The 144,179-nt window shown below is 42.2% G+C and overlaps 3 protein-coding genes across 13 annotated transcripts; 1 reads left to right on the plus strand and 2 right to left on the minus strand.

The window, feature by feature from the left end:
- Positions 1-1,691: 1,691 nt before the first annotated feature.
- Positions 1,692-8,356, minus strand: ZCRB1 (zinc finger CCHC-type and RNA binding motif containing 1). Its single transcript, XM_035127480.2, has 8 exons — positions 7,681-8,356; positions 6,018-6,107; positions 5,432-5,460; positions 4,691-4,802; positions 4,490-4,597; positions 3,411-3,538; positions 3,222-3,297; positions 1,692-1,929 (listed from the first exon to the last, which is right to left on the minus strand). Exons 2-8 carry the CDS (start codon positions 6,099-6,101, stop codon positions 1,801-1,803), a joined length of 666 nt encoding a protein of 221 aa, XP_034983371.1. The 5' UTR covers positions 6,102-6,107; positions 7,681-8,356; the 3' UTR covers positions 1,692-1,800.
- Positions 8,357-8,443: 87 nt separating this feature from the next.
- On the plus strand, positions 8,444-38,279 carry PPHLN1 (periphilin 1). Of its 8 annotated transcripts, none has more exons than XM_060279605.1 (12): positions 8,445-8,510; positions 10,733-10,778; positions 11,994-12,170; positions 13,324-13,409; positions 15,609-15,644; positions 17,712-17,885; positions 18,590-18,657; positions 27,786-28,036; positions 29,256-29,338; positions 31,181-31,300; positions 31,958-32,098; positions 36,966-38,279. In XM_060279605.1, exons 3-12 carry the CDS (start codon positions 12,083-12,085, stop codon positions 37,155-37,157), a joined length of 1,239 nt encoding a protein of 412 aa, XP_060135588.1. In that variant the 5' UTR covers positions 8,445-8,510; positions 10,733-10,778; positions 11,994-12,082; the 3' UTR covers positions 37,158-38,279. The 8 variants fall into 8 exon arrangements, with proteins under 8 accessions (XP_060135595.1, XP_060135588.1, XP_060135592.1 ...); XM_060279609.1 differs by having other exon boundaries at positions 27,786-27,997; XM_060279607.1 differs by having other exon boundaries at positions 8,507-8,522.
- Positions 38,280-38,519: 240 nt separating this feature from the next.
- On the minus strand, positions 38,520-113,913 carry PRICKLE1 (prickle planar cell polarity protein 1). Of its 4 annotated transcripts, XM_060279603.1 has the most exons (9): positions 113,659-113,913; positions 92,130-92,201; positions 46,413-46,599; positions 45,340-45,453; positions 43,538-43,675; positions 43,013-43,216; positions 42,514-42,700; positions 41,064-41,921; positions 38,520-40,362 (listed from the first exon to the last, which is right to left on the minus strand). In XM_060279603.1, exons 3-9 carry the CDS (start codon positions 46,530-46,532, stop codon positions 39,518-39,520), a joined length of 2,466 nt encoding a protein of 821 aa, XP_060135586.1. In that variant the 5' UTR covers positions 46,533-46,599; positions 92,130-92,201; positions 113,659-113,913; the 3' UTR covers positions 38,520-39,517. The 4 variants fall into 4 exon arrangements, with proteins under 4 accessions (XP_060135586.1, XP_034982428.1, XP_034982429.1 ...); XM_035126537.2 differs by lacking the exon at positions 92,130-92,201; XM_035126538.2 differs by lacking the exons at positions 92,130-92,201; positions 113,659-113,913 and adding an exon at positions 55,150-55,352.
- Between the last annotated feature and the right edge of the window lie 30,266 nt (positions 113,914-144,179).

Here is a 144,179-nt window from a genome sequence, read left to right on the forward strand (position 1 = left end):
CACACTCATGTTTCTGGTTTTTGTGAATAACTACGAGGATTCTTTTTTAAAAGTGAAAGCAGGTTCTCAATATGACCACGAACATTTAAATCTGCTTTAGCAATGCCACAAGATACATGGGCCGTTTAGCACACCATGCACAAAATCCACAGATTTTTTTAAGACCAAAAATTCTGACATCCTTGCCCTATATTAAAGAGGTATTGTAAAATACTGATAATTGTTCAAGGCAAAATAAGTCAATGGGTTATTGTCCTGTAGAAATCCAGGGCTATGAAAAATAAACTGATCTTTCTGCTCACCTTGTGTCATCACAACCCTTCCTTGTTAGATTTCCTTTTTAATTTGATGCTTCCAACAGCTGGGTGGTCAACCATGTGTTAACTTATTGTACTACAGTCGGCGGGGTAGGGGGGAGTTCCCCCAAGAATTAAATTCTAGGTTTACAGAACACCACTCTCAAGGCCAAAGGATGGGTTGGGGAAAACAGTGACTGAAACTCCTCATGTCTTTTTTTTTTTGGGGGGGGGAGTTTGTAAAACCAACCATGAGTTGCCCACTTGGTTTATGGCTGTACCAATAAGGGTACAGGAGTGATGGTTAACCCTTTGCCCCAGGCTGTGGCTCTGTTCCTAGTTGTCTCCCACCTGGTGCTATTAGCTTTAGATATGGGGAAGGAGGGGCAAAGGGGAGAAAGACACATGGCTGGTTTTATTTTCAAAGAGGAAGACACTGACATCCATCCCACCTGTCATATTTAGTTCGGCCCTCAGATTTTATGTACCATGTCCAAACTATAACAAAGAACTGATTTACAGTGGTACCTCTACTTACGAATTTAATGCGTTCCGAACGCACATTCGTAAGTCGAAAAAAATTGTAAGTCGAATCCCATAGGAATGCACTGGGAGAAAAAATTCGTAAGTCGAAGCAACCCTATCTAAAAATTCGTAAGTAGAAAAAAATCCTATCTAAACCGCATCCAAGATGGCGGACGGAGCTCCGTTCGCAAATAGAAACATTCATAAGTAGAGTTATTCGTAAGTAGAGGTACCACTGAAGATGTATATTGCAACACATATCTTCAGCATAATTTCAGAGTTATGTGGTTGTAGCCAACTAAGCCCTACTCAGAGCAGACCTACTGAAATTAATGAGCCTAACTTAGTTGTGTTGATTTATGTCAACAGGTCTACTCCGAATAGGACTAAGATTGGATGCAACTGGAGTACAACTGCTATTTACATTATGTCTCCAAGAGTGAAATTCTCTAGGTATGCCTTAAGAGCAGGGGTCAGCAACCTTTTCCAGCCGTGGGCCGGTCCACCATCCCTCAGACCATGTGGTGGGCCGAGCTATATTTTTTTGGGGGGGAAATGAACGAATTCCTATGCCCCATAAATAACCCAGAGATGCATTTTAAATAAAAGGACACATTCTACTCATGTAAAAAGACGCTGATTCCCAGATTGAGAAGGCGATTGGGCCGCATCCGCCAACGGGCCTTAGGTTGCCTACCCCTGTTTAAGAGCTTAGAGCTGCTTCTTCTAGAAATAAACGCCGTGTTTACTGTAGTATGATTGAGGATGACATGGAAACAATTTAGTTCATGATTTTAAAATAAGATTACAAAAATTGATAAAATGCTGTGCTTTTCATCAGAGTTTACAAAACAAGAAATATCTGATGTCCTCAAATTACTGTTACTTTTATTTACAATAGGAGAGAAGTCTTCATAGCATTACAAACGTGTGTAGAATAAAAGAAGCCTACATTTTATAAATGTACATGGTATATGAATCAATCACTAAGTTCTTCCTCATCACTAAAATATGCACTTTTTTTGATCCGCGGTCGTCTTGAATCAGAGGTTGAGGCCTCCTCTTCTGCCTGCACCAATTTTTGCTGTTCTTCCTCAATTTTGGCTTGCTGCATGACAATTGAAGACAGAGAGTTACATGAAATTATGTAATGCGAAATATACTTATTGACGGGCCAGTCCTTTTCTTGGTACTACATTGCTTCAATCTGCGCCATTGCCTCGCCTGCAACACTGAGCCACTCCCTCTTATGAAATCTTCCTTTTGGAAGGATTAGAAAAATTACTTCCCTGGCCATGGAAAGATTTTCAGTGCAAGATGAATTACTGTTGACAAGTAATGTAAATAACTAACACAAAATAGATCCCACTATGAAGGCAGATGGCCTCCTGCTTGTACATGATGAATGTCTGTCGTTTACTTCCCACCCTGAAGATGGTCCCTTGGCCATTTGGAGTTGCTTTTCAGGAGATGATGAAGGAAGATGCTACTCCACTTGCTATGTGAGTAGAAGCATCTCTCACTTGCACAGCAGGATATTTGGACTCAAATCGCTGTTCTGAAGTCACACAGTTTAACAGAAGTATGGGATTTGCATCTTGGTTTCTGAATCTTCATTGCTAACACTATAATGATAATGGTTTCTCTGGGAACCCAATGAAGCAGAATACAGTGTTTTCTAAAACAACAACCCACACTGAACTAAACAAAACTCCATTACACTCAAATGTGAAGTTATAAAACCATAGGATAGAGTCAGGGCACTTGATCAAAATCTAGTCCCAGGCAACTGCTGATGCGTAAGAATTGTTGACCTCCAATGGGAAAGAGAGAGAAAAGAAGAAGGAGAAACTAGTTCTCAAGGAGTGCCAGCTATTATGTTTTATTGCACCTCGTGGAATTATGGAACTGAAGTTCCTTTTTCAGAAGCTATCTTAGACTTTCTGTAGTGGCCTGCACAAATATCTGAAGCAGTTTGCACCCTGAGAAAGAATTTCAGGGGGAAAAAATCTGCTTCAGGAAGTCCAGGATTGCTCCCAAAGAAAGAAGTTCGGTTCCAAAACATGTTGAGAACTACAAGAAACCTTAATAGCTGGCACTTTTCCAAAATAGTTTCTCCCTTTTAGCATTCTTTTTGCGTTTTTTCGTGTAACTAGCCATTTAACCAGGGACAAGATGAGCATCATGGTGTGAATCATGATAAATCCCCAGTTGTCCGTTGGCTATATGCACAGATCATCCTGGAGAGCACAGCTTTGGAAAAGAGACGAGCACCAATTATGACACTGAACAGAAGCGAGCAGAACAATCCCTTCCTGTAACATTCTGGATCTCTCCAGCTTTCCTTTAAAAATTAGAATGCTAACATTTAATTAGAATCAAAATAGGCATTTTTAGTACCTGGAAAGCTATAGCTTGACTGAGGCTATCAAGGGCAGGGTCTTCTCCCTCTTCTTCACTTTCTGGTTCTCCCTCACTGAGCAGCAAAGAAAGAAAAGAAGGAGAGGGGAGACACCCAAATACATCTTATAAACTCACAAGAAGAAAATGGGGAAATGAAAGCTGCTTCATACATCTCCTTGCACTTACATTTCTTCTTCTTCCTCTTCTTCTTCTTCTTCAATTGCTTTCTTTCTTTTCTTCTTTTCTTTCTTTTTCGGTGGCTCACGCTCCCCTAGCATGTTCTTAGGACATGCATAGCTTAAATGCCCCGTTTCCTTAAGAGAAAAGGTATATATATTTGTGAACAGAATTCACAGAAAAGCACAACGGCTTTGAGAATCAACAAACAAACCATTATGCTAACTAATTATTTATTAATTCTTGAAGTGCAAAGAGGTTCTAGGGTTTCTCTGTTAGGGAGTCATTCATCCAGAAACAGAGAGAAGATTCCAGAACAGTTGTATATAAGTGGGAAAGGCACTCTGAGCATGTGCAGCTTCAGCTGGAAGGGTCGATAAAAGGAGAACTTTCATTTTCACTTTTTTCAGACGACTGACCACCAAATGCTGTCTGCAAACTGATGCGTCATGACTGCCTATAGACTGTGTTTGCCTATGTCATTGCCAAAAAGAAACAGGAACTGAAACTTAAGTATGTCGTTACAGCTATTGCTAGAATGATTAAAAATAGTGCTACCATGATGTGTTTATGACCAGTCAAGCAATAAATCACTTGACTGAGTTTTATGTCTGTATTTCTTCTCAAAGTGTAGCTTCAATTGCTGACCATTGCTTCCAGAAACTCTGCTAAATGGAAAGCTTCTAACGAGGTGCCTACACACGAGTATACTCATGCAGCAAAAGTGTGAAGGACTGTGACCTTTAATATTCCTCACCGCACAAATGCATATTTTGAGAAAGTGGGCCTATACCTCAGGTATGTGTTATTCTTTGGAAGAGACAGTATAGTATTTGCAAACATTTAAAAACAGAAGCATGAACTAGAGTGCATGTGAATATTAGCATATAAACTGTGATAAAGCAAGAAGGAATTGCCATCTGCAAGCTGACTTTTGAAAGTTATAGTCACTGCTGGAAAATAATTCTAACAATTTATCTATCAACTTAATTGGTAATCCAGAAGTGTGCTTCAAGCTGAACTGGTTAAAGAATAAGAGCGGGACCAAAAATAGATACTTCTGCTAGAGGCCTTATAAATATACTCACTCCACATTCATAGCACTTTGATTTGTCGTAGTAGTTTCGCCTGCGGATGAATTCTGCAGCTCTTCCATTGTCAATAGCAATACTTGCTTTTATTACTCTTCCAAACAGCTAAATGCAAGTGGCAAGAAAAGCAAATACAACCTTAAGTTTTCCGAACGAATCAAAAGCTTCCTCATAACAATGTATGCTGTTGTCACTCACTTGTTTATTGTTAAGCGTCCGAGAACAGTTCTGTGCTGATTCTTTATCCAAGAACAAAATAAAAGCAACCCCTTTGCTCTTTCGTGTGTCTTTGTCTTTCATAATTGTCACTCTGAAACACAAGCAAGTTACTAATATGAACAAAAGAACAGTGTGTTTACATATCACTCAGCATAAAACTGCACTTTTTGAATTATTTGCTCTTTGACTCATTTTATATGTATCGATTATTACAATACAAAGCTTGTTAACAGTTCATATTTCATTGAAGTCCTAAGTGGTTTGAGACCAGGTTATATGAAGGATCACCTTCAATAGTATCAGCCGTCTGAAGCTTTAAAGCAGGGAGAGGAAATCTGTGGCCCCCCCAGATGTTGTTGAACTCCCATCAGCCCCAGCAAGCATAGCCAATGGTCAGAGATGATGGGAGTCAGGGTCCATCACCACTTGAAGTATCACAGTTTCCATATGCAAAAAGAAAAAAGAAAAAAAGAATTCTAGCCATTTAAAATATGTCTGGATGAGAAATAGAACTGCTCATGTTTCTCTAGCAGGACCAAAACAAAATCATTATCAGATTGCTCTTGAATGCATAAATTCCCATTCCTATTCAGAAATAATGCTGCTGGCTTGTATATTTTAAATGTTCTACTCTAAATGTTACATGTGAACCAGCTCCCTATGATAATTGTCACAAACCATAATTAAAAATATGCAAATATATGTCATATCTTTACTCACTTAACCACTTTGCCATATTTGGAAAAAATCTGAAAGAGACATAAAAAGGGATTTTAGCTGTTTAGGTAAGGCATACAAGAATGCAAATAAATGTTTTTCCGTAAGCCAAGAGAAACAACTTGATATTTATTTATTAAATCTCTATACCACCCTTCATCCAAAGATCCACAGGGTGGCTCACAACATAGAAATACAAAATGTGAAGACAAAATACATGAAAACCAAAAACGAATCAATAACCCCCCCTCCTACAAACACATTTAAAATGCCACAGATTGTTTAATTGGCCAAAGGCCTCATTATAGAGAAATGCCTAAAGATATGTAATGAAGGAGCCAGGCAAGCATCCTTGGGGAGAGCATTCCACAAATAGGGAACCACTGCAGAAAAGCCCTGTTCTTGTGTTGCCACCCTCTGGACCTCTTGCAGAGGAGACACACAAAGGAGGACTTCAGATGATGATCACAGGGTCCAGGTCAGTTCATATGGGTAGAGGCAGTCCTTTAGGTACTGTGGTCCTGAGCTGCTTAAGGCTTTATATGTCATACTTAATATTCATACGTAATTTCAAAGTATTCTTGCTTACTCTGTATAAGTCACTGTTTGTCAATGAGAAGGGCAAATTGGACACATAAACTGTGCTTTTGCTTGGTGCTAACCCTCCACTCATTTTTTCCTAGAGACAAAAAAGAAAAAAGAAAAATTAGTTAACTTTAACTTAGCTAATTAACACACCATTTTATAAACTATGGTCATGTACAAAATTCTAGACAGCAAAGACTTCGGGTTTTTTTCATTTATATTTACATGCTTAACCATCCAGACCAACTATCATTCCAGAAAGTGGTCAGGAAAGGAGGTAGGAGATAGGCATCTATCCTGTCCAGACACCTCCATGTTAGAATCCTGCTCCCCAGCAAGCCAACTACAATTCTGGCTGCAGCAACATCTAGGAGCAGAAAGGTAACAAAGCAGTTTATTTATTTATTTTCACTATGGTGCTATGAGGAAAGATTTGGGCTTCTTACCGGTAGTTTAGAAAGAAGCCAAGTGGTGGGGATGTGATGAAAGCTTATGAAATTATGAAGAGCATAAAGAAAGTGGATAGAGGGAAGTTTTTCTCCCTCCCATAATACTAGAACAGGGGTGGGGAACCAATGATGCACCAATCCATTCTGAACAGCCCATCAATAATCTACTGTTTTTCTGGGTGGCAGCAACATAAACACCCACCCACCTACACAAACCAGTATCCAACATTCTCTGCAACTCCTCTTTTTCCCGCCTTTATGAGCAGCAGTGGCAATATAAAAACTTTTTAAAAAATAAAATAAAAAATCCTCTCCAGTCAACAGGGAATGTTCAATGGTTGGCAACTTCCAGTGTTCTCAGCCGTCTAAATTAAGACATACAAGGAATCTTCTGAAATGAATAGACACCAGTGTCACTACTTGGAGAACATCAGAGAGCTCGGCCAACATTGGAGATTGTGTTCTGTCCAACCCCGCCTTTCCCCCCCTGTTTGAGGGGCCTGGTAGGTCAGCTTGGTGTCCCTAACACTCTGTTGGGAAAGACGATGGCCTCTGCTTCAGCTGGGTGGGAAAGAAATCACAGGGAGATGATCACTGTAATCTCTCCACCCTGAAGGAGGATTGTGTTTTGACCAATTTGTATGCATAGTGTGCCTGCAGACTTTGGGTGACCATGCCCACTGTTAGGATGCAGTCCCTAGAAGCTTGGCCAAGTTTAAAAAAAAAACCTGTTCTAGAACCTTGAGTTGTTCAATAAAGCCAAGTGGTAGAAAGGAAATATTTCTGCACACAACATATTGCTATGCTGTTAAAATTTCTGATGGTCACCAACTTAGTTGGCTTTAAAAGTGGATTAGACAAACTTATGGAAGTAGTCAAAATTGCTATAAGCATGCCTCTAAATACTAGTTGCTGGGAAACTACACTTATGTTCAGTGGTTGGGTTCCCATAGGCATCTGGGTGACCACTGTGGGAAATCGATATCATCCACCAAGGAGAACCTTTTTCACAGCTTTGTGAAGACAACACGAGAGCACGCGGCAAGTAAATATTCACCCTCATTTATGCCACGAACAGTGTGCAACTGATCTGTTAACAAAGTCCATTCAAAGATATGAGCAGTACCGTTTGGCAATATCATGGGTAAATCGAACGGCTTTTGATTTTGTTACATATTTCAGCAGTTTTAAGTGAGTAGTTAAAAGTCTGAACCCTACCCCTGGAAATGATAGACGGGCTTCATTAATCTCTGCTTCATTGGACGGCAGGCTTCACAATGCTGTCACGAAGTGGAATTGACAGCTCGATTAGGTCTTGCTTCCTCAGATGTCAAGTCACTCGCAGGGATTTCGATGGGAATGAAGACTTGAGGGAGGAGGGCCCAACTACTCCAGGGTGACGCGCTCTGCAGGGCTACTGCGCTTGAAGGGCTTTTAAGAGATGGGACAACTGGTCTCTACACCAAGTAAACCCAGAAACAGGAGGGTCCGAAGCACCCACTGGAAATGCAAAGGGTTAAGGACGCCGCACACCTCTGAAGGCAGGAACTGAGGGACTCACTGCAGCCAAGAGAAGCCGCTCAGTCGGGCCAAACCATCGCGCTCGTTTCCTCTGGAGCCGCCTCCCACTCCTGTGGTCCCCAGCGTCGCCCTCCCTCTAGGACGCCTCACGCCTGGGCGCCTTTTTGATGACGTAGTAAGCACGAGACTCCCTGTTAGGGTTACCTGGGGGTGGGGGTGGGGGAAGCGAACAAACTCGGCTAAACCAAGTCTATTCGTTTTAATTAAAGGACCCTAATTTCCGGGTCCCCTTTGAACGCCGCCATATGCGGGGCAGCCCCTCCTTTCCCACAACTCTATGGCGCTCCTCTTTGCAAAGCTCTATTGCGGGAGGTCTATTGGCTGGGCCCGCGTCTCTATGGTAAACTTCTCGGTTTGGGACGGGCGTTGGAGGGACGCGCAATTGACGCATTTCCGGTAACGTCACCTAACGCGCCGGAAGTGGGTTAAGACAAGCTCCATGTTGTGGCGGTTTTGACTGGCGGCGGGTGAGTCGGTTGGTACGGTACAAGGGATTATGGACCGAGGACGGGTGGGTGAGGGGTAGGCGGGAGAGAGAGGAAAGGAGCCCCACTCCCAATTTCCCATGGCCGGCCTCGTTCTTTTTTGGGAGGCGCACGTGCAGAAGGGCGTTGCCCGGCCCTTGGGCATTCCTCGGAGCTCATTCCTCCAAGGGCGCCTCGGGAGACAAGTGCCAGTTCGGCTGAGGTTATAGGCTTGAGCCAGTCGGTCGCAGCGCTGTGCACGTGTCCACGGAAGGAAGCCCCGTTGAGGGGAATGGGATTTCCTCTTGGGGCAGCGTGGCACTTAGGGAGCCGCCTGCGGGCGAGGGGATTCACGCGTCCCTAGCTCAGACAGGGGAGCAGTACTGCACGTCTACTAGCAGCACGCCTTAAAAAAAACACGTCGGCTGCTTGTTGAGTTCCTTTGCTGCTGATTCCGTTCCTGGGTCTCTTTAACAGGAACCCGACGCCTCGAAGTTCTGATGAGACAGCCAAGGGGTGAGAAATGTTCCACCCGATGAACTTCTGTTGCAGGCGCGTCCGTGCAGAGTTGCAATAATAGTAATGATTTTTTATTTATAAGCTGCCCAGCAAAAATACATGAAACGTGCCTTGCATATGACAACAGAAGTGGAAGTGCGTTACTCTTAACAGTGACCAAGTTGCTTCCAGTTGCCACCCTCCTCCTTTTCTGCCTTGCTGCAAACTGAACGCACTTGTTGTAAATTAAACACAATTTCTTATTTTGTGTTGGATAATAAATGTGGACCACCCACAAGCCCTCACCCTATCTAACTAAGGGAATCCACACACAAATCAGAAACCAGAGGTAAAATAGATGAACGTGCATGCATTATCTTCTCATGGTACCCTGCTCCATGGAGCCAGCAAATTGGCTTCTAGCCTTTGTCTTCCGCTTTGTGTGTGAGAGACAAGGGGTGCTTTTCCTGCATACCTCAGCCTCCTTGCCCTTGTAGGAGCCTATTCTCTTGGAGCTTTTTTGGACATTATATGTGTCATGTTACTATTAGGGGAGTGATACTACTGACCAAAGGACTCTGCTCCTCAGATGTCTTCTTTTCCTGCATGGGGTAATCAGTGTTATCGTCCACCCACCCCCATCATCAGCTCCTCAAATTCCTGGAAACTGACTCCCAAGAGACAGATGACTGTAGAGAATTACTTTTGAGGAATTCTGGAAATGAAGTCATTTTTGTCTTGGTTCTAAATGACATATATGTGTTGGTGTATGTGTTGAAGCAGGCACCATATTAGAAAAGGTATCCCTACTGGTGCTTGATAGAAGGAAGAAGGTACCTGCCACCTATGGCTTTGTAGGTGTATGTATGAAAAGTATTTTTTTTAAAAGCTCTGATGCTTGTTTAATTACTTGCCATTTCCCACCTGACCTGGGAGGGTAGGGCCTTGACTGACTCCAGCTACAAAAGCTGAGGCTGCTGAACAGAGTCTTGGGCTGGGGTATTGTTTAGGGTGCTTTGTTGGGAATTTTTGTTCCTGTTATTGACAGTAATTTTTCTACCTTACGGTTTATGTGGAAATAGTTTAATTTTGTTGTGTACTTTCTGATATGTTTTATTTATTGTTTTTGACTACTTTTGTTATGTTTGTAATTATGCAAATCTTTTCATGTTGTAAGCTGCTTTGAGCATGGTTTTAACTATGAGAAGGTAGCATACAAATGAATTGGTGGTGATGATGATAAATGGTAGCATCTTGTTTATAAGTCAAAAGGTTCTTAATCATTCTAGTTGACTAAATGATAAAGTGCACCCCCTTAAAAAAACCCCTCATTGTCAGTCTTGTAAATAAACTATTGTACAAAATATTTTGCTTCTAAATAATGAGTTGGATCCTCAGAAGTTTGTCTGTATAGATGTTCTAACAAGGCACTTTCCCCACACAAAAAGCAACTTCTTAGACTGGGAAAGCTTTTATTTGGACAATTTCAGTAGATTACCACCACCCCTGCATTTCCCAGTGACCCATTTCATATTACCCTAGAGGGTTCTGTCTCCTGACTGTCAGTAGTAGCTTTTCAGAAGTATTGTAGAAGGTGAGGGAGAGTGGAAGAGTCCCCTTGCACAACTGTCTCCATGTTCATAGTTCTTTGGCTCCAACTTAATGTTATTTTGCTTTTAATTGAGATAGATTCATTCCGCCTTTACATTTGTTTTTAAAATACACAGGAACGAATTTATTGGGATTTAAAGCATTGTTGAAGAAAGAACAAAAGTAAGTGATTACAAATGCTATGTCTGTTGACCTAAAATTAGTTCTGATAACAAAGCTCTTTATTTTACACAGTGGCCAAAAAGGTTTTTTTTAAAAAAATAAAAGCTATAATTGTGATGTATTTCAGATTTTTTAAAGTTCTGCTAATCTTAAGTGAAGAGTTGGGGACCATCCAGGACAGATTCTGGGGGTGCAGGGAGAAGAGGAAGGGGAAGTTCTGTTATGTCAATGGAAATCCATTCTACTCGCACATAGATAGCATTGGAAGCAACCCACGGCCTCTTAAAAATATGTTAAGTAAAATTAAATCATACCCAAACACAAACATGTGTGCTCTCATCTGTTAACTGAATTGATGTATTAGCCATCAAAAAATGAGTTAAATGCTGCTCTTCTATGTAAAATATGTAACAACCTTAGTAAATACAATGACACAATAGGTCATTTAGAATTTACAAGCGAATATAATATCTGTTTACCCGATCAACCATCTTACATGTCAGATGTATATAGTATTTGGCCATTGCAAACAGATGTGCTTTAATTATTACATAAACTATTATGCACACCAGGTCAAAACGTTTATGTGGCTAGATTCAGACGGAGGTGAATCCATGGAAGGAAGAAGTCCTTCTGTGAATTCAAGGGCCTATGATCCAGTGGGGGCATCTACTCACAGGAAGGAGGTAATTTTAACCAGTTCTGCCTCTCTTGTGAACCACCCACATGTTTCAGAGGACCCCCAAGCCCTTGGGAGAAAGCCTTTGGTTTAAAAGATAAGTGAGTGAAAACTGATTCCCTCTCACCTTTCTTTAGCAGGGACTGAGAACTCTTCTCACAGGTGCTTTGAATAAAACCTATGTAATTACAGGGCAATGTCCCACTTGCGTGGGGGTTCTGTTCTGGGCATGCAGCACTGCAGTGCATCAGTGGGACACTGCAAGCCAGGATTCCCCTGTTCTGCTCTCCCTGTTCACTTTTGACGTGTGTGTCAGCGGAAACATGCACAAGTGGGGAGTTGCCTGTACAATGTTCTGAAATTATTTAAATCACCTTTGTGTGCTGAAATAGAAGAGCAGTGAACATAACTGAAAATGTAATATTAGAATTTCACTGTAAGCATTGAAATTAAGATGAGATAAGCCATAATAATGAACAAACCAAAATAATTGTTTGGCTTTTTCATGCCGCCTTCTCTCTTTTCCCATACGGTAGTGCCAACCTGGACAAAACAGCTAGATTTGGACTAGCCACAAGGCTGCAAGTTCAGTCAGTGAGCTTTGATTCAGCGTTTTACTATAAGAATGGATACAACAGGTACAACAGTAGTTCTACAGGACAGCTTGAAGAGTGGGGTTTTATTTTTTGAGCCTACTGACAGCTTATCAAAAGGTAAAGGTGGATTTAGTAAAAGGTAATTGAGTCATTGCAGAGAAAATGAACAAGCCTATGTAGTGTATAATAACACTTTTAAAATAGGTAAAGTTATTTGACCCTTGGAGTTTACCTCACCTAGACTGAATAGCAGGTGATAATTTAAATACGGAGGTTGTGGCGTGTCAGCTTCTCTCGTTACATTTGGTGAGCCCAATTTAATTTAGCTATCTGTAAATTAAAACCAGTCCACTTGTTTCCATGAGAGCATACTGATTAGTCACATTGCAGGAAAATGCGGATGTGCCCCAAGGAATATTATCAGTTCTCCAAGGCACAGATAATTGCATGCCCTCATCTTTCACACCTTTGACAAATCCTAGCTTGCATTTTTTGTCATAAATGAGAAAATTATGGCTTGTGCAAATAGCAGACCATGCTTTAGTATCACAGTATGTGAGCAGGCTTTAGTTTTACAAGCTCCCTCCTTTGCCTCATGACACTTTTAGTGGAGTTCAACAAATCTTAAGCTCGTGTCCTTGCCACTGCTGCACCAAGGAGGAAACAAACCACAGTGGAGCTTGTTGTGTTTTCCAGAATTGATCTTCCGGCTTATTTGCGTTGCAAACATACCTCACATAGGAACTGAAGTTTTTTCTTTGCTTACTGCTCGTGACATGTTTAGGGGAAGTAACCCCCGAGCCAGAATCTGGCTTGTTTTCATCCATAGCAGCAGCAGCAGGAGAGGAGCTGCGTGAGAACTTTTGAGGAGCATACACTAGCACTCTGCTCGTTCACATGAAATCGTAGTTTGTTTTAAGCTGTAATTTAATGTATTATGCAAACCAGGCCAAAGAAGCTTTGAGTTAATTATGTGTAAAATGCAAAATGAAAAAAACTGGCATACGTCAAATATATAAATTGTCTTAAAATTCTGCACCACAAAACCATGTCAAAAAAGAAGCCTTGAAGAATATTTACAGGCAAATAAAACAAAAAAATGCTAATGGCATTGGGTTTTCTTCCAGATAAAAAAGGGTCAATTTGGTGTATTAGAATCTTGGATTTTCCCCAGTATATGACAATGTAGCTCATGAAAAGTAGAAGACGTATTCAGGTACTTGTACCATCACCAAGTTTTGACTTTAGCTAATAAAATCTTTATCTTTAGTGGCATACAGAAGAGATGATGTGTGGTCTGATGAACGATATGATTATGATAGACTTCCACGAGAGCGGCTTCCTCCACGTCCTGATGTAAGTATAGTGCCATTAATCTGCATTACGTATTTCCTGTCTTTATCGTTTTCTTTTCCCAGATCTTTTATCTTGGACTATACACTGAGGAATTCTATTAAAGACACCGAACATGTAACCAGGGGATGTGAGTCAAACTCAAGCAGGGTTATATAGAGTGATGTTATGAAAATTGGAATAGGAATCTTGATGACAGTTCAGTGTAAATTTTCCCCATGTATTTGGAAATTCAGTAGTCGGGTTAATTTAATGCAGGAGCCTCCTTTTCGGGCTCAGGGACACATTTGGAAATCTTAGAAACTCTCGCGAGCACCACAGAATATTTATTTAGACTTTTAATTCTCACAACTTGCCATCAAAAACAGGAGGCAGGCAATCCCACACCATAGAAAGAAAGGCGCCAAAGGAGGTGACTGAGGGTACCACATAGGGAACACTAGGTTTTAGGTAAAATGCCCTTTATTGGACTATATTGGATCACTGGGGAATACTTTACCTTTTCTACCTCAGTCTACCTTTCGGTGGACATTGAGTAGTCAGAAATGAATTGTTTTGGGGGCAAAGTGCTAAAAATGTGGCTAGATTTTGTTAAATTGCAAAGATCAGAGTTTTAGTTAAGTTCATTCCCAAATACCTGTGTTGGGCATTGCGAGACTTTCAAATGGTAGTGAAGCTACCACCTAATAATAGCCATGCGTTTAGGTTCTCCCGCTATCTGCTGGTGTGTGAAGCTTTCTTCACACCCCACTCTTTTAATGATACGTTTGTAACCTGGAAGAAAGTATGTGAACTGAGAAGTTTACATTTCAGACAGTTAAAGGCAACATTGTATAGGTTTTTGTGTGTGTGTGTGTGTGTGTGTGTGTGTGTGTGTGTGTGAGAGAGAGAGAGAGAGAGAGAGAGAGAGAGAGAGAGAGAGAGAGAGAATTATTGAGAGTTGTAAAAACTTGAAACACTGTAAGCAGTTTACAAAGTCATTATTACCTTTCTATTTGAAAACATGGTTTGCCATATTGGATTGAAGAATTCAGAGAGTAGATATTGGCTCTTCAAAAAGCCAATTAAAATCACATTTGCATCCCAAACCCCGGCAAGTTCATTCAGAAATAAATCCCACTGATTTCCATGAAATGACACATAAGTATTTTTGCTCCTCAGGCTCAAATCCTTTGCAGAAGCAGAGGTCTTTTACTAGTTCTGTCCTGAGGACAAATACAGCCTAGCAGAGCTGCAGAACTCATACTGGATCAATAGAGTTCTGAAATACTTCAGTACTACCCAATCCATTTCTTGGTTGGTTTTCTCTGGTGCCTTAAATGTAAACTGGCTATGTAACCCAAGGGAGCAAAACAATATCTTAGATGCAAAATACAAGTCTGTTTTTTTATTAAAAAAAAACCATGTGTGATGGTCTAGGAACCTTGCCAGTTTTATATGGCAGACTTGAACATTTGAATGGTACAAAGACTCCTGCCTTAAGACATCACTTGTCTCCCCAGTTACATCTTTATCTGTGTAGAAAAAAAGTAATATCAGGATTGGCCTTTATAGGGAGAGAAATCTGAGCAGCAATGGAAACTTAGAATATTTGCATGTTTTACCCCTAGTCAAGATACAGTTTTGACATACTATATCTTAGACTTTAATAAAATGTCAAAACTGTTCAGTATGAATTTCTTCTATGAATAAATTAAAATTAAATTAAAAGGGCATTGTTAAGCAAACCCCAGCCCATTTCCAATGACAATTCAGAGTGGTGGTGCTTCCTTTTTAATGCCCTACATGGCTTATCTAGCTGAACAAAGGAGTCTCTGTTCTGACACCTGCCCATGCCATGAGGTCATCTATAGATGTCCGTGTTCAAGAACATTTGACCTCTGATGTAAGACCTCTTGGTTGTGGCACCCTGCCTTTGTAATTCCATCTACAGGAAGGTTTGTCTGGTTCTTACATTATCATTTCAGTTCCCCATGCCTCTCAAATCATTTAGTTATTTACATGTTGCTTCAATTTCCTGTTTTATCATTGTTTATATGTTATAATTCCCAGAATTACAATTCCCAGAATTCCCGTTCTGAGAACTGTTGTTGAAAATGTGGTATAGAAATATCCTAAATATACGAATTCCTTTAAGCCTTAGTGATAACAAATGGGATTTGTTTTAAAAAAGAAAACTTTCTAATTTTTTTCCATTTGCAGTGTTTGCCGTATGTGTTTGACAGCGTAGAATACAAGGTATTAGTACTAGGTTGTCCTTCTTTTTAAGTTTTTAAGCTGGCTTTTGGTAAATCTTGATGGTTTTTACTTTTGTGTACCTTTTTCTGGCTTTCACATATTGCACTGTTTGCACCGGTAACTACTTTGTCAGGTGTGTTACTCTGGGAGAACGGGGCACTAAGGTTCCTCTGCAACTGTCCAATATATCTGCATCTTGTGACAATTGGCCAGGGGTGAGCAGCGTAGGAAGGCCCATACCTGGAAGAGCTGCTTCTGACTTCAGTCTCTCCCTCCTCCTTATACATAGGGGAGGGTGCATAAACTTAAGGATCCTGTAGTGAGACTAATTCCTGATAGCCCCCAAGGGCAGAGAAGCTGCCCCATCAGCAGTAGCTGGAGTGGGAATTTTGTGGAGACTATATAATTGCAACACATTAGGGAAAAATAAATCAAACTCGCTGAAGTTTCTTCTGGTTTGTGATGCTTCTTAATTCCTTTTACAGGAGTCAGAATGCTCTTCCCATTTTCAACAGGCTGGATATTGGATGAGATTGAACGACATATATCTAGTCAGTCAGTTGTTTTTTTTAATAGCTAAGCAGCAGTAGGATGTAAAAATAGGCAGAACTGCTCTTTAACTAACAATTACTAATTCAATAATGACAGTAATAGTTTACAGAAGCATGTTTTAGCTAAGGATCAGTGCATTTCAATAATTATTAAGTGATTTTGAGAGAACTGCTTTAGGTCCTTTAAATGGTTTTATGTTTCCAATACAGTGGTACCTTGATTCTCAAACTTAATCCATTGCAGGAGTCCGTTCAACTCCCAAAACCATTTGAAAACCAAGGCACGGCTTCCAATTGGCTGCAGGAGCTTCCTGCACTCAAGTGGAAGCCGCATTGGACAAATGGCTTCCTAAAAACACTTGCAAACCAGAACAGGAATAACTTTAACTTCTGTGGTCTGCGCTCTTGTAACCTCTAGATTGGATTACTGCAATGTGTTATATATAGGGCTGCCTCTTAAGACTGTTCGGAAACTTCAGCTGGTGCAGAATTTGGCGACCAGGCTGCTCACCGGGGCAAGTCAGTTGGAACCTGGCTCCACTGCACTGGCTGCCAGACGGTTTCTGAGTCCAATTCAAAGTGCTGGTTTTGACTTATAAAACCTTCAGCAGATCAGGACCACAATACTTCAAGGACAGTCTCTCCCTATATGAACCAACTCAAACCTTGCAATCATCATCTGAAGTCCTTCTTTGTGTGCTTCCCCCATGCAAGGTCTGGAGGGTGTCAATATGAGTGTGGGCCTTTTCTACAGTGGCTCCCTGTTTGTGGAATGCTCTCCCCAGGGGGGTTTGCCTGGTGCCTTCATTACATATCTTTAGGCACCAGGTGAGAACATTTCTGTATAACCAAGCCTTTGGCTGATTGACGTTCTATGGTCTTTTAAATGTGTTTGTGGGCTTGTGATTTATTTGTTTTGTTTTTGTTTTATTATGTATTTTGTGTTCTCATTTATCTTCGGAGGAAGGGCAGTAAATTAAACAAACAAACAAACAGAACAAGTATATAGTAACTTTGAGTTATTGAAAAGGAAACGTAATGGAAGAAATGTGTAATTTTAGATCTCATGGTGTGAGTTCCAGTATCATGTGAGCAGTGACATTCTAAATCTGCCCACAATGTCCCCCGTGCCCTCAAAATCCGCTCTGCTCTGGAGAATCCTTCACCCCTCTAGAGTAGATTTTGGATGGTATTGGGAAGGCAGAAGGGGGAAGAAGTGACGCTGGAAGTCTTATTGTACCACTGGATTTCCGTAGGGCAAGCAGATAGATATAATTGGGCATTGCCCTAAATATTTATGGGAAGGCAACTGTAAATTAAGTAGTGGTGAAATCTTAATGGTGGAAGAATGGTGGAAGAAACTGGGCTATTTTGGCATAACTACTCTTTATCCTGATCAAGTATGTGTGTGTGTGCACGTGTGTGTGTGAGGAGCAGAGGAAGTGGAAATTCATGTGAGTTGCCTTGGGTGGGCTATCACTCCCCTAATAAATAAAACACCATTTCACCTTTTTAGGATGACTATGCTCGAGAAGTCAACTTTGCAAACAAGAAACCACCACTTCCAGAGAGACCTGGGGAAGGAAGCTACAGTAGATATGAATATAGTCATGCTCATGTTGGCTATAGAGATTACGGAGAGGGCCGCGGTTTTGTCCACGAAAGAAGAAGTGGACCACCACACAGAATGGTAAGTTAAATTTTGCCCCTCGTGGCACACAGCTAGAAATTGCATGTTCCTAATGGGTTTTTTGGGCTTCTATCTTAAATTAACCAGCTCAAAGAAATCATACCTAAATTTGCACCTCAACTACCATGAAACCTGTTATGTAATCACAATAGGAAAGCAACCACAATGCTTTGATTCTATTTCCTAAAATGTAACACACTAGGTTACCTTTAAAAATGGTGCATCAAATCTGACTAGCCTCCTTTTTGCTCATTTCTATAGTAGATTTTCATAGTTCCCAGGGTATGTTGTTTGGAGGATGGCTATTGCTGTTGTAGAAGTATTGTCTTGGTCTCATCAGTATATCATTCTGTTTGCCTAATGAAACAAGCTCATCAGCAACATGCAAATTAAGATATAATTTCTGGATTTAACATTTGATCAGTGCATTCTGCTCCTTGCCCCTTTGGGGAAAATAATTTTGGTTACATAATACTTAGTAACTTCAGTGTCTCTGAAAGACCTATAGTGTTCTATATATTGTTGAGAAAGAGATTCTCAACAGAGAACTGCTCCAAATATTTGTGAGAGGTATGGTGAAACTGAGAGCCCTTCTACTATGTGGATTGTGTTTAAAGTAAGGTTAAAAAATAGTGAAGTTTTAAATCTTCAAACTGTATCTTGCATTATACTCGATTTTGCATTTTACAATTTCACTTTTATAGGATGATCCTGGATATACCGGTAGATGGCAAAGGGACGACCATCCTGCTAGTCGTCAGCCTGATTATAGGTAACCGTGTTTTTAACATAAAATAATGGTGTTTTAATTGCATACACTTCTGAATTTTTAAGAATTATTTTGTAGATATTAAAGATCAATTTGTGCCTAGCAATTTGAATGCCAGGTTTACACATCTCTCTCTCTCTCTCTCTCTCTCTCTCTCTCTCTCTCTCTCTCTCTCTCTCTCTCTCTCTCTCATTGGAACTTTAAAGTAAGAGTGGTAGTGTTCATGCTGTTCTGCATTGACGCTATAAGTTCCTGAAACGTCTTTACCGCTAAATACCTTGAATTTATTGGGACGCGGGTGGTGTTGTGGTCTAAACCACAGAGCCTAGGGCTTGCCGATCAGAAGGTTGGCAGTTCGAATCCCCGCGATCGGGTGAGCTCCCGTTGCTCGGTCCCTGCTCCTGCCAACCTAGCAGTTCGAAAGCACGTAAAAGTGCAAGTAGATAAATAGGTACCGCTCTGGCAGGAACGTAAACGGTGTTTCTGTGCGCTGCTCTGGTTCGCCAGAAGCGGCTTAGTCATGCTGGCCACATGACCCGGAAGCTGTACACCGGCTCCCTCGGCCAGTAAAGTGAAATGAGCACCACAACCCCACAGTTGTCTGTGACTGGACCTAACAATCAGGGGTCCCTTTACCTTTACCTTGAATTCTACCCATGTTTCTGTGTCTCTGATAGTATTTTTTTTACTATTTTGATTGTTGGTGTACCAGGCATGAGTAGTGAGAGCTATTTTTGATGTTTGCTTCCCAGCCACAGAGCTTTCCGGACCTGAATCCAATGTTTGTTTTGATAGGATGCGAACTTTTAATCTGATGGGGGAAATGACTGTATTGGTCCTGTTGCTGCTGTACTTGATTGGACTCTGCATAGCGGATGATGGGGAGGACCAGATAAGATTGAACATACTCCCAGGCCATATTGTGTGGTGCAATATGGCCTGGATGCCATTGCATGGTAAAATACCTACCTACCATGTCACCCAATTCACCGGGGTCTAGGACCTATGAATGCATAAGCTCTTATGCTGCCTAGAACCTTGATGCTGAAAGCTATGCATGCCAGCTGTGGCTTCAAGAGTTGGTAAAAGCATTAAAAAGGTATGTTCAAAGGGAGAGGAAGGAAATGGTAGTTATTCTGCTCAGTAACAATATTATTGGAATGGCATTATATGATTATCCATTGCTGGAAGCCACAGGAGTGCTTGCAGGTTTCCCACAGGCATCTGGTTGGTCATTCTTGAGAACCAGATGCTGGACTAGGTGGGCCATTGGCCTGATCCAGCAAGCTGCTCTTGTGTTCTTTGTAAGGATGATGAAATATTAACAGGTACAAAGAGAAAGGGGGATCTCCTATAAGCCGGTATGACTGGTGAGAAATCAGGATTGTAGTTCAAGGTTGGTCAGGTAATACCTACCTATCTGCCTTATGTTCAAGTTCTAGGATTCCCAGTTGGTTAGAGCATGGTGCTAATAATACCAGAGTTGCAGTTTCGATCCCCATATGGGAAAACTGCATATCCCTGCATTGCAGAGGGTTAAGCGAGATGCTCGTCCTCAGGGCCCTTTCCAACTTACAGTTCTATTATTCTAGTGCAGGCACCTCCAAACTGCGGCCCTCCAGATGTTTTGGCCTACAACTCCCATGATCCCTCGCTAACAGGACCAGTGGTTGGGGAAGATGGGAATTGTAGTCCAAAACATCTGGCGGGCCGAATTTGGGGGTGCCTGTTCTAGTGGAATGTGCTGATGTGCGTTAGCTGTGAAGAGGATGTTTATTTGGGAAGGGGTAAGATCACAGACGTGGGTGGAGCTGTGAGTTAAACCACAGAGCCTAGGGCTTGTCGATCAGAAGGTCAGCGGTTCGAATCCCTGCGACGGTGTGAGCTCCCGTTGCTTGGTCCCAGCTCCTGCCAACCTAGCAGTTCGAAAGCACGTCAAAGTATAAATAGATAAATAGGTACGGCGCCGTGTGCTGCTCTGGTTTGCCAGAAGCGGCTTTGTCATGCTGGCCACATGACCTGGAAGCTGTACACTGGCTCAATAATGTGAGATGAGCGCCGCAACCCCAGAGTCTGTTACGACTGGACCTAATGGTCAGGGGTCCTTTTACCTTTACCTTTAAGATCACAGAAAGTTATCTGCCTAATTGGTTTAGTCTCCAGACGTGGCAAGAGGGGCCTGGGAATTATTGGGGAGTTTCCCTGAATTCTTACTTTGAAGTATTAAGTGAGAGCTTTTGGGTTTGGTCTTTTGACAACCATCAGATGAATGGTTTTCCTAATCCCATTGGCCAAAGCGCAATTAGAGATTTAAATTGATTGGTCAATACACAATTAAGGAGCTAATCTGATAGGTCAGTATTGGAAGTCTACGTGCCCTGAATCCATAAGAATTTGGGGTTTTCAAATATTAATTGCTCAATGCCTTTTCTCCTGGAAAGAAAGCCATGCCCCTGCCTGGAGAGGCAGGAGATCAACACTTTGTTATTTTTCAAGATTGCTTATACTGTGTGAGTACATAAGTTTAGCCAGAAAAATATTATACAATGTTTTTGTGTCTGAATAATCTGTAACCCTTTTTGTTGAGAACTGTATTTTTTTTGGGGGGGGGTTATTACTTATCCCTTTTTCTTTCACAAATTCTAAAAAGGAACAATTTGTCTGAGTTTGGATATTTCTGGCTGCAAAGCTAATTCTGGTACCTGGCTGCTTGACCCTACCAGTAAATGTTCGTTTGAATGGCTGGGCGTAACTCAGTGGTGGCAGTGAACTACTTGATTAAGTTTTGTGTAAAACGTGATCGAGTGAGAGAGAACCTTGGCTTGCCCTTGCGGGGTCGAGTGGCTCCTTGGACGAATGGGGCTGGAGCAAGGGGGGGTGTCTCTTGCACGATCACTACAACATCTTTGACAATGGGTAACTAACCATTGACTTCCAAGTCCAAAGATACTAGAATAAATTATAAATCAGTTTGCAAGCATTTTGATCCCAGTGCAGCGATTAGTTGATGGCAGTATGAATTTGTTAAGAATAAATCCTGCCAGGACGTCTTTTATTTTATTGGGTTCTTAGCTCAGTGGATTATTGGAGTGCTGTGGATGTAATTTATCTAGATTTCAGCAAAGCATTTGGCAGAGTTGCTCTTGGTCATTGGGCAGGAAGTGTAGTTGAACAACCATGAGAGGGGCCACAGCTTAGATCAAATCCGTGTGTAGATAAAACTTCACTTTGTTTTAATAGCTTGCCAAGAGATTTCAGCAAGTGTGGTGTGCTATTTTTATCTTCAGATCTTCAAAGTGTGTTTGGTTTGTAGTTCAGACTTCAACCTGTGGAGGGCAGTGGTTGACTAACAGAGGGGCAGTTCTGTTCTGTCAGTTTTAATATACAGTATCTGCATCAGTGTGTGTCTACAATGCTTTATAACTCGAGGGTAGGTAGAAGTGGCTGCCTGTGAGCCCCATGTTGAAATGCATGCTGTTAGGATTGCTGAAAAATTAAGGAAGAAATCTATCAATAACAATTTAACTAAAATGCATCAATATCATATATATTTAAAATAAGAAATAGAACATTTTGTACAACAAACATCCATTGCTCATGATCATGATTCTAAAATACAGAAAAAGAAATGAACTATTTATTCAAAAGATGAAATAAAAACATTTATTATACATATTCTAGAGAATATTAACAGTTATTGGTGTTTAAAGAAAAACTGTTTCTAAAGTAATTATCTCTACAACAGCTTTACCAGTATTTGTATATTGTTTTACTATGGAGATAATTAATAAACTTATGCCAAGCTGTCCTTCTGCATTAGAATCCTGTGTTGGTTAGCTTGTTGCCTTTCTTTTATGGATGGTGCCTTCTGTTCCCACCCCCATATTAAAATTATTGCTGCCACCAGTATATTCTTTCTATCACCATAGTTCTATCGTTTTAAAGCCCTCTCTCATAGGTTTCCCAGTAGAATAACAGTAGGGTTTACTTCAAATTTCTGATTTCATCTGTCTTCCTAATTACTTCAATCTAAAAAAAATTGTAAAAGTTTTCTATTGCTGCCACATCTGTATAATGTTGTTGTCTTTCTTGGTATTTAAGCGTTTTTCCCAACTAACTTTGATTTCTGATTTTATTTCATGTATTACGGTTAGAATATTACAGATTTTTGACGTATACATTGAAATTGTATTTTGAAATTTTAGGAGAGGTATGAATTAATTAGAATTACCCTGAAGTGACATTAAGCAGCATTTAGTTTGTAAACATGGCCTGTTAAACTGTAGGGAGTAGTGTTTTTGTTTGTTAATATTATGTATTTTGGTATTTTTTGTGTTATAAACTGCCTTTTGATCTTCAGATGAGTGCGGTATTGAAATTTAACAACCTGACAAACATTTAATAGGTTTTATTGCTTATCTGAATAAATTAGTTGTAAGAAACTGCATTGGTGGTGGAACGTGGTTTGCTTCTAAATTCATTCCAGATATAATTTTATCCATGACTGTATTGGATGGATTACCCTCTTGGACTTAATCCGATGTCCATTCCTTTAAAGATACCCCTGTTTGGTTTTCTGCCTGGTGATCAAAGTGATCAAAACAATGCACCAAAACTTTAAGGATTTAACATCATTATCTATTTCCTAAAACCTGCCACTTAAATGTCATAGACTTGAGTGTTTAAAGAAAAAAAATGACATGCACTTTAAATCTTTGTCTTTTCTAACTTAAAACTGGATCAAATGGTAGACAGTGTTTGAAGTGCAGTAGTGACCTCCAATGGCCAAACAGAATAAATATTACATTTGACTTTCCCTTGATTACAGGATCAAATAAATAAATAAATACAAACCAACTTTGAATCAGTGACTGTGAAGTTACACTTTCGATTCCGTAAACCTGATGCATTTCTGCTGCTTCATGTTAACAGTGCAGCTACCTCAGTTTTGACTACTATATTTCTCAGTCGTAAGCAATGACACGACAATCTCCCCCCCCCCCCCCACATCATGAGTTCAGATGAGGGTCACTCATTCCAGGTGCATTTTATTTACATCTGTAATAGCACAGTACTGTATGCTCTTAGCAGGGAGAAATTGGGATGGAGCTGATTAGGATCTTAAGGGAAAGGGTGGCTAATAAATGCCATTGTGTGATTTATTGGCATGTGGATTGGCCTGCTTTCTCATCAGATAAACAGTTTTAACAAGTCTTGGAGAAGTGTTTTTGTGTCTGAAACTTTCTGAGAGAAAGGAGTTTTTTTGTGTGTTTGCACACGTGTATGCCAAAAATTGTTTCGGAAAACCGGCACTTCTTTTCCATCTTTCACATACTGTCACAATGTCTGGGTGTATTCCTTGGGTCTATTCCATGACCTTGCTCTTAAAAGATGTGATCGCATGAGGCTTGCTTTGTTAGCAGTGGAGTAAGAGCCTAAGTTACTTCTCTTCTTTTTGTGTTTTTTCTGGATTACTTGATGTGGTTTAAAGACTCTTAAAGCAGTTCTGTTTTTAGGCAAAGAGCTAGCGTATGTAGATTTTATTTTGGTAGTGTTTAGCTGGTGAGAAGCCATTTAGTATAGATATTAACAGTACAAGATATGGATTCTGCTCTTTATTAATCCAAGGCCACTAATAGTATTTTTATGTTTGAAGGCTAGAACTGAAGAAATAGGCATATTGTTTAGTATTCCTATTCCATGGTTGACTCAGTTTTACAATCCTAAAGATGGACGTACAGGATCTGCAAAGTTGAAGTTCACACTGGATTTTTTTGGGGGGGGGAGAGAATATTAGATCCTACTAGGTGCTTTTATTTAGAATTTGGCATACTCCTGCTGCCACATTAGGTGCTGCACAACAAAAAACTTGTTCATGTAGAATGTTTTAATGCAGTGCATTTAAAAGTAGCACTGCTCCTCTTCCAACAAAAGGGATCGTTTTTTCTTCACTGCCGCCATCAGCAGCTGAAAAAACAAGAGAGTGAGCAAACATTTGGAGATCCAAGTGACTTCTTTAAAGAGACTGTCACTGCCTCCAGAGCATTGGCTCTGGGAAACACAAACCCTCTTTGTGGAATGAGGGAAAGAACAACACTTTCAGCACCACAAGCCTGTAAGTTTAAGCAGCTAAGGAGGGGATGTTGAACATCTAGGTAAAGCTCTTCCCACCCTGCCAGTGACTTAAAATGCAATCCAAAGTGTGTTTACTCAGAAGTAGGTCCTATTTGAATACAGTGGAAGTTACTTCCTAGAAAGTGGGGCCATCATTTGTCTTGTCTTCAGCCAGCTTGCTGGCATTCCATTCTGCTTTACTTATTAGAGCAAGCATGTGATTAGGGCTTGAGCTTTGTCATAAAATGAGTTTATTGATGTTCTGAAACCTAGGTCCCAACTATTTGCTCCAAGAACTTAGTTGCCTTTTTTTTTTAATGCCAAGCTTCCTTTGCTAATTGATGCTTGCCCCTTTAACTACTTTTTGTTGTTGTTTATTTGCCAACCAGATTTGTCATAGCTAAGAGGTGTTTCTGGTATCTGAGATAACGCATATGGCTCTAATCGACACCTTATAACTCTTGTGAGAGAATGAAGCAGACTGTGTGGAAGGTTCATAGGCAATTTCCTCTTGAGGAAAGTGAGAAATTAGTTTAGTAGGAAATAAAACCAAGATTCTAAGGGGGTGAAGACAAAAGACAGAAGCGATAAGGCATGGAAGTGTGAAGAAAATGCTCCTATGAGCAAGGGACAGCAGGATGCTGGCAGAAAATGGACGGATGGGAGGAGACTTCACTTTGTCTCCCTACTGCTGTCTTGGCAGCAAGAGAATGCAACCATTAGAAGCAACGAAAATGTCACAAAATAGTGACCAGGCTTTCAGGTCTTTTAGAGAACATTGGGAAGTGCATGCATACCTGAAACTGAAATTGATAGATTATTTTTGTATTAGTGGTGGTGCAAACTGTTCATTGCATTCCTCCCAAGAGCCTAATGCTTACTTTCAGCATTGAAGGTGCTCTGCAAAGTGTACACTAGAGGGCTCTTTCCCCCCATTTACCATTATTTTAACTGCTGCATCTATGTGTGGCTCTCTGTGGATCATACACTTAAAGCACAAACTTACAAAGAGACTGAAGTAAAGCAATAAAATAACCCATGTTTCAGTTTGCTTTAAATATCTCCCTTTTATTGCAATGCAATATAACGGTTGTAAAAGCCCAGTGAAGATGTGAAAAATTTCAGGTCACTTTAATGTATTTCCTGGCTGGTCCATGGACATTCCTTATCTAGATCTAGTTGGTGTTGGTTTCCACACTTCTTAACTTTATGTGAATCTTCACGGTTTGAAACTTGACTCTAGTTTTAATGCAGTTTTTTTTCCCTGTACGGTTGAGTTTTTGCCCAAGTACACCCCAAATGTTGGCTATCGGATCTTTTGATGGAATTGTGTTTTCATATTTTTTTTCTTTTTCTTTTTTGAATGATCATCGATCTAAACTAGTGTTTCCCAAACTTGGGTCTCCAGCTGTTGTTGGACTACAACTGCCATCATCCCTGACCACTGGTCTTGCTAGTTTAGGGATGGTGGGAGTTGTAGTCCAAAAACAGCTGGAGACCCATATCTTATAAGATATGAAAATTTCATGTTTCTTCCCAAGGTACCTTATTTCTAGGAGGGATACATTAGATTTCCCTATTGGTAGCCAACAAAGCTACACCAACCTATGCCAAATGTTGATCTCACGCTGGATGTTGTCAATTTAGCCTTTTGAGAAGATGAATGTCTATTTCAACTTGACAATGTGAAAATATCCATGAGTTTGAAAGGAAAGATTTGCAGCTATGACAGAGCATGGGCTGTAGTTCTACTCTGAATAGACCCATTGAAATTAATAAGGTAAAGGTAAAAAGGTAAAGGACTCCTGGACAGTTGAGTCCAGTCAAAGGCGACTATGGGAGCCGGTGTTTGTCCACAGACAGCTTTCCAGGTCATGTAACCAGCATGACTAAACTGCTTCTGGCACAATGGAACACTGTGAGAAGTCCCAGAGCGCACGGAAACACCGTTTACCTTCCCGCCACAGTGGTACCTATTTATCTACTTGCACTGGTGTGCTTTCAAACTGTTAGGTTGGCAGGAGCTGGGACGGAGCAACGGGAACTCACTTGGTTGCGGGGATTCAAACCGCTGACCTCCTGATCGGCAAGCCCAAGAGGCTCAGTGGCTTAGACCACAGTGCCACCCACATCCCTGGCATTGAAATTAATAAACCTAAGTTAGTTGTCAAAACAAAAAATTAAAAAAATCATTCCAGTAGCACCTTAGAGACCAACTAAGTTTGTCATAGGTATGAGCTTTCGTGTGCATGCACACTTCTTCAGATACACTGAAACAGAAGTTACCAGACCCTCATGTTAGTTGTGTCCATTAATTTCATTCGGTCTGCTCTGAACAGGACCAGCATTCATTGCAACCCAATGAAGGTTGCTATTTATCCTTAGAAAGGTAAAGTGAATACAGTATGGAGATGAAACCCCTGAAGATGTGATCTACAGAATGATCAGTGCTTACGTCTCAGGCTGCCCATTCAGAATGTTTTTAGGCACTGTATCTCTTTACTCTGCGCACTGCACTTGAATCAGCCTCTTGGCTCACTGAGAATAATTTTTAGCTGAAGAAAATCACAAGTAGAGATGTATAAGACATTAGAGGAAGTTGGAGGAACAGCTCTGCCGGATCTGATCAAAGTCCCATCTTTTTCTCACAGTGGCCAACCAGATGCAGGAGCTGAGTGCAACAACATTCTCCCCACTTGTTTCCCTCAGCAACTGATATGCAGAGGCATACTGCCTCTGACAGTGGAGGTTGAGCATAGCCATCGTTCCCAATCACCATTGGTAGCCCTACCTCCCACGCATGTATCCCGTCCTCTTCTAATGCCATCCAAGTTGGCAACAATCGCCATGTATTTTACACTGACACTTTTCCTTCTCGGATAATACTAATAAACTGATTTGTCTCGGAGGAAAGATTCAATAGAAGATGGGTACTTGCTTCAGGTATTTAGTTGTGTGCTCCTAAAATTTTGACATTTATTAAGTCATTTTAATTTCTTTTTATGGGACTTTGAAAGGGACCTGAGAGACGGCATGCGCCGGAAACCCGTCTACCCTCACTATGCGAGAGATCGATCCCCGCATAAGAGAGATTCTCCTTACTTCAGGGAATCGCCGGTCAGCCGAAGGGATTCCCCCCACAGCAGATCTGGGTCCAGCGTCAGCAGCAGAAGTTACTCTCCCGACAGAAGCAAAGCCTATGCCTACCACCAGTCCCAGCATAGCAGAAGTATGTCATCTTTACCTAAAAGAAATATTTCTCAACCAGGTAATAGAGGATGGATGGAATCTAACATTAGTGAGCTGGCACTGACTTCCCCTATATACAAGGTCGCAATGCTAAGTGCTTGAGGGAATTCAGCTCCTCGCTCTAAGATTTGTAGTTAGTTGCATTCTTGCACTTTTTGAGAAGGCTCTTTGATCCATAAGTTTCTATGAGTCCAAAATCAGGCAGGAGTTGATTTTTGCCCAGTTCCACCTTTCTTCTGCACTTGCCATGTATTATATCATTACAAAGGCTCCTCAAACTCCTTTCAGCAAATTTTGGGCTGGTGCATGGTCAGCCCAAGGAGAAACGGGCAAAAATGGCCTCCCCTTGCCTCTTCTGATCACATAAAGAGAAGCACAGTGGGCAGAATTGAAGGTTGCATGAGAAGCAGACTTCTATGTGTGCAACGGGATCTCCTCTTTCCCTAGAACAGATTTTGGGCTGGTGCTTGGGGGACTGCAGTGGGAAGGCGAGGAAGTCCCATTGTATGAGTGAAGTCTGTCTGACTCGTGTGCAAAAACAGCACAGGATAAAAGGACATGTCTGTAAATCATGGAAGCTTTGGGTTTATGCTGATTGAACCAACCAATTTTGCTAGTATTTTATTATGTGTGATCATGTGATTTATAAAGGCAGTGGAATGCATTAAAGAATCGCTTGATAGCGGAAGAGGTGATCACAGGAAAGCATTCAAAGTCTGGAAGCCTCAAGTAAGGGAAATTTTGAGATCCTTCATTTGCTTTGGGTTTACACTGAAATTGCTTTGCGTGCCTAAAAGTAAACTCCTCTGCTGGCTTAGCCAGATGCAAGTGTCACCGAATTCATTAAGGCTTACTCACACATAAGTGGGTCTAGTATTACCCAGCTGGTGAAAAGGTGATTCAGAAATATTTATTTACCGTATGTTTATTTAAAATAAAGGAACAATCATGTACATTAACAGCACAAGTCTCCAGTATTTTAGATGATTAAGTCTGGAGGTCCAAAGTTCTGTCCTCACCCCACCCCAAAATCTGATAAGTGGGCTTGGATGGAGAGAAGTCCATTTCAGGTTTTTACTGAGGAAGGAGAGATGTCATCAAACAGTTGTTAGACAGTCTAATAATCCACCATATAACTCAAACAGAACCCATTGCCATTAAGCAGCTGTGTAACAGTTTCATTTTCAAATGCTTTTCTTCATATGACTAATAAAACATTTATGTTGTTGTCCATTTAGGTAAAGAGAAAAGCTCCTCTCAGTCCTTGAAAACGTCAAGAGATGTCTCTCCCACAGGAACAGCAGCAGGGCCACCTTCAAAGGTGAATTCATTAGTAGACTTCAATAGTAAAAGATAGTAAATTGAATGCAGGAAGTCTCCGTTACATCCTGGCCTCTTTTTTAAAAATACTAGGGAGACCTGCATTTGTTTTTGCCTTTTAAAGTTCATATTTCTACAAGTCTATAGTGTGGGTTCTCAAGGTGTAAGTTTGTTGATGTGCTAAGGGAGGGTGAATTCCTTCACAGCTCTTAGCAGATGTGCAAAAGTTTGATTAAGCTCTCTCCCTGGTCCTATCCTTTTGCAGTGGTTTAAGTTCAAAGCGTTGGCAAAAGCCCTCTACAACCTGAGACTAGGATAGCTAAAATATAATCTCACCCATTTTATACTGAGCTGATTGCTGCATTCTGCAGGAGAGGGCCTCAACAAGCCCTCTTAAGTGGAGATTTTTATCCAAGTCTGTTGGATTTGAAATTGTTTTTATTGCTGATGTTTTTTTATTGTTAAATTGCTTTAGGATGTTTTATCGGAAGTGAGTCATAAATGAAATGAAGCAGGCTTAATATTTCAATAGTTGTTGAAAACATTTCTTTTCTCCAAAGCCTTCCTCAATTAGTCCTTTCCCCCCTCTCTCTCTGCTATTTTTTAAAAATTTTTTGCTGGTTTTTATGTTTTAATACAGTAGTGTTTTTATTTTTGGTTTTCTTTTATATTTTATTTCTCTATCTCACTCAGCCATTCTGTAAATGTAGAGTAGTATATAAATTTTGAAATAATTAAAATGTACTGTTCTCAGTCTCCTAAACATGATGAGTAGATGGATCATGCAGGAGGCCTAGTCCCTCCCATGTCGCCTGTACTCTTGTCCTTCCCTTCATTGGTTTGCTTTACATCTTTCTCTTGCTGTCCGAGATTGCCCTCTTAATGTGAATTTGAAACCAACTTCCAAATTCAAATTCTGGTTATGAAGGCAACTTGCTGGCATTAACCATAGTCAGCAATACATTTTTATATTTTGCAGAAAGCAGCCCAAGATTGGCTGGGGAACCCCAGCCAGATGGGTGAGGTATAAATAATAAAATTATTATTATTAGGAGTAATAAGGGGAAGGAGCATGCAAGCCAGCTGGATGCTCCTGAGCTCTTAACTGTTCAGGAGATTCGGAATATTATGTCAACTCTGAACCATTATTTAATTACATTTAATTTATTGCTCGTGGGCTGTCCTTGAAAAGCATAGTTTTATCTCTGAAAAATTGGACCTTTTGTATCTTTCATAAGAGTCCCTTCAGCTGTAAATTTCCTTTCCTTTTTATTTTTCAGAGTGTTAATATAGAAGCTAGTTTTCGTAACAGTAACGTTTTGCAAGTATTGGTTCTTTAAAACTGCTCCTTTAAGCTTCTCTGTGTATTTCAGTGCATTTGATGTTGGTGTATTATTATTATTACATATATTTATCTTCCTTCTGACACACCCTCTCACCCAGGATCCAAACAAATTCTCCGCTTACCTGCAAAGTCTCACAAAGAGGAAAGTTCCTAGAAACAGCAGATATCACCCTAGTCTCTCACTCGAGACTTGCTTTTTATGGGCAGGCCGGTGGAACTTCCTCAGGCTGCCCACAGCTGTATCCTATTTTGCTGCCCCTCTCTACAACCAATTACATTAACAGCCACACTCTGGGCACTGGTGGAGGAAGAGGAGGGCGGGGGAAGCGCACCGCCATCCCAGTAGGGTGCCATCATGGCTGCCCTCCTGCCCGCGCCGGTCACCACACCCCTGCAGGCGGCATGCCCCGCCCCCGGGACACACACCAGCTCCGCCCCCCCCCGGTGCCGGAGCATGAAGTTCTGCCACTGACTCTGGGGTTTCTTTTTTCTCACCAGGCCTTGGACAAAAGTAGCCGCTTGTCAGAAAAGGAGCTTGCGGAGGCTGCAAGTAGGTGGGCGGCTGAAAAAGCAGAGAAGACAGACACAAGCAGCGTACCTGAAATTTCAGATTATGAAGTAAGTTAAAAGTAATAATTTGCCATTGTGCAGTATTTGGCTGTCTAAAATTTTCATGTACGTCCAAATTTGTGGCTGAGCAAAACTCCAAACTTGTCTGATAGCAGAGCCATGTACCCAGTATTCAAGTAAGTTCTACTCAGAATAGACCTATTGAAATTAATGGACCTAAGTTAAGTGGCTTAATTTGCCAACTTTATACTATAACTACCTTCGGGAATTAACACTGTTCTACAAATTTAGGCCTGGAAACCATTGCCTGAATAGTGAGTCAGACTTCTTGATAGTTCTGATTCAGCTGTTTCACACTTGTTCCTTTTCTGCAGTAAAGGAATTTCAAAGAGAGACTTTCCTGTCATATTCCATGTGCAGCCTCTCAACTAACACTGTTTCTCAGCTCCCACTGCATCAGGTCCAAAACACAAATCCATCCTCATCTGAAAAACTGGTTTCTCTGAGATTTATATGGGAGAGAAAATCTCAAATGCTGAGAGTGCTCCCCCATAGCAGGCACAAGACTATAAATCTTTGTTTGCACCCTAGATTCAACTGGCTTTTTGCTGCATTGTGTCAATTACGTGTTTTCCTTATTCTCTCATTCCTGCCCTTACACAGATTGTACATTAACTGCATAAAATTACTGTACCTTTCTTAAAGGCTGCGTCCACAGAACCGTTATATGCAGAACACCACGAAGAAACTGGCGCCAGCATACCAGACAATAATGAATTATTTGAAGACAGCTCGCATGTTAGTCGTTCCAAGGCAATTGCAGCAAAGACAAAGGAGATTGAACAGGTAAACCTCACCTCTGGTAGTTGCTGTTCTCTTTGTAATTCTTTGTAATTATTGTTTATTTCATTATTAAGTTTATTTAGGATGGAATCCTGAAAATCCATAAGAAGAAAAAATCCTTTGCAAAAAGACTTGCATGGTGGCTGCAAGTACTTTAAAACAAAAGTACTTGCATGAAGGCAAGTCTAAGGGTGTGTGTGTGTGTGTGTGTGTGTGTGTGTGTGTGTGTATATGTGTGTGTGTGTGTGTGTGTGTATATATATATATATATATATATATATATATATATATATATATATATGTTGTTGTTTAGTCGTTTAGTCGTGTCCAACTCTTCGTGACCCCATGGACCATAGCACGCCAGGCACTCCTGTCTTGCACTGCCTCCCAAATATATGTGTGTGTGTGTGTGTGTGTGTGTGTGTGTGTATATTTAAATGACTAAATGAGTCACTGTAGTGGGACAAACATGGGTGCTGCCATGTGCTTATGTGGTTTCTGCCAGCTGGTATTTTATCTTTTAAAATAAAGCAGATTGTCAGCCGTCAGATCAGGCTTATTGCAGCATAGCAAGCTAATGAGAGTTTAAAAGTTAAGTGTAGACTTGGTGCAGATGCTCTTACAGTAAGCTACAGAATAAAGCATTGTAGATCTAGATCAGAGTGTTCGATGTTTCTATGAAGCTGCGGCAGCAGCTGCTTGGAAGCCGCATCTTTTTTTAGACTGCGATGAAAATGATCATTCTTGAGAATGTGCTGCTTCATTCATAGGGAATACTTGCACAATAAGGTCTGAAGGCTACTCCTATTGCTTAACATTTTCAGTAGTTTCATTGATAAAATGAACTTAAAATATTTCCATTCACATTAAAGAATATGGACAAAAAAGAAATCTGTGGTTGATTCAAAGTTGCTTTTCAATCAATGTACTTTGGGTCTCGTCTACTCCACTTTATAAATTAAGCTTTTCCAATATTCCTGGTTTTCTTTAGCACACATTTGCATTTGCTGGACAAAATTATACCGTGTTTCTCCAAAAATAAGACACCGTTTTATATTTATTTTTCCTCAAAAAAACACACGGTGGCTTATTTTCAGGGGATGTCTTTTTTTATTTATTAAGTATGGTACAGTTTAACCTACAAGGTTAAACTGCCTATCACTATGGCTTATTTTCGGGGTATGGCTTATTTTCCGGAGAAACATGGTAACAGTTATGCCCCCCTCCAAAATACTGGTTATTAAAGACAGGTTAATTTGTGCAGTTAGCTTTACCCAACAACAGTGGTATTACTTTTCCCATGGGCTACTAAGACAAGGAAGTCTATGGAATGCAATCACATCTGCCATTGCTCTGGTGTTACAAAACACACATGCTCAATGACTCTGTCTACGGTATCTCATAATTTTTCTCCATAGTTTTGCTAGCTAAGAATGTAAATGATTGGATGTTATTGCTTCTGTTAATCGTGGGGAAAACGGTTTCCATTCCAAAGACTAGAAACTTCTCAGAGTGTATATACAGTGTGATACAATCTCTTTATCATAGGAGTGAAGCTGCAAACCTCAGATATTTACGCTTCTAGAACAATAAGACGTTACTCTTGCACCCCAGTTCTTGCCCAGTCAAGTCCAGACTGGTCAGCATATGCAGGTGCCTATTCTGAATCCTTAAATGCATCAGAATTAAGGAAATGATGCAGTTCATTACAGAAAATTAAACTAGCTTTCACAAACATTACATTAATATTTTGCTCTTTTTAGTTCTAACCTGGTATTTGAGGTGGCTTGCCACCTAAAGTGGAGTCAAGAGTGGGTGAAATGAGGAAGGAAAAATACAGAGTATATTAAAAGCTAATCATTGTAAGTCTCTATGGCATACGTGTAACAGTAGGCCTCATAAATACATGCTAGAATGAATATATGTTCTCAGCAGCAAATTGCATTTCTCCATGTCTGTTAAAAATGGGCTGCTTTTGTTCCATACAAGCACAACAAACCCCACCCTCACTTAACCTTTGTTCTCCTTTAGATGAAGCCTAAATTAAATTTTCTTCCTGTGAGGGGGCTATAAATTGAAACCAGAATCATTAATGCATTTCTAACTATCAAATCAATACTAAGCAAACAATTTTTGTAGATAAACGCCACCCTTCCTGTTTTCACAGAGAAGCAAATTTTACTAGGAAACAGCGTTGGTCAGTTTGCTACTTTTAAAATAAACCATTGAAGGGTGGGGTCCTTCCTGCAGTCAAAAGTTTATTACTCCCTAGTTGTATTTTGAAATGTTTTGAGTAAAGCGGTTTATCCTTTTAAAAATATTTGGAAATCACTGGAAGCGGTTTAATTAACGTTTTAAACGGTTGGCTCAAGGATTGCTTCGTGGTAGCGTGAAACACTTTTGTGTATGCAAGGTGTGTTACCAAAACATAGGTGGATGACCTGAGCAGAGTAGATTTGACCTACTCAGCTACTTGGTGCAGCAGAAATCCAGACTGGAGAGATGGTACATAAAGGTCAGGAAACCCCTCTTTTCTGGGCTGGGATAGAAGGCCTATGCCTAGTATTTGGCCAGAGGGAGAGATTAGGGCTGCTATTGGTGCGCTGCCCTTCCCGTTTCCCTGGCTGAGGTGGTCTTGGGTGTTGTTTTGGACAACCCCAAGTTCATGATATCTGTAACAACTGTGAAGCTGCCTTGTCGCTGAACACTGCACTGTTCAGGCTCTGAATTCTTTAACTCAAAGTGTTTTGTATTTTCCGCCAAGCTCCTGTTGGTGGATCTTAGTAGAATCAACGGAGAAATCAAAATTTAAAAACAGCCATGATTCGCCTTGTAGAGCCAGCTCTAATTAGATCTTTGTAGATCCCAGAAGCCTGAAGTCTGTCCATCCTAGCTTACCAACCACCCTGCAGTTATTCATTGCTTTTGCCCTCCAAGTTTCAGACCTCCACATTTCAGCTTGAGCTGAGTGTAGCTTGAAGAGCAAATATAGACCAAAGTTAAATATTGCAAGTCAGGAGAAACTGAAGCGGAGGCTGGTTTGAATTCCTAATTCCAGTCTTCCACGTCTCTCAGCTTGCAGCAAATATCAGTTCTCCCCAGACAAATCCAGCACTCAAGTTACATACAGAAACCTTGTACTCCATTGTCTCACTTTTTTACATGTACTAAAATAGGGAGGAAATTGTGTACAAAGAGCAGGGACTAACATTTGAGTTTTTAGGCAGTGTGTCAGGGCACATTGCAACATTTTGTGGCTAGGCACCTTTTATTTGTGTGACATACAGTTAATAATAATAATAATAATAATAATAATAATAATAATAATAATAATTTATTATTTATACCCTGCCCATCTGGCCGGGTCTCCCCAGCCACTCTGGGCGGCTTCCAACAAAAGAATAAAACACAATAATCTATTGAACATTAAAAGCCTCCCTGAACAGGGCTGCCTTCAGATGTCTTCTAAAAGTCTGGTAGTTGTTTTCCTTTTTGACATCTGTTGGGAGGGCGTTCCACGGGGTAGGCGCCACCACCGAGAAGGCCCTCTGCCTAGTTTCCTGCAACTTGGCTTCTTGCAACGAGGGAACCGCCAGAAGGCCCTTGGTGCTGGACCTCAGTGTCCGGGCAGAATGATGGCGGTGGAGATGCTCCTTCAGGTTAATTAGCTGCAAACTTCATGAGCTATTTATGTAACTTGTACTATCGGTCTTTATAGATGTTTGAAAGTTGGACTTGCACTTAAAAAGACTAGTCAGCACAACAGGTTCTTGAATCTGAAATCACCTTCCATTCAGCTTGCAGTTTCTGCAGAACTGTGTTCTTTTTATTTATTTTTAACCAGGTCAAATGAATTCAACTGCTGTACTAAATACATGCAGATTGCATGCATTCCCATTTTACATATTCAAATTCTGTTGTATGCCTCAATAGTAAGCAGGTGGGATAGTTGAGATGTTGTGTTTCTGGAAATGGGCAAGTAGTGAATCAGACAGGATGAAGGCCAATAAACAAACTAAATCCTGACCACCCAGCGTTTGATTGTGAGTTTATCTGGCCAGGAAGATGTATTTGCATTCCTTCTGATCAAGTTTGCAGCCTGGGTGCTGAGATGCAACTTGTCACAGGAGGCCTAAGCAGCTTCTGTGCCATGGACTTAATCGGCTGCTCCTGGGTAGAGGTTCATATTAAACTATTGCAATGTGTTGTACATCATGACTTCTACAAGTTTGGAAACTTGTTAGTTCAAAATACGGTTGCAGGGTTGCAGACTGGAAACAGCTATAGGAAATCTCTCACCAGTTCAGATCTCTTCAGTGGTTGCTGGTCTCTTTCTCCGTGCAACTTATCAGTATTTGCCTTTTTTTGCTGGGCCCTAGGTAGCTAGATGAAGATTATTCTCCCACCAAACTATGACACTCTTTGGGAGCCCCTTTCTGTCTTCAGAAGTTAAGCTGCTGGTAGTAACCAGAGGAGGTGGCTCAGCGAAGTCCTCAAAGTGGCCTGATGCTGACACCTAGTTGTTGTTTTTAAGGCTAGATGTTAGGCTTTTGTTTTCTCAGGTCTTTGAAAATTACAAATCGATCTCTTGGGTTTTAGTCTGATGCTGCGATTTTCTGTATGTAATGGGAAAATACTTTATCATTGAGTTGTACTGTTTGAGAGAAGATCTTTGGGGAAACTCCAGCCATTACTCCTACCTTAGGGGAAAGGGCACAGAATTACAGCTGCCAGTTTTTGGAAATTGAGATAAAGTTCTGTACTTTTCTGTAGAAAGTCTGTTGTACCAGTTAGCCTACTGTTCTTTAGTGGAGGATACATTAATATTGCTTTATTTCATGAATTATTTTTTTAAAAAAATCATTTCTAGGTGTACAGACAGGATTGCGAAACCTTTGGTGCTGTAGTGAAAATGCTGATTGAAAAAGACCCTGCGTTAGAAAAACCCATCCAGTTTTCCTTAAGACAGAATTTGCACGAGATTGGTGAGAGATGTATTGAAGAACTTAAGCACTTCATTGCAGAATACGACACCGTCAGGCACGAATTTGAAGAGCCGTAAGATCAACTTGGGATTGTCCATATGTAAATTGGAAACTATTTAAAAAAGATTTCCCATCAGCATCTGCACACTTGACAGCAGAATTCTTCCTTCGTAGTAGTCTATTTTATTATTGTTAACCTTTAAGTAAATTCCTGAAGGCAGCGAAAACATATTTGAGGTATTGTTATGGTCATTTATGAATTTCAGTGCGGATGTACATTCCATGTATGCAGTATATACATTAGAACAGGCACCCCCAAACTGCGGCCCTCCAGATGTTTTGGACTACAATTCCCATCTTCCCCGACCACTGGTCTGTTAGCTAGGGATTATGGGAGTTGTAGGCCAAAACATCTGGAGGGCCGCAGTTTGGGGGTGCCTGCATTAGAATATGCTTAACGAAGTAACATGCCCCATTACCCAAGCTGGCTACATACAGCAGTAATGGTGGAGTAAATTTACATATGTGTTTAGGGTAGTTTTTTGTTATGTTGTAAAACTAAACTAAGCCTTTTGTAAACTGAAATTAAATGAAATACTTCTGAATAAGTTTTGACAATTTGCATTTTTTTAAAAAAATTATTTAATCCTAAAAGGAATGGAAGAAAAGGTATGCTGTTCCCCTTCCAGTGTTTTCATTTGTGTACATAAAAGCATAGTGTGTGTGTGTGTGTGTGTGTGTATACACACACACACACACACTAAAATGAGGTAATTGGAGGTAGCATAATCACTCTAGAAGTGGTATTGTACTGACAAAAGTCTTAACTATTTCCAAAAGTATCAATGATGCTTAATATGTGTATTTCTCCCCTCCACCGATAAGGGAGAGTGTGAACATGTGTTACCTTGCTCATAGCTTTCACCTGCAATATGGGATTAAGTAAACTACCTCAAAGGATTCACCAGTGTGACACTTAAGTGTGGATGGCATCGCATTAGGATCAATTAAGTCATAATCTGCCTGAGTATCTCCAAAGTGGACAACATAATAGTTGTCCACATAATCAGTATAGGCAGGTTGAGCATATGCTTATGAATTATGACATGGTTGTGGTGGATCAACAGCAAATAACACATTGCAAATGCTGCTAAGACACAGACTCTCCTTGGGTATTGGACAATGAGCTGATGGATGTCAATGCCTTTCGTAGGAAGAACATATGCATTCTCTCTCTCTCTCTCTCACACACACACAGTCTTCCTTTGACAGCATAGGGACCATGTTTACTGCCTGTGGGGTAGCTTGGTTGGTAGAAAGTGGGACTCTATAGCCCAGCTATCAAGCAGCTTTCAACACTACCGTGTAGCTGATTTATTTTTCAACTACTTCTATACAACATGTGGCATTTCACCTGGTCAGAAATCATATGGAAACAGTGAAAATGAAGTGTTTTGTTGTAATGTTGCTTTACACTTAGTTGTCTTAACCCATAAATAATTCCTTTAATATTACGTACCATAGCTTAAACAGTATTTACATCGCTCCTACCATGCAAAACAGAGCTTTTCCGTCAAAAATTAAACATTTCACTACTATAAACTTATGAACATTTAACAAACCCCCTGCCTGACTCAAACTGCTGTTAAACCCTCAAACAAAACTAATGGTATTTTAAACAAATGTCTTGCAATTCAGGGATATAAAAATAGTCTGTTAAATCTCAACTTTACAATATGTACATTATTTGCACTGTTAAGTTACAAATACAGATTTAGCTATGAAATACTACATTATAAATATCAGATGGCTCTGATTTTTTGCTTATATGCTACATTTGGAATTTGGGGCAGTGTTTCAAATATACAGGATTCTCAGACTTATTTTCACAAAAGTTTAATATAAGCAGACTCACTGACTTAATGCAATTAACTTCATAAGTAGGGGCTGTAGCTTACACCATATTTTTAAGGGCAAGCAACATCATATATTTAAATTAATTTACTTGAGGGTCACTCAGATACAATGCAAAGCAAATAGAATTAGTCAATCTGATATGCCTTTTGCCCTGTACAGAAACAACATTCTCGCTTAGCATCAAAATGGCTGGGCTACAGTAATATCTATAGGATGAATAGGGTTGCACACTATAATTGAGATACTGTGTCTTAGCTAGGCAACAGAAGTAGCAGGCAAGGTCTAAACCTAAGATACTGACTGGCATTCTTGCTGGTAAGGCCCTCTAAAACCACATGAGAACAGTATTATAAACTCTTTCAATTTATTTTTCTACCACTCCCTCCTGATTCAACTGATTACTGATTGCAAGACCTTTATAGAGAACATGGACAAGAGACTGCCCCGTTACAGGTTACACAAGTTGTTTTAACCATTTATGTACATAACATTTGAAGAACAGTGAAGAGACAGTTCAAAATTAAGAAATTATACAGTTTTTGCCTTTGGGAGGTTTTCTCTTTTTAGATTTGGTTACCCTCTGTCCAAACTGAGAACTGGGGAGTTCAGCAGTTGGGCTGGAAAGGATATCTGTATAGTAGGGGTATCTGACTGGTCGGGGCTGTGGAATGGGCTGTCCTAAGAAGTACCCTTCTTCTTCAGAATCGGACGAGGAGGATGAAGACGAGCACCAAGAGTCTTCCTCCTCTCCAAAAAATCCAAGAAACTGGTCCCTCTGGTTGCTCATTGTGTAGTCGGAGGCAATATGAGTATATTGGCTGTATGGGTTTGGAGTGTATGCTCGAACGGCATGACCTTTATTCTGAACAAACTTGTCATAATCCTGAGGAGAATAAAAATTAAGTCTTTCCTTTGGTGGAGATTTTCTTTCTGCAACCAAGTGAAGCGCATTATCGGACCTAGACTTCCTACTCCTCCTGCGGCGATGTTGGTGCCTCTTCCCAGGGTCTTCAAACTTATAAACACGCCTACGAGTCCTTTCACTCATAGGAGGCTGGCGGATTTCGAGATTCTCGTAACTTCCATTGTCAATGACATCATCTGAAAACTTGACTTGCTGAGGTCTAGTCTGCGATTTGGATCTTCTCAGTACTGGCACGTGCATTGGCTTTTCCTCTGGCAGTGTTTTGCCTTGGCATAATTCAGAACTTAAACTTTTTAAAGACTCTGTACTCCTATGAAGCATTGAGGAGTTCAGAGTGCCCATGTTGCTCATTTTCTCACAATCCTCTACTTCCAGCTCTGGGAAGGTTTGTAAGGAATACAAGGAAGGTCTTGGTTTGACTTCTCCATCCACTGAAGCACCTAAGAGGAATACATTATAATGAAGTAGGTTTAACAAATCCACCACCATTATTTCCCACAGTTCAGATGCAAATGTTTATACATTTCCAGCTCTTGCTAAATTACTCAAGTGTGGATTATGAAAGATAGCGAAATATGAACGGTTGGTTTAATCTGACCCCTGTGGCAGTTTATAACTTCAATCCTACAAAAAGCTCAACAACTTCAATCCTTAAAAAAATGTTAACAACTTTGGTCGGCCCTCACGGCCCTTCACTTCATCAAATCTGGCCCTCTTTGAAAAGTTTGGACACCACTGCCCTACAGTTAGTAGAAATCGTATGCCCTTATCTCCCCTACCCTGTTTCCCCTTTGTCAGGCTCAGCTAAGGCAGAAGGGAGGAGGAAAACAGCAGCGGAAACTTATATGCAGTGTTCAGCTGGCTAGTAATGGAGAGAGAAGAAGCCTGTATTAAAGACTCGTCTCTCATAAAGTCCCTCTTCCGTAATCTTAAATTCCCATGCCTCGATATGGGTGGTATCTGCACAACGAGCCCAAGAGAGAGAGAAAGAAAGAAAGAAAGCCTTGCACAGAGCATACCTCTTGCAGGCTGCTAGTAAGAAGCAAATCTGTCAGGATGAATGCTAACTATAGATTAGGCATCATTAGTGCTGTCCAAATGAAGTGCAAGTCACAATATTACATTCTCTTGATCCTCTTACCTGTGATATTAGATAAAGCCAGGGAATCCATTGAATCCCGAACACACTGCTCTTGTTTCAGGTTTGACAATCGCTCCAGCGAATCATCATACCATTGCTTTTGGTCATGTTTGTATCTAGTTGCGGCATGTTCCATGTCCAACTCTTGGATTTTCCTGCTGCTGGCAGGGCCTGGGTGGCTACCATAGGCAGAGTCGCCTAGGCCATCTTGGGACTGTGCCCAGTACATATTTGACTGGTATTTCTTGCTCGCTAGGCTCTGACTATTTTTCTTCATCTCTGATCTGCCTTTCACCATGCTCTCGCAAATCCACTGCTCGTTTGATCTAACGTCTGCTTCCACTGGCTGCTGAAAAAGGCCTTTGTCGCCAAACTTGAGGAGCAGCTGAGTCATGTAGTCTTCATGCTCAGCCCATTCTTCTGGATCATCAGGCATTTCCTCCCGCCTTCCTTTCCAGAGGTCTTCATCAACAAAGCCTACTCCTTGCCTTGAAAGACTTAGGTCATCCAGTTTCCGTGAGAGTGTATCATCAGCAGTGCTGGAAAGGCCAGGGAATTTGTAGTTCAGGGCTGGGGACAAGAGGAGAGACTGCCTGCACTGATCTGCTGACCGGCTGCTTTTCCCCATGCGAACACTTCTCCTGGAGTCTCTTGAGCGGGCAGACTGGAAAGCGGAGTCTGAAGAGTCAGAAGCATGAACATCCTCTCCCAGACTGCATGACTTGGAACAATAAATCTGTCCTTGCTTGGGAAGGAAAGGGCAGCCAAGTAAGGAAACTTTGCAGTGAGCGCAAGAAAAACATGTTTCTGTGGCATGCCAATGTTGTCCATCGTAAGTCATCTGAGCGTGGTCAACCCCTGTTAAGAAAAGGAGTAGTTGAGTTTGTGTGTGTGTGTGTGTGTGTGTGTCTGCGAGAAGCATGCTGGTGTCAATTAAAAAAGAAAAAAATCGGAGCCACACTGAAGACTAACAGATCTGTTGCAACAAAGCTTTTTGTGGCACCAGAACCCACTTCACAACGGGATGGATGAAAAGTTTTCACTTGGCGGTATACCAGTTTTCAGAACTAGCTGTTCTTTGCTAATTTAACACAGCTGAAGTAATAAAAGAAACTCATACTTCAAATTAAATCAAATTGAAATTGCCGGCAGACTAGTTTAGCAAACATGCTGGAGCTTCCCCTTGAAGCCTTTCATCGAGTATGGTGACTTTGAGGTCATCATTCTGAGATTGCTACTAAATGTTTATTTTTTTAACTTAACAGACACAAACTTGGGCGATTAAGCCCTGCCCCCCCAAAAACCAAAACCCTAGGTGCCAGCTGCCCCCCCAAACAGGCAACACTTTTATCATTCATTTTCAGAGACCCCTTCACCTACAGATTAGAAACTTGAGCTTCTAGCTTAGTTTGTAGTGTACCCACTTTTTCCTGTGTTAACATACACTTACCTATGTGTTCCCCACAAGTCTCACAATACTCTGCGTAGAGGGACTCAAAGCAGCCGCAACAGAATGGGCGCCCATCCTTCATAATGTATCTCTGTCCTCCAAGGATGGTTTCACACTCAAGGCAACAAAAGTGTTTCATGTGCCAGTGGCGACCTTCCGCTTCTGTGCATTCATCAGCAAAAATAATCTAGGAGGGAATAAATAGTTTAGGCAAAGATGTGGATAGCACAGTTGCAGCCACTATATTTAACAATATTTTTTTTTTTTGCAAGGAACTTTTCTTCAATTTACTGGAGAAGTTAATGTGTAAAAAGTCAAGAGAATCTCAGGGTGGTATTCAATGTGTTTATTTCAATGGGTCTTAGTCCTGAGCAAAAGTTAGTAGAATACTACCCTCATGTTTTCAGTTGTCTTCAGGAAGCTAGCTGCTTAACTGCGCAAAGAACACAATTCTCATTTCGACCTCCGGCTTTTAAGTGTTATGGGAATGTGGTATTACCTCATCACATGCCGAGCAACGCGGCTTGAGTAGTTCAGCATGATGCCTTCCACAATGAATTTTTCCATCTTGGTAGAAATAGATTAAGTCAACAAGTAGTTCATTGCATGTGAAACACACAAAGCAGGATGGATGCCAGCAGACTCCAGGCCCAGCTCTTGAGGCAAATACTGCAACTTCACCTCCACTAATCTTTGTACCACACTGAAAATAAAATACAAATGAACAGGCAAGTTCAAATTAGTTTTCCATTGTATGAATGTTGAATCTTCACCATACTTTATAGCCTAATTCCATCCTGCTTTTTTCCAATTAACATAATTAACTGTTTATTCTAGTTCAATATTTACTTGCTATTTCCATTTTAACAGAGCTGAACCGCATACCTTTTATGCAGCCTTATTAAATTTGTACAGTTTTCAAGCTTTAGTCCATTAACTTTGGTTCTTATGTAGATTTAAATATCCATAGTTGAGCTTCACACAGGTCCAACACTATTTTTAATTTGGGTAATAAGAACATTACCTGCTCACAAAGTGCATGCATCACTCCCCTTGAGAGCAACTTAACCGTGCCTCGTCCCAGAGCTTCCTTCTTTCGTTGTGAACTAAATATTTGAAGTTCCTTCTTCTCTTCTTCACTTAGAGACTGACAGTATCTCACCTTCACCAAAAGGAAAGGATAAGAACTTTAAAATCTATGCTAGTTATATTGGAAAGAAATGCACTTACACACACACACACACACACACACACACACACACACACACACACACACACATGCCTGTCCTTCCTCAGAAATCTATCTCAGAAGTGACTATGTCCATCAAAATGGAAGACAGCTGAAAACAGATTCCTTCTGAAATTTTCACTCCTGTTCAATGATTCAGGTCTTTGGTAATGGGAACTGGTACAGTGACATGAGACAACCATCACAAGATGTGAGTGCAGTTCTACCCTATATGCAGACATTGCTTTTTGGAGATATTGTAACTTGTAAAACTAAATAACCTTATACCAGGCATCCCCAAACTGTGGCCCTCCAGATGTTTTGGCCTACAACTCCCATGATCCCTAGCTAACAGGACCAGTGGTCGGGGAAGATGGGAACTGTAGTCCAAAACATCTGGAGGGCCGAAGTTTGGGGATGCCTGGTATAAGGTTATTTAGTTTTACAAGTTACAATATGCTTTAAGCAGAGTTCCTTCCAGGTTTTTCTTTTCTTTAGACCATAACAGTGAAGTAAAGGGATGGAATAGATTATAACCTGATTAGGTATATACCTTGTATGAGCCTCAGGCTTGTGTAATTTAGGACTGTTTGGGAAAACATTACTTATATCAGCACGGTTAACACAATACACTCGATGGATACACCACTGAGACTTAGCAAACAGTACTTGCCCCAAGTCTTGACAGTAGCTTCTTGTCTAGAACCTTTAATGAGATACTACAGACCCAACCTGCCCAGCCCAAACCTCTACTGCATCCAGCACCTACACTCACTGTATTAACATAACAGTTAGATATCATTAAGCAAGTACTTTTCAAAGGAAAAAGCTGAGAAGTTTGGTTACTTACATCCAAAGACATTTGCATTCAGTGTATAAGAGAGCTACTCGCCCCAGAGAACCTCTCCTCCTATGTTTCTGTGCGAGTTGGCCTTCCTAGTGTACTCCTTTTCAGGTCATTCTGCTGTGTCTCTGCATCTTTGCAGCAGGAATGACAATTACAACAGATCCAGAGATACAGCAGTATTTACCTGTTCTCAGAGTAGTTCGCTGGCACACCAGAGCAGGTAAACATGCAAATACACAGAAGGTAGATTCCTCTGTAGAGGGGAATCTCGTGATCTCTTGCAACACACTTTTATTTACTAAAGCTATACAACATTATCTGGTGACGGGCTTTTGACAAAGTTAAAATATCATAAGCCACAGAGTAAAGCAACCAGCACATACTAACAGCCAGCAAGATTATAAAATGCCAAATGCATTTCAAAAGCCTAGGGTGTTTTATTTAATAGCCTGGTGCCGAAAAGATAGCAATACTTGTGCCAGGTAATCTTCCCATAAATTCAAGTGTCACCTACACCCCTAACAGAGGAAGAAGCAGAAATGTAGACATAAGGGTGTGGGAGCTGGAGGAAGGCACTTCAGGTAGCTATGTCTCAAGTCATTCAAAGTATCAGTGCCCTGAGTTGGCCTTGGAAGTGAACAAGAAGTGGAACCCTTAACACAAAATAAGATACTATGCAAATAAACTCTACAGTCAAAATGATGACAGCTATATTCTGTACCAGCTGAAACATCTACTTGACCATATCTACCTCATTATCGTGGGGTGGTAGCTGATATAGAAGCTGCTTGATTCGGTGTTTCTCTCCAGGACTGTTAACATAAGGGATCTTCTCCTCAGACAAGCAAGCAAAGTAGAGCTGTACCTGAACAGAGACCAGAATATACATAATGACCCATGCACTCAGTCTTATCTACTGCTGTTATCTTAGGGTTTTGTTGCTTTTTAACAAAAGACACTAGGATTTTCTTCTTTAGATGTTTGGCAAGGTTTGCATTCCTCTTGCTAAGAAGAGCAGGTGAGCCAACTCTGCAAAGCTGGATTGCCTCAGATAGCCAGCACCCAGCTGTTGAATTGCTGTTTTGGAATGCTATTTGCAGTGACATTTAGGGGTGCCATAAATTATGCACATCTAATTTCCACATCCTTCAAGGATTGTCAGCAAGTCTGTTAAAATTCCACATTTTCTTTCTGCATTTTATCACCCAACGTGTGAAGATAGCCAGAAAAAATAACAGTTATAATTGACAGGCTTTAATCTTACAGGTTAAATAAAGAAACAAACAAACAAACATTGTTTTGTAAATTAATTCTTTCCATGTGAACTTTGCTAGAAACTGTTGAATTTTTATCTTTGGAGAAGGTTGGAAGAAACTCCATTTCCCATCTGATAAAAATGGAAATCCACTAAGAATTTGTCCTTTTTCTCAGTGTAGGTCTCAAAAAATAAAATTATTCCACCAAAAGTTTATTTTGCTCTATGGGTAATATTGTTTTTAAGTTAAGATTAACAAAACTACTGACAAATCCCCAATATAAAATAAGGTCTTTTGCATCATCTACACAGTTAAGGTTAAGGAGTTCAAAGTTTGATTATCATTTCCTGCAGAAAATAATGAGAATAGTGCTGCCTAAGTGAGGGGAAATTGGGTTAATCTTTTGCTTTTGGACCACTGACTATGCATGTCAGCGTAGAAGGACACTTAAAGGTCAAAGATATTAAGTCTGACAAATAACTTGCTGTAGAAAATGTTTTAAATCAAATTAACAAACAAAAGAACTGCCTCTGTTTGTAAGCTTGAAATGAATAGTTTCTGCTCTTACCTGTTCAGGTCTAAGACCTGGAGGAACCCATGCATATTCTTCTAGGGCACAACCAGAGTCATCATCAGATGTCGAGCTTCGCTGGAAGCCAAATGTCAGGTTGCCCCCCTTTGGCTCCATTTCTAAAACACACACGGTCAGTGGGGAAGTGTCAGGATACTCAGTCGCAGTTCATCAATTAAGAGCTCTGAAAACAAGTTGGAAAGTCAAATGTTACAACAAAACATCTTGGTTGCTGTTTTCAAAACAAAGAAATGTCAAACTCGCTGGTGTGCATATATATTACGTGATAACAGCCCAAGGGGGTTAAAAACAAACAAACCTGTTTTTCAAATAAACAGTTGAGGTTTTTTAATTGTGTGTCTCTAAAAATTTAAAGCCCAAACCCACAAAAACTCTACAGACTGAGCAGTGGTATAATGGAGAAAATGCTTCTATAATCTATATACCTGGAATATAAATAAAGATACAGAATTAGCAAATGGGGAGGAAAAAATGTCAAGGAGAAATGTATGATGTGGTTGGGTCATCATAAACGATCCCAAGGCAATTCTTACATATACTCTGGGGCATTTTACCATGTTTCTCATATTATAAGACATGTCTTATATTTATTTTTTCCTCAAAAAAAAACACTATGGCTTATTTTCAAGGGATGTCTTATTGTTTTTCTCCTCCTCCTGCCGCGGCCGGCATTGCTGCTGCTCCTATCACTATGTCTTATTTTCGGGGTATGGCTTATATTCCTTGAATGCTTAAAAATCCTGCTATGGCTTATTTTATGGGTATGTCTTAAAATATGAGAAACAGGGTAGATGCTTGTAAGCAGCATCTCATGCTCAGTGGCATAATGATAAATATTGAAGTGAGGAAGCACATTGTGCTTCACTGAACTGCTTACTTCTGGCTGCATGATTTCAACTTGTAAAATGCACCAGACGAGACACAACTTTTAGCTTTTCATCAGAAACACAAGCACACTATTGGAAAGAAGTGTCACTATTTAAACCACTAAAATGAACTTCCCAAAGCAAAAATATGCTTTGGGGTTCTATGGTGGTAGTGATAGCTACTTACAAAAAAGTTACAGACTGCAATTCTTTAATAATCATGCTGAGTTAGACCCTGAAATATGTGTCAATATACCGGACCCCAAGCTAATTTGAAAAACACAGGGCTGTATTAAACTAGTTAGTCCCACTAGCAGAAGCCCACACAAGGACTTCTACTAGTGCAAAAAGACTTCCCCTTGCCCCTTCCAAAATTGGCTTAGTTGGGGTTGGGAGAACTCCTAAAATTATTACAAGGGGCAACTCAATGTGGTTTAAAGTACCGTACAAATTTGTGTTAACCCTGAAAAACAAATCAGTAGTGCATGCTTTTTTAGGCAGTGAACTGCACATTTTGGACAGTGAAAATAAGTCAAACTCAATAGGTTTGCCAAGATTAAATTTGGTCCATGTGTGCGCTACAAATATACCCCCTATTGTTCTCTCACCTCTGCCCCTCCTTTTCCTTTTGTTGTCTTGAATGAACTTCCTGTCCTTCCTATGCAATCCGATAGCTGTGTGTGGTAGAGGGACCATCTTACATTTGAACAGTTTATCTCCTTCAGTTTCATGTTAGTAGAACAGATTTTGCTAACTCTTATCTCTTGGTGTCATTTGCAAAAATGTAAGATGGGAAACAACAAGTAATACTACAGTCTCTTGAGCATTCAAATCTGTCTCTATTCCTTGAATGCAAAATGCTAAATGAAAAGAGATCAATGTTATATGCAACAAATCTTCACAGTAAGTTTAATTTTATGCAGCACATTGCTGATAGCAAAAATAATTTGCTGGTGACATTTAGGCCACACTAGTTATCTTCATGAAACTGCTTTTGACGCTGGTAAGAATAATACCCATTTTACTGTGCTGATCAAAACCCCATTTTTAAACTCAGTGTGGCACAGTGTCAAGTTTCATTACAGAGTTTAAGCACATGGAAAATATTAATCAGTTCTAAAACAAAAAATTACAGAAGTAAACCAGGCTGAGTTCAATTGGACTTACTCCAAGGAAGCTGTGTATTAGGAATGCAGTCTCAAAAAAAAGTCCTAATTACAGTAACACTTTAATTTATATACTGAAGATAGTTTTGCCATTTTATTGATATATTATACAGTAACTGGAAAGGAGCCATTCCAAGAATATGGAGCACACTGATGGTTCAAATTATGATGAAATATACAGGCATTGGTTTGGATCCCAAAGATGCACTTGCAATCATACTATATATTATCCATAGATGAGCACCTTTTACATTTTGCCTAAGAGTTTTCTAAGAGTAAACTGAAGCAAAACCCAAATAATATTCTGCTTGTGTATTCTGAAGCAAGAGAACTCAAAGACAGTTACAAGCACTGGAAATAAATTTGGAGGTCAACTCCATGCTCCACAGTAACTCTACAATACAGCCTCTGCTTAAAAGCCACCAATGAAGAAATAGACCACCATCTCAAGAGGCGGCCTGTTCCACTATTGAGGCTCTTACCGATTGGGGAAAGCTTCCTATGTTTAACCAAAATTAGGTTTCCACCCATTAGCGCCAATGCTGTCCTCTGAAACTAGAGAAAAAGCTTGCTCCATCTTCTGCACAACAGCCCTTCAGATATCAGATGTCTCCCATTAGTCTTTTCCAAGCATGCTTATCTCTTTCAGCCATTCCTAGTGGGACTTGAGAGAGACCTTACCATTATGGGTTTTGCCATAATGCAGTAGCCAGAACTGGCCACCCCCACATGAAGCCTGACCAGCAAGTGCATAATACAGGGGTCACCAACCTATGGCCCGGGGGACGGATAAGGCCTGAGGGACTTGTTTATCCAGCCCACGGAGACACCGCTGCCTGTTCTTAGCAGCGCAGTGCGAGGACACACTTCTGGGTTGGAGGAGCACCAGAAATAGCTTGTGCGCATGCGCACGGGCCTCCTTCAACCCGGAAGTGCGCCAGAAATAGCGTGTGTGCGCGCGTATGGGTACACGCTCCCCCGCCCTCCAAGTGATCATTTCTCAAGACACCGGCCCGAGGCAAGGAAAGCTTGGAGACCCCTGGCATAATAGACCAGAACTATGACTTTTTTTGCAATCTAGACACAATGTTTCTATTTAAGCATCCAAAGACTGTATTAGCTTCAATACTACAGAGCTAACCAATTCCAGCACTTAACAAACAAAATGTTACTTCCCTGCTGCTCAGTTTCTTTGACCCAACCCACAATTTCAAAAATGGCACTTAAATAATTCTATGTATTTCTTCTTCTTCTTCACTAAGAAGCTTAACTGCATCGTGCTGAAAATTTCTTCTGCACAGTTTTTAACCATTCTCTATCAATTAATTAGGGGGGGGGAAGCCCTGGATTTTATAATTTTCTAAGGAGAGAAAAATTCTTATGGATGAAGTACAAGGCATTTACCTTACTATCAAGATGGCCACTGTTTTTGGTGACTGGCCATTCCTTCACTCCAGTGCTTTTTTTTTTAGGGGGGAGGGCTACGCAGGGGTACACATACCACTAGACATTTTGTGTAGTTTTGTCCATTTACTGTATTTCTTTTTCCCGATTTGAACTATAAAATGGTGATTTTCTTGAGTCAATGTGTGTGAGTCAGTGCTTCCCCCCCCTAAACATTTTCTTTTTTGGGGGGGAAGCACTGTGTCACTCTACATATATTATCTCTCTAGTATTTACATTATATAGCCTTCCCAGGGGTCTTTTCCCCAAACCCACAGCTGGGCTTTCCTGTTAGCACAGGAAACTCGGGAGGGCTGCCTAACATGCTCTTTTGACAGCTACTGATTTCTTGTTGTTTTTCCTGTGAATAATTAACTTTTCAAGGGGGTATAATAATACTAAAGAGAAAATTGCCAAATTCACAGAAATTTAGGAACTTGGTAGCCAGTCTCCCCAGGTTCTCACTCTTAATCCCAGAGGAAGATATCATAAGGTAAAGGTAAAGGGACCTCTGACCATTAGATCCAGTTGTGACCGACTCTGGGGTTGCGGCCCTCATCTCACATTATTGGCCGAGGGAGCTGGCGTACAGCTTCCAGGTCATGTGGCCAGCATGACAAAGCAGCTTCTGGCAAACCAGAGCAGCACACAGAAACGCCGTTTACCTTCCCGCTGTAGTGGTACCTATTTATCTACTTGCACTTTGTCGTGCTTTTGAACTGCTAGGTTGGCAGGATCTGGGACTGAGCAACGGGAGCTCACCCCATTGCGGGGATTCGAACCACTGACCTTCTGATTGGCAAGCCCTAGGCTCTGTGGTTTAACCCACAGCGCCACCCGTGTCCCTTATCATAAGGTACCTCCCCTCCAATGTGGGCAGCTGCAGGGAACTGCAGAGCACTGAAGAAATGGTCAATGGAAAGAAAAGCCATACAAAACAACCTCACAAAGATTAAGTAAACTCAATACCAACCAAAATTATACGTTTAAAAATTATTTATCGAGCAGTCTGCAAATGCGGCAGAGTAAAAAAAAGAGAGAGAAAAAGCCTCTCTTTGCAGGGAAAGAAAATTATAACACTAAATAAGACTAATTAAGTTAATCTTCCATTCGTTACCTTGCTGCCTCTCTGGACACAACACACATTTTGGCCAGCATTGCCATTCAGCTAGGTTAGACAATCCCAATGTAAAAGACTGAGAACTTGCTCAGCCTCCTTCACCAATCTTGTTCAACAAGCAACATTAAATAGGAGAATATTTTTAAAAAGTAAAAGCATGCTTTCAAGCCACTAAAACAAAGTGCCACATGAACCAGCCCATTCACAATTTCCATGTTTGGAATCCCTCCTTTGGGTACCCCCACGTTCTGCAGTGAGGAAACTGGGAACTGAGCAAAGGGCTTTCCCAGCTAACCTCTGTAATGCTCTTCCAAGGCAGCTTAGCTTGCCTGGAAGCCGCCATCATATATTCGGTTCCCAGCATCAGGATCTCTCCATTTCTGCTAACTTTTATTAACAGGGGTGGAGAACATAAAGGCCATCCAGGTGGTTGCTGACATTTCCATCAGTTCCAGCCATCATGGAATAATACCGGTTGGAGCTGCAGTCCGGCAGCATTTGGAGCATCCTAGGCTCTCCCCCCCCCCGGTTATAAATGATGGATAAGTTAATTTTAGGCTGCATTGCAACCCTCAGATTTTACTATTATGTTTGTTTTAACTGTTGTTGCCTTTTGCTTTGATAGACATTATTGTATTTATCTATTTATATGATTGTTATGTTGCCCTGAGTATATACATAGAAAAGGGTGGGAGAAAAATAAATTAACAAAATAAATATAGTCTTAAAGGGTATATTTCTCTGCACTAGAGAGCCAGTGTGGTGTAGTGGTTAAGAGCGGTAGACTCCTGATCTGGGGAACCGGGTTCGTGTCTCCGCTCCTCCACATGCAGCTGCTGGGTGACCTTGGGCTAGTCACACTTCTTTGAAGTCTCTCAGCCCCACTCACCTCACAGAGTGTTTGTTGTGGGGAAGGAAGGGAAAGGAGAATGTTAGCCGCTTTGAGACTCCTTCGGGTAGATAAAGCGGGATATCAAATCCAAACTCTACTTCTCTTCTTCTTCTTCACTAGAGGAACAGAAGGCTAACGTATAAAATTGCTTTATTAAAATGTGGTGGGGTTTTTTTTAATAAGAAAAGGGGGGGGGAAACAACTTTGCACACGTTCCAGGTACTGTTTCTGCTTAAGCAGCAACAATGCTAGGTACTTGTAAGTTAATTTTTAATCAAGTTTTAGAACTAACTATATCCATTAAAAAGAAAAAAACCCCAAACCCTGTATTTAATATATGAGTGAAAAACAGGCTGAAAGTCTTTATGATTGAAGTAAGTTCTCAGCTCATGATACCATTGTAGATTGTGTTACACATCTACATCTACTGTTGTGATGAAGAACAGAAGAAAACACTGTGTGACATCTTCCTGCTCTGTTCTGCAGAACATGAATGACCTTAAGTGCCACCTCAGTACAAGTACTGACTAACTACTAAAGCTCACAAAGAGAATCCTTGTACTGGTGAATGAGCAATTATTAACTATGTAATTGGATTAAAGGGTAATTTGATTATGATGTTTAGATATACACCAGTGTAAATTTCACCTATTGTCATTTAATAAAAAACTGTTCTAAAGACAGAACCCTTTGCATAAAAGCTACCAGACACACCCAGTTTCTAAAAGATAGATGTATCCTTGTTCTCTGGGCAACAGTTGAAGCCATGTGTGAAACTAGCCTTTATGTTAAGATTTCCAGCTCCCAGAGTATGTATGCTCTGTGGTCACCTCTGACCAGATCGTAAGGGGTCACAATTCATAAGGCCAGTTACACAAACATCCTTCCCTGCCCCCTGCTGTTTAACTCTGTCCTGCAGGGCAAATTGTTTAACAACTTTTTGTTAAACTGCTTGTTAACAAGGCTATGGGGAATTCAAGATGCATATCACACCCCTAGCTCACAGTACACTGCAACTATAACCCAAAGGGTCAGAACTTGAGGTTAAAAAGCAGGTGTCTTTGTTGCTGTTCTAATGTGCATGATATTAAGAGAGCAAGGAGTGGCAATATTACCAAAGCTGGATATTAACGTACATACATTTCAAGTGCAAGAGGGCGGGGTGATAGGGAACCAGACTTATTAAGTTCTATACTGAAATCATTTACACTTTAGTAACACTTGAGAAGCAAAACAAAAAATAGCAAAGACATCTTAGATGTTGATTAAAATATTTCAGTTTCTCTTTATCTTCAGATATCACAAAACATTTGTCCCTCTAAATCTCTATAGGCATGATCCAAAGTGCCACTGGAATAGATTCAATGGCATAATTCTATATCTACTCAGAAGTAAGTCCCATTGAGGTCAATGGGATTTACTCCCAGGAAAATGAGAGTAGGCTCCCACTGGGGAAAAAACTGAGATTTTAGAAATGCTTAACTTGCAGAGGAAAAGCACTGACATATTAATTAGGATGGAAACACACAAAAGGCTTTGTCTCAATGGAAATTAAGCTCAACAAAACAGTTTAGGGTAGGAAAGCAATATCCCAAAGAAGTCGTTTTTCCTAACTTTTTAAAATACCCCTTTTGATATATGCTTTACACTTCTCTTTAAACAGCCGCCATAGGAAACAGCAGCCAGATTTTACTCCAGTGTAAATATGTACTCAGGTTTCACTCCCATCACCTGTTGGCTCTTGAACACCATACTTCTTTGTTAAAACTTACCACTCTTAAGTTTGGGGAGGGAAATCATTTACAAAGAAAACTGTTCAAGGAAGTAGTAAAGTAAGCAGTAGATTTGCATATAAATTAGCCCTGATTATCTTTAAAAAATAAAAATAAAGGTCAACGTGTGGGGCTTTATTTGGAGTGGGGAAGAGAATGCTTTAACTTCACTTTAAAGGGGAATCTTATTTGTGTCTACTAAGGCGACCCAGTGGGGGCCTTACTCCCAAAAGGCCACAGGATGCAGCCTGTACAAACTACTTCAGTCAGCAATAGTCTCTCTGAAGTGTTCAAGACTCCCTCTACCCAACCTTACTTATGAATGACTTCCTCTTTAAAAATTTTTTTAATGGCTTGAAGATTTTGGCTTTAAACTTGGAAGGTCTTTGCTACATTTTGGTCAAAGCTGCCTGCCTAAAAAAAAAGGTAGTCAGCAGGCAGGTCTGATGAATTAAAGGTCCTCCATCTGTGGTATGTCTACAGGAGCAAGAGGAGAGAAATTGGCACAACAAAAATGCTCGGGGCTCTGGGGCAGAAATGCCAGGGTGCCCTTCTTCCTCAGAGGTGCAGGCAAAAAAGAGAAAAGGTGCCCAAGAAGTAAATTACATCTGTGTGAATATTTCTATCCCAACTTTCTGCCACAATGGAATTAAATGTTGGTTAGGGAAAACGATAAGCCTCTTGTTAAAAAGGAGGAGGGGCGCGGAAGCAGAAGCCCCCCCCCGGAAAAATGCATCTTCATTACAAAAGAGGGGGGGAACCCTCCCCCAAAAAGTACTCATCTCGGTTTGGGACCCAGACAATACCCCGGCCCCGCAATGACATGGATGGGTGGCTTTACTTATAAAGCTGGAGCTTATGAATGGGGAACTTGTGCGGGACGCGGAAGGGAAATGCAGCTCAAAACCCGAAGTAGCTCAGGCTTCCTCAGGATAGGGAAGGTCGCCCCCTTTTTCGGTGAGGCAGGAGGCTGCCCTTCCTACGTCAACTGCTTTGCCTCCCCTTCACTTCTTGCTCGCTCTCCCCGCGCGCGCTCCTCCTTCGCTCCGCTGGGCTCGCCAAGGACTGCAGCGCGGGACTCCTCGCGACCAATGAAAAGAGCGCGCAGTCTCCGCAAGCCCGAAGCACCGCCGCAAACGCCACAGGCAGGGCGCGCTGCTCTGCGGCCCGGGCGGGGCGGAGGGCTTCTCCCGCTCCAGTCCCGTACAAAACGCCTCAGGGGAGCCGAAAAAGCATTAATCAATAATAATAATAAAAGAAGGAGAGAGCGTTTATTTCGGCTCCCCCCTCTCAAACCTACCCGCTAACACAAAATTCCGCAGCCTCTTCCTCAGACCCCGATTCCCGCCCCCTTCGAAGCTACCATCGCTCTGAAACGGATGGCCATTGCACCCCCTCGCGAAGCACCGCAGTCAACGCACACGGCGCGCAGGCAGGCAGGCAGGCATACCTACCGCGGGGAGGAGGGGGGTGGCTCGTCTATCCACTGCATCGGAAGCGGCCGCCTCCACACGGAAAAAAACTTCCCGGAGGAAGAAGCCTTCCTGCTGTCCCCCTTCGACGGCGCTTCTAGTCAGCCCCCTTTCTCTCCGGCTCCCTGTGCGCCCCCGCCGCTCCTGCCCATTTCTTCGCGAGACCGGAGTCCGCGGCGGGCTTCGCTCCTCCCCGACGCCCCCCCCCACTTCACAGCCGCCCCCCCCCTTCGCCGCCGAGCTCGCCGCGCAATCCTCTCAAGGGGCCTGACAAATCCCGCCGAAGGAGCGTCTTCAGTCAGTCGCCTCCGCACACAGACACAAAATCATTCCTCAAGGGGTTTTTACTCAGAGCAGGACACGCAGTTGAATGGGGCGGGAAACGGCCCTCTTTAACGCCAAGTTCAGCTCTTCTTCCACTGTGAAGAAGCTAAGGAAATTCCTTCACTTTCTGCTGTCAGTCTTTGCCCGCTTGAAGATCAATTGCCCCGCCTGAGAGGGAGACGGGGGCATCGCATTTCCTCAGGGAGGAGACTCTCAATTTCCTCTCTCATGTCAGGCAACTGAGTCCGAGGCAGGATATTTTCAGACACAAGAGGCAGCTCACATCCTGAGGGTGGGGACGTGGTGGACAAAAGTGGGTTTTTTTTTAATGGTGTTCATGTTAAGTTTTCAGTCTATGTCACCCTAACTCCACCCTCCATTGTGCCTAAAAGCCCTCCTGGCTACATATCTGAGCTGACCCCTGTGCAGTTTCTAATTCCTTAAGCGCCAGTCAACGCTACCAATCAATCACTGGTGACCCAGTATGAACTACAAGTGGCCATAAAAGCTGGGGAGAGGAGCAGCCAAGTCAGTCCTGAAACACATGGGTGCGTAAAACCAAAAAGATGGGAGGCCTCATCAATTTCCCTTTTCTTCCCAGGCACTCCCTTCATCATCGCACAACAAGGAAGTCAGCAAGAGGATGCCACTGGGTCAGAAATTAACAAGCATATGGCTATTCTCAGAAGGGAAGCATTTCCATATGAATCGCCTAAGCATTCCCTACCATGTAAGCCAAGTAAGGTTAGGTCCTTCTGGAAGGAAAAGCATTGCTCCCCACCAGACAACAAGAAGCAACAATGGCTTGGAACTTCATGTTTGTCCGCTTCTCATCTCTCTGTGCATTGGCCATGCACAGCAAGGTTCAAGATCTCTCCTAATTCAAAATGTATCTGCACATCCCATTAAAAGTCTGGATTTACGTGTTAAAACTATACCGCCTAATAATTATACACCTTGGGGTAGAAATATAGGAGCATGCCTCACTACTTTTTCAGGTCTCTATGAACCTTTGATCCCTTTAAAAATTATAGTCAAAAGCGATTAAGTAATTCTCTTTCAAAGCTCAAGTATTAGCCTCACAACCAATTTGTGAAGTCACAAAATCCTCAGTTTGTGGGCAGGTGGCATAAGCAGCTTACTGCACAACTCCAGGAACCCAGGTATTTCATTTTAGCCCCGTTTTTGTCCCATTAACTTTGGTAGAACTAAACTCTAGTATAGCCAAATAGCCTGGTTTAGCTGGGCTGCAGATAGAACTCTGGTGCTTGCTTGTGTTTAACACAGACAGCTTACTCTTATTTAACTCTGGAGCAATCCTATTCCTTGATCAGTGCTGCTGGCAAAGAGTAGGATTTAGTGGTGGCAGGCCCCTTCTGCACCTGCATTCTGAAGCAGCCAGCAGAATGTCTCAAAATGGGACACAGGTGGCAGCAGGTTTTGTAAACTGACAGTTTGGGCCCCTGTGCTGTGCCAGTCCAGAGCTGTCATAGCAAGATAGGTGCAAACACTATGCTACCACCTTCTGCCTGATCCAGTGGTGAATCTGCCATACCATGCTCCCTCTGCCCCAGTCTGGATTGCTGCCTTAAACATTACACTGGTGTTTGCCACATTAAGATTACTTAACAGCGCAGTCTTTTGCAGGTCTACTCAGAAACACTGAACTTATGAAGTTCAATGGGACTTAAGTGTGTATAGGATTTCAATCTATACTTCAGTGCCTACAATGGGTATGAATAAATGAAGTGTAGGGCATCTGTAAAGTCAACAAGGTAAGGAAGATGGGAGTGTTATAGTTCCTGAAAAACCAGGCATATTATTAGTCTGCTGCAGCAAGTTGTCAAAGGTTTATATCAGCGGTGAGGAATATCCGCCCTCACCCCTCCCCTCAGGTGGGCGAGGTTTGCGACACCGCGCGGGGCTTACCTGGCTGGTGACACGGTGTTAGGCCTTGGCAAGGTTTCCTTTTGTCTATCTCCATGCGGCGGCGTTGCAGGGGCCCATCGAAAAAGGGCAAAATCGGGAGTCCCTGGCCCTGGAGCAGCGGCTCGTAGGTCAAACTCCCGGACGGGGTTAGAGGAGGGCATGCTGTGTAAGTTTGCACTTTACAGTCCCCTCTTTCTGGCCTGGTCAACCAGCATATCCTCAGCCAGAGGGGCTGAGAGGGTTACCTGCCAAGGCCTGGGCCAAGTTTCCCACTTTTGAATTCAATAAAGTTGTGGCCAATTTTAATCCATACTCTTGACTCTTGCCTCTTTATTGGGGAAGAGGGTAGGCACCACAGACAGGATTTAGCGCGTGTGTACGCAAACGGTGGCCTTCCAGATGTCGCCAGTGATTAATTTGTATTACTACTTGAACAAGCCTCTGCAACATCTGAACCTATAAACTACTGATTGTGAAATGACTGAACTACCTACAATACTGGAGTTTAAACATGTGTTATCTAAGAACTTGGGTGCAAAAGCTGTCTAAACAAACATTTCCATTCAGCCGAACAACAGACCTCATTGTAAGCTTCAGTGTAACATTGCACACTTAGCAGCAGTGAAGAGTTTAGCAAAGCTTAACAGCTCAGAAGTAGAATTGGGTTTCCAGTGCCAAGTAACAGGGACACCGGCGAAGAATGTCGGTATTTGAGCACAGATAGCTGAAGGTTAAGTTTGTAAGTGCAACAGCTAGCAAGACTTGGCCCTGGTCAGACAACAGTATTTATAATTCAGACATGCTTGGCCAGCAGCCAGCACTGAATCAACTTGATGAACTTTCAAAACGGGATGAACTAATGAAACGGCTGCTCCTTTTTACATTTTAAAGTGGAACCTTTTTTCCAGCTCAATCTTTCTTTACCAATTCCAGAATAGAAGTGGATCCACAATAATTTGTGCACTGGAACAGAGCTGTTCGCCTTATTTTTGCAACAATTTTCAGGTCGCAAACTTCATAACAGTGATTTTTAATTGACACTATTGTGAGATCATATATGTTCAACTGTACGTGTTTAAATGGTTTTCAGTGCAGATTTTTTTAAAAAAATAATAAATTAAATAACATGCAGATTCATCCTACTCTACTCAAATAAGATCCAATTTATTTATTTTTCTGTTTAGCCTCTGTTTGTTTGTTGGTCAGAAACCGAAACATTTTATTGAATTCAGTTAATCTGCATTGTTCTTTAAATGATACTTTATGTCACACACAACTTAAAATTGTGCACAGCAAACAAACGATCACTTGGGGGAGAATGGGACAAACAGATGCTGCCAGAGCAGAAGATAACAAAGCTTGCAGGCATATCTCTGTGATGATTAATCACTCCCGATACCTGCATGATGGCAACTATTTAGCCGTATTACTCCCTGGGATCTCCAATTTACCAGTACTTACAATAGAATTATTACAAAAAAAAAGTGTTAACATCTGAAGGTCAATACTTTTTCCAACCATCCATTTCTTCTGTAGCTGCAACTTTTCAGCCCAAGATGGAAGAGATTTGTCCAGGATTTTTTTTTAAAGCATTTTAAAACAATATATATTAAAACTTAAAAGAATCCCAAACATATTGTAAAAGCTGTTCATGTTTGTTATTCAGGAAGTTTATGGATAATAGTCTTTGATACATACTAACCCCCCCCCCTTTGGGATACCAAATTTCTTAGAGGGAATATGAAGTGATTTCTCAACTTCAAATTCCCTGTATGAATGCATTATCAAGAGTATGTAGTGCACAACATATATTGCAGCATTATCCGTAAGACAAACACAGCTGCTAACTAATCCCAAATGTGACTGACCACACACACTTACATTATGTGGCTATGTTTTATATACAGGTGATTTGTTTTTTATTCCTCTCAAGGAAGGAGTTTATGTACCTTAAACAAGAATGTATAATTATTTAAAACAATTCATCTAAATCAGGCATAGGCAAACTCGGCCCTCCAGATGTTTTCGGACTACAACTCCCATCATCCTTAGCTAACAGGACCAGTGGTCAGGGATGATGGGAACTGTAGTCTCAAAACGCCTGGAGGGCAGAGTTTCCCTATGTCTGATCTAAATCCACACATGAAACATCATTTGGGTACGGGAGTGGGGTGGGGGGGTGGGGAGTCTATGTTAATTAAATGTGAAGGGTTTTTTGTTTTTGTTTCTTGTAACAAAGAACACCAAGCTAATTGTAACTCAAAGCAACAGCACAGCTATCCCTCTGGAAACTGTTACAATGGAAAGTTAATGGAAGGAAACAAAGATGGACTCAGGGCTGGTCTTTGCATATGATTCATTCAGGTGACTGATCCCAGGCAGGACACCATTTTCTTACTTCCAGTCATTATTTTGAAAAGTGACAGCAGGGAGGCAGAAGGGGAATGTTTTGTTAGAGGTATATTAAAAAATGGCTAATGTGTACAAGGAATTGGGGGCAACTTAAATCTGTTCCATGTGCAATGGCACTACAATTTTACAGCCTGCTATTTTGGGTGGGATGAAGAAGTCTGCAGAAACTTCCTACAAGATTCGAAATTTGAATGAGGCAAATTTATCCACAGGATGGTAAATGGAGTTAATCATGTCTCAAATGTGTTGTTATTGCCAAGGGTGAATCCATTCTTTTTGGGTTTGTTTTGTTTTTCTCCATTCTTAAAAGGAAAAGGTTGTGCGTCACAAGGTCCATCAAGGCCCAGGCTTATTTCAGTGGGGAAGTTTAGCTGTCCCAGAGTTGGCAGCTCAGCAGAATGAATTCTGTTTTTTCCAGCTCCACCCATCCCCCCCTCCCATCCTTGGAGCCTTCATCAATAAAGATAAAATTGTTTGCCTCATAAATTGTCCAAGAAGAGTATCATGAAGTAAACTACTGGTAGATGACACTTGTCAGGCAGAACAGATTTAAGAGCACATAGAAAGACTGTTGTTACAAGCGACATTAAGCCAAATTCCATGCAGCTTGGCAAGCACTCCCCGCCTACAAAATTAATTGCTGCTTATGCTGTAAGATATTACACCTATTTATAAAATTTGATCTATATGAAGCAGATTTCTGCACAGAATCCCCACCTCAAGGTCTCTCTTAGCAATTGTGAATCCGGTGTGATAACACTGGGGCAGAACCCAACCCCTATCATCTCCTGTTTGTTGCTATTATTGCCAGGTTCCAAGTAAAGTAGGAGGCTATACAGGAGTTTGTGGCACAGTTGCAAATACACCATATTGCAGCCCACACTCGTCTTGTTTGAATTATTTGGAACAAGTTGCTGATGGAAGAGCTCTCCCACATTTGCGGCAAAAAGAGTAGTCAGCTAATTGAGCTCAAGAACCTGGGGGGTGGGGGGAGCAGGTCGATCAGGCAGGGAACATTTCTTCTTTGTGGGTAAGCTTCTGGGTGCAGCATCCCAGGAGACAAACGCAAAGCACAGTTGGAGAAACAGATGTTACTCTTACTTTGCACATTAATCTACATCCCACCCATGCAAATGGCAGAGAGTTTCTGCTTAGAAAATGTGTCCGTCCTCCACAAAGGTCAGCAAAAAGGAATTGCCACATTTCAGGGGCACCATCTAGATGGACAAAAGTAGTCGAGGGTTTGGAGTGCAGTGTGCAGCCTGGGAAGGGCCAGACAGAGATGCCTCTATTCCAGAGGTTCCTCATGTAGATATCACCACCCGGAACTGTGGCAAAATGTAAAGGCAAAGTTCTGGATGACAGGAGACAAATTGTGCACTAGAAGTCTTAAAAGGGACTTCCCCAAGTTTTTTGTTGTTCTTAAAGAGTGTCGAAAAGAAACATGAGCAGCTCCAACTGGAAAAGTATTTTCTAACTCAGGAAACATGACAAAATCTGGCTCATCAGTACAGTTCTGCTCCCAGAAGTATTGCTACACATTAAGTTCCCTTGAAACATCAATAGTGATCTCCATGCCTCTTTAGAGAGAGATAATACAGTTGCACCTTGGTTTTCAAACAGCTTTGGTCTCAAAAGTTTTGACTCCTGAACACCGCAACCCCGGAAGTGAGTGTTCTGGTTTGCAAACTTATTGGAATCCGAACATCCGACATGGCTTCCACGGCTTTCGATTGGCTGCAGGAGCTTCTTGCAGCCAATCAGAAGCTGTTCTTTTGTTTCCAAACATTTTGGAAGTCAAATGGACTTCCGGAACAGATTCCATTCGACTTCCAAGGTACGGCTGTAACGGTGTTGAGCTGACCACTCCTGGCTGGAGTAATAAAATGCCCATTTCCGAGTAATGGAGAAACAGGTAGGCTTGTGACAACACTTCTACTATATCATGGGTCAGCAAACTAAGGCCTGCAGGCCGGATCAGGCCCAATTGCCTTCTAGATCCGCCCCGTGGACGGTCCGGGAATCGGCGCATGGATCGCCAGCGCGTACATTCTTTCCCTCTCCCACCCTCGGTGACACTTTTCTCCTCAGGGGCGGAGCAATCTTGTCCCACACTGGGTGCAATCGACGGCGGGAGTTGGCTTGCCTGCCTGCCCGCCTCAGCAGGCACTGTGAAGGGGGCATGTGACGCCGGCTGCTGCTGTGTTTTCCTCCTCCTCCCTCTCCCTCAGTCCGCCCTTCCTTCCTTCTCTGTGCCTCTTTTCCACTCTGCTTCCTTGCACATTTTGTCGCTGTCTGCCTCCCTTCTTCATTCCTCCCATGGTGTTCAGGCGGGTTGTTGCGGTGGCCGCAGGCACCACTTGTGGGTTGGCGGGCGGCTCTGTCTTCTTCTCCGCTGTGCCTCTTGGGAAGCAGCAGAAGCAGGTGGTGGGTAAAAGCTCCGGCGATGCCCTGGTTCCCCTACCTCCATCCGCTGCTCCTCCGCCAGGGCTACCGCTTCTGTCTTCGCCAGCCAATGCAGCCTCCCACCCCACCACAGCACCTGGCTGGCTGGAGAAGCCCAACTGCGGCTATTGGGATGACAACTGAGACAGGTAAAGCGAAGCATCTTCAGGCCTCTTTGCGGGCGGGCAAAAATCATTCATCCCCCCACCAAAAATAGATAGTCCAGCCCCCTGCTGAAACGTTTGCTGACCCCAGTACTATATCATCTCCCCCCCCCTTTAGATTGAAAGCTTCTCCTGTTTTGTGTGTTTTGGGGTTGATTTTTTTTTTAACTTCCCTTACTCTGTTAAGCGCCTTGTACATTGATGGTGCTTTGATACATTAAATTGATGGCTTGCTGCTCACCACGATTCTCTTTCTATCTTACATTAGAAGGATGATTTAATCATGTCTCAATCTAATGGTTTAATGGGACTCCATTCCTCTCTATTTTGTACAGCACTATGAAGGAACAGCTAGCATCTTTGCCGCTGCGGGGAAGAATTCCTCTTTCGTATTTCTTTGCATTGTTAATTTTTAAATGACAATGGAATGAGAGTTTATACATACATGCATTGTGTTTTTATATATGTTGGAATCCACCTAGAGTTGCTGGGGTAACCCAGTCAGATGGGCAGGGTACAAAATAACAATAATGACTACTACTGCTTTTAGTTGTTGTCATAGTAATGTTACTTTTGGTTCTGGCTGCTGAAGCACATCCAGGTCATGAGGAGACTCTCTTGTCTCTCAGTACATGGCAGAGGCATGGAATAAACATTGTATAAACATCCTTATCTAGACTAATCACTCCACTATTAGACATATACCTTCAGGCTAGAGGATCTCTCTCTTGATAGCAATCAGCCTACATCATTGATGACCAGTTGAAACATCACATACACATTATCCAGGTGCAAAATGTGTATTGCAGATCACTTCCTAAGGGATGACTGGACACCCTGGGGTGAAATAGCTACACTTGTAAACAAGTTTTAGCATTGCTGTTTTCTTTTAAAACTTGTTTTCAATGACAATGGAAATGCTTTGATTGTGGGACATGTCACACGCTGCTGCTAAGTTTAAAATGTTCTTCTGAAAAAGATGGTGAAGTTATTGCCTCAGTGGGTTATCATAGGAAAAGATGTTTTGGATAAGTGCTGTGAAACAAATCTGCATATGCAGGGAGTACAGAACACTAGACAGCAAAAACCAAAAGTTCTGGCCCAAATTCTCGCTGTTATAAAATCATATTGGGGGGGGGGGTTTGCAGGACACCATTATTAATGAACAGAGAGGGGTGACAGAATTTGACAGCTGCAATACCCAGAATCCTGTTCAATGCCATCTTCCCTGTCTCCCCACCCCTCTAGCTAGGACTCGACCCTGCCTGAAGGAAGGCTTAAGGATCTGCATATGCACAACAGTTAGCATAAACTCACACATTTCCCCTCTCCACCTCCCCTCCGCCCAGAACAAAACAATGTTTCCAGAAGAAGGGGGGGGGGAAACCGCCCAAATCCAAAGTTAAACTTTTCTACTCAAGTTAATAATACAGCCTATTATATGTTCTCTTACCATGAAATCTCTATCCGCTGCCTCTGTATTAGAATTGCTGTTTTATATCTTAGAACTGTATATGTCAGGACTGCTACCTTTTAATTAGAAATCCCTGTATTAGGTATGTTTTCCAGGTATATTTTCTGTATGAACCCTGTATGATCCCAACCCACCTGAGCCTTGCCCTGCTACCACCCTGTGCCCATTCAGGGACACACGGACAATGGAGGGATTAGCTGGAACAACTTTATTCAAATAAATTGCCATCCTCAACGTAGCCCACCCTTCCATGGCCTGGAGGAAAACACCTGCCGGGCAGACTTCCACCCCACCTCTGCACCCATCTCGACTGATTGCCCTTCCTGCCAAACAACAGGGAGCACCATCAGCGACAGGAGAAGAGCAATTGACATCTCCCCATCTGAAAGGAAAAGCCATCTCCGCACCCAGCTAATCCGATCCCCCACCTGTCGCCCTTGTCTCCCCCTCCCTCCCAGTCCAGAGATTTCCATGCATGAACAGGAGGGTATATAGGGGGACTTCACCATTTCCCGGGGTGCCTTCCTTCTTTCCAGAGGCAGGGACCCTACAGCTGTAGCTTTGCATTCTGCAATAAAGGGATCAGTTTGTTTTTCCTGACAGCATCGTGTGGTCTCTGTCATTTTCCCGGCGGAGCTGAACTTAGTGCAAATTTTGGAGCTTCCGACCCGCGTCTGTCCTTCTTAAAAGGCAACGCATTTTGGGGTACATTTTTCATAACAATATGGCGAGCCAGGCAGGAGACTCCGTTTAGCCGTACTCTTGGGGCGCCGTGGTTGGGGAGCCCAAGCGCACCCAGCCATTTGCAGGGGGGATCCCCTTCCCCGACTGTCCCTGGAGTTCTGGCCTAACTGGGATCCTTAGCGGGACCACACAGGGAAAACAAACAGGATCCAGACGGCCGTGGGGGTTGTTTTCCAAGATTTTCTTCTCCTGTTGTCGCGAGGTGATCAAGCTTCAGGAAAAGAAGGCAGCGCGCTGCGACGTGAGTATCAATAGGGAAATTGGCCTTTCGGGGTGGGAATTGTCACAGCAATCAAACTCTTTCCTATTTTTCATAGCCAAAAAAACCCAAAGCCCGTCGGAGTCTGCCCAGGCTGGAAGGTTTTGCGGCTGCCCTTTTCCTCCCCAAGGCTTGTTGTCCGTCGGAGTTTTGCCCAGATAGCGAGCCTTGGCAACTCTCCCTTCTCTCGCTTAGCTATCCCGGGTGAAGACGCCCCTCTGCCATGGCGACCTTTTGTTAGGTATGACCCATGACCAGAGATTGCAAGTGCGCCCGTTCCCTTTTCCTACTTTTCATTCCTCAGGTCCGATCTGGCATTGCGTAGGCAAGCGTTCAGTAGGACCTGAGTCTAGAGAGCAAGAGGCAGGGAGATTGCTGTGGCACTATTAAATTGTGGGTGGGAATAAGAGTCCTCCTCGGAGTGTGCCCACTTTCCTAGAACGTTTTCCTAAGGAGACTTTCCAAACCCCATTTTTCCCTTAGAGAGCCCTTTAGCAAACCTTCCCAAGCCCACTTTCCTATCGGAGTCGGTCCACTTTCCTATCGGAGTCTGTCCACTTTCCTTAGACGTGCCCCAGGTTCCCAAGGAGTCCCCAGAACCCCGAGAGACCCCACAGCCCCGTCGGAGACTGCCCAGGGCTAGAACTTGCGCAAGTGCCCCTTCGGAGACTGACCAGGGCAAAAATGGGTGCACCCCTGTCCAAAGAGACAACTCTGCAGGCTTCAGGGGAGAAATAAGCCCAAGGAGAGCTTACTTCCCGTCTGAACTCTGATAGACGCCTCCAATTGTATTTAAGAAATGTTTCAGGGTCTAAAAAAAAAAAACAAAAGAAAAAACCAAAACAAAATGCAAGCTTGCTTAAATAATTTTTATGTAAGGGCTTGATCAACCCAAAAACATGGCAAATATTAAAAAGAGTGGAAGTAGTGTGTAAAGGTTTGTTTTAAAGAGGCTGTAGAAGGCCATTTTTTCTCTCTCCAAAAGTATAAAGAGGTGTGTGTGTGTGTGTACCTACCCATTTTTCAACAGAAAAGAGGGGCAGGATGAAGGAAAATAAAGAGTTGTAACTTTGAAAATGCTTGCTCAATGCTTTGAAAATATTTCGAAACTTGAAAATGTTCACTTCATAAACTCCAGCTATAAGTGGATAAGAGATGTACTCAATGTTTAGAAATGTTATGGGGTTGTGTATAAATTGGCCACAACATCCATAGACTGCCTTCTTAAGTGTGCATAGTTAAAACTGCCAACTTGTTTTAAATTTCTAGTATAAAGAAACAATGTTGAACCAATCAATCTTAAACATGATAAATATGAGAATGAGGTGTGCAAATGTTGTTATTGAGAGAGGCTACAAAGGGGAGTCTTTCTCCAAGTGACTAGAGGAATATTGACTAAAGGAAACAGCTATTCCTATAAAGGCGATTTGTTTGTCAAAAGTAGAGCTTCCATAGCCAGGAATTGTCTATCTGAGTCTAGTTTTAACTTTGATTGTGTTGGACAGAAGGGTTCTTGTTGGGCTCCTGATATCAGTCTCTTAAGGAAAAAACTCATCTGCTAAAGGGTTCTGTATAGGGTTGGTATTCTCAGTCAAATCTTCTGAATCCTGCATCTTAGAGGGTTAGACTAAATGACCTCAGGGTCCCTTCTAACTTCCATTTTAGAGCTATGTGAAAGGCAATGTGTCTGATGTGGTGATGGGTTGAAATTCAGCCCAGCTCTGCTTTCTGGCAAGGAAAGATTATTGGTTTTCAGAGTTAGAACAAGAGTGTCGTTGGTTTTTAAGGAGTGATTATATAAGTTTTTACCATTTTGTCTATTAAGGTTTAAAGTTTAAGCACATATGAAAGTCTTGACCATTTTCCCTTGTAAATAAATGGCAGAAAATATCTTATGAATTGTGACCCTGTAGCCATTTTCCCATATATGAGGGGGCAGGGAATTTTAGTCTGCCCATGGCTGAAGTTATTTAAAAAAAACCCAAACATTTGCAATTTATGAATTCTGACTGGTCATTTACCCGTACATAAGGGGGCGGGTCATTGTTCTGCTAATGACTAGAGGGAAAGCACACTAATAATAATAATCCACATTTGTGAAATATTTTGAATAAAAGTCTGCACCCCAAAAACCCTGTAGATAAAGGGGGCAAATCTAGATTTCTTTTGCCTGGGGTATGAGATGTTTATATAGTACAGTAAACATGGCTAATTAGTGCCATGACTTCATTAAGGAGTTTAATTTGACCAAACTTTTCTTGCAGCTTTCTTGTGAAAATATTGGGTTGGGTTGTCTGTGAAAATATTGGGTTGTCTGGATGTTGAAGTTTTATATATTTAAAGTTTAAGATTTATAAGCCTGCTTCCTAAGCAGCAAGGAACAGGAAGTAAGAGGTGTCAGAAATATCTCAGGACACAAAAGCTATAGAAATGGATTTAAACTGACCAAAAATAATTTAATTTGACCACTTTTTGTTGCTGGTTTGGTGGAAGTGTAAATTGTTGGGTTTCTGTGTAAAATCTAACCTATTCACCCTTCCCTTCCTCTATTCAAATGGTAATTTAGCCAACACCAGCAACACTTTCAAATGGTACAATGGATTTCTGAATCATGAACTTTGTACATGCACAGAGGCTATGCCAGCTTGAAGAGAAAAAATAGAGAGAAAAAGGAGGTTAAAAACAAAACAAAACAAAAACAGCAACCAAATGCTGAAGGGCCTGTGCCATGCAGGGGAAAATTTGTTTAAATTTCCTTATGTGTCTTTGACTCCAGGGGGTCACTTGAGAAAACAAAAGGGTCAAGTGTTGGACCATCATTCCAAATCTAATATGCAAAATTCTTTCCAGAGGTAAATATCTCAGCACTCCCACTTTGAGTTCATCGCTTGAGTACTTTCATCGCTTGAGTACTTTTTGTTGTTGTTTGTTTCCCCTTTCAACAGGATACTGATTGTGATTTTAGTCAAGGGCTTAGAAAAAACTCCAGACTATGCAAACCAAGGGTCTGCTCCCCCTTTCCAATGGGTATTCAGGAAGCACCTTCAGATACTTATCTCGCATTTGCATTTCACCCCAAGCATTAACTCCTGCATAACCTCCCCCCTTGCAAAGTTCCAACCTAACATGCAAAAATTATTCTCACAGCTTTCCCAGGAAGAACATTTCTAAAGGATATGTGAACCTTTAAGAAGACTAAACCCCAGTAACAAGTGTTTATTTTTTCCTTTCTCCCACAAAAAAAAAAAGGGGGGGGTAGTGAAGAGATACAAACAGTAATTTCTTTCCTTACAGTCTGCAAAACGAGCTTAAATCCCTGCTGTATTAGTTTACTTCCCGCTATAGTTTTATATATTTCCTTTACTTTGATGCTTCTCTTTAGGTTGCAAATAATCTGCTTTCATTTATTAAATCAGTTTTTCCATTATGTCTATGAAATTAATCTAACCATACTTGTACAACTTTAGATTGCTACTCTTTATTTTCATTTGAGATGCTCATTATTAGACTGATGTTTATTCAGGTACCATCTGTGTTTTTCCCCATAGAGTTCTCTTTTCTCAGATAGCACATGATGACTTTTAAGGTTTTTTTCCCATTATTTTACCATTCACCTTCAAATCTTTAGGTTACAGTCCAATATTAACCTGTATGGTCTTTATAATGTCTTCATATTATTTGATAATAATTCTTTTTTTTAATCTGAGATTTTTGTGTCAAGTCCATCTGAAAAAAATGTTGTTTGAGTGGTAATCTAAATATTATTTTGTTCTTATTTTTGCATTATTTTGCATTTCTACTTTTTATTTCTGTACATGTGAATGTAACATCTAAGTCATTCTAACAATAATAATAATAATAATAATAATAATAATAATAATAATAATAATAATAATAAACCCCTAGGTAAAGGAAAACAGACTTAGCAGCTAATAACAGTAGTAATTATATAGAAATGTGATGAATAAAATACTTAATGCATCAAGATTTTATTGTTTGCAGCTTCCCAAAAAAACTCCAGGAGATATTGCCACCCCCTTTTTCCCTCTTCTTCCCTTTGGCTTTTGCCCTTTCCTTCTTCTAACTGTGCCCTTAAGTACCCCAAACCCTGCCCCTTACAGCATACTCCTTCTACAGATGTTACTACAGACGCAATGATGGAAAAAACCTTGAACCCAAATCCTCCGGACCACAAGACTTTTACCTGCAACAACAGACACCAGAGTTTTCAAACTGGCCACAACTATCTCATTCCAAAAGGATATGGGCTGACAAAGGGGGGAAAGTGAATTGCAAGGACATATGCTCTCTTTTGACTTCAGGACTCTGTGCCCTGTTAAGAGTTGGCCTCAAGATATGCAACTGATATATAATTATGTTTTATGTTACGTGATATTATGCAGAAACGTTGACCTATGCCTGACAAGTATATGTTATTTCCACAAAGGGGGGGGGCATTTTTGTGTGTAATTGTTTTCATGTTTAATGTATAGTAAGTTATTGTATGGTGGTATTATTCCTTATACGCCCAATGGAGGACTCATGTTTTCTAAAAGATCAGGCTATTGCATAGTCCATTATTGAGATTTAGATCAATTTATGACCACATTTCCTTATCTCACCTGGCACTTTGTAGTGTGCCAGCCTTCTTTTTACCAAGAAGCAGTTTCAGGATTCATGAAACCAGCAGATACAAGAAGGTGTATATGCCTTGATTTACCTGGAATGATTCCTTATAGAATTAAATTGACCAATTTGGACATGTGCCCTTTTCAGAATGGTTTTTATGGGGCTGTATAAATTATAATTGGGTCAGTTCTAATTGGGCAAGTGTATCCAAGGTGCAAGTAGCTTTCTCCCTTTAAGAGTAACTGAGCAACTCCCTACTACAGTGCAAGACCAGAGCCTATAATAAAAAATCCCATAGAAAGCCCAAGGCAAAGGCATCTCTCTCATGACATGTCCAAACCTGTGGCAGCTATGGTGAGTGCCAGGTGACATGGTCAATATGAAAGCCCTAAGGGGATTCACCAGGGATTGTTGCTGCTGTGCCATGATGGAGGTGTGGGACCAGAAAGCTAACTTTTACACCTGAGAACACACAAAAGGCAAACTCCAAGGAAACTGCATTTTTCAGTCACTGGTGGACCTTCCCGGTAAATGTAAGGCATATACCATTTCTTATAAAATGCTTCTCCCAAGCCCCCCTTTGAGCCGCCACCACATACCCCTAGGTTGTGCCAATGTACCACCTAGGAAATGGAGAATACGTCACTGTCGATTATGTGAGGCAATGATTGGTTGTTACACAACAATATTGCCTCAGAGAGGGGGCTGTTATAAAATCATATTGGGGGGGGGGGGTTTGCAGGACACCATTATTAATGAACAGAGAGGGGTGACAGAATTTGACAGCTGCAATACCCAGAATCCTGTTCAATGCCATCTTCCCTGTCTCCCCACCCCTCTAGCTAGGACTCGACCCTGCCTGAAGGAAGGCTTAAGGATCTGCATATGCACAACAGTTAGCATAAACTCACACATTTCCCCTCTCCACCTCCCCTCCGCCCAGAACAAAACAATGTTTCCAGAAGAAGGGGGGGGGGAAACCGCCCAAATCCAAAGTTAAACTTTTCTACTCAAGTTAATAATACAGCCTATTATATGTTCTCTTACCATGAAATCTCTATCCGCTGCCTCTGTATTAGAATTGCTGTTTTATATCTTAGAACTGTATATGTCAGGACTGCTACCTTTTAATTAGAAATCCCTGTATTAGGTATGTTTTCCAGGTATATTTTCTGTATGAACCCTGTATGATCCCAACCCACCTGAGCCTTGCCCTGCTACCACCCTGTGCCCATTCAGGGACACACGGACAATGGAGGGATTAGCTGGAACAACTTTATTCAAATAAATTGCCATCCTCAACGTAGCCCACCCTTCCATGGCCTGGAGGAAAACACCTGCCGGGCAGACTTCCACCCCACCTCTGCACCCATCTCGACTGATTGCCCTTCCTGCCAAACAACAGGGAGCACCATCAGCGACAGGAGAAGAGCAATTGACATCTCCCCATCTGAAAGGAAAAGCCATCTCCGCACCCAGCTAATCCGATCCCCCACCTGTCGCCCTTGTCTCCCCCTCCCTCCCAGTCCAGAGATTTCCATGCATGAACAGGAGGGTATATAGGGGGACTTCACCATTTCCCGGGGTGCCTTCCTTCTTTCCAGAGGCAGGGACCCTACAGCTGTAGCTTTGCATTCTGCAATAAAGGGATCAGTTTGTTTTTCCTGACAGCATCGTGTGGTCTCTGTCATTTTCCCGGCGGAGCTGAACTTAGTGCAAATTTTGGAGCTTCCGACCCGCGTCTGTCCTTCTTAAAAGGCAACGCATTTTGGGGTACATTTTTCATAACATCATTCAGTTCTAGTAATTCGCATAAAGTAACTACTAACTTTTGTTTAGGCTCGGTTTTTCCACACTGATTTTTGTACTGATTCTGACCTGAAGCAAAGTACTGTAGTGAACTACCAAATTATTCTGGCACAAATTTCTCAAAATTAGGCGCAGGAAATAAAGTTGGTAGATGGTAATGTATGGGTTTTAGGTCCAGTGAAGAGTAAACCAAATTAACAAGCTGAAAACTGTAAAGATAACCAGAATGCACCATAAACATTATAAATGTTAATACAATATGTAACTACTTGTGGAAATGAAACCTGAATAGTCACTTTGAACAAATATTTCTCAAATATATTTATTTTCAATCTTCACACTTCTACCCTTTTATAATAAAACTACCATAGGCAAATTATTTCTTCTTCTTTTGGGGGGGATTTTATTTGCCTTCCAATATTCAACAAACACCAGCTAAAAAGGTGACACTTTTTATGTGTATGTACACAAACAGGAGACGATACAACATTAGCTGTGGTCCTATAAACCCATTTATTCTCCTCCTGCCAACAGTTTGCTCTAGGACACATCATTAAACAAAGAAAGTTTCTACATCTGGTCCACATCTGCAACATACAGAATTGTAGTTTCCATCATCACATGTAATCGCTTAGCAGTAATATACTTACAGTGGTGCCTCGCTTAACGAATGCCCTGCTTAACGAAATTTCCGCTTAACAAAAGGATTTTTCGAGCGAAGCTTGCCTCGCTAGACGAATGCGTTTTACGAAAAGTTCGTCTAGCGAATCGCGGTTTCCCATAGGAATGCATTGAAATTCAATTAATGCGTTCCTATGGGCAAAAAGAAATTTAAAAAAAAATCAATGCATTCCTATGGGATTCACTAGACAAATTTTTTCGCTATAAGAAAAGACCCGTGGAACGAATTAATTTCGTCTAGTGAGGCACCACTGTACTGGTAATTAATTTAATAATTCCCTTTAACTCAGTGCATTGCAAGGGTGTGTGTGTACACTGTATTTCCAGATCTTGACAAAATATTGACTTGTGACCTTGTTCTTTGAATTTAATCCAAATTCATAACCTGGTTTGCGGGGAGCCCTTAAGACACAGTTTCCCATTTCAGATGTCATGGGAAACTGTGGTTTAAGAAAACAAAAACCACCTCACTAAAAGCTGAGCATAAAAGGGGAGAAAAGGATCTCTGTATTTCCCTTCATCTTCTGCCCTGCACTCAGTGTCAAGGAATATGAGCAACTCTCTTATTAAACAAGGAGAGGGGAGGCACTGGGCAGGGATACTGAAACTTCCCATTCCCTGAAACTGTGTGTACTCATTGAATGAACTTAACAGGGAAATAAATAAAAACAATGATCTGTTTATAAATAGTGGTCTATGGACTTTTTTCTACATGGAAAAAGATTGAATCCAGACATCAAGGTGATTAAAAGTCACTGCCATTTAAGTTTCTTTTTAAAATGGCTCAGTACATTCTGCTCTTTTTTTGGGGGGGGGGGACGACCCATCTACTACCAATCTCTGACTAGGTATTATATTTACACTCTGCCTGTTTGAAATCATAACTCACGTATTTGGCAAAGAGGCAGTTCTAAATGCAAACTTTGAGCATACAGAGATATTATGCCAGAGTACTCACATACATGCTATTCATAGGACTTGGCTGAAATACCTTCAGTCTGTTTCTTAACCAGGTTAGTTTATTTAACATAGGAAGTGGCCATTTTCTGGCCCATATAGCACAATGGTGTCTACAACAACAGACGAGTCTCTCTCAGCCCTACCTGGAGATGCCAGGGACTGTTTCCATGCAAAGCAAGCATGCATTCTCCCCATGGAACTACAGCCCTTCAAGGTGAAGAATAAATTCCATTCAGAAAACATGCTCTGCGCAGTTGATCAATGGAAGCCTCTTGTGGCCACTTCTTGTTGATGATGCGCTGCCACTTCCCTCTTGCTGCTTTTCACTAGTCTCACCTTGAAGCTTTGCTGATGCCGCTTCAAATACCTTGTTGCTACCCACTCACTTCTCCCCACTCTTTTCACAGCAAAACACACACACTAGATTGGCAGGTGGGTGTGTGGGAAGTGGTTAAAAGAGCGCTAGAAAACTTTCAACTGGTTGCCAAATTTTCTTTGGACTCTCAGCTGCTGTTAAAGTGATTATTATAGCAGGAAGTGTCCTTCCCACAATGGAACAGCTGGCGGTGCTGGGTTTTTGGCCCCCTAGGGCAGGACCCAGTGAAACTGCAGGTCTGTTTATGGCTGGTTGAGTGCTAACAACACTCGCTCCCTACTATTAAACTCAGATCAAACCTAGACACGCATAGAATCACAGAATTGTAGAGTGGGGAGGAATCCTGGCAGTCATGTGGTCCAACCCCCTGCAATCCAGGTATCTTTTGCTCAATGTGGGGCTTCAACCAATGACCCTGAGATTAAGAGTCTCATGCTTTACTGACTGAGCTATCCTAGCTCATTAAAAAAACCCAAACTTATTGGACTGAACCACTAGTAAGGTTCAGTCAGAATAATTAAAACTCTGGTGTTATCCGGCCCAAATACAAGAAGATATTGTATTGCAGAGATAATACATAAGGGGTGTCAGTTATACCGAGATAACAGTTATAAGCCATCTTGGCCCCATGCTGAGCAGAAATTTCCAAAATGCATCACACACAAAATACTTTTCCTTGAACTTTTTCCATACACAATTGCTGGTAGCCAAGTAACTATATTATGTTTAAGACGAGTTTCACGGGTATCACATAGTTGCATAAGGTTGTGAAGAAATCCAAGAAAGAGTCTACCAACAAAAAAATCTGAAAGCTAAACTTGAGTTCCACCTTAACAGGGGGATGACCAACTTTCTGCTTGTCAATTTAGCTTACATAGCTGTCTGGATCCTGTTATGAGTAAAGAATAGTTATTCACTCACATCTTTCCTGGGGGTTTTTTTCCTTGAAGTTTCCATAACAGGAGGAGGTCATTTGTCAGGAACTGCAGGAAAAAGTCTGAACTCAAACCTTTATTTCCAAAACATTCATGCTGTCTGTTGCGGGGACGTGTTTTACTGCTGTAGTTCAAAAAGAGTCTGAACTGAAGGCTACAGGATTAAGTGCACTTATATTCTGCCTTCCTTCTATCATGGAGCTTGAGGCAGCATACATGGGAGTTCCCAAGCAGTCTCCCATCCAGGCCCTAACCACACCCATACATGTGTGTAAGGGAGCCGCAACGCAACCATGCCCTGGTAAGTAAAGCATGGGCTTTGAGCCACTTGGGTTTTTTCGAAATTCAAGGCAAGCAAAACACAATTGCTAGGAACAGAACTGCTATCTATCCAGAGCCAAATTCTAAGAAATACGCAATTGTGCTGACAAGCTGACATTTATTCTATCACGAGTTACTCAGTGGCCAGTCTAAAACATGCTTCCTAGTTAGTTCCATCTTCTTTTCCCTCACTAATCAGCAAGGGAACTTCCTCCATGCTTACTTGGTCAGGCGTGAGAGCTGGATCGAAGGTGGTAGCCAACCAAGTTGTACTTCAAGTAGACTAAATGTAATTAATGGACCTAAAGTAGTCATGAGCAGGAAGAACTCTGGGTACAACTCCAGGAACTTATTTTCTTGCATTACCACCTCACCTCATATTTATGCTGAACAAACAACAGGTTGGATGCAGACTAACAGTGCAATGCAACTCTACGCAAAAGAAAGCCCCAAGTTCAACGAGTCATAAAAGGTAAAGGTAAAGGGACCCTGACCATTAGGTCCAGTCATAACAGACTCTGGAATTGTGGCGCTCATCTCGCATTATTGGCCGAGGGAGCCGGCGTATAGCTTCCAGGTCATGTGGCCAGCATGACAAAGCCGCTTCTGGCAAACCAGAGCAGCACATGGAAACACTGTTTACCTTCCCGCTGTAGTGGTTCCTATTTATCTACTTGCACTTTGACGTGCTTTCGAACTGCTAGGTTGGCAGGAGCTGGGACCGAGCAACGGGAGCTCACCCCGTCACAGGGATTCGAACCGCCGACCTTCTGATCGGCAAGCCCTAGGCTCAGTGGTTTAACCCACAGCACCACCTGGGTCCCCTCAACGAGTCATACTCCCAGGTAAAGGAGTATAAGGTTGCAGCAGAACACAAGTTTCATTAAAAACAATGCAACAGGTTAGCCATGCTTTAATTTTCTCAATCAGACATAGGTCTGGATCCGGGGAGTCGAGGTTCACATGGGCGTCAATGAATAAGACTCCACATGATAAGAAGAATGCAGGTGGGCAACTGTAGCAGATCCTACACCCCTATCTGCTCTCCCTCCCACTCCAAAAGTGACTAGCAACTTCTTGGATGCAAAAGCAGCAGAGATGAACAAGGAAGTTGTTGTTTGGTGCGCAACACTACTATACTAGCACAGAAGCATCAAAGCCTGGTTGAAATTTTGTTATCTTAGTCTCTTCTCCAAACCAGACAGACAATATTCAGTGTTACTCAAGGTCGGATGGCCTGTTCTTGGATGTCAATTTCTGTTACCTCCTACAATGAGACCTTTAATCCACTGTTGTGTAGGTTGCAGTGACGCTATTGCTAGTTGTGCACCAGTAAAAAAACATTAATCATTTGTTTTCCTTAATCTTTCAAAACAGTCTTTGGTTTGCAACCCTAGTTTTTTTAGTATTTGTACAAGGATGGCTATGATCTGAGCACACTCTTATGTGGTTTTAACAATATTAACTTCCAATTAAATGCTAAAGGTATCTCAGTATTCCATTTGATACGAGCAGACAGGAACACTGCACTTACTCTTTGTAAAATACATGGCTGATGGAGCTATAAAGACCAAAGGTATGACTCAGGATTAAGAAAAATTCCTATGTTCCCATCCACAACCATTTCAAAATCTGAGAAACATTTTTCTTACCTGTACAAAAGTGATGCAGTAGTCCTGACAGATCCCTAGAATTGATCCCTAGATTCAAAAAGCACATTCTGACTTCTCACACATTTACCTATATTATATATTGTGGGTGGGATATGTTCCCCTGCTTCCATGCACAGAAGCAGTTTGCCATTTTCAAAAACTGACACTCTTTCCAAAAAAAATGAGTGCTGATACAGTAGTTTCATTCTACTAAACTGCTTCCAGGCACAGACCATATTTCTTCCCATATTATATACTTATAGTTCAGTATAATTAAATTAATGCATCATTCTCATTTTGAGCCACTTCCAAAAATTTTTAAGTAACATGTTTTCCAATTTCCTCAAAGCTAGTCATTCCAAAGGCACCCAGCCCCTAATCTGAAATTTTATATATTTCTTAAGTCCTCCCAATTATCCTCTATCAGAACAACGCCCTTTTGAGTAAGTTGAAACAAGATTCAAATTATTAGCTCAGGGAACATTTCCCAAGGCTACACTGGAATGCGTTAAGATGGGGGGGGGGGAGTTCTGTCATATGCAGTGACAGCCGTCTCAAAGGCAGGGCACTCCTGGATAAATTGGCATGCATAGCTTAGGGTTCATCTCCTCCTCTAAGCTTAATCTTGAGAGGGTGACTGGAAAAGATAAAGAAAATAACCTGAAGCAACAGACATAGAAGCTCTCACCAGTACAGAGAACCGGTGCCTTATACCAGGCGAAAACAGTTGCCCTCCTAATTCTAAGCCCAGTGTTGTCCACTCTTGATTGACAGTGGCTCCCCAGAGCCTCAGGCAGGTCTTTACCCATCACCCGCTAACTGATTTAACTGTAAATATGTCAGGGATTGAATCTGGGCATTGCAAATGAAAAGCATGTGCTCTACACACCGCACTATGATCCTTGGCCAAAAAACTGAGGCTTCTGTTTCAATAGAAAACTAATGGGGTGTGGCGGAATTCCAAGAGGTCTGCAGCAAATAATTGCTTGGGAAACTCCAACCAATATGTTCCATTTAGTCCCCCACCATAATGTAATCTACTTCCTTGGGCTTCCTGGTCTAAAATCCTTCCTCCTCCAAAATCTCCCTGTTGTGCCCACTCTAATGGCACAAAACCTCTCCTGTGCCAAGACTGTGTACAGAAGTTCTTCACGTCATTTCCAGCTCCTCCACAGACACACACCTGAGATTCCTCCTCCTTAGGAAGGAAGCAATTGCTGTCATGGTAGACAGCAGGGAGGAAACTTGGGAGTGTTGCTGCTGAAATAATGGAACTTCTTATTCCAAGAACTCTTGATTAGGGAGCAAGAGAACTGACATGCGTGTGAGAATGTGTGTGTTGGAATCACCGTCATGCTCCACCGCCTAATGTCAAGCGAATAGCTGAGTGAGCATCCAGCCGACACTCCTGATTAGGGAATGCAGAAGCTGCTACATCAGTTATACCAGGGATGTCCAACTGGTCAATTGTGATTTACAGGTCGATCGCGGGGTGTCTGTGGTCGATCATGGTCGATCGCAAGATCCCGATTGATCGCCCCAAATGAACAACAACAAAAAAGAGGGTCAATCCAATGTGTAGATCACTGCCAGTTTATTTACAGTGGGAGTAGATCGCTATCTCTTGGAAGTTGGACATGCCTGAGCTATACCATTACAAAGGATGCTAAGCCATTGCTCTCTCAATGGTAACTACCTCCGCTAAGGATGATAGGAGGAGAGGTGGACGCAACCCCTCCAGATATCCCTTGTAACTGAGCATTCATCATGATTGGTGGTCATTATATTATTTGAGTGGTTATATGTGATCACACTTTCAACACCGTTGGTCCTGCCAAGGTTTCAGGTTTGTTTGCAACAGGCAAATGTCCTGTAGTAGTTTCCTGCTAAAATCCTGTAACTTTTCATACCACAAATGCTCCATAGGTTATGTTTGTTTGTTTGGGTCAGACTTTCACTGTGCTATAGTTCAAGGGTGCCTCTCCAGACAGCAATAATGTGGCAAACTGGGGAAGCAGAACAGAACTGTTGCTAAAGCAGAATAATGTGTTGATGCTCCAGTATAAAACAGCTGGAGCATTTTATAGTGCAAAACCTCAAAGGACCACCTCTCCCCATATGAACAGACCTTGTAATCATCACCATGAGACGTCCAGAGGGAGGCAACACAAGGAGTGTTTGGCACAGGAAAACCCCATCTCTAGGAGAGGGATTACAGACCTGTGGCCCCCCAGATGTTGTTGGACTACAACTCTCACCATTTCCTACCATTGACCATCCTGGTTAGGGCTGATCAGGGAGTGAGATCCAACAACAAAGGGACCCTCCTCCAGAAAGCCTATCTACTCCCAATGAGATTTGCACTAACCTAGCACTATCAAGACAGGATTGAGGCAAGAAGCATTTCCATTGTCCTACTTTGTCTGAACAAACTCCAAGGATCATAAGGAAGTGGCAGATCCTGAAAGATGTATATTGTGTTATCTGCATCCCAGCAGAGGTGAGAGAAAGACACTTATTTAGCAACCAGACTGAACTTTTAAATGCTGAACACACTAAACAATGAAAGTTTAGGCATTTTTATCACATCACTTGCCGCTTATCTGAAGCATTCTTCCCAGTTCAAAGGGTCAATTTCACACCAGGATACCAGTATTTATCAGCCTACTCTCCACCAGGGGCCTCATAATTGTAAAGAGAAGTGTTGCCTTCAACTGCTCTGACAATGGCACAATCAAACAGGCACTTCAAAAGATATAGTGTTGAATTGACCACAGTCTTCATGCTAAATTCCAAGAGGCTTTCTTCATGAAGAAATCTGAACTTCAGGACTATATATAGAAGAATGTGAAAAGTCAATGTCACAAAGCTGTGTCAAATTGGACACAAGGAACCTATCTATATATACACCCAGCCATTGGTACATAGTCTTGGTAGTGAAATGCAAACTGAGTATTAGCATATAAAGGCGATAGTGATTAGCAGTCAATAGGTCCTGTTTTGCACATTAAAAGTCCATTGTCTTACTACTAGTAGACACCTCTGGGAACTGCAGCAGGTAGAAAGAAAAAAAATGAAGCCCCCAGCCAGATCTTGCCCACCTGCACAAGTAAACTTTTAGTTATGCAGAAATAGCCCAAATAAAACTTAGTTATGCAAAAAGAGTAGAAGACACACAGAGCCACCCACCAGCTATAACCAAGCTCACCCAGCCTTGTCACCTCATCCTCTCCCCATAAGCAGCTCTCAGGATGTGATCACAGTAACAAAATCACCCTCACATCTTCTCATAAGCTTTAAATATGCAGCATCCAGTCACATTAGCAGGCAATGCAGGTTAACTGCCCTCAGGTGTTCATAAAAGGATGCTTTGTTGCTGCTTTATAGATCAGGACCATGCCCTCTCCACCCTCCCCTAAAAAATCAAATCATGACACCCCCCTTCCCCATTGTAACTGCTGCAGTAAACACCCCTTGATCTCTCCAGAGTAGGACACTTAAGAGAGATGCAAAGCATCTATAAAAAGTAAGTGCCAGAGCTTGGCTATTTCACTGCCTGTTTACTTGCTTTGTTTGAACAGGAGGCTCCTGTTTGTTTGTTTGCTTCAGAGCCTTAAGCACCAGGAAGAATGCCATTCTGCTCCCTTTTTCTTAACCACTCCCTGGTTTTCCAACTTAAGCTCAAACACCAGCAGACAAATAGCATTATGCACATGACACATTCCTTCTCCCAGAAACATGAATTAGGAAAACTTACAATGGGCAGCTTGACGCTTAAAATTCTTCTCACCTCAGTCAAAACTTTTCATTATCGTCATAATCACATTTGTATTGAGATTTATTTATTTTTTTAAAAAAAGATCTGACTTGGAATTTGGTAAATTTATATATAGTAATAAAGCTTGCCAGTGCTCTACTCTTTTAAGTGCTTTACTTTTGGGCCATTTTAGGGTTTTGGAACTGAAACAGATGAAGGCTGGAAAATATATGCCCTGCTGTATTATGACAAATAGTTTTACATCTGGACAAAGTGCTTTTACATCTGCAGTATCAAAGTTAAAGCATCTATAAGGTACTATTGAACATAAATGGTTTGGGTTGAGCTCTGGTAGCAGAGAAAACACCCCAAAAATGGAGGCATATAATCTAAACTCTCTTCAGCCACAGTCAGTATAGCCAATGATACATGGTAGTGGGAGGTGTAGTTTGAACAGCATTCTGAGGAGACACAGGTTTCCCATTGTCAATGTTCACCTTGATCGCCATGGAGGAAAGGTGAAATATAAGTTTACTCAGTGATTCAAATATAGGAGTGTTCCAAGATTTTAGGACTATATAACAGATCATACCAACTGTTTGGGCAGAGGCAGAGGAAGCGTAGCCATTGTTTTGTCATAATAAACCATCATTTCTGACTAATGACTTTCTAGCACTTTCTGAACTTGCTTGTGGGGAATGGGAACCCTGCTTTCCTGATGTGTGGCCAAGAAAGAGGTAGACAACCCAGTTGTTTCACTTGGCCTCAACTGGAAGCAAGAACCATCTAAGCAGAATTGTATAGTACCTTAAGCAGAGCAATTCATTCTGAAAATCTTAGGTTCCCACATGGAACACATTTACCATGTGGATGTTGGAATAAATTGCAGTAGAAACAAAAGAACTTAATGAACACGATCTTTTGGCATTAAAATATTCAAGGTTTTACTTGTAATTAGAGTGTTCCACAGGAAACGTTTGCCACAGCCTTAATTGCCCAGTTAAACCTGATTTTGCACACTTACAGGCTGTCCAGTAGAAGAACGCTATGTGTGGTAGAGGTTTAAAACTGGCAACTGGTAATATTTTACATACTCAACTCAAAATTACTATGGTTAGGTCCCTTATAAGAGTCAGTGGTGAGTGAGAATTGTCCAGGGGTCAGCAACCTTTTTCAGCCGTGGGCCAGTCCACTGTCCCTCAGACCATGTGGTGGGCCGGATTATATTTTTTTTTGGGGGGGGGGGTTGAACAAATTCCTATGCCCCACAAATAACCCAGAGATGCATTTTAAATAAAAGGACACATTCTACTCATGTAAAAACACGCTGATCGCGTGCTGATCGCTGGTCGCGGGCCGGATTTAGAAGGCAATTCGGCCACATCCGCCCCCCCCCGGCCTTAGGTTGCCTACCCCTGCTCTAAGGGCTTGCCAATCAGAAGGTCAACAGTTCGAATCCCTGAGACGGGGTGTGCTCCCTTTGCTCTGTCCCAGCTTCTGCCAACCTAGCAATTTGAAAGCATGCCAGTGCAAGTAGATAAATAGGTACTGCTGTGGCAGGAAGGTAAACGGCATTTCCGTGCGCTCTGGTTTCCGTCACGGTGTTCTGTTGCACCAGAAGCGGTTTAGTCATGCTGGCCACATGACCCAGAAAGCTGTTTGTGGACAAACGCTGGCTCCTTCGGCCTGAAAGCAAGATGAGCGCCCCCATAGTCGCCTTTGACTGGACTTAACCATCCAGGGGGCCTTTACCTTGACCTCTTTTTTACCTCTGTAGTGCTAAACAAGTTGGCCCAGACCCCACCCTTGAATACTGTCCAACTCATTTTCTCATTTTGAGGAAATATGGAAAGTCTATATCTGACAAACAAGTGACTATTCCAGGGGTAGGCAACCTCAGGCCCGTGGGCCGGATGCGGCCCAATCGCCTTCTCAATCCGGCCCACGGACAGTCTGGGAATCAGCATGTTTTTACATGAGTAGAATGTGTGCTTTTATTTAAAATGCATCTCTGGGTTATTTGTGGGGCATAGGAATCCGTTCATTTGTTCTCTTCAAAATATAGTCTGGCCCACCACATGGTCTGAGGGACTGTAGACCGGCCCATGGCTAGAAAAGGTTGCTGACTCCTGCCTTAGAGGCTCAGTGGTTTAGACCACAGCTCTACCCGCATCCCTACAGAGGAGCTGTGTATAGTCACACAACACACTGTCCTGGTGTGGCAAGAAAAATCCCAGAGAGATAAGATGGAGAACCTACCACCTGCATTGTAGATTTCTGGTAGTCAAAAAACAGTACATTTCAAACATGTAATTTAGACACGTACATTTAGTTTTGTGTGTGTGTGTGGGGGGGGGGTTAAATAGTGACTGCCGGGAAGTGGGCAAAGGGAAGACTTGATCAGGATTGCAGCAAATAGGAAGATGGATTTTAACTCTTCTTCCCACACTGTGGTCCTGACGAAAAATCAGCCCCACCCTACAATATTTAGCATGGAAGGAGAGCAGCTGTTGGTCCAGAGGAGAGCTTCCCTTCCATATCCAATAGGAAGGGGAATTCTTTTAGGAAACATGGTACGGGGAGTAGGAGAAAACTCCTTCCTTTTTACCACAGTCCCTATTCCTAGTGCTCCCTCCCAACAGCTACCATTTAAAGGTTTTAACAAATAAATGTGCACAGCTGAACTTTGTGTAGCAGCCCTGAGCAAGTAACATGGTCTCTGCCTCCCAGTCTAGCAGGATCAACAAAAGGTAAAAAACTGTTAAGTATTTTGCAATTAGAACAAGATGGCTGCTAAGCAGCAAGTGCAATTTTCTGTTCAGCATCAGGAAAGGTAAGTTACCCAGCTGAGTGGAAGGCATTAACTGCACAATGGTACAGAAATTGAAGGAAAATGGAGTTGCTGGCAGGAAATAAAATCTAGAGTTTCATTGGGACAGGGTCACAAAGCACAGTGGGCGGACATCTATTTTGCATGCAGAAGGCCCCAGGCAGGGCTGGGGTGTGTGTGGAGAGACTCCTAACTGAAGCTCTGAAAATTGTGGCCAATCATTGTAGACATTACTGAGCAAGACGGACCAATGGTCTGCCTCGGTATAAGGCAGATTTCTGTGTTTCATTAAGACTTCTTCTCAAGTGTCTTCTAGGAACAGGAAATAGCAAGCCCAGTTGTACTTCTCACAGCCCTATTCTTGACACCATGGCAATATTGCTCTTTATGTCAAGTCTTCCTAGAATTGTAGCATTCACATAAAAACACACAAGCCAACCGAACTGCACAATTTAACAGAGCCAGTGTGGATGACAACCCACCCAGCAGACTGCCAGTCTGCAGTGCTGGAGCAGCAGAACCTTTCTGAGTCTGAAGTAAAATGGTTAATTCCAACTATTTACTTTCATTCAGAATTAATAGAACCCATCTGTTTAATGATAAGCAAGCTCTGTAATTACTTCTATTGCTAGAGGGAGAGAATGCAAAATAGCACCAGGGAGGAAACACGACAGACAAAAAACCCGAAACCCACCCCTAAATCAATAGCATTCATTAATCTTAAAGGGCTGTTTTGATTTCTTATCAGCTGCCTTTGAGTTTTTTGTCCAAATTTATCAAACACTATTCTTGATAATGTATGCCTTCACACCCTTCAATTTTATAGTTATATTATGTTTAGAAACTATAATTGCAGAGATATAACACACTGAATATATTTAAAGCCCTTCTTTTCAGATACGTATGTCACTCTCTGCGTAAATTATCTGCAATCCTAAACCAAATATCCATGTTTGGCATAAATGCTCCTTTTTGAGAAAGAAAAGAACCACAAACATTTCCAACTCGCCCTTCTCTTTGAACTAGGACTCTCTCTGGAATCTTAGCTAAACTAACATTCAGGACTTCTAAGCAGATGTGAAGGGGTCAGAGAAAAATAAGCAGGTTTTGAGCTCTTTGTTGGTTCTCAGCAGTGAGAAACATCTATTATCCTGATGGCTGTCAATATTGACCCACCTGTAAACTTTATAAGGATGAGGCATAGACACAAAGATGCAAAATATGGTTCAGGCATACTTGTAGCTAATTTCGTAGAAGCGGGAGAAAGGCATACTTGTAACAACCAACGTAAACACCCACCAACTTCTTGTCATTTGTTTGCTATAGTCCAAATTAGTTACATTATGATCAGAGCACTTGCATTAAGGTTTCCTATTGTTCACAACAGGTTGCTATTAATACCTCCTCAAAGCCCCTACTTGACAAAGAAGTAAAAACAGAAAACAGTACTGAACAGAGTCAAAAGCAGCTATTACGGCTAATCTGGGCTAACAGGGTACCTTCAGATGTTACCTTTTTTCATGCAACAGAGGCTGCAGAATGTGCTACTTCTCCAGCTTTGCTACAGCTGAGCAGATCTACCTACAGCAAAGTATGAACTCGTGAGATTTACTCTCACTGAACAGGTGCATGTGGCCCCCAGTTAAAGAATATTTCGAGGTTAAATTATGTGGCCCCCAGTTAAAGAATATTTTGAGGTTACATTGCATGTTTGACATTTGTTCATTGAATATGGAGTCCATCCATATACAGAATTCAACCGTACTTGGCAGCCACTCAACTTTCACCTTGTTGCGCATTTAATGAATTTTAATATATACACCAGAAAACCAGTGCCAAGGGCAAATGTCACTGAGCCAATCCAGGGCCAAACAAGGTTATGTTAAATACTTTGTGTGCAAGCTATTCCCATGAAACCACTGATCACTTCCTAGAGAATGTTCTTGCAATTCCTGCCTCCTGTAGACACTTGACCCTTCCTATCGAGTGTCCATCAGTTTGAAGATGCATGGAATGGTCCATGCAAGCAGCTGCCCTGTGTCTTCTCAGAGTACAGAGTTTCACCTCAGAACTGAAATAGGAGAATGACTTAGTATGGCATCAGTCAGTACAGCTACCCACCACATTCTCTGTGAGGAGGTGAATTGGAATACATCATAAACTCTAGATTGCATTACACATAACACAAATAGAACAAACAGCTTTCACACATTATGAAGTCATATGAAGAATCTGAGTAGCTAATTAAAACACAGCGGCTCATACTTTCATGAATGAACACTTGGGGGGGGGATAGCACTTCGATAATGCCCTTGAAAACTGCTTAGTGATGAAATCTCAACAGCCCCAGCTGGTATGACCAAAGACATCAAACTAGGTTTCTTGCGCAAGAGCAGGGAGAAGAGAGGGAGGCCTACGGCAGAGTCTGAAGCTAGGAGTAGGTTGAGCAAATGGCAGGCACCAGTTCAGCCTCCTATTGGCTCAGAGCAACAATATATGATTGGCCACATCAGATGCTCATGTGCAGCAGCAAATTCATGCCTCTTTGTAATTTGTATCCAGTTGATACCATTGCTGAAATCAGGAAAGACTTGCACCGTAATCTGACAGCGGCTTTCTATGTTGTTGTTTAGTCGTTTAGTCCTGTCCGACTCTTCGTGACCCCATGGACCAGAGGACGCCAGGCACTCCTGTCTTCCACTGCCACCCGCAGTTTGGTCAGACTCATGTTCGTAGCTTCGAGAACGCTGTTGAACCATCTCGTCCTCTGTCGTCCCCTTCTCCTTGTGCCCTCCATCTTTCCCAACATCAGGGTCTTTTCCAGGGAGTCTTCTCTTCTCATGAGGTGGCCAAAGTATTGGAGCCTCAGCTTCAGGATCTGTCCTTCCAGTGAGCACTCAGGGCTGATTTCCTTCAGAATGGATAGGTTTGATCTTCTTGCAGTCCATGGGACTCTCAAGAGTCTCCTCCAGCACCATAATTCAAAAGCATCAATTCTTCGGCGATCAGCCTTCTTTATGGTCCAGCTCTCATTTCCATACATCACTACTGGGAAAACCATAGCTTTACAGCCTTAGAATCACCACGAATCTTTGATTCAAGTACAGTTGCTTGGAAGTAAGTTTGGTCGTGATTTGAAACCCTCCCCTCGGTAAACATGTTTTGGTTTGGAAGGGTAATAAACTAGGAGGGAGGGAGAGAATCTACCTACGAGTAAAAAGTTTTAAGAGAATATTCTTAAGGAAATGTGAAGGTCAAATCATAAATGCAATAGGCTCAAATATAGTCAATGGAGTCTTTGTAACCAGAAAGTTATGTAGCAAAAAAGTATTTTATGCACACTTTGCTTACAATTAGTTTATGCTCACATGACACCTTAGCTTAATAAAAACAAGCCTGCTTAATAATTCCTCTTTATCCATTCTGCTGCTTTAAAATGGAAAAAAGGCATAAGAGCATGGTAATAACTTATTTAAGAAATGCAAATTTAATTAAGTATAAAAGGTACAATGCTTCCCTTAAGATTTACTACCCTTTTTTCCTGAAGACTAGGCTTTCTGTAAAACTCCAGATGCTAAAATTGCCTCAGGAAAATTCCAGTAGCATTTTCTCTTGCACAAACTGCAGCATTTGACTATTTCCAAACAGAACCTTTATTTGCCTGATTATTCTGTTGATTTCCTTTGCAGAGCTATTGACTGACTTTATCAGCCACTTCTGTTACAACAACTTTTGGGGAAAGTGTCTTGTGTCATGGAAATGCTATAGCACATTCACTACTCACCTGCACAACTCCCAATACAAGGAGCACCTTTACATGTGCGTATGAGCTTTCAAATGCGCATGGAGCATTGCCACACCAATCTCAGTCTGCTCTTGCCTTCCTCCTTACGGTATTTACAGTTAGTCCAGCCATCAGCTTTTTTGCTCTTTGCCTGTGTTGCCTTGGTAGAATTCAGCAGAGAGGAGGATGGGGACAAAAACAGAATTAGCTGGGTCCACCAGTCATGGGATCTGTTCCAGCTACAGTTGCCACCCAGTCTTCTGCCCCACCAGTCCCAATGGACACCACCCGCCACTGGGACAGGACAACAATTTATATCCCTATGCACACGGGAAAGTGAAGACAGTGACCTGGAAAAAATGGAAGTGTGGAAATACTGGAAATCATTTGGAGAGGGAGGAGAAAGCATTTGAACCAGACAGAATGACAACTGGTTTGGGGCTATGATTCTAGATAATAAAAAGCTCATACTTAAGTTGCAAACTAATGTGTTTAATTGTTCTCGCAAGCAATTAGCAGGAAGACTTGTTCAGGAAATGGGAACTTTTAGTTTAAATTGCTATTTTTTTTATTGGCAATTTAGAAGGTGGCATCCTCTAAACAAACCACTAAAACTCCCTCAAGTAAGTTCACACTGATCTGTTAACAGAAATGGTATTGCTACTGCAAGGCAGATGTCTCACACTTTGGTCTTTCCTGCATGTAGCTCGGGGTTGCGTACACTAGCAGGTTTGAACACAAGCATGAATGAGTCATGCTAATACACCTTCAGGAGTTCTAGAAATGTATTTGCGTGGACATTACAACACCCACGATCAAATTCTGCCTCAAAGTCTTCGGCTACCACAAAACATTTATCATACTAATACATCTCATAGCTCTGCCCTACTGATGTTAAGATCAGATCACATCTTTGTTTAATTTAAGAACATAAATCCACCTTCAAGTGTCCAGACTCCAGATCACAAGCTTCCTGTACCAAGAGCCAATTCACATGGTTCATTCCAACCTATACGCCCATGTTAATAGCGGCTATGGAAGATAAAGCTACGTCTGATGTCATGCATGAAGTATGATGTGAACCTTTATTCTGACCAAAGTACAGGTGTAAAACTGAGGTCAGCTTCCCAATACTGGGAGGTCTTTCTACCTGGAGTTTCCCTGAAGCTTCTAAATGTGGTTATGAACCTACGTCATCAGAGAGTGGACTAAAAATGGCATAGCTGAAATAGCTCCAAGTCTTTTATTGTTATCAGTTGAACAAAACAGCTGCAGAAGTGCCTTCATCTCCATCTGTTGCTATCCAAATATGTTGGGCTAAAACTCCCATAACCCTTGGCCATTGGCAGTGCTGGTGGGGAAGGATGCGAGTTTCTGTCACTAAACAGCAGTAGTAAATCTAGAATATTATGATTTATGTACAAGAGCATTAGGAGGTCAATAAAAAAAATGCTTTCTGGAATAAACACGTGAAAGGTGGGGGGAGAGTCTGTCTGATGTTTCTGAAGAGGAAAATCCAAGAGCTGTAGCAGCACTATTGAAAAAGCGCTTTCTCTAGTTACTGCACCAACCAACCAGGTATCCGCTAAAGGTGGCCAAAGAGTAGGCTTTTTTGTTGCCATTTGAAAGGTTCAGACAAGTTCATTAGGATGAAGGCTGTCCTTCAAGCACCTCTGACTTTAAGGGCTTCAAAGGTTAGTACAGTGGAACCTCGGTTTATGAACACCTCGGTTTACGAATTTTCGGCTTACGAATTTTCGGTTTACGAACGACGCGGACCCATCTGGAACGGATTAATTCACTTTCCATTACTTTCAATGGGAAAGTTCGCTTTAGTTTATGAATGCTTCAGTTTATGAACAGACTTCCGGAACCAATTACACCCATGCTTCGGGTTAAGTACGCTTCAGGTTGAGTACTCCGTGGACCCATCTGGAACGGATTAATCCACTTTCCATTACTTTCAATGGGAAAGTTTGCTTCAGTTTATGAACGCTTCAGTTTATGAACAGACTTCCGGAACCAATTGTGTTCATAAACCGAGGTACCACATTGGCAATTTAAAAATGAACCCAAAAAACTAATTGGCCTGAAAGGCAATTTTCAGGAGTTAGTTTTAGTTGGAGAATTTCCTCTCAGCACCTTACCCAGCTGTATTTTGTCGTGTGTATTTTTATCCTTCTCCCCCAATTACATGTGGAATGCTTCCAGTTCAAAGAAAAATTCAGGATAAAAGCAATGAAAGCTAAAATTTAAAATCCCACTAACTTCTTGCAAACCTGTCAAAAAGCCACACTTGAGCTCTGCCTGGAATCTTTTGAATGAGCATGTGAATCAAAATGCATTACGGTTCTTGAAAGGTTCAACAAACATATTGGTTAATTGTGTGCATGTGTTCTCAAAAGATATGTCACACAAGACATGTGTTCACAAAGGTATGTGTCATATAATGGCATTTACAGAGATGTGAAACTGCTACATAGGTATAAGTATTTGGAAAGCTTGCAGTGTCCCTCAAGGCATGTCATACTGCCAGACAAAATTAGGTTGAGAAGTTGGGTAGGAAAGGGGTGGCGGCTTCTTGAATACATAAAAAGGTTAATGTAAAAGGGGTTTTTTAAGGTCTATATACCATATCAAATGACACTCTCCAAATCCATAGCATTAACAGCATTTTAAACCATCTAGTTTTCTAAACATATGGTTGTCTAAAGAATGTGTAGTTATGTGCAGACTTGTCCTAGTAAAGTACCTTGGTTCTCAAACGCCTTGGTACTCAAACAACTTGGAACCCAAACACTGCAAACCTGGAAGTAAGTGTTCTGGTTTGCAAAAAAAAATATTGGGAGGCGAACGAGCTCAGTTTTGAGTGTTATGCTGAGGTCTGTCAGTTTTTGCTATTTATTTTGCATTTTTGTTTTTGCGGCCCTTTTTGTTTTTGTTTTCGTGACTGTGTGGAACCCAGTTCAGCTACTGATTGATTGATTGTGTGACTGCAGTACATTGTTTACTGCTTTCATTTTATGAATCCATGGTCTCATTAGAGAGTAAAATCCATGTTTAAATTGCTGTTTTAGGGGTTGTTTTTAAAAGTCTGGAAAGGATTAATCTATTTTGCATTACTTTCTATGGGAAAGCTCAACTTGGTTTTGGAATGCTTTGGTTTTGGACTTCCGGAACGGATTAAGCTTGAGAACCAAGGCACCACTGTACCCGGGATATAAATAAAGATACGGAATTGGCAAATGGAAATGGTTCTCAAACTTAATCCGTTCCGGAAGTCCCAGCCTTCACTGCCGATGCCACTAGAGGGACCCCACCCCCACCGGAACAAAGCGGGGCCACGCTAAGCTGCCTGCCCGCCCCACTGATGTAGAATTTGGCAAGTGGAGTCTGAATACACCCAGGACCATGGCACCCCTGGCACCCCCATGCTATGCCCCTGTTTCTGTTCCAGAGCAAACAGCAGCTTGAGGGAGGGGGATATTTGTCAAAACAGCACAAAGGGAAAGGGTCATTTGGATTCATATTGGAGATCCCATAGCTGTAGTTTTTTTAAAAAAGAAAGATGTGATAATGCATTTAACTTAAAGTAGCCCCTCTGATTTCAAGAAGAAATACTTAGCGCATAACTATACCAGACATTTAAAGTGCATGTTCAAAGCACATGTTGTTGGTTAGTCGTTTAGTCATGTCCGACTCTTCGTGACCCCATGGACCTTCCACAAAGGATCCTGGCAAATACAGTTTCATTCCACAGAGGCACAGTTCCCAGTACTCTTTGCAAACTACAGTTTGCAGGATTCTTTAAGGCAAGCCATGTGGCATTATGGATGTGCTATGCTCCCCAGCCCACCCCTAACTCTGCAGCGCTCCAAAGTGCTCAACACTGGGCAGTTTGTGCCAGATTTATTTTATGAAGCCTATGCAAAAGCATTTCTTTGGTTGTTATTATCTCCAAAAATGTTGAGTCTTCAATAAACTGTACATTTGCTTGAAATGAGGGTCATTTTTATTTCTCCTAATTCTATCTTGAGAACAAGCTTCTTATAGGTGGGACTGCTTCTCATATGTATTGCCAAAACTTTAAGAAGCAATTCCATCTAAATTGCACTGTCTCTCTAGATATACTTCCTGCAGCTGAAATTACATACAGGTTAAATTTAAAAATGACAGTGATTTCATGGACACGCACACACACCCGTCTCAATTTTATTTGACTCGTCTATCCTTTGCTTCTGCTATGAACTTAGAAATAGTGTTAATGTTTCTTGTAACTAACTATTCAGAGAACTGGTGCTATCCTTTTACAGAACATATGTGACTGCACGTGCCCTCATCGCTTGTGCACAAACAACAAAGCAAACGTTTTTATATACATTGGCAAATCTGGATTGAATTTAAGGCGTTCCAACTCTTAAAATTTTAATTGCCAGCATGCAGGAAGTATTTTAAGAGGAAGAGGCCCTCTCTGGACTAAGACCACCTCTACAGAAGCTTTTCATGCTACCACATTAAAAACAAACAAACTGCAGAATCTGTACAATGATCTTCCATAAGTATCTCCAATTGTTTCAGGAAAAAAAAATCTGATTCCTTTACAGTCTGGCTTAGACACAGACATGGTTTACTACTTTCCTTACAGAGCAAGTGTTAAAGGTTGTTTTTGACATGACCATGAAGCAAGGAGATGAGACTTTTCTGCTTCTTGCTCCCCTGCATCTCTATAAAATATATATTCCTTTCTCCACTAAGTCATCACCATCCAATATCCTGCACTGCTTATAACCGAGGAGAGCAGCATGTGTTCCTTCAAAATGCTGCTAGACTCCAACTCCCATCACCCTTAGCTATAATGGCTAGGGCTGATGGGAGTCATAGAGTCCAAAAGAAGCTGAAGGGCTATCTCCAATATAAACCATTAAAAATGTGCTTTAATTTTTCCTCTCAGATATTTCAGGTCAAATACTTGTAGCATATTGGAACAAAATATCAACACTGGGTACTTTTTTAACACTCTTGCTTACCAACTACAAGTAGAATGAACATACAGTGGACCCTCGGGTAACGTAACTTTCGGGTTGCGAACGTGGCAGAAGTGCTCTATCATGCTGCGCGGATGCGCAGAAGCAGTGTCTCTTCTTACGAAATGTTTGGGGTGTGCACAGATCCCCAGAATGAATTAAATTCGTATCCAGAGGATCCACAGTACTAAGAGTTGGCTCGCTCCCCAGGGCATTAGAAAAATTTCCAATGCAAACTGCAAATTTCCCAGTGCAAATAATTCTACACAAATGTGCCTAATTTGCCTAGGATTTTTTTTTAACCCAGCTCACTGCTTTTGCAGGAGGGAAAGGGCACCCTGTTTTAGAAACAAATTCAGTGGTTGAGTTTCACCTTGTTTGGGCCATTCTTTTTTTCTATGCTAAGGGCTGCTTTATATAGCAGAAAGAAGCCTCAAGAGAATCTAAACTCACCCACTGAATTTCAAGCAGACCTTCCTTCTATTCAGCATGAGATCTGAGGTTATGCAGATGGCGGTAATCTGTCTGCAAGTAGAGGAATCCCAAGTAAGGTCACTGGGACATACAAGAAATTATATTCCAAGAACATTGGGCTTTGCAAAGAGAATGCCTTCAAGCAGGATGAAATTTAAAGGTTTAGGAAACATTTTCCTATATCCATTTAATAGCACAATGAAGGTGCCACCAAAGAAGGGAGTAAGGAGGGGGAGGATGGGCAGGGGGGGGACTTACAGTAAGTGCTGGGGAAATATGAAAGGCAACAACAGTTTTTTAAAAAACAACCAGACACACACTTTTATTATGTTACTCAGTTTTGGCAAAGGATGCATCAGTGAGCTTTTACATCTGGAAAAGTAATGATTCAAGTAATTTAATTATGCCCCCACCAATGCAAGCCTTACAGCTGTCAACAATTTAACTATACAGTAACCAAAATTATAAATAAAAGAATACAGAGGGAGAGAACTCACTTCAATTAGATGCAAGTTTTAGTTCCATTTGTTTGCAATAAACACTCCCTTGTTCACACATGGAAGTTGCTAAATTTCAAAGTATTAATTTACTGTTGTTTAACTCAGTATTAGGCGAATTAAATTTTGAGTCCTTGTGCTCACATGAACAGCTTTTACACTGAAACCCCCTTATAAAATTTCATCTCTCCATGATCGGGTGGGGCAAGGAAGAGCCACTTGTGTTCAAGGGCAAGGGCACATCCCATAAACATCTAGGATCAAGCTAAATCAATTATTGATTTCAGGACAGAACAGGAGATGAATGATAGGACAACCCAAGATCAGTATGTGAATCTTTGAAAAGAACAATGGCATTTTATTCAATAAAAGAGGCAGATATGATGGGAAGGCAGAGGAAGATGACATTCCAGAACTCTGCCCACAGCCATATTGTGCCGACTTCAAATTCCAGAAATGAAGGCGCCGTTAAAACCAAGTTAAGCAGATTGAGCTGGTTCCCCTCATAGCTGGGTTCGGAAATACCCTTGGGCAGCGGCAGATGAAGTCATAGGCAATAATTTCCACCTGTACGTTACCAAGACACACCCTCCTGCCATGCATTCTGCTATAAACATAACATTGTTTTAAATTGGAGAAAAGCAAAGGGGGGGGCACTGAAACTATTATCCTCTTTATTAGCTCATTACCTTCTTTCACTGAGAAAAACCATGTTAAAAAAAGAAACGCGCCACGTTTGGACCAAGAAGGAAGTTAGCGGCACAGCTACCATGAACCAAGTTCAGCTCTCAAGGAGGAATCAGCTGCAGGATGGGTGGGTGTCACGATTCGATGCCAACATGGCACTAACTCCATAATGTTGCTCTCTTTGTAAAAATGTGCTTGGGAGGCCAGCTCTACTTGAGAAGCTCACTCGCCCTTGTTGGTTCCATAGATGGTAAGTAGCACAAAAGCAGAGCTGTGAAACCCTGGACACCCATTCATCTTGCAGGTAAGCCATGGGAGTGTCTGAACCAGGTGTGCCCAAACTTTTTTCAAAGAGGGCCAGATTTGATGAAGTGAACTTGTGTGAGGGCCGACCAAGGTTGTTGAGTTTTTTCCAGGATTGAAGCAAATTGTTGAGCTTTTTTTTTTTTAGAATTGAAGCAAACTGTTGAGCTTTTTAAAGGATTTTACCCCAAGATATATACTCCCACGGGGGAGCAGATTAAATCGACCAGTGGTCCGTATTAGGCCCCCGAAACAGACTTTGGACATGCCTGGTCTGAACCCATTCCTCTGAGCTCCCAGAAATCTTTCTGAGAAGGCATATGCCCACAGCTGAAAGACTGAAGGCTATCTGTATAGGTGACAATGCAATCATGAATGAATGAATGAATGAATGAAACGTGTTATTTATACCCCAGCCACTCTGGGCAGCTTCCAACAAAATATAAAAAATACAATAAACATCAAACATTAAAAACTTCGATAAACAGGGCTGCCTTCAGATGTCTTCTAAAAGTCAGATAGTTATTTATTTCCTTGACATTTGATGGGATGGCGTTCCAGAGGGCAGGCGCATCTGTTTGGCAAGGATGTCCTACGGTTTCTGTTTGTAGAGTTGCTTGTTGTATTATGGATCTATTACAGAAAGTTTTTAATAAAATTATTTCACACAGACAACCCGCTTTGTCCAATTGGGAAACTATATGCAGCAAGTGTTGTGCTTTCAACACATTTGACACTAAGGAATGTGGGTTGAAATGCACCCTGCACAATATATTTTGTTTATCAAATACTTTTAGGGAATCCGCTTTTGATTATTTCTTCACTGCATTTTCACATCCCTCACCTTTAAAAACATGCCATAATATTATTGGCACTGGACATGGGAGAACAAGGGCTTTGATTATTATCCGTTCTGAAACTGTTTCCTTAAGGTACAAAATCCCTGAACTGAGCTTTTTAATTTTTAGAGTTCTCTTCTTAGTTCAAGTAGAAAGGGAGAAAAAACACACACCAGGAGTCATCATTATTGCTTCACGTTTTAAGAGTGCCATCTAGTGACTCCCTTTCCTCCTCCCTTAAGGAAAACTTTGATAAAATTATATATGCATTTTCTTCAGCCTCAAAGGCATTCCTTGACTTTATTTTTAAAAACCAAACAGTAACAGCCCTTTGTCAAAGATCTCACTGGTAGCTTTAGTCGCAATGGCAGTTAAGTAGCAGAACTACTGGATAGTTGTGCAACCACGAGGATGGTAAAAAGAAACCTAACACACTTGTAACCGCTAATCTACAAAGCTTAAAATTAATTATCCCCTGCAATTAAGCAAAGCTCTCAAAGCAAAGAACATCACAGCAGCCAGCTCTCACTATGACCTCATCTCAAGTGTTAAAAGGGGGGGGGAATTAAACTTGATAATCCAAGATTCGCAAAATTCCAATACAATCATTAGAAGAGGCCTACCACTCTCAGAAGTAAACTTATTTCTGGACCAAATTCAGTGCTGCAGCGCACATGTGAGCGCATATATTTGATACAAAAAACGATTGCCCCAGCATTAATCTAAATGTATTCTTGGAAGCTTGTAAGGCAGCCTTCTTTAACCAGGTGTCCTCCAGATATTTTAGACAACTCCCCATCAGCTCCAGCCAACATAGCCTGTGGTCAGGGGTGATAGCAGATGTGAATCACAACATCTGGAGGGCCACAGTTTAGGGGCACACAACTGTGGCTCTGAGAAAGAAGCCCAGTGCAGTGACTTGCAGAAATCATGGCATACAGATGCTAGGATACTCCCAGCCCTGAAGCCTTTCCTTAACCCATTATCAGTGTTTAGCTTGGGTGGGGGTGGGGAAACGGCTCTAGACAATTAACATTTGGGAAGGGCTCCTTTGAGTCAAGCCAAAGTCAAGTAGTTAATTCTTCAGATTTTTTTGTTTAAATAAAAAGAAGCATTGTCACAAACTGTTCAAACGGGCCCCAGTTCTTTGCTATTCTGATTTTTAAAAACTTAACCTTCCTTTCAAGGGCAGCAATAAGACTTTTTTGGGTGGGTGGGTGTCAGTTTGTATGTTTACCTAACAAAGGAGGGTGCCTTGGTCCACACCAGTGTTTCCCAGCCTTGAGACTTCAGCTGCTTTTGGACTACAACTCCTATCATCCCTAGCTAGCAGGACCAGTGCTCAGGGATCATGGGAATCGTAGTCCAAAAGCAGCTGGAACCACTGAACATTTCAAACATCAGTCTGTGACAGGCCTACCTGGAGATGCCAGGGGTTGAACCCAGGGCTCCTCTGCATGCAAAGTAGATGCTCTGCCAATGAGCTATCCTTACTTTCTAAACAGATTCTCATCCACACATGAGCAATGCCAAATCACCAGCAAAACTGGCCCTGGCCCAGTCACAAAGGGAGTGCCTTCCATCTGTTTTCTTGCTGCCTCTGGCTTTCCCCCCCTTACTGATCTCGATTGGGTTTTCGCACTGATGATTAAATGTGGTTTTTAAACATAAAAACACTTCCCACAGATCATTCCATTTGTAAGGTTCCTTGGTTCAAGCTTACTTGGTTTGGCGCCAAGAAGAACCAGCAATGCAGCCATCACCTTTGTGTTGGCTGGAGATTAAAATTGGATTCAGCGTTATTATGCTTTGCTTTTTCCTACGGTACTCTGATGCCACAGAGACAACAGGTCGTTAATTAATTTGTTAAGATCTGCATGCTTGCAAAAGGCACCAGTTTCATGTCAGGTAAAATGAATGTGGGAATGTAATCATCTTATTGGCAGGCTGTTCCCATTTTAAGTTATTTACTTACACATCCTGTCCAAGAAGCTAAAGATCAAAGTGGTAGGCCACCTTTTTTACATTATGTGAATTTTTTTTAAAAAAGGTCGCCCCTGTGCAACAAGCCAGTTCTCTTTGTCAAGAGGCATTTTCTTTTATATAAGCATCTCAAACAGATTTCTGCTAGCTAGCTAGTTAAGAGCTTTAGCATGTTCTTATGCTCACTGGGTTATTCTCCCCACCCCCATCTGTGTTTCCACTTCTATACATCCAGTTTGCCTAACAGAATGCAATTATTGCATAAATACTCAGCATCAATGGCTACATCTTTGACTCGCAGCTGTCCATGGAGGCGCAGGTCAATTCTGTGTCCAGGGTGGCTGTGTAGCAGCTCCATCTGGTACACAGGCTGAGACCCTACCTGCCTGCAGACTGTCTAGCCAGAGTGGTGCATGCCCTGGTTATCTCCCACTTGGACTACTGCAATGCACTCTATGTGGGGCTACCTTTGAAGGTGACTCGGAAACTACAACTAACCCAGAATGCAGCAGCTAGACTGGTGACTGGCCGCCAAGACCATATAACACTAGTTCTAAAGGTTCTTCACTAGCTCCCAGTACGTTTCTGAGCACAATTCAAAGTGTTGGTGCTGACCTTTAAAGCCCTAAACGGCCTTGGCCCAGTATACCCTCATCGTTCAGCCTGGACACAGAGGGCCAGCTCTGAGAGCCTTCTGGTGGTTCTCTCACTGTGAGAAGTGAGGTTACAGGGAACCAGGCAGAGGGCCTTCTCGGTAGTGGCGCCTGCCCTGTGGAACACCCTCCCATCAGATGTCAAGGAAATAAACAACTATCTGACTTTTAGAAGACATCTGAAGGCAGCCCTGTATTGGGAAATTTTTAATGTAAGCCGCCCAGAGTGGCTGGGAAAGCCCAGCCAGATGGGCAGGGTATAAATAATAAAATAATAATACAAATAATACATTAGAGCAGGGGTGGCCAACTCCCAAGAGACTGTAATCTACTCACAGTTAAAAATTGGCAGTAATCTACCCCCCCCTTTGGGGTTCAGGTCAAGGTTGTTGAGCTTTTGTTTAGGAAGGAAAGCCCTGTTTTTTTGGGGGGGGGTTCAGGTCAAAGTTGTTGAGCTTTTTAGGGAGGAGGAAACCCACATTTTGGAGGGTGCAGGGCAAAAGTGTTGAGCTTTTCTTCAGGGGAGCCAAAATTGTTGAGCTTCTTTGGGGGGAGCCAGTGATCTACCAGTGATCTATCACAGATGTCCAGTGATCTATTGGTAAATCACGATCTACCTGTTGGACGTGCCTGCATTAGAGCATAGGGCAAAGAGATTTCCAGGAAATATCAGCTTTAAAAATGTTTAGAGTAAAGCCCCCTTCACGAGTATGGAGGTGGTTATTCGGCACCCAGGACACCCAGAACCCCATCCATAACATTATTATTAAAACAGTGCTGCATATTCAACAGTAGTTCTCAACTCATAAGAACATAAGGAGATCCCTGCTAGATCAGGTCAAAGGCCTATCCAACTCAGCATCTTGTTCTCACAATGGACAACTAAATGCCTCTAGCAAGGCCTGCAAAAAGGAACCAAAGGCAACACCATTCTCTCCACTTGTGATTCACAGCAACTGGTATTCAGAGACATTCTGCCACCCCAACAGCAGGACAACTTAAGTCTTATCCTCCAAAACATTTCAAACTTCTTAAATGTCAAAGATAACCAGAAACACAATTTCACAGGGTCCCAATGCCATGAAGAAAGCAAAACAAATGTGGAAGGGTGAAAGATTTAGACAGAAGTTGTTACATCATTAGAGAGTGCATATATATTCACTCCCAACAGTTTCCTTTGTTGCATGCACAGAGCAGAGAGGTGTTCCATTTAAAAATTAAGATAGGACAGTTTTTCCCAACCTGATGCCCTCCAGATGTTTAAGGCTACATCTGGAGAGAGCCAAGTTGTGGAAGGCAAAAACTGGCTATTCCTGAGATTAACAGCATAATCTTATGAATGTTTACCCAGGAGTCAGTCCTGCTGAATTCACTGGGCTTGCTCTCAAGTGTGCATATTCAGTTGCCAACACTGCTTGCTAGAACGAGGTACAAAGGCACCAGGCAAAAACACCAGAAAGAAGCAGTGTAACAGACAAAAATCACAGCGTTACACTGATTTTAGGGAGCAGAGCCATTTTTAAACACAGCAAGACACTTCCTTGCATTCATCTTTTCAAATATGTATCTGCAAACAGAGGGCAATCCAAGGTTTTAACTTTAAAAAGTTAAACTGAAGCTTTTATGATCTTCCTCCACAGTGTGAGCCAAAGAAATGTGGCAGACAGCATATGTGTGAAGAATATACTCTTCCCTTTGGAGAATGAACTCAGGGCTACTCCACAGCAAACTAGTAAGCTATTATAGTAAAACAAAGGAAAATCTAAGAGGCAAACAAAGCTTTCATGTGCCTTTAGGAGTTCGGCTCTATTAATTAGGGGTTTTTTCCCCCTTCGCACTAAATTCTGTCAGCATTTTTACCTTTAAAAAATAAATAAATAATGGGCCACATGTAGAGATTGCTGTAAGTACTTCCTCATGAATAAACATTTCCAAGGGCAGCCTAACAGTGATGGGACAGGACAAACCAAAGACCAAGGCAAGTTTATGGTAGGATTCGTGCTCTTGCAAATACATGTTTTTTGCAGCTCCCACATGACATTGTTGTCATCAAAATGCCAGCCCTGGTTTTGCCATATAATCCAAATACTGTATACCCTTTCCATGGAAATCTGATAAGTTCACACAAAAATAAACCCTGCCAATAACCCATTTGTAATTATGCTAATGACTGGTATACAGTATTGAACTTCAGCACAAGGCAAAGTTACGGTAGTTCTGTTTTGCAAAAGGCTCCAGTTGAAATTTCCCCTCACTAGCCTGGTTTGCATGATACAGTAAGCCAAACCTTGGCTTCTCTAAAATGGGAGTAAAAAAAAGACTGGGGAGAAGCAAAGTGGATCAGAGTTTCTCTCAGAGATGCCTCTGCCGCTCTGCTAAGCTATACAGTGGTACCTCTACTTACGAATTTAATGTGTTCCGAACACACATTTGTAAGTCAAAAAAAATTGTAAGTCGAATCCCATAGGAATGCATTGGGAGAAAATATTCGTAAGTCGAACCAACCCTATCTAAAAATTCCTAAGTAGAAAAAATCCTATCTAAACCGCATCCAAGATGGCGGACGGAGCTCCATTCGTAAGTAGAAACATTTGTAAGTAGAGTTATTCGTAAGTAGAGGTACCACTGTAGTTTGGTGTTGCATGAAGCAAGCAACTGCTTACAAACTACTTCTAGATCTATTTCTGAACCATGTGCTTTTTCTCAACACAAGAAGTTAGAGTGTGAGAACACATTGCATTGGCAAAAACTCAAGCAGCAACAGGTCTAATCTCTTGGAACTGAATGAGTAAAGCTTTTTTTCCCCAACTACAAACAAGTGAAATAATAGTTTTTAATATAGAATCATAACATATCAAGAAATAATTGCCTGGAATATGGTATGCAATTCAGTAGTGTCTCTCTGAATACCAGTTGTTGAGAATCTCAAGTGGGGAAGTCGCTGCTGCATTCAGATTTTGCTTGCAGTCTTTCCACGACCATCTGATTGGCTACTGTAGGAACCAGCGTGATTCAGTTTATTTCAAGTGACTGAGAGAAATCTTTCTATGTACCCCCCCCCCAAAGATTCAGATTAGCCAATTGGACAAAGTTATTTTTTGAACTGTTCAAATAAGAAAAAAGTTCAGTTGGGAATCGTGTTTAGAGGTGGTTGTTTTTAAAACTCCACTAGCTAGTGGGGAAGAGCTTGCTTCTGATGAATAAGAGGACTGTTTGGGGGTGGGAAAACAAACTCAGACCTAGTGTGGATATTTTTTATAGCATTGCTGTATAATCAGAGTCAGTGATTTGAGCACAGATGCCAATTAAGTACCTCCATATATTGCCAAGAAGTACACATGTACCAGTATCCAAGCAAGACTTGTAGCAATACTGAGGTTTTTATGTAGCTGTTCAGCAGACACTTCCCCAGGATTAACTATTCAGAGAGAGTCTGAAAAAAGAGAGAAAAGAACAAGTTTTCCATTTATGGAAAAACTTGTGGCTAGAAAGGGCGGGCGGCCGACGGTATGGAGACAGCAAATTGAGACAGGTTCCCCCCCCTGGAAGATTAATTCTTCATCACCATTAGTTGAACCTCCTTTAAAGAGCCAAGCCTACAAACAAAATGACATTTTAAAAAGAAGTTACAAAGTACTACTCACATACTGTTAATGTAAAATCCCCAAACTGGAGCTTGAAAGGATGCAGAGTTCATGCAAACTATGAGCCCAGAATTTTCTAGTTACAGTGTAAAGAGTTAGAATCGCATACACAGCCAAGTCAATACAGTTTAGACACTGAACACATAATTATATGAATACATTTGTCGCTTCAAGAGTGCATGATTTGTAATGTACTGTACAGTAAATGCAAAAATGTAACACTTTTAGGGTTCTTTTTTTAAAGGATGCACCTAGTCTCATTGGTATACCTCAGGGTTTCCCAAACTTGGTCTTCCTGCTGTTTTTGGACTCCAGTTGCAATCATCCCTGAACTCTGCTCCTGCTAGCGAGGGATGAAAGGAGTTGTAGTCCAAAGATTGGGGAAACCTTGGTATAGCTGAACCATGAGAAACCCATCTAGCGACCCCATGACATGCAATGGTAAAGGAGAGCAAAAAAGAACATTGTTAGGCAAATAAACTGCTTTGTGCTGGCCTTGCTCCCACATTAACTATTTTATGGGTGCATCGTGGCAGTCTAATTCACATACCGTAGCCATCTCTCTCTGTGGCTTCATAAAAGACTAAATGATCTTACTCCTTGTCCATATCCCTGGATTTTACATGTCTAACTCTGGGGCCAACTACTGTATCTTGAGTGTTAGCATTCATTGTCGATTTTTAAACTGGTTTTAAGGTAAGTCACTTTCAGTGACCTCTGTAAGAAAAGCAGCTAACAAATACAATGCATAATAGTTCTTTCTTTTTTCAACAACTTATGTCATAGCAGTTATCTGTCTTGAGTTATTCAAGGTCCAGCTTGGTAGTGACCAGTTAGCAGATTTCCACAAGTTGGAGGTCAACCATATTTCCAGTGGTGCAGGACAGGAATGGAAATTTCTGTATACAACTCTTTGAGAGAGACAGATATTGGCACTCAATCACCTCCTTAATATAAAGGCTTACAACACCTTGAGTTGGGTTGCAACATCTATGCTCCGGAAGTACAATTTGACCAAGGATCCCTTGTGTAGTTATCATTTGTAGGACTCTAGTTTAACAAGGAAAATCTTCCAAGCAAGCATAAAGAGGGACTTTGTAACCAAGAAGCTTCCTTCCACTTAAACTTTGAGATCCTGCACGGCTAACCATTTGTAGTCAGTGCATGCTGCAAAGTGGGAAGTTCAGCTCCCCACTATCACCGTTTACTGTATGCATAGGCAAATTCGGCCCACCATAAGTTTTGGGACTACAGCTAACAGAACCAGTGGTCAGGGATGATGGGAATTGTAGTCTCAAAACATCTGGAGGGCAGAGTTTGCCTATGCCTGGTTTACTGCAACATTATCTGAGTGACTGACTGACTGACTGCAACACTATTAGCTGGGCCCAGATAAAGAAAGCATTTACAGTGGTACCTCTACTTACGAATTTAATGCGTTCTGAATGCACATTTGTAAGTCGAAGAAAATTGTAAGCCGAATCCCATAGGAATGCATTGGGAGAAAAAAAATCGTAAGTTGAAGCAACCCTAACTAAAAATTCGTAAGTAGAAAAAATCCTATCTAAACCGCATCCAAGATGGCAGACGGAGCTCCATTCGTAAGTAGAAACATTCGTAAGTAGAAGTACCACTGTAAATTCAAGGGCTGGGCTTTCAAAATGCCTCTGAAAAGTCAGAAAAGGAGAAAACTGCTCCTAGTTACATTAAGGAGTGTCAGATGATAAGCACTGCTAATTCTAAAAGACTGACTCCACAATTTAGATAATCAGCTCTTACACTACTCATTACCAACTGAATCCATAAGACCATAAATACAATAATGCCAAGAACAATTACAGTGCTGACAAAACCTCAGTCCCAAATGGTAACACAACATGTCAAAAGGATTCCAAATTAATGCAAGTCCAAAGTGTAATAGAGTCCATTTTTGTGTGTGTGTGTCTGTTAAATATATTATTACATTTTGTTGTCGTGGGGGGAGGAGGAGGAAGATTACAACGCTGGCTAAATCTAGAGAAGGTTACCTATGCTTAGCCTCAGTATTCATCAACAAGATGTGTATTTAGCAGTCTTTAGATGGTTTCAACCGAAAGCTCTGCTTTGATCTAAAGAGGGTGGAGGCGGAAAGACTTTACCAAAAATGATCCAATGTTATAAACCACTGAAATGGCAGCACACCATGCATTTCAAGGGCATTACTTCCCCAAAAGAATCCTGGGAACTGTAGTTTTTACCCCCTCACAGAGCTACAATGCCTAACCTTAAAAAGGAAGAGGCTGGAAGTGTTTGGGAGCAGCCTTTCTCCTCCAGGAGTATCCCTGCCCAATATTTCCCCAGTTGTCAGTAGCGGGATCCAAGGATGTTGGCAGCAATTTCTATATTGTAGTTGTTAGAGCCAGCTTGGAGACATGATTGTTTCTCAACAACCTACCACAAAGCATTAGAACAGTATGTCAATCAATCAAATGGCAACATCATTTGATCTTCAATAGTATTCCCCACTCCAATAAATCAGGAGCTCAGAACAAGCCTTTTGAAAGCACAAGTGAAGCCTATTGAGATCTGGACTTCTTAGCCGTTAAGACTTTACTCTTCTGAGCAAAGCAGCTTCTGGTTTAACCTCTTTTGTAAATAAAGAATTTATTTCCAGCATAGGCGGCCAGTTGTCTTGTTCTTTCAAGCACACTGGGCAGTGAGCAAGGACGTTTTGTTGGCTTTTAGCCCACCAAGCTGTCTAGACTTACAGAAAGAGCACAAAGGAATTTATAGGATTACATTTTACTAAAACAAACAAATGTACAATATTATATCATTCCTTTCTTCCACATGCACAAGAAACAAAGATCTAAATCACTTCAGTGATCAGCCATAAATGAAAACTATATTTATCACTTCAGAGCCTCTCTTTGTGCCTTGAACACAGGCAGAAAGATCTCACAATGAAGTTCTCCATAAGATAATCATGACAAACAAAAGAAACAGAAAGCCTTCCAAAATTCTTATGTTTTATTACACAATCCACACATTTCAGGAAACATCTGCAAAAACACAAGACAGGGTTTCATGCCAAACTTAATTCCATTTAGAAATGAGTACAGTGTATGTATATTATAAGTCGACACAGACACATTAATTATTTCTTCGAAGGCAAGAGGAGGACCCATTCATATGTGTGTGGGCCACTTTGGTTTTTTTAAAAAAACCAATTGTTTCCCTGTGGTCCACCAAGTGTTTCAAATTTTACAAAGCAAGAGATCCCAAGTATCTACTCTTAACAGGCAAGGCATAACTAATCAGCGTTAAGGGATCCCAGGCATGCACTCTTGCTTCTGAGCATAATAACTATCTTGCTTCTTAAGAGGCTCCACTTAATCCAACACTCCCTACAGATATCTTAGGAACCAGCAGGTACTGACTAGGCTGACCATCAGAACACCAGGGGACCATAATCAATCTTACGAATTAAACAAAATGAAAATGTTCTAGACATGCAGGTCATCGAAAGCACCAATAAACTATACTGAGCATTTTTGGCTGAAACAAAGAGAAGCTAAGCTCTTGAACAGATGAAGGGCTGGCATTGGCTAAAGCTAACTAGATTGGCTGGGTACTTCTGCTGCAGATCACAGGTGCTGAGCAAGGGCCTGTCTCATGTTTCTATTCTTGGACTTCAGATATTTATCCTCCAAAGCCCATCAAAGTCTCAGAAGGCAAGAAGCTTGGCTTGTTGGAAGGATTGGCTGCTATTCCAAATAGCACTGCAATCCAGCACATACCGGTACTTAACTTTCCAGAAGACTCACTGAGCCTATGAGGTCTACTATCTTAGCAGAACTATAGATGATTTGGTTAAAAAGTCCATGGCAAAAGGAATAGAAGGCCAGGGCAAACGCCAAACTCTAGAGTCTACATGCCTGCCATGCTATGTTTCCACACTCTTGTCTCTTCCTTCCATCCCTAGAGTTATACCCATTATCAACTATAGTTCCTTGGGGCACAGGTAACTAAAATAGAATATAAAAGATACACCAAAACTTTTGTTGTTGTTGTTGTTTAGTCGTTTAGTCATGTCCGACTCTTTGTGACCCCCATGGACCATAGCACGCCAGGCACTCCTGTCTTGCACTGCCTCCCACTTCATGGATCAATGCCTTGTCGTGGCGAAGGGGCTTGAATAACTCAAGAGAAGCTATGAGCTATGCCATGCCCCTAGGGCCACCCAAGATGGACAGGTCATAGTGGAGAGTTTTGACTAAACATGATCCACCTGGAGAAGGAACTGGCAAGCCACTCCAGTATCCCTGCCAAGAAAACTCCATGGACAAAGACAACATCAAAACTAACAGAGTTAAATTTACAATTCAGTGCTACAAGACAATTAAACTTTCGTTCTGAAAAGGTTCTGTTAAATTAAAAAGTCTTAATTATGCATCTAAACGAGCTGTACTGTCCCTCCTTCCTACATTGAAGAGGTCACTGAAAGTACTACTGGTGGAATCAAGGTGAATTATCTAGGTGCAGAGGCTGTTAGCAGGTAGAACAAGAGCCTTAACAGTTTCTCAATTGAGATGTAATGCCAAACCATGGTTTGCAAACACATTTCAAATTACAGTACCCAGTTCTGCTTTGTTGATAGATCACAACCATGGTCTGTTATAAATCAGACTTCACACCAAGCTTCCTTAACCATGGCTTGGCATGCTGCCTAAATTCAGTACAGTGGTACCTCGCAAGACAAATGCGTCTTGCGATCTGATGGTGACTCGCAAGACTAATTCGTTTTGCGAAAATTTCGTCTTGCGAATCGCGGTTTCCCATAGGAACGCATTGAAATTCAATTAATGGGTTCCTATGGGCAAAAAAAGATTTTTGCCCATAGGAAGATCTGTCCTGAGTTTCAACAAGTCTTACAGCAAATGGGCATTGTGGGGCCATTTTCTGTAAGATTTAAAAGGCAATGGGTGATATCTAACACTATGTCATACTCAATAATGGACCCACTGAAAGCAATGGGCTTTAAGTTGGATGTTGCCTATTGGAGCTATTGGGAAAGTTGCTTACCAAAAAAAGAAGGAAGTAACAGGAAACCAAGAATCCTTATTCAAATTAAATACAATCACAATTGCATTCTCAGAAGGTTGTTAGAGAAGCTTTTTTTTTTAAATACACAGCTGCTTCATGCTGCCAATATTGTGCATAATTGGCAGTAGTTCAAAACAAGAGTTGTTACTGAAGGCAAAGACCACAACTGTAAAGTGAGAGATCTGCAGCTCATGCTTTTTTTTTTGCTTAAAAAAAAAGACACCGCTGAATGCAATGTAAGCATGCTAATGTCTTCATAGATTTGCATGCATTCCTGGGCATATCCCAGACTTTCTGGCTTACAGACCAAAAGAAGGGCAGTAAAGTGAGGTAGAACAGAGCAGAACAGCTCAAAAAGCTTCTATACCTTTGATGACAAGATTTAATGCATGTATTTCAAGCAGACATAGCCAACTGACAGGTAATGGACTTCATCTTGCCTCTGGCCTGACCTGCACTAAGTTAGAAGCTAGACCTGCACCAGAAGACATTCCATCTAACATCAGAAGAAAGATCATTCCAGAAGCTTCTGAAAGACTTCAAATTAGGTGTTGGGAGAGTCATTACCAGCTTAGAAGAAAAGCATAGGTATTTCATGTGTTGTTGTTGTTGTTTTTGTCTGGGCAGGGAATCTTGGATCCCAAACGGCTTGGTACTCGGATGTTTTGCTCCCAAACACCGAAAACCAGGGAATGTGTGTTCCGGTTTGCGAACGTTCTTTGGAACTCAAACATCCACGGGGTTTCCCATTGGCCGCAGGAGCTTCCTGCAGCCAATCAGAAGCCACGCTTTGGTTTCTGAACGTTTGGAAGTTGAATGGACTTCCGGAACAGATTCCGTTCAGTTTCCAAGTGTAATCTGCAAGTTCCATCCCAGTATAAGAAGTGGCAGGGAAACCTGTGGGGCATCTCTTTTCATTTTGACAAAGTAACCTGCCAACAGCTGCATTTTCAACTGTTCACAGTGCTTTATATGGATCATCCAATTTATAACATCCCTGAAAAGTAAGTAAAACTAGTATTATTTCTAAATTGCCAATACGAGACTGAGGGTACCATGCCAAAGGCCATCTAGTGAGTATATGGCAGAGGCAAAATCCAAACCAGGGATTTCCTTATTTGCAGCTCAGTCTCTTAACCACTACAGCACATAAAGTCTTCACTGCTGCTTGCAGTGTCGGCATGGAGAGGGGCTTCTGGGTAGAAAACGCCAGCCTCTAAACAGCTTGGTCAGCAAGAGAGAAGTGTCCTAAGAAAATAATTTTTATGAACCAGCAAAGTTTGTAGGGAAATATCCTGCAGGTTAACTTTATGGTATTATCTTGCCTTTGGTCATCAGTAATTCAAATTGTGGCCACAATCCAACAGGGTTAGTTGCACTTGGGCCAGACATTTCAATGTGTTCAAGTACATTTAAGTCTGTAAGGACTTGTAGCTAATGTTGCGTCTCCCAAAAAAAAGGAAGAAAGGGGGAAGTGGGAAGAGAAAGTGGTAAACGACAGCACCTTTGTAGCATATTATTATTATTATTATTATTATTATTATTATTATTATTATTATTATAGACAGCTTTAAGTGTTTGATGCATCTTAATTATTGTGCATATTGTGGGAAATCTCTCTGCAGATAAAAAAAAAAAGCTGTAATGAAAACACACTGCATGGCCATACCATGTTCCTGGAGTCTTCCTAAGATAATTAATTCAGTTAGAACAAAGTCTAAACATGAATGTAATAGAAAAACAAAGTTAGAGTTATTACAGGGCCCTTGAGAAATTTATCTCAAGAACTGGAAATACCCTTTGACAATGGACCAAGAACGAAGGAAACCGCATCTGGAAAGACTGTCATTTTGGCAAGGAGGAAAATGATCTGATTAGTCTGAGTACTTGCTGCCAGAAATGTCATGACATCAGTGTGCTATAAGTTGTAAAACATGTTGCTTCTCACCATTCTTCAGCTTGATGAAGAAAAGAAGTGCCCTCCCTCCAGTTCCTGTTATGGCAAACCCATAAGCAAGTGGGGGAAGGTACTCACCTCTGTATACCTAGAAGACTGATGCCCCAAACAGGTAACTTCAGGTTACCTTTTACATTAAACCGAACAATTAAAGCTGGCCGAGTTAACAAACTTGTCCTTACATAAAAGCGTTTCACAATTTGTTTCACATGGTTAAATTCTGTTCACATTTAGAGAACACATATCCAACAGCTATCCCACAATATTCATGGCAGCTACAACGTCAGATGTCTCATTTACATGGTTAAACTAGAAATTCCACTACTGTACAAGACAAGGAGAAAGGCGTTCTCACATTTGCTACTGAAAAGTTTGTTTGGAAACAATGACAAATTATACATGAATGAACCTCTAGGCGCCATCGTCAAAGCAACTGCTCACATTAGCCTTATTGTTCAAAGTTTAATCTTAAAATGATGCCACAAGTACATCTTAAAACACTAGTGCCTTAATAGTGTTATAGTGTCACAGAACATCTGTGAATATTCCAACTTCTGAGGAGGAAAAGGTAATAATCACTCTGTGAGGGGAATGATAAGTCAGTCTGGCTAAGATAAAAAGCAAACAAAGACTGTAGATAGTAAAGACAATAAAAGGTGAGAAAAGGGCAAGCACACACTCATATACTTTGATATGTTATCTAGAAACTGGAATGGCTGTATGTTGCTAGTGTGAAGGGGCCCTGAAAATGTGATGTGAAGCAACTAGCCAAGTTTTTGGTTGCATTCAGACAAGCATAGTTCTGCTTATTAAACTGAGACATGGACAAGCCTTTCCTCTACACATGTGTTTAAACCAGGAAACCTCTGACTGTAGCTGTCTGTTTTATCTGACACAGGAAACTATGGTCAACTGCTTCAGAGTAACATAGAAGTATAAAAACCAAAGGCTGCAGTTGGTTTAGGAATCTGAATAGTAGGCAAAGTTACTTGGTTCAGACAAAACTGAGAGCAGACAAAAGGCTCATTTATATCAAGGCACAATGAGAGCAAAAAACAACAATAATAATCATAATCTACAGTTTAGTTTTAAGGTTACAATCATTTTGGTCAAATGGTGAGACTAGGTATGCTCACCAAAACACAGAACATTCCTTCGGACCACTGGTTCTTCTAGCTCAGTATTGCCTACAATTACTGTAATGGTAGCAGCTCTCTGGGGCAGGTAGGCTTGGGAAATCTTTGGTCCTCTAGATATTGCTAAATTACAACTCCCATCATACCTAGCCATTGGCCATGCTTACTAGGGCTGATGGGAGTTGAAGTTCAGTAACTTATGGAGGGCTAAAGGTCCCCCACTTCTCTAAGACTGCAGGCAAGGATTTTCCCCAGCCTAACCAGAAAATGCTATATACCGTACTGCCTTTTGCATACAAAGCCTGTCCTCTTACCTCCTTTCCCCTTGCTACAGCTGTTAGTCAGGTACAAATTGGTATGTATAGGCATAATGTGAAATAGCAAACCCAACTTCTGGCTGGGGAGCAGCATGGTCGAATGAACTGGAGAAGCCACCACTACACCCAAAGCCAGGTATGTCAAACATGCGGCCCTCCAGATGTTTTGGACTACAATTCCCATCTTCCCCAACCACTGGTCCTGCTAACTAGGGATCATGGGAGTTGTAGGCCAAAACATCTGGAGGGCCGCATGTTTGACATGCCTGCCCAAAGCTCTGCTGCTCACACTGGTCAAGGCAGAGGATAGTAGGTATCCCCCTCCATTTTGGAGTGGCTATGTCAGAACTGGGCCCATCACCAGTAGCTAGACCAGGCACCCCCAAACCGCGGCCCTCCAGATGTTTTGGCCTACAACTCCCATGATCCCTAGCTAACAGGACCAGTGGTCAGGGATGATGGGAATTGTAGCCCAAAACATCTGGAAGGCCGAGGTTTGGGGGTGCCTGAGCTAGACTGACTTAGGATTCAGCAGAACCTTGGCTGGTTCAGGTCTACCTCTTCCCCAGGAAGACCTCATTTCAGGGGGTTGAGCTGGCATTAGTTCTGCCTGCCCATACTTTCAATGGGCACACTGGGGCAGAGGGCCTCAAGCAGCAGGGATGTCTCCACAACATCCAAAGCCCCTCCAGCATGTCAGGCTGGGGTTTGAATTTCTCTTTTGCTGACTCCCATGCCACTATTGGAAAATGTTGACCCTACTGCACAGGGTGGCAGTTCTACATGTGGCATAGGCCTTTGAGTCACTTTCAGTACCATAGCTTTCTACTGAAGGCTGGGTATATGTTGGCAGATGAAGCTGTTCCTACTGATTATGGCAGGGGTAGCAAACATGGTGCCCTACAGATGCTGTTGGATGACAACTTCTATCACCCTTTGCCATTGGCCATGCAGGTTGGGGCTGATGGGAGCTGGAATCCCACAACACATGAAAGGAGCCCTGTTGGTTACCCGTGACATTTGGTGACTGTTGCTCAGTCAAGCACACGTGTACAGCAATGAGCTGAGGTTCAGGCACAATTACCACAAGGCCCTCTTTACCCCAGACTTAAAACTCCCCAGAGTCCCCACGCCAGTTATGAGCAAATAAGAGATTCCAATGTACTTAGTTAAGACACACTTAACCCATGCATTTTCTCAAACAATAGGGGGAGACAGACCAAACATTTAACAACCGAGGGAGAAGCATTTGTTTCGCTGAAGTACACCTCAGTTATCCATGCAGCAAGAAACAAAATATTTCAACATCTCTGACAAGTATAATGTTCTTGACTAAACATTTTATTATCAATAGTCTCCAATAACATTTTCTACTCACATGGATATAACAATTCTACATCCTGGTTTTCTATAGTGGCAAACCTTGTCATTTAAACAAGAAACTTCCGGGATTACTTTCATTTCTGTGCAAAAATCTTCACATACTGCATGATTTTAAAATCTCATCTTCACCTAATTCTCAATTCACCACTGCATTAAAGCATTTTGGGGTTCCATTCAGCTTTTCTTTTTTAAAGTCCTAAATAGAAACAGTGTGGTTTTTTTTATTATTATTAAAAAAACCTTTAAAATACAATTACCTTTTCAGTTATACTACAGGATATTAGGGAAATCCAGACTCCCCTGTTGCTTTTAGCCACATCTGACTTCAATCTTAATAGCTCAGCTATTAACCCTGTAAGGTTTCCACCACCACCCAGCTGATGTTAAAGTTTGCCTAGGTAACTAAGGCTGACCCAACTGCAATATCTGTTAATACAAAGAGAAAATAGCCATGTGGCTCCCAAATTATAAGATCTACAACTTGCATTGTGATCCTAAGCAAAGTTAACTTGGAAGTTTATGTCTTACAGAGTTCGATGGGACTCATTCCCAACTAAAGATGCCTAGGATTAAAGCTTTAGGCTTACACAGTCATGAGGCCCCCTTTAGTGCAGTGGGACTTTTTCCAAGTAAACATTCACAGGATCAAGCTGTAATTGTTTTTAACTTTCTACCAGCTTTTGCTGGGAGAAATACCCAGGGAAAAATCCATGTCTGTTGCTGGAGTATTTACTTTTAAAACTTAAGCATAAATAAAAACTAAACGATTCCTTCAGCAAGCAACTGAAAACAGAACCTTCTACATGAACTGAAATACTTGGGAAATGGCAGAGCCAAATGAATCTTAAAAACCTAGATTCTGCTAAATTTGCTGCAGGCAAAGTGGGTGGGGAAACAGCTAGCTAAAGGTCAGTGTTCACAATCACACCTCAAGCTATGGAAAAAGGCATGATAGCCATTTATTTTTGTCACCTTTTTGTTTTAGTATGTGGGAAATACACAGGGCGAGCCTTTAAATCTTCTGCATCAAGATTGCGCTAGGAGTTGTAAAATCTTCCCCACTGTGCTTCAAGCTTCCCAGTTGATGGCATTTAAAAACACTAAAGCTAGTACAAAAAGAGCTTTATTTTTGTTTTCCTTAACCCCCAGCTGTGGGAACAGTGACAGATTTCTGAGCTAGGCCCAAACATAGCCACATATACACCTTAAGATGAGTGCCCCCCCCCAGCCAAGTGAGCCAAAATAAATGGTTACTGCTTTAAGTTTTAGATCTCCAAGCTAAGGCTCAATGTTGTTTGGAAAGGGGAGGGGAGATTAATGTTTGTTGCACTTTCTAAGTAAAGTAGCGAAGGCCAACTCTGTACCTTAAAACTGAATTTTAGATGGTTTTCACCTTCAAGAGTTAACAACCTTCCTCCCATCCTTTCACAACTTTAAAGAACCAAGACCCAGACATATTGTTAGGGATTGCCAAAGGAACTCCCGCGGGGCTGCCCTGTATATACAAAATAATAGGAGGGAGTTGAAACATTGACACTTGACTGAGGATAATGGAGAAAGCAAAGCCTTGCTTGTACTGGGGGGGGGGGAGAGAGCCAGTTGTCACCCAAGTGACAGACAACAGCTGAGCTCACACATCTGGAGCCTGATTCAGGCAGACTCCCTGAAACTCACACCCATCTATAGCCATGGCCCGCTGCTAGGAAGACAGATGGGAGCTTTCCTTGCATGGACTGCATAAATAAATATATAAAGTGGCAGATATTCCGCAGCAACTGCCACACTGGCTGTGTGCTCTTTAAACGCATCCTTTTGATCGCAGCGAAACACTTTATTGCTATAGGCATAAGAGATAAATATAGCTTCTTTTTTAATAAAAAAAGTGCAAAGAGATTTAATTACACACATACCCTGACCTTGATATAATAAATAGTTTCGCTAGTTCCTAATGCTATGTTCCATTTCTGATACTTATACTGTATTTCTTCGTGGTGGTTGGGGGGGGGGGATGAAGAAGGCATAGCCATGCAACGTTAAAAATTAAAAGCTGCTTTAGATCCTACTTGAGAAAGTTACAGCAAAAAAGTTGCACCAGCCCCATTCTGGACACGATTCTTCTGCAGGCTAAAAACTCCCCAAATTCTGGGTTTGCACACCCACACACCAATGCACGCATAGCTTCTTGCAGATCCAACTCTATGGGTGCTTACTCAAAAGTAGGCTCTACAGAGTTCAAAGGGACTTACTCCCAGTAAAAGTGGACTGTCTGCGGCGTTAGGGGGTTCAATCCTAAAGCACTCACCCTTTTCCAAACAGAAGCAACGGCGGATTGAACTGAATACTGTATCCCTTACACCGGGAAAGGAGAGCACTCTTTTCGCTTTTCTACCCCAATGAGAGTTAACTACCGTAGTACTCCGTGTCTCGGTTCCATAATTCACCTTGACCAGCCCGAATCAAAATGCACGTATATAAAAGAGGCGAAGTAACATTCCACGCAAGACGCAGTCCACAGTGGGGTTCCCCCCCTCTCCCTCCCCAAACCTATACTATATACAACATTAACGTCTCACATCGAAGATAACCGATCCGTAGAAAAGACTTTATGATTTGAAAACAGAGACGATGGTACTTTTGTAACCCAAGAAAATATTCAATTAAAACATTTTAAAAAACAAACAAACAGTGGGGTTTACTCTTAAGTAAATTGGGGTGGGTGTTTTAAGTCCCTCATTAAGTGCAGACTAAAACTTACCACTGAGGAATTTGAAAAGAAGATCACTGGTAGAAGTTAAAGGTCTGTGGAGGGGAGGGAGTGCTTGTTTTAGCTAGATTTCCTATTCCAGTAACCAGTTTCTGGGGACTTTTCTTGGAGAGTAGCAGGAGGAGATGCTAAGAGGGAGGAGGGGGGGGCGGCGGCGATCCTGCGACCTCCTTTGAGGGATTCTACGGAAAGTGCCCCACACCACAGAAAGCAAATCCTGCCCCCCCCCCCGTTCTGTCTCTGCTGCAGCACAGACTCACCCTCGACGAGAAGGACTCCGGCCACGAAGCCGCCCAGGTGCTCTCGTCGGTACGCCGGACGGCGATCCCCACATTGGAGATAGCAGCAGTAGCAGCAGCGCCTGCCGGGTGCCTCGCTCGGCGTCTCTACCCTTCGCGGGAAATCAGCGCATGTCGAGCGGAAACGCAGCGAAGGGCGCCTCCGGGGACGGCGAGCGAGCAAGCGTCGAGCCTCCGCGCCAGCAGAGAGCGAACAGCGAACCCCTCGGCGGCAGACCCTCTTCCCCTACTGGAACTCCGGCGCCCGGCACCCGCTTACCATGAGGAAAGCCTTCCTCGCAGTCCATTGGCTGCAGCTGGCCGCGCCAGCCAATCGCCGAAGGACCTCGTTTTGTCGGCACTCCGGAAAACCCGGTTGGGTGGATCGCGTCAATAGAGAAGGGTGGACTTTTTTTGCGCGCGCGCGACGCTTCCCCCTGGTGTCGCGTGGAAAAGTTTTGGGGGTTGGGGGGGGAGAAGCGGGGAGGAAGAGCAGGGAGAAGGAGGAGGAGCCCCGCAAGACTGCTGCAGCGCGCTATAAAAGGGCAACGTCCCATAGAAGCATGGAAGGGAACCTGCGGGTCATCTAGTCCACCCTCCTGCAATGCAGGAATGTCCCATAAGGGGAAATCGAACTTGCATCTTTTGGCATTATTAGCACCACGCTCTAACCAACTGTGTCATTTGGTGATTAGCTTTTTGCACGCCAATTGAAGTTCGCCCAGGCATGGCAAAAGTTTTAAACGCTTCCCTTGATGGATATGCGTCTACGAAAGGGGCGGAAGAGCTGGCGTTGCCAATTTCCTCCGATGAAATTGACACTTAGCTCTCCACCCCCCCACACACAATTGCTACTAATCTTGGGAGAGGGAGGCAGTTGATCGCTCCGTTCGGTTTCTATATTTGCCCCAGGCATCTTTCCGCAGATGTGGACAAGGTTTTTGGGATTCTGCCATAATATGCATACAAGTATATATCGGACCCACCCGCTGGCATCCAGAAAAAGGCGTCGAGATACCGTAATATTTGATTTCACCGTTTGATGTGCTGCCAGTTGTATTCCTATGAACCGCGAAGCATATGGCTCGTAACGCCCGTTTACTTGGAAGCAAATCCTACGGAAGTCAATGGAATTTGCATTCAGGGAAGTGGAGTAAAGACAACCCCCCCCCACCCCCGCGCAAATGTTAATAAATAAATATGCTAAAACAAAATTATTTTCAAATGTTGCAAGCTATGCTCAATATTTGTTCAGTCAACAGCTAAGTTGGTTTAATGGTCAACATTCACCAATGTTGTACATGTGGAAAGTGATGGGTTAATTGAGCAATATGCACGTTATACTGAGCTTTTCAGGCATATTTTGCTGCAACATTGGGGCAGGGAATGATATATTTTCTCAATGAGCGGTATACAACTCTGGCTTCTTAATAAACCGACACAGTTTTCAGCTATGAGTCTGCATGTATTCTTCACTTCACTTTCTACATCATGTATGTAACACAGAAGTGAGCCTAGGAAGCTGCCTTATGAGTTAGGGCATTAATATGTATAAATTGGAGGGGGTTGGACTAGATGACCCTCAGGGACTCTACAATTCTACAAAAATATTCCAACCACAAGTAATTGTAATGAAGTCAAGTAGATTCTCCCAGGGTCTCTGACTCTGGCGATTTTCACAAGGGACACTGAAATATAATACCTACATTGGCTAGAATTGACATTCACTGTTAAGATAGTTTTGGGTTTTTTGCTTGTTAACCTACATGGATAACAAATGAATTACCCCATATTAAAACTGCAATTCAATACACCCGTACTCAGAAGTAAGTCCCACCCAGTTCAGTTAGTATAGGAATGGAGCTTAAATGAGTTTCTTAGCATCATTTGCAGAATGCTTTTTTTATTTCCTTGACAAAAATAGGCCAGACATGATTTGAGGGGAAATGGATAACATTTCTCTCACAAGCATAGTTGCATGTGGTTTGCCACAACAAAAAGTATGTGCAATCATTTAAAATAATAGTCTAATAACCTTCCTGTATATTAAATGCAGAAAATGAATGCACTAATTAAAACAATCAGGCACAGCTTTTCTTCAGTAGAAGAGTATGCTTTGTTTCCCAGTTTTTTAATGCAGGATCTGGGTCATCAAAATAGAGCAGAGTACTTTTTTATCAATCACAGGGTATAAACCTGGGCAAATCTCACCTCCATTGAGATTTTCTAATGGAAGAGGTGGTCTACACTTCATTTGAAATTCAGTGAGATCAATAACATCCATAACTGTGATCTAGAATTAGCATTTTTTGGGGGGTGGAACTGAAAGATTATGAAAGTTTCAGCTAATATCCTGAAACATCATACCCTAGATGAAAATGGTTCAGGGATTACCTAGTAAGGGAAATAGATGGTGGGTGGGGAGGAGGAGGAAGACCACAGAAAACCTTATCAGAACTGTTATGCTCTGTTTGCTCCTAATTTATGCCATGTAGATTTTGCTCTGTTCTTTTGTGCGGTCTGTTCAAGCATTTCTGAAACTCTTATCACAGTAATATCTAGGCACCTTCAGATCTACACTGCTGTATTATTTCCTTCACTTGTTTCTGCCCATATTGATCTTGGCTTGGCTAATATAGGAAATTAGATGCTTATGTTTTTAAGAAAACAAGAACAGGTTCTTGTGTTTCCAGTCATATTGAGAGATTTATCTCTGGGGTGTTTGATTATCTTGCTCTTAAAATAGTTCTTTGCTACTGTTTTTAAGTTGTACATTTCTTTATCTAAAATGCATTTCATTATGATGAAAAACCTTCACCTTCCATTTAACCCCACAGCATACTAAAAGTGTTGTGAATAGTGGAGGCTTCCAGATCGTTGAGATTCAAGACACTGGCAAAATAAACGGAATCCTAAATGTATAGGGGGCTCCCAATTATCATTATATTTCAAGCGTTTGTTAGCTGTTTGCGTGAGATTTAGAGGAGCGCATTCACAAAAATCAAGAAATATGTGATGTGTATTTTAATGGTATAATGGCACTGGAAATGAGATTCGGCTGTTTCTTTGCAGGGGGGTGTCTGCCTGCTTTTCTTTGTGGTCATTTGGGGTTGGGGGTGTACAGGCAACAATCAATTTACGCACGTCCAATTGACGTGTCATTGTGCACATGCGCATCACAGTGACCTGGAAGTGGCTGGGAAAGGAGGTGTAATGGGGCTGGGGGCATAATGGGGCAGAGCAGGATTATGCACACTCTGCTGTCGTCCACAATGACCCAGAATGCAATTCCCACACAAATTGGGGGTTGCCTGTACATTGTCTGCTTTTTTAAAAAAATGTGTTATTTGGTTATTTGTTTGGTGTGGGGCTGGAAACCCCTTTTTCTAGAGGATAAATGCAATATACTCCCACAATATCATATACGTAGTTTTCCACATGGAAACATGCCTTCCATATTTTTTTTACTGGAAGCTGTTAAAGCAATATGTGGGAAACACCGCAAGATACCCATTTCCCCGAGAGAGAGCCCCATTGACTCGGTGGAATTTACCTTTGGTAAGGGGACCCAGGTGGCTCTGTGGGTTAAACCACTGAGCCTAGGGCTTGCTGATCAGAAGGTCGGCGGTTCGAATCCCTGTGACGGGGTGAGCTCCCGTTGCTCGGTCCCAGCTCCTGCCAACCTAGCAGTTCGAAAGCACATCAAAGTGCAAGTAGATAAATAGGAACCGCTATAGCGGGAAGGTAAACGGCGTTTCCGTGTGCTGCTCTGGTTTGCCAGAAGCGGCTTTGTCATGCTGGCCACATGACCTGGAAGCTATACGCCGGCTCCCTTGGCCAATAATGTGAGATGAGCGCGCAACCCCAGAGTCGGTCACGACTGGACCTAATGGTCAGGGGTCCCTTTACCTTTTTAGACTGCACTCCACACAGGATTAACTCATTCAGATATGTAGTCCCATGAAGTTTGAAGCTCTCAAGAAAAAGATGGCATCGCGTTCAATCTCAGCGGATAGTACGGCCACTTTTTTTTGTACCACGCCTCCAGTTAGTCATACTGTTTGATGCTTCCAGTTATGCTGCACTATGGAAGTAAAGGGTTAAGGTGACTTGGAAGCAATTTAGGATTGCTGTGGAAGGGGTTTCACAGGATCAGAGCACTGAATCAGCTCAGTAGCCGGTGCTCATGGTGGAAAGGGCAACAGCAATCTTCGAGACAGAAGCAAATGTTAAAGCATTAAAGATCCACAGTGAAAGGTTACACATATGTATTCAGAAATAAGAAACCATTGGATTCAGTAGGACTTATTTCCAGGCAATGGGAAATAAATAAGGCTTACAGTCTCAGGAACTTCCAGACCGTAGTCGTTTTCAGGTGGGATTCCATCACATACCAGCAAATTCCAGTTGCACAATTATTGTTGATTGGGAAATCCACATTCCCCGAAGACTGAACTTTTTGCGATAACAAAAGTGATGAGGAAGTGGCCTGGAAAGTGTGGGATAACCCTTGCTTTGAAGCAAGGTCATCTAAGCTCCCTGCAAACAAATCCAAATGATTCCCAAACAAATAGGTTGTCCAGTATCCTCTCATTCTGAGACGAGGAGAAAAACGATTGCTCCACATCCTCGTAAGCCGCTGCTGGGCTGTTATTTCTGTATCTGTAGCCTATACGTACGTATGACGTATGTTTGGCTTCCCTTTTCAAGAGGCTCCTCTGCCTCCAACAGCCACATGGCAAGCAAAAGCTGCAGGGAATCTTCTCCCCCTTGGCAGAAATCTTCAGGAATCTCCTTTGCTCGGAGATGCATTCTTCTTTGTTTCATTTTCTTTTTATCTTTTCTTTTCCATGTTCCAAGGCCGGGCTCTGGTATTGAAACTGGCTTCCTTATCGTTTGGTGTCAAGCTGTATCCCTATTGCCAGGCTCTTACTTCAAAAAACAATTCACAGAGGTCCTTTCCTACTGCCAAGTATCGTTTTCTATATAGGTGATAGGTGAGATCAATTCAACACAGATGCTGTATTGCACAGCGTAGCGCTTGATGTTTAAAGGCCCACTTTATGCTGTTACCTCCATTGTTATATTTATGAGAGTTCTACAGAGAGGAAACATGGCTCAGGGGCAGAGCAGCTGGTTTGCATGCAGATGGTCCCAGGGTCAATCCCGTGTGTCTCCAGTTATATATACTGCATATATATCAGGTAGGAAGTTATGGGGAAGACCGCTGTCTGAGCAGGTAGATTAGATCAGGGATGGGTGACATGTGGCCCTCCAGATTACTATTGTTAGACAACTTTATTCATCATCTCTGATGAAACCAAGCCTTATGAGGAATGGTTGAAGGAGCTGGGTACGTTTAGCCTGGAAAAGAAGAGACTGAGAGGAGATACGATAGCCCTTGAGATATCTGAAGATTGCTATCACGTGGAAGAAGGAACAAGCTTGTTTTCTCCTGCTCTGGAGGGTAGGACTCGAACCAATGGCTTCAAGTTACAAGAAAGGAGAGTCCGACTAAACATCAAGTACAGGTAGAACTTTCTGACACTAAGAGCTGTTGGACAGTGGAACAGTCCCCCTCTTGAGGTTGTGGACTACCCTTCCTTGGAGGTTTTTAAGCAGAGGTTGGATTCCATCCGTCATGGATGCTTTAGCTGAGATTCCTGCATTGCAAGGGGTTGGACTAGATGACCCTTTGGGTCCCCTCCAGCTCTACGATTCTATGATCTCACCACTGAGCATGCTAGCTTGGCCATATGGAAGCTGATTGCCAACAACCTCCCCTCTCTTGGTTTGGATGGACAAATAGGCTGATCTGGTATAAAGCAGCATCCTCTGTAATAGTCCTATGCAACATATTTTGCTAGCAAATATAATTGTTGGAGCACTGTTGTTAAGTAGGCAGAGAAAAGAGAAAATGTGACACTTTTTTTGGAGAAGCCAGTAGGAATCACGCTGAACCTGTCTCAACTGGAAAGTCATTCCTCGCATATCTCACACACTGTATAAGTATGCCTCCAGACACCATAAAAGGGGAAGAAAGGCATTTTCCACCAAAACAATATTTATACTCTACAATAAAACCTTCCCCCTCCCTTTTGCTATACATTACGTTTGCCTAAAATTAATTTTATGTGACCACAATCCTCAAATCACACAATCTAGAAGAGTGTGATCTGCTTCCATGAGGCTGCTTTGCAGGATAATGACCTGCATAACAAACCCATACAGAGAAGTTTGGAATCAAACATATTTAAAGTGGATTGCAAGCCATAACATTGATTTCCCCCTTGATTAGTTTTTGTCGCTTTATGCTGCAATCTCGAATGTTCTTGAAAATGAAGTCTTTATTAACTAGACAGGGTATCGTAATCTTTTTTGTTTCCATGCAGATTGCTAAACAGCATCGTTAAACAAATTGACTGAATGCCATTGATTATTCATCAGATTAATTGTGGCAGATCATGAAATTCTTTATTCGCCGTTCTTCGGATGGGAGTGGATGCCACAAAAAAGGAACGACAATTAAGGCAGACCATAAGTGGATTCCATGGTGATCTGCTTTTATGCCACAATTCTTGCAATTATATAAAAATGGAAATTAGACATGAGCAGCTTGATGAAGGCATTGAGTAATGATAGTTCAGTCTGTGTAACCCGAAGGGGCCTCGCACATGTGGGGTGACATGAGTGACCAAATGATGCTTCAAATTTTTTTTTGTTTCACCTCATTTATACTAAGCTTACATCTTCCAATATGGCCCAGTCAACGCTAACTGCTTTAGCAGTTACAGGTAGGTAGCCGTGTTGGTCTGCCATAGTCAAAACAATATAAAAAAAATCCTTCCAGTAGCACCTTAGAGACGAGCTAAGTTTGTCAAACTTAGTTGGTCTCTAAGGAGCTACTGGAAGGAATTTTTAAAATATTTCTTTAACTGTGCAATTATATGCATCCAATGGCCAGTGAAGGAGCAGAAGCTGAATCGCTTGCTTTCCTTTCCTTTCCCCTCCCCATTCTTTTTTTCCTTTTGTATCATATCTATTGATATTGCTTTTACCACATCAGTAGAGTGAAAGGCAGAATCTGAAGCTTGAGTAAGGTAAGAAAATAGCAGACACAGTTCTGTCTCCTGTGCATTGATTCTGAGCAATTTATGACTGACCATCCAAAATGCTCTTCAGGTGGAACAGTAAATACACACGTCTCTTTGCAATGTGTATCCCCTGTTAATACTGTTGTAGGTTAATGGTGAAAGTCTTGTTCATGTTAGGGGGACAGTTACAGAAATGCTTAACCTTCCAGCTAAAAGGTTAATCAGACAGGGCTGAAGAACCTTCCAATAAATTAGCCAGGGCTGAAGAACCTGTGGTCCCCCAGATTTTCCTGGACTACAAGTCCCCTCACCATTGGCCATACTGACTGGGGCTGGTGGGAGCTGGAGTCCAATAGCATATAGATCAGGGTTTACCAAGCTTGGGTCTCCAGCTGTTTTGGGACTGCAATTCCCATTATCCCTGACCACTGACTGGTCTTGCTAACATGGGATGGTGGGAGTTGTTGTCCAAAAACAGCTGGAGACCCAAGTTTGAGATACCCAGATCTGGATGGGAGCAGGTTCCCTGTCCCTGAAAACAGGTTTAAAAGTGCTTACGGCTGCAATCCTAGGCACACTTACCTGAGAGTAAGCCCTGTTGAACATGGCAGGCCTTGTTTTTCAGTAAATATGTGTTGGATTGTTGCATGAGATCAGGCATAGGCAACCTTGGCTCTCCAGATGTTTTGGAACTACAGCTCCCATGATCCCTGACCACTGGCCCTGTTAGCTAGGGATCATGGGAGTTGTAGTTCCAAAACATCTGGAGAGCCAAGGTTGCCTATGCCTGCATTAGATTAACTGGTTGTATTGGTCTTGTTTTCCTTCCAGAGACTGGTTACAATTAGTCTTTTTCAGAGATCATTGAGAAATGGGGTTTAGTGGCTCTTTTTAGCTCCCCCCCTTTAATTTTCATTTTGTATGGTGCCCTTTGGACTGGAAATAATGGGATATAAACTTTTATATAAGTAAATATAAATGCCCATGCCAATATAATTTAATTAAAATGCTACCCTTGTTTTAAACTCTTGAGGTGAGTCCCCCTCTAGTGGAAGTGCTTCTGTACCCCTTAAAAGTGCAATTCCTATGTCTGTTGATTTAGAACTGTGCTCTTAACACCAGACAAAAACGTAATAATTTCTGCCCTCCCTTCCCTACTGGTGGGCGGGTTTTGTGGGACCAAGTGGGGGCTCACCTGGACGGGTGCCTCCCACCTGCCTGGATTGGCCTTTGACCCGCCCTTGGCCAGGGTGGACAATGGACGGCAGGCCAGGGGTGGGGCTAAGGCCAAAGAAAAGTGGCTGACCCTTTCAACCAAGCCTCACTTGGTTTTCTTCCTTCCTTCCAGGATCACCCACCCAAATAATTTCTTTCCTCCAATTAATTTCATCCTAGGTCAGCAGTCATCAAGTTAACTATACTTTCCCTTACAGACTAATATTTTGCGTTCCAGGTCAGCGGGCGCTGCTGCGGTCATAAGATGGTTTCTGTATTCGGAACCGGGAAGGAATTTCCCCTGCATTGTCAGGTTTCACCTTCCCTGTAGCATTTCGTCACAACTTTAGCGGTTTTAGGCCTTGGCAAAGGTATCCTTTAGTCCATCATCAAGTTGGGGGGGGATGCATTCATGTTCCCTTCCCATGCGGTGGCGCTTGCAGGGTCCGTTAAAGGGCAAACCCGGGAGTCCCTGGCCCTAGAGCGGCAGCATGTAGGTCAAATTCCCAGGCCAAGGTTAGTGGAAGGGCATGCTGTGTAAGTTTGTGCTTTGCAATCCCCTCTCACTGCACCTCATCAGGCTGCATATCCTCAGCCAGACGGGCTGAGAGGGTTACCTGCCAAGGCCTGTGCCAAGTTTCCCACTTCTGAAGCTCCATAAAGTTGTGCCCAATTTGAACCCATACGCTGGTCTCTTGTCTCATTCTTTGTGGAGAAGGGGTAGGCACCACAGACGGGGTTTAGCACCTGTGCCCGCAAACACCAGCCACTGCCATTTCCTTTCCCTCACATCCTTTGTCTTCCCCGCTTTTGAAAAAAAGTTGTTCTTCCCCTCTTTAGTGCTAGAGGACAAATTTCCTTTTTCAAAATAAAAACCAGTAAACAAAAGCAGCAGGACTCCCAACTTCTGTATCCCAGTGGGGATAAGCTATTGCACCACCAAGTGCTAAAAGGTGCTCTTGGAAAATTAACATTTTGCAACCTGTTAATATTCTTTTACATCTCCATAAGAGCAATGAATTCCTCAAAACATTCTTGGGAGAGAAGACCACCATCTTATATGCATAGTGCATAAACAACAGAAGTATCAAACACCACCAAGTAATTACTGTAGTAGCTAAAAAACAAACAAGAGCAAGTCCCTGATTAGCCAAACCTTGGGGCTCAGCAGCCTTTGGAAAAGAGATACTGTAAACAGATATACTTTGCTGTTTGACCTGAAGGTGACAAGATTCTTAGATTGCAAAGGCCAAAAGGGGATATTATGATCAACTGGCATGACTTCCTGCACCATGCAGGAAGATGCAGACTTTTTGTCCAGTGATCTTTTGCATAGCATACAACTATTTTATCTTTAAATTATTCTCAGTTGAATAACGACAGCACAAAATGTGAGGCTCTAGCTCAGGGGTTCCCAATGGGTGGTCTGCAGAACCCAGGTGGTCCTTGTAACTCATCCAGGGGTTCCATGGCCCCGTTCACATAACAAAAACTACCATAGAGATATCAACATTTTCAAAAGCAGGGGGTCCGTGGCTTGGCTTTTGAAAAACAGGAGGGCTACAGTACTTAGCTAATTGGGAACCACTGCTCTAGCTTCTTTTGAATGCGCATGCTAGTTCTTTTTTACATTTGCCTTGGGTATTGTTGGGATAAAAGGCAACTAACATCCTTGCCACTATTCAACCACAGGCATCCGTAGATGTGGGGACTTTCTCTTTCAGTAGTACCTTGGAGCCTCTGGGCACCTGCTTATGAGAAACACAGAAAACAGGAGAAAGATGGAGGAATGGGGAGGGCCAGGCATGATGCTATGTAGGAAGTAAAGACAGAGAGTACAGGATTCCTTCTCTGCAAAATGCAACATCCCATTCCCAAGCCGTGCCCCTCTTTCTGCTAAAATAAAGATGAAAATTTTAGTGAACAATGTTATTTTGAAAGGGGGTCATAGTTTGGGAGGGAAACATTAATCACCACAATGAGTTATAAAGAAATGTTCCATTGGGCAATGGAGAAGGGGTGTTTTTTTTTGGGGGGGGCAGCTTGGGATAGCAAGAATACCCCTTCCCTTCCTAGCTCTTGCCCCCACATCAAAAATGTTCCCTACTGCAATTAGGCTTGAACCATTAAGGCCTTTTCCCCAAGTCTAATTGCAATGGAAGATGGTGACTAAGGAGAGAATGGTTTACCTCTCTCCCCCATCAAAACTGAAGGCCTTTTTGAGGCCTAATTGTTGTGGAGGTTGACCATCCAAGAGATTGAAGCCATAGTGGAAGGATTTGTGTGGCTGTGGTATTTGCGTGTTGCCCACAACAGGTTATCTCATTTGCAAATGAGCCCATGGGCCCTCCAAAATATGGGCAACCCCCTGAGGTAAAATCTAAGGGCTAAGAACATTGCACCCAACCCCCTACATGTCATAGATCAGGCACCCCCAAACTCGGCCCTCCAGGTGTTTTGGGACTATTATTCCCATAATCCCTGATCACTGATCCTGTTAGCTAGAGATGATGGGAGTTGTAGTCCCAAAACATCTGGAGGGCTGAGTTTGGGGATGCCTGGCGTAGATTCTTCTTCTTTGGCGATCACTCGTATCCGAATAAGATTGTCTTCCATAAACACGGTTTTAACAATGGGTCCGTAAGTAACTATGGAGGCCAATTCTGGATCCACACATCCTTCCACAGTGGGGATATTGGTTTCCAGGCGGGAATTGATCACGGTGTGGATTTGCCAAGCATGCTTTCCTCTTAGCACGTTTCTCCCTTGTGTCCTGAGATCGAGTGGCGTAGATAATGTAAGGCCTGCAAGTAGAATTTACTCTCCTTGAAAGAAAAAGAAAGACTTTCAATTTCTTTTTCAGCTGCCATTATTGCTCAGTGGAAATAAAAGCCATTCCTCTAAGGTTCAATAATAACTCTTGCTTGAAGAATTACTACAATCTTACAATATGGTGAAAACGTGTTAGCATTCTATAACGAGAATTGCCACTGAAATGTTTAGAGAGCCTCTCAGCACAATTTAAACAGGAGAGAAAAGGGGGATTGCAAGAGTCCCATAAATTCTACTATTACGGAAGATGATCTCTGTGTGCCAGATACTGTGCAGCCTCTACCCAGGGAACTGGTAAATCAATTTACGCAGGAATGTTGTATGTACTAAAGGGAACTGAGGGAGGTCTCGGCTGGCAAGGACTGAGGAACTAGTGCCAGAACTTCATTGTTCCTGCCAGTGAATATCTGTTGTTCTTAAGAAAAGGGAACAATGCTACACTTGGCTATTTAGCCATCCTGGACAGAAGAAGTGACATTTCTCTATTTTCAACTCCTAATTGTTTACTAAAAAGGCCTACAACAACACAATTCCCTCATTTGTTGCCAGATACTAGTTGCTAGCAGTAATCCATGTGGCTTTAGGCTATCTGCAAGCCCTGGGGTCTTTCAGATCCCACCCCAGGGGGTCTGTTATGCCAAGATTCTTCATTGCCCTATCAATAGCTACATTACGTAAAACGACACTGCTATAAATACATGGAAGGAGGGCCAAACTATCAGTCATCTGGGAACAATGGCATCCAAATACTGAGGGCTTGTTCATCCCTACTGCCTTTGGACAACTGGTGTGGTTTCACTCACCTGCCTCACTACATCTTCCAAGATCTCCCTGAATGGTGATGACGGGAATTGTAGTTTTAGGTTTCCATTCCAAACCAGGCTGCACAGAAGGCCCAAAAATATTTTGCTGCCTTAGGTGAAGGACAAAATGGGCACCACACATTCGATATACAGAGCTGAACTAGACTAATAGTGAGGCAGGCTAGCTCTAAACATCTTCTCTCTAAGGTAGCTGTCTCCCTCTGTCTAATAGTTGGGCCAGCCCTGATGTTGAAATATTGTATTTCACTTTCACTCACAGGTCAGAGTCTTCTACTCACTAGGCATTCACTATATTTCTGAGATTCCCAGAGTGTGTATGTATACATGTATTTATTTATTTATGTATATATGTATATGATGTGCATGTACACACACCCCATATAAAGTCAATGGATAATGGGAACAAACCATAACATATTTAGTAAATATATATTTTGGTAAAAGTGTTAAAAATGATTTTTTAAAAGTTCTTCATTCACCCAAAAAGTCATATATGTTAAGAAATACGATGTTTCCTATACATTTTGTTGCTTGATGTGTTTCAGCTCTTGAGATCTTGCACAATGGTAAGGAATTAGAGAGCCAAATTTACTGAAGGGTAAAAATAAATTCCAGGATACTTTACAATAAGTAATAATGCAACAATAATAAATAAAATAACAAACAAACAGTAAAGGGGAGTGAGAACAACAATCACGTTTCAAAAGGTTCCAGCTTTGCAACTTTCACAAGTTTAATAATATGATGAAGACACATGCCCAATAAGCCCACTCAACTGTGCTGAGAGCTTTTGACGTACAAATGATGACTAGTGTATTGTTGGAAGCAGTACACAATGGATTCATACCAGCTGTCAAGATTGGAGTCGATAGCAGGACCTAAAACTGAGCTTTTGGGCTTTCCGGCAGAGATTCACACCAGCAATCTCTGACACAAAAAGGGGGGGGGGAATTGGAGGAAAACAAGATAAACTCATACAAACCATACAGATATCGGACAAACAGAAGTATCATACTATTTGACGAAGTACGTTATTTATCAAAACTTTTGGGGCAAGCATCAGGAGAGTTGAGTAACTCATTCAATGAGTAGAACTTCAACAGCTGATACGAATTACAAAGAGCCACATATTTACTCTTCTCCATAAGGAACATTTTGGCATGGCCATGCATACATACTTTTATTTGTATGCCACTTCCCCCACAGTTAAAAGCATGCTCAAGCCAGCCTGCAATATATAAAAAAAATACATTAAGAAGTAGTTATAAACAATAAAAACGTCCAAAAGTACACAACCAAATTAAAACAATTACCACATAAATTTCCGCATAAATCATAATATCTAAAATAAAGATGCAAAGATATGAAAGCAATAATAACAGCAACAACACCCCACCCCGCAGCTAAAACCCTAAACCAGGGGTGCCCAAACTTTTTTCAAAGAGGGCCAGATTTGATGAAGTGAACACGCGTGAGGGCCAACCAAAGCTGTTGAGCTTTTTTTTAGGATTGAAGTTGTTGAGCTTTTTTTTTACAATTTTACCCCAGGAAATAAACTGCCACAGGAGCTGAATTAGGCCCCCGAAACGGACTTTGGACATGTCTGCCCTAAACAATACCCCAGCCCAAGGGTCTGTTCAGCAGCCTCTATTTTTGTAGCTGGAGTCAGCCAGGCGCCCACCCTCCTAGGCCAGGTAGAAGAAGGCCAGCAAGGCAGGGAGGAGGACTTCCAGGACTCACAGCCAAGATGATCAGTGATAAATTGCTTTGAACCAATGAGAGACTCCATTGTGTCTGCCATTTCCTGACCCTACTCAACTTCAGACTCTGCTGATTTCCTGCTCGTGTGGTAGAAGACTAGCTAAACACCAGCTTTGAATAATGGAACTGCCAGGAATTAACTTATTTTTTTACTTGGTTATGTGTCCCAGTAGGACAGGGGTGAGGGACCAGTGGCCTTCCAGATGCTGGACTCCAGTTCCCATCAGTCCTAGTCAGTCTGAACGGTGACAAAGGATGATGGGAGTTTTGCTGACAACTATCCTTTTGAACATTTAATAGCACAACAATCTATTTGCTTATTTGTTGTTGTTGTTTAGTCGTGTCCGACTCTTCGTGACCCCATGGACCAGAGCACGCCAGCACTCCTGTCTTCCACTGCCTCCCACAGTTTGGTCAAACTCATGTTCGTAGCTTCGAGAACACTGTCCAGCCATCTCGTCCTCTGTCGTCCCCTTCTCCTAGTGCCCTCCATCTGTCCCAACATCAGGGTCTTTTCCAGGGAGTCTTCTCTTCTCATGAGGTGACCAAAGTATTGGAGCCTCAGCTTCAGGATCTGTCCTTCCAGTGAGCACTCAGGGCTGATTTTCTTCAGAATGGATAGGTTTGATCTTCTTGCAGTCCATGGGACTCTCAAGAGACTCCTCCAGCACCATAATTCAAAAGCATCAATTCTTCGGCGATCAGCCTTCTTTATGGTCCAGCTCTCACTTCCATACAGCACTACTGGGAAAACCATAGCTTTAACTCTACGGACCTTTACTTGCATCATTTCTATACCACGAGTGTGTATGTGTATAATATAAAAAAAACATTACAAATAAAAGCAAATGTGAAAGTACATATACAGCATCATCAACTGAGCAACTGAGCAGCTAAACAAAAGCACTGAGTAGAAGCTGCGCCCACACTTTCCCCACCCCAATAACATCTCCCACATGCATATTTAGCAATTTTCCACATACAGACGTCACTCTCAAGCATACTTGCCAACCATACGTGGATAACAGCTAATTCCCCCAGCCAACCATTTGTCGCAAAGCTTTTGTCTTGTCTACAAAAAAACCCCCCAAAATAAAAACCACCCAGCAGCATGAAACAAAATTTACAACTAACTCATTCACCCACCACCATCTAGGGCAGGCATCCCCAAACTGCGGCCCTCCAGATGTTTTGGCCTACAACTCCCATGATCCCTAGCTAACAGGACCAGTGGTTGGGGAAGATGGGAATTGTAGTCCAAAACATCTGGAGGGCCGAAGTTTGGGGATGCCTGATCTAGGGCAACACCCTACCATACAAACACTAACATCACCACTCCCGTGCAGCTTCACTATTTCTCACCCAAACAGGGCCATACTCCATTTCAGCTCAATATCTCACACTGAAGAAACTTTGCAACACACACACACATACACACACAAAGACACATTTACAGCCCAGGGTCATACCATACACAGCATACCTTCAAAGTTCTTTGGAAGCACATTTCCCCAACAAAAATCCTTGTAACTAGAGCATGTTAAGGGTGCTGGGATTTGTAGCTCTGTGAGCGGTAACCTACAGTGGTGGGGAGATGAACTTAAAATGCAGGGTGTGTACACAGTCTTATTCTAGGCAGCAAAAACACAACTCCAGTTAACATCCAGTAAGTACATCGTTCACATTCTCTGCCCAAATAATAAATTATTTGGTTAAAATAAATTATTTGGTTAAAAAGGAACGTTTTTGCCTGGTGCCTATAGGTATATAATGAAAGCGCCAGGCGAACTTCCCTGGGGAGAGCATTCCACAGACGGGGAGCCACCACAAAGAAGACCTGTTCTTGTGTTGCCACCTTCCGCACCTCTTGAGGAGGAAGCACATGAAGAAGGGCCTCAGAAGATGATTTTAGTGTCCTGGTAGGTTCATATGGAAAGAGGCAGTCCTTGAGGTATTGTGGTCCTGAGCATTGTGTAGCATCATTGATGTCTTTCTTGCAAGTGTTGAAAATGCACCTTTTTTATAGGAATTTGGAAGGGGCCATGTTACTGATATATTAGCCATACACAGTATTGTGGATCTTTGATTGATTGATGAACTATGCTATTTCATCTATTTCTGTCGCTACCCCCACAAAAAGGTTGACAATTTAGACCTGCACCCCCCAAAAGGTCGGCAATTAAAAAAAGCTGAACAACTTTGACCAGCCACCCACCCACCCCCCTGCCAAAATGGGTAGATCACTGTCAGTTTTTCATTCTGTGAGTAGATCACAGTCTCTTGGGAGTTGGACGTCCCTGATGTAGAATATTATTACATAATTATTATCATATGTATAACCTCGGACCTCTTGGTGAAGGGTGGGTTTTATATGTTCAATCAGTCAGCCAATACAAATTTCAATGGGAATTTTCACAGGTAAATTTTACTGATGTAAGGTTGAAGCAAAATGTGTCATTCTGCTCTACACAAGGATATGATATCAGTTTATATGGACCAAAGCTATAGCTTTTGACAGAAAGACTGCCCAAATATGTCTAATTAAAGAATGCATCTGAGTTTCCTTTGGTCTTCTGACCTGTGACCCCATAGCCCTCCTTGTCATAATATATCATGGTATTACATCTGTGAGATCACTCTCTATAGAAGACCAATTTCCTTTGTTTGTTAACTCCTGAGGCACTTCAGAATTAATGTCACAGAATTAAGTAGTTTCAAGATGACCTTGATTGATGAGGGACTTATAAGCCAATAGCTCAAAACCAATTTCCCAATATGTTTCACGTTTAAACAGTGTGATTTTTCCTGGATAAAATTCAGTTGGCAAAAGGTTTATTCCATGGACGACATGCTAATGTTTTTTTGTCCTGCTGCCAGTGTAATATATCTTTCTCAATGAACAAGTCCAAAAATATGATCTATATAATATTGCAACAACAAAGAGTTCTTTTTAATATAAGTGCTAGTTCTTTTGGAGCCAGAGTTTATGTGGTGTATGCGATGTTAGATTAAATGAAATCTTATTAAAATCAAGATAGCTAAGAATACACACACACACACACACACACACACACACACACACAGAGAGAGAGAGAGAGAGAGAGAGAGAGAGAGAGAGAGAGAGAGAGAGAGAGAGAGAGAGAGAGCACCAAGATGCTCCAGTAGAATATACTGGAAAATCTGTTTAATAGATCAGATTTCTGAGTGGTTTCTGCTGTTGTGAAATCCTATTTGCTTTAAAGTAAATCCACCGCAAGTCCTGTTTAGGGGATACACATTAAAATAGGGTGTGGAAATCAATAATTTCAATTGCCCTTTTGGATTTCAGTTTATAGTTTGTGTCACGTTTCTTCAAAAGAGTCTTAGTGCTTGGCAAAATTATTACTTCTCACTGTCTCCAGTTTCTTCTCTTCCCTTTTTGAATACTTACAACCTATTTGCTTTGTACAATGTCTCAAAGTTGCATTGCGTTTTGTTCTGTTTAAGAAAAGAAACGACTTCCAAAAGCAGGGGCCTCCACATTCACTTATGAATGCCTCCACTACATCCCTTGCTTAGATTAAAACAAACAGCAACAAATTGGGAGTGCACAGCAGTTTTGGATTAATCATGAGCTGAAAAGCAGAGTGCCTTGGAGGGGTGGGGAATTCTGGGCTTGGTCTAAGGTGAAGCAGGATTTGTACAAGGCACCTGAAGTCAAAGCAGCCTCCAAAAATTTGTTTAAACTGTTAACTTTATTTAAATGTTAACTTCTAGCCACTGCAGAAGATTAGTAGTAATGGAGGCAGCACCTCACCCAGAATGCCTTGCTCTGAGGAAGTTTCTGCTTCCCAAGAGAGGTAGAGAAGAGCGAAAGGCAGAAGCAGAGGCCACCAGTACTGCCACCTGCCACATTAGCAAAAAATAATAATCAGCATGGTGTAGTGGGTAAGAGCAGTGGACTCATCATCTGGTGAACCAGGTTCGCTTCCCCGCTCTTCCACATGCAGCTGCTGGGTGACCTTGGGCTAGTCACACTTCTCTGAAGTCTCTCAGCCTCACTCACCTCACAGAGTGTTTGTTGTGGGGGAGGAAGGGAAAGAAGATTGTGAACCGCTTTGAGACTCCTTAAGGGGAGTGAAAGGCGGGATGTCAAGTCCTCCTCCTCCTCCTCCTCCTCCTCCTCCTCCTCCTCCTCCTCCTCCTCCTCCTCCTCCTCCTCCTCCTCCTCTTCAAGTAAGCACGGGAAGAGCAGAAGGACCTGTAGGAAGATGAGGAGGAGAAAGGGGTAGCGGTGGAGCCCCTCACCTCAAGCAATGTCATGTCTTGCACTGGCTCTAAATGTTTGGTATCAGCATGTTCAAACCCCCCCCCCCCATTTCATCTTGGTACTGCCCATGACTGTATCTAGAAGAAAGACAATCCACTTCAGCTTGGTCACAGGGCCCAGAAAATTTAGTGTGAATATCATGTTCGACTGCGGAATGCCACCTCTCTGGAGCAGAAAGTGACCACTAGTTTTTGAGAACCATCTTGTTGAGTCTGTTGACAAGAGTCGTTCAACAGGACTGACATTAATCACCACAAAAGTTGATGCATCAAGGTTATAATAATCCAGACAAGGACTCTTGGTAAATATGGCTTTCAGAGGTTGAAAAGCTGTTGCTTAATGAAATGTGTTTTGCAGTTAGCAAACAAAGTGGTTCGGAGATATCTGCATAACCTGGAACAAATTTCAAAAGATATCCACAAGATATCCACATTCTTAGGTTTTGGAACATCTAAGATAGTTACCACTGTAACTATACAAGCACTGCAACTATACATGCACAGAGCCTAGGGCTTGCCGATCAGAAGGTCGGCTGTTCGAATCCCTGCGACGGGGTGAGCTCCCATTGCTTGGTCCCAGCTCCTGCCAACTTAGCAGTTTGAAAGCACGTCAAAGTGCAAGTAGATAAATAGGTACTGCTACAGCGGGAAGGTAAACAGCGTTTCCGTGTGCTGCTCTGGTTTGCCAGAAGCGGCTTTGTCATGCTGGCCACATGACCTGGAAGCTGTACGCTGGCTCCCTTGGCCAATAATGCGAGATAAACGCCACAACCCCAGAGTCGGTCACGACTGGACCTAATGGTCAGGGGTCCCTTTACCTTTACTACTGTGTTGGGGCACAGCTTGATGCCATCTGCTGAAACAATATATCCTAAATCACAATCACATGAGAACAAAATGACCCTAGCGTAACAACCACCTTAGCGTCTTTGGAGGAAAAATGGGATATAAATGTAAAAATAAAACACCACCCTCCTTATCTAGGTCATCTCCATTCATACAAGGGGCTGTGGGTTAAAAAGATCCGAATGAGCTGTGTTGTTAACAATGTTCCAGGATCCCATCACTGACCCCAAATCATTGTGTCTCTTTGGGGTTTGCCTAAGAATAAAATATATTTAGACATATATTTTATTCTTTATTCCTGTTCTGATATCCATTTCCTTCTTAACTTCTCCATGCTTCTTCCTTGCATCCTTTACTTCCTTATAAAGGTAAAGGTAAAGGTAAAGGGACCCCGACCATTAGGTCCAGTTGTGACCGACTCTGGGGTTGTGGTGCTCATCTCGCGTTATTGGCTGAGGGAACCGGCGTACAGCTTCCGGGTCATGTGGCCAGCATGACAAAGCCGCTTCTGGCGAACCAGAGCAGCACACGGAAATGCTGTTTACCTTCCCACTGTAAAGGTAAAGGTAAAGGGACCCCTGACCATTAGGTCCAGTCGTGACCGACTCTGGGGTTGCGCGCTCATCTCGCATTATTGGCCGAGGGAGCCGGCGTATAGCTTCCAGGTCATGTGGCCAGCATGACAAAGCCACTTCTGGCGAACCAGAGCAGCACACGGAAATGCCGTTTACCTTCCCGCTGTAGCGGTTCCTATTTATCTACTTGCATTTTGACGTGCTTTCGAACTGCTAGGTTGGCAGGAGCTGGGACCAAGCAACGGGAGCTCACCCCGCTACAGGGATTCGAACCGCTGACCTTCTGATCAGCAAGCCCTAGGCTCAGTGGTTTAACCACAGCGCCACCTGGGTCCCTGTACCTTCCCACTGTAGCGGTACCTATTTATCTAGTTGCACTTTGACGTGCTTTCGAACTGCTAGGTTGGCAGGAGCAGGGACCGAGCAACAGGAGCTCACCCTGTTGCAGGGTTTAGACCACAGTGCCACCCACATCCCATGCAAGTTCTCTTATAGAGACTGCTGGGAACTGTATAGATACCACCTGCTGTTCTCAGGAGGCTATGCTACAGGTAAAGAGAAGAAAAATAAAAGCTGGAATACCTTACAAAATTATTGCCTTTTTTTACTCATGTAGGCAATTTTATCAAATCCATTTTTCTTGAACGCCAAAACTTGCACGCAATATAGAAATCGAATTCAACCCAGGAGTAGGAAGGGGGACAACATATATTTTTTTACTTAATGGCTGATATTTCTATTTTGGCCTGTAGCTGGTCTCTGTCCTTCTATACATCATACAAAGGTGCAGCAGAGAGACCGTTGTCAACAGCAGTGCAGAGGCAGAACTGGAACAGGAAGACTGTTATTTGAAAGGACATATATTAGGAAGTGAGGAAGTTAAAAGAAACTACACTACTGGGTCAGCCTTAATTTATTTTGGGAGCAGCAAATGGAGTTGCTCGGAAAGGAATTGATTTCTCACCTGCTCTTTGCAGTCAGGACTACTATTGCAATTTTTAGGGGGTGAAATAAAATACTATTCCTGGAGAATAGGTTCCAGAAGGTTTGGCAACTTTCCCTAATAAAGAAATGGTGTCATGGGTTAAAATGAATGAGAGGACTGTGCAAATGGGACTCATTTTTTCTCAATTTGCTTTAACTTTGCTCTCTATGCTAATAGACAGCAATATGAGAGGTCTGTTCTCAAAGCATTTTGGGTGCCTTGGCAAAAAGGTAGTATATAAAGCTAAGAAATAAAATAAAGCTTTTCTTTGGCTATAATAGCATTACAGTGGTACCTCGGGTTAAGAACTTAATTCATTCTGGAGGTCTGTTCTTAACCTGAAACTGTTCTTAACCTGAGGTACCACTTTAGCTAATGGGGCCTCCTGCTGCTGCCGTGCCGCTGGAGCGCGATTTCTGTTCTCATCCTGAAGGAAAGTTCTTAACCCGAGGTACTATTTCTGGGTTAGCGGAGTCTGTAACCTGAAGCATCTGTAACCCGAGGTACCACTGAAATGGTAATTGACTGGAACACATTGTCTTGGACTAGGGAACTTTAGGTTTTGTTATTTGTTTCAGTTTCAGTTACATACAGGTCACAAACTTGCAAGGAAGTGAGGAACACATCTTGTAATACCCCTCCCCTAATTTGTACTGAATTAATGTATATGATATACAGTACAGTATTATGAAAAATGGGAGAAATGTATGTTTCTCTACCGTATCCTTCTTGTCTATAGGCTAATCCGCAAAAAGATGTTTGCGTAGAGCAGGCACCCCAAACTGCGGCCCTCCAGATGTTTTGGCCTACAACTCCCATGATCCCTAGCTAACAGGACCAGTGGTCAGGGATGATGGGAATTGTAGTCCAAAACATCTGGAGGGCCGAAGTTTGGGGATGCCTGGCGGCGTGTGCCATTTTTCTTTTGTACAGAACTTCAATTATCCTGAAAACTAATAATATTATATACATAACTGGCTCAGTGGATTACAGCTGCGCTCATTTTCAGTGTGAAAAAAATCAAACTCCCTACCCTTTAAAAAAAGAAGAAGAAATATAAATGACAAAGAAATATAAATGACAAAGTTGTGGTAAAAAAAAAATACAACTAACCTTTGTGGTTTCCTCCTTGCTATTTAAATGTCATGTTTGTCTAATAAACAGCATTCTATTTATCTAATAAACAGCATTTCAGGACTAAACAGTGCCGTAGTGTCCATGTTCCTGTTTTGAAAGGCAGCAGCTCCTCGCCTTGCTGTCTCAGAAAGCAGCAATGCCTCCAATGAAAAGAGATACTATGCAGCTGGAGCGAGGAAGGCCCTGCACAAGTCAGCTTCACATTTTCTTGCCTCTGGGCAGAGAAGAAATAAAGTTTTTCTTTCTTCAATACATGGGAATACTGCTCCCTCTGTACAGGGAAGACATGCGCACCTGGATTCTAGATAATAGTAAGCTTGGGCAATTGACATTTTTAAATAAATTTTTTAGTAGAACAGGGTTTCAGAAAAGAAAAGAAGTGCTTGCTGCTCCTTGGGGACTGTGGAGTTAAGGGTGCTAAAGGAGGCAGGTGTTACAAGATGGGGAATGGGGACAGGAGGCAGGAGACAACTTTTGCCACGTGCCTGGCTGTTCTAATATCACCATGATCCTGGTTTCAAGTACATTAGCATGCCAGGGATCTGCAACTTAGACGTAAAAAGATGCAAAGGAAGTTTCGGCACTTGATTTCAAGTGCCACATACCGTAGAATGATTGTTTTGCACAAGCCAGAAGCCAACCTATTCTTTGGATTACTCTGCCTATTATTTGAAAGGATGTTATCTTTGGGGGAATCAGATTGTAGCACTGGAAGGGCTCCTGAGGATCATCTAGTCCAACGCCCTGCAATGCAGGAAGAGTTACCTTAATGCAGGCATCCCCAAACTTCGGCCCTCCAGATGTTTTGGACTACAATTCCCATCATCCCTGACCACTGGTCCTGTTAGCTAGGGATCATGGGAGTTGTAGGCCAAAACATCTGGAGGGCCGCAGTTTGGGGATGCCTGCCTTAATGTTTAAGCTTAGAGATCCTTTTGATCATTTCCCCTTAAGTCTGACATTTTATGCACATTCCTCAATCAAGGCCATGGAATTCTAGTCTGAAAATCTGACCAGTTAAAAACAAAACAAAACAATGCTTGCAAAGCACAGGAGACATATTAACTAGCACAATTAATCTCTAAATGATTTAGCAGATTGGGACATTGGTGATTTGTTTCAGGCTAGAAACGGAATGTGGTTTCAGGAACATTTTCAAGCATTGTTGGAGATCTGCATCAATTGGAGAAAGCCTTGGGGTGCATGAGAGACACTTGAGCAGCTGACAGACTTCCAGTTAGAACCATGGGCTTGGAGCCATGGCGGAATTGGTGAGCAAAGAGTAAAAGGCAGGAGACAGACATGCAATACCATACCGCTCTATCTAATAAGCCTATGCCTAAACTCTTTACTGATGCTAATCTGAATGGTTTGGCTCAGTCCAGATTACAAATTCAGGCATTTGGGGGGGGGGTTGGTTAAGACTAGGTGTGACTGGCCAAGCAATCACACAGGGCTATGGCAGCTTCCCACGCTAGGCCTTCTTGCAGACGAGAGCCTTTTCATGTTGCTGAGATGTTTGTGGTCCATTATCAGTTGTAAGTGGGATTGAACAATAATAATTCCACATGGCCCCAAATGAGGGAGAGGCACCTATATTTTTTCCTCCTCCTCCTTTTTTTAAGTGCAATTGCATTATTAACACTCCAGAAACAAACCAGGGTGGAATCTACACACACATAAAAAAACACTGTGAAAATGCTTTAAAATGTTTTGAAAAATACATTGAATTTGACATAGCTCACTGTTGCCATCTGGTGCTACATTTGTATACTGCACTTTACAACACAGTTAAAATGTTTTATTTGCAGCTGTATAGCGGAGTCCCAGGAAAAGTGGGAGAGAGAGATAGCCTAGACCTCAGTAAGCTGTTCCTTGTCAGCAGTCATCCAGCTTTTTTGCCTTCTTGTGGTGGCATGAACCACACTTGGGGGGGGAGTTGAGTGCACATACTGTGGACCTCAGAAGGGGGGAAGTGAGAAGCTAGCTTGGGGGTGGGGCTTGCTAGGGGCCTGGGAACTTAATGGGTAAAATGACCCTGCCTGTCTGTACACACTGCAAGGCTTTGATGGGAAAATCTGGACCTGAGTTACTGCATAATACCTTGTAGTGTCAGATTAGATTAGGTGCCGGTGCCCTGGTGTTGCATCTCATGGACAAGGCACCTCCCCTGGGCCTCAGACAAGCTCTGCATGGGCCTTGCATGAACCTGTGAGAAACTGTGTTGTGAGAAAAGCAAGCAGATCATGGAACTATTTGCATGGTTCTTTGGATTCTGGCCATTTGAATTTGGAAGTGAGATGTAAGTATTTTCCTTTCTGGTGGTGGAGGAAGATTTGTTGTGAAACTTCATTATTTTGCATGGAAAGGTTTTGAGGCGCAACCCCCTCTCTCTTTCCCAGCACAGCCTTTGCAAAATAAGGTTGGACAGAGTCCTGCAGTAGTTTTTCTCCTGGCATAAGTCAGCTTGTTTTTATGCAGAGAACATCTGGGAACCCCATTGCAGTCATGCAATCTGGTGGATAGCAGAAGCCTGGCTGTTTGGTGCTGAAGGACTTGCACATATATGTACACATTGCCTTTGATAATCAAGGGACTAACTATCCTGTCATTTGAAATAGAGCTGGCATCAACCTCAAAAAGTCTGGTGTTTTGGGCCATGATCCAGCAAAGCACTTAGTCACATGTGTACATTTAAGCACCTGAGGAGTTCCCCCTGTCAAAGGAACCATTCACGGTTTTTTGTTTTTTTTAAAAAGAATTATGTACATTCTTAACTACTTTGCTGTGGCTGGAGTTTATCTGAGACATCTGAAATGTTTAGCTTTGCAACATTCGACAAGAGCAGCTCCATTAAACTTCTGCTTCCAGTCAGGGCAGGGCTCGTGGAGAGAGTCTGGCATTTCCATTTGGGTTAGGATAAGGAAATGCAAGCGATCAAAATGGGGGAAAAAGAAACTATGCAACAAGATAAAACCTCTTCAGCCTTTTAAAGAAGTCTGAGTTTGAGCAGAGTGCTTTTAAAACAAAACAAAAACTTCTATGTTTGCTGAATTTCTCCTGACTGTTAAGAGAGTGGGACTTGTCTGGCCTGTCACCGCAGTCCCAAAATAGTATTTCTCTGATTAACAGTGTTCGCTGCATCTCTGTTGTTCTGATTTCTGACATACCTGCGTGTGCTTATCTTTTGAAGAAGTCTGTGGGCCTCAGAGAGTTGCATGCTGGCCTTGATGGTTCTCGAAAAGATATCAGTTTGGCCCTGGGGTGTTACAGACACAGGCACAAACTGAAATCGGCCTGCCTAAATTTTTGTCAGCAGAAAACCATTCTAAAATGAGGACTGATACATCTACTCGGAAGTAAGCCCTATTGACCGTAATGGGACAATATGAGTAAATATGCATAGATAGAATCGTAATGGATGTTACATACAGAAAAAAAGGGAAACACAAAATAGTTTAATTCTGTCCTGGAGCTGGAGGAGTGTCAGTGGTGAGTTAGGCTAAATACATTAACAGCTAAAGACGCACCAAGGTCATTTCCTTCACACTGCATTTCAAGCTGCTGTACACATCAGACAGGAATAGGGATGTCTTCTCCCTCAATGCATATGACCCGATTTGTTTCCCTACACCAGCAAACCTTCCTCACTTTGAACTCCAGAGGAAGCAAGTAACCATTTTGTTGAGTTGGCAGATGAGGAGAGTGCTGAATAAAATGATGCAAGTCTCACTGCCCCCCCTTACTCCCCAAGCAATAAAGAGCTCTCGATCCAGACCTTAAGAATGGATGAGTTGCTGATTATACCAACCCCTCCAGTCTTATCAGGACATGGGTGGCGCTATGGTCTATACCACTGAGCCTCTTGGGCTTGCTCATCGCAAGGTTGGCAGTTTGAATCCACACAATGGGGTGAGCTCCCATTGCTCTGTCCCAGCTCCTGCCAACATAGCAGTTCGAAAGCACACCAGTGCAAGTAGATAAATAGGTACCGTGTTTCTCATATTATAAGACATGTCTTATATTTATTTTTTCCTCAAAAAAACACACTATGGCTTATTTTCAAGGGATGTCTTATTTTTTTCCTCCTCCTCCTCCTGCGGCCGGCATTGCTGCTGCGCCTATCACTATGTCTTATTTTCGGGGTATGGCTTATATTCCTTGAATGCTTAAAAATCCTGCTATGGCTTATTTTATAGGTATGTCTTAAAATATGAGAAACAGGGTACTGCTGCAGCGGGAAGGTAAATCACATTTCTGTGCGCTCTGGCACTCATCACAGTGTCCTGTTGCGCCAGAAGTGGTTTAGTCATGCTGGCCACGTGACCTGGAAAGCTGTCTGTGGACAAATGCTGGCTCCCTTGGCAAGAAAAGCAAGATGAGCGCCGCACCCCATAGTCACCTTTGACTGGACTTAACCGTCCAGTTTGATGGCCTCCTCTGGCAAAATGCTCTCTAGTGCAGCATTTCCCAACCTTGGGCTGCCAGCTGTTTTTGGACTACAACTCCCATCATCCCTAGCTAGCAAGACCAGTGGTCAGGAATGATGGGAATTGTAGTCCGAAAACAGCTGGAGGCCCAAGGTTGGGAAACACTGCTCTAGTGGACCCTCTCCTCTGTTGGTGGGCTTTGGGCTGCTTACCTGTTAGAGACAGGCACAATGCTTTGATCAGCACTGGGAAGGCGGAGTCTAGGAGCCACCATATAAATCTACCACGATGCCCCTGGTGAAGTGTTGCTCCAGGCATAAAGGAAAATGCTAAAGGTAGCTCAGTTCCAACTGCTAGGTGCTGAATGAAGTCTCCAGAAGTTTCAGTGGGACCTTGGTCAATATTGGGCCTTGCAGCGGTGGCACTTGCCCAAGGCTGGGCCTGATACATAGTGAAAGTACCCTTAACCTGTTGGGCATGAATGCCTAAGCTGCAGTCTTAGTCTATCTTGGAAGTGTCTCTGTACCAGCAAGGGGACTCAGTCACAAGGAGGCTGTTTGCATTTTCCTTATACAGCAAGATGTGTTTAGATTTGCCATCAGTTTCCAACATTCAGCCTTCCTGCCTTCAAGCTCCGTATCAAAAGGGACAAACTGTGAGAACCCCAAAATACAAGGGACCTCTAAAGCAACTCTGTTGTTTCCTACATTCTTCTTTCCCTAAGTCTTTACCGATTTCAACTTTTTTTTTTTTAAGTCAGCATTAAAAATCTGGTCTGAGTGAATTGGCTTAAGGCAACTACATACAGAACATCTGTGGCAGAGAACTGAATCCAGGTCACATTGGCTGGGATCATTCTTCTTTCTTTTTACTGTCAAATACTAATGAATGCAGTTTCCCCCTCTCTCAAAATAGGTGGGCCTCTCTCTTGGTAAGAAGGTCTTCTTAAAATGTAAGTTACCCTGAGATCTACTTTTCAGTATTTCTTAAAAGGTGGATACTTGGTGAAACTCTGAATTTTAGCTTGAAAGAAATGGAAACTGTGTGGCCTTGCCATTCCTGCACACACAGTTTGATAATACAGTGGAACCTCGGTTTATGAACACCTCGGTTTATGAATTTTCGGTTTATGAACGCTGCTGACCCATCTGGAACGGATTAATTCATTTTCCATTACTTTCCATGGGAAAGTTTGCTTCAGTTTATGAACGCTTGAGTTTATGAACAGACTTCCGGAACCAATTACACCCATGCTTCAGTTTATGAACGCTTCAGTTTAAGTACTCCGCGGACCCATCTGGAACGGATTAATCCACTTTCCATTACTTTCAATGGGAAAGTTTGCTTCAGTTTATGAACACTTACCCGCAGACTGTCTGGAACGGATTAATTCACTTTCCATTACTTTCAATGGGAAAGTTCGCTTCAGTTTATGAACGCTTCAGTTTATGAACAGACTTCTGGAACCAATTGTGTTCATAAACCGAGGTACCACTGTACACAGAAAATGATTTTGTAATTACTAGGGGCTGCAACCGTGCTCACTGCTCGCCAATCCCCTGTCGTTCCCACATATTAACCAGCTAGAGCTTCCCCTTCCCATCCCATGCAGCTACTAAGTTCACTTTTCACCTTCCCAACCCCATTTTTAAGCCACTATTCTCTCCATTCTGCCACCCTTATTTGCACCTGTTTTGTCCTGAACCCCTGGCCTACCTGGCAGCAGGTCAGTATGCCGAGTCCAAAGTCCAAAATCCAAAGTGCAAGGTCAGGAAATGCAGTCCAGGGTCAAGCCAAGTAGCCAAGTCTGAAGTCCAGCAGCCAGGATACAGTCCACAGTCAAAGCCAAAGGACAGGTCTTGTAAAGGTCCGGAATCATCCAAGCCAAGGTCCATCAACATGGGCAGTTGAGCAGACACCACTTTTCAGCTCTGCTTCCCTTTTGTAATTTGCATCCTGACTGCAACATCTGGGCTTGATGAGGCAGGTGACCCTCACCTGTTCTGAGCCTACGCCATCTGAGGCATTACACACCTCCTCCCAGAGCTAGTGAGCCCCACCTGGCCAGCTAGGGAGCTGGGCTGTGGGCCGTTGCCTACCTCAGCCTCCTGGAGTGCCCCTCCAGCTGCTCCCTCCACCTCAGAGCCCATTGTGTTCATGGAGACAGGGTCTCCTTTGGTTCTAGTGATGGGTCCTGCTGCTCTGGTTCTTGTGCATTGACCTGCCCCATCCCCTTGCCATCCTCCGTCACCCTGTGAATACTTCCTTCCCTATTCCCTGCTTGCCCTGGTGTGTTCCAGCCCCAGCTGCACCCCTTGCCAAGATCCTCTTCTTCCTCCCTGTCATCCTGCCAGTTCATGACATCTCACACCAGGCTTCCTCAGACTCGGCCCTCCAGATGTTTTTTAGCCTACAACTCCCATGATCCCTAGCTAGCAGGACCAGTGGTCAGGGATGATAGGAATTATAGTCTCAAAACATCTGGAGGGCCGAGTTTGAGGAAGCCTGTCTTACACCTTCACCCCCACTGTGGCGGTTACCTCAACCTGCACAGATCCCCCAGACGTTTCACGGTCCGTTAGTACCTGCACCAACCACGTTTTAATTCCGCTGCCACCAACCAGTATATGTCTGGTAATCTCTCCACTCACTCCAGTCAGGGATAACGTTGGAACAAACTGTGTTTATTGAGATTTAGTACTTAACGCATGTGGTTTCCAAAAGATTAGTTCTTATTTTCTTTCATAACAGTTCCTACACCGGCCTATACCTATAGCTTATAATCAATAACAGTTCCAAACTCTCTCTCCCTTCTGGTTACCTCGCTACCTCTACCTCACCCTCCGACTCTCTCAACCACACCTCCTCAAACCTCCCACAACCAGCCCCAACAACCCCCCCTTCTCCTCCCAGGGGTGGGTTTACAGTATATAGTCCTCCTAACTCCGCCCCCTAGGGTTCTAACTGGCTAATCCCTTTAACTCCTTCTATGCTGTCCCTAAATTTGGGTGATCGTCACCCCCACACCCATCTCTCCCCTCCTTTTGTACAAGCCCCCCTTGCACAGAAACCATCTCCATGGTAACCTCCTTCATCTTATTTCTCCCACACACGGCAACTGGTAAGTGCTCACTTTCCACCCCTGTTCACTCTACTGAAACCTCTATGTGTGTTTAAAATCACTGTTTTTTCCTCTCAGTGTTCCCCCATCCCTGCTTTATTCAAACCTCTGCAACGGTTTAATATGAACACTTTTCCCATTAAGTATCCGCCTAACTCTACTTTACTGAAACCACTGCCATTGTTTAAAACTGCCATTTTCTTCTTGGTGTGTCTCTACCCCCCCTTTAGTAAAACTTCTGCCATTGTTTAAAACAGTGCCCCCCCCACACGTGTCAGTGTTTCTACCTTCCTCCTCCGATGCCATGGCCATTGCTGGCATGCATTCTGACTTCACTTTTGCTCCTCCACCCTGACTTCATGCAAAACCAGGATTGTGATGCTGCACTACAAATCCTAAAACAGGGGATACAAATTTACATACTTTTTAAAGATTATTATTGCCGTCTCAAGGTAGCAGAGGGGGAAATCAGGAGGGAGCAGGCCTCTGAAACACAGCTTTCCTGTATTGCTAAATGAGAAGAATGGAAGAATAAACTTACCTCAGAGTTCTGCACCTTGGAAACTACAGGAGCTCAGGAGGTCCGCAGATCATTACACTGAACACATTGCACCCTGGCATACATAAAAATTGTATAGAGCAATTTGTACATCCCTCTTCCCTCATTTCATCCCTACTTGTAATGCAGGAGAATGAATGGAGCCTGGTTACTAACCAGGAAGAGTTCAATAGGTCACTGTAGTCTCTTGTCTGTGTAAGGAGCTACGCTGTTAGGAACATTCTGGATAATAAATACTTCTATTTCTACTCAGTCAGCATGGCAAAGCTCCAGGCAAAGCCCACTGACAATATCTTACAGGCTGCAGCCTTCTGAATAACGGGGCCTCTCTGTTGCACAAGCAAATCTGCTTGAAATGTATACTTCCCTATGATCTACTTTTCTATAATCTGCACGGGGTCTTTTAAGCTGGGGAGGCATTGTGCATCAAGAAACAGATAATAAAACCTGCCTTTGTTGTAGACTTGCAGACCTCTGATGTAAAATCCAAAAGTGTGGAGTGTTTGCAAACTGATGGTCAATCTGTTGTGCCTCAAGGATGGCTGACCGAGGACTTCCCATGCCTACATGGAGTGATTTTTCTTTTATTTAGAAAGGGTAGCAAACCTACCTTTCTCCCCTAGCCTTTGTTCTCTCTTTCTCCTTCTCTCTCTCTCTCTCTCTCTCTCTGGAACATTTATTAAGAAAAGCAGTATAAAAATGCTTCAAATAAACAAATACCCCCTCCTTAGAGCAATCACACAGAGAAATGTATTGTGTGAATGGGCCCTCCATGGTTTATGGGTCTCCCTGTGTTTTCTGTGATTGCAGTTGCTG

The sequence above is a fragment of the Zootoca vivipara genome, chromosome 10, assembly GCF_963506605.1.
Source record: "Zootoca vivipara chromosome 10, rZooViv1.1, whole genome shotgun sequence".
NCBI classification, from domain to species: Eukaryota; Metazoa; Chordata; class Lepidosauria; order Squamata; family Lacertidae; genus Zootoca; species Zootoca vivipara.

Coding starts and splice junctions, on each gene's coding strand:
- ZCRB1 (XM_035127480.2), bottom strand. CDS start 6,101: ATGAGTGGAGGGTTAGCACCAAGCAAAAGCACAGTTTATGTGTCCAAT. Junction 4,803..5,431: donor AAATATGGCAAAGTGGTTAA/GTGAGTAAAGAT, acceptor CTTGTGTTTCAG/AGTGACAATTATGAAAGACA. Junction 4,598..4,690: donor GGACGCTTAACAATAAACAA/GTGAGTGACAAC, acceptor ACTTGCATTTAG/CTGTTTGGAAGAGTAATAAA.
- PRICKLE1 (XM_035126537.2), bottom strand. CDS start 46,532: ATGGAGCCAAAGGGGGGCAACCTGACATTTGGCTTCCAGCGAAGCTCG. Junction 45,454..46,412: donor CAGGTCTTAGACCTGAACAG/GTAAGAGCAGAA, acceptor GTCTCTGTTCAG/GTACAGCTCTACTTTGCTTG. Junction 43,217..43,537: donor TGCATGCACTTTGTGAGCAG/GTAATGTTCTTA, acceptor TTTTATTTTCAG/TGTGGTACAAAGATTAGTGG.
- PPHLN1 (XM_060279605.1), top strand. CDS start 12,083: ATGGATACAACAGGTACAACAGTAGTTCTACAGGACAGCTTGAAGAGT. Junction 29,339..31,180: donor CAGCAGGGCCACCTTCAAAG/GTGAATTCATTA, acceptor TTTTCTCACCAG/GCCTTGGACAAAAGTAGCCG. Junction 31,301..31,957: donor CTGAAATTTCAGATTATGAA/GTAAGTTAAAAG, acceptor CCTTTCTTAAAG/GCTGCGTCCACAGAACCGTT.